At 42.1% G+C, this 139820-nt stretch overlaps 11 protein-coding genes across 30 annotated transcripts; 5 read left to right on the forward strand and 6 right to left on the reverse strand.

Moving 5' to 3' along the window:
* The first annotated feature begins 1183 nt into the window (after nucleotides 1-1183).
* LOC115208002 (uncharacterized) lies at nucleotides 1184-5125 on the forward strand. Of its 3 annotated transcripts, none has more exons than XM_029775683.1 (4): nucleotides 1184-1552; nucleotides 2588-2730; nucleotides 2978-3357; nucleotides 3492-5125. In XM_029775683.1, exons 2-4 carry the CDS (start codon nucleotides 2619-2621, stop codon nucleotides 3669-3671), a joined length of 672 nt encoding a protein of 223 aa, XP_029631543.1. In that variant the 5' UTR covers nucleotides 1184-1552; nucleotides 2588-2618; the 3' UTR covers nucleotides 3672-5125. The 3 variants fall into 3 exon arrangements, with proteins under 3 accessions (XP_029631543.1, XP_029631545.1, XP_029631544.1); XM_029775685.1 differs by lacking the exon at nucleotides 1184-1552 and adding an exon at nucleotides 1562-1664; XM_029775684.1 differs by lacking the exon at nucleotides 1184-1552 and having other exon boundaries at nucleotides 1562-2730.
* A 686-nt stretch (nucleotides 5126-5811) lies between these two features.
* Nucleotides 5812-24782, reverse strand: LOC115208003 (NGFI-A-binding protein 2-like). 3 transcript variants are annotated; one of them, XM_029775687.1, is made up of 8 exons: nucleotides 24499-24782; nucleotides 24340-24419; nucleotides 15483-16406; nucleotides 13270-13403; nucleotides 11475-11526; nucleotides 11036-11150; nucleotides 8859-9044; nucleotides 5812-7349 (listed from the first exon to the last, which is right to left on the reverse strand). In XM_029775687.1, exons 3-8 carry the CDS (start codon nucleotides 16395-16397, stop codon nucleotides 7252-7254), a joined length of 1500 nt encoding a protein of 499 aa, XP_029631547.1. In that variant the 5' UTR covers nucleotides 16398-16406; nucleotides 24340-24419; nucleotides 24499-24782; the 3' UTR covers nucleotides 5812-7251. The 3 variants fall into 3 exon arrangements, with proteins under 3 accessions (XP_029631547.1, XP_029631548.1, XP_029631546.1); XM_029775688.1 differs by lacking the exon at nucleotides 24340-24419; XM_029775686.1 differs by having other exon boundaries at nucleotides 24340-24782.
* An 8674-nt stretch (nucleotides 24783-33456) lies between these two features.
* On the forward strand, nucleotides 33457-43561 carry LOC115208004 (dnaJ homolog subfamily C member 14). Of its 2 annotated transcripts, none has more exons than XM_029775689.1 (7): nucleotides 33457-33809; nucleotides 34422-35988; nucleotides 36313-36419; nucleotides 36767-36886; nucleotides 37956-38116; nucleotides 39288-39393; nucleotides 41143-43561. In XM_029775689.1, exons 2-7 carry the CDS (start codon nucleotides 34687-34689, stop codon nucleotides 41462-41464), a joined length of 2118 nt encoding a protein of 705 aa, XP_029631549.1. In that variant the 5' UTR covers nucleotides 33457-33809; nucleotides 34422-34686; the 3' UTR covers nucleotides 41465-43561. The 2 variants fall into 2 exon arrangements, with proteins under 2 accessions (XP_029631549.1, XP_029631550.1); XM_029775690.1 differs by having other exon boundaries at nucleotides 33499-33538.
* A 1299-nt stretch (nucleotides 43562-44860) lies between these two features.
* Nucleotides 44861-50625, reverse strand: LOC115208007 (inositol polyphosphate 1-phosphatase). The gene is made up of 6 exons (XM_029775693.1): nucleotides 50397-50625; nucleotides 48895-49112; nucleotides 48669-48729; nucleotides 48280-48486; nucleotides 47885-48053; nucleotides 44861-45579 (listed from the first exon to the last, which is right to left on the reverse strand). Exons 2-6 carry the CDS (start codon nucleotides 49096-49098, stop codon nucleotides 45051-45053), a joined length of 1170 nt encoding a protein of 389 aa, XP_029631553.1. The 5' UTR covers nucleotides 49099-49112; nucleotides 50397-50625; the 3' UTR covers nucleotides 44861-45050.
* Nucleotides 50626-50661: 36 nt separating this feature from the next.
* On the forward strand, nucleotides 50662-56041 carry LOC115208010 (protein S100-B-like). Its single transcript, XM_029775699.1, has 3 exons — nucleotides 50662-50743; nucleotides 55019-55162; nucleotides 55790-56041. The coding sequence occupies exons 2-3, from the start codon at nucleotides 55034-55036 to the stop codon at nucleotides 55937-55939; spliced, it is 279 nt and encodes a 92-aa protein (XP_029631559.1). The 5' UTR covers nucleotides 50662-50743; nucleotides 55019-55033; the 3' UTR covers nucleotides 55940-56041.
* A 15-nt stretch (nucleotides 56042-56056) lies between these two features.
* Nucleotides 56057-73130, reverse strand: LOC115208005 (acyl-coenzyme A thioesterase 1). Of its 2 annotated transcripts, none has more exons than XM_029775691.1 (12): nucleotides 72966-73130; nucleotides 64091-64218; nucleotides 60317-60523; nucleotides 60078-60177; nucleotides 59617-59837; nucleotides 59284-59459; nucleotides 59046-59162; nucleotides 58655-58740; nucleotides 58393-58486; nucleotides 58005-58085; nucleotides 56757-56892; nucleotides 56057-56392 (listed from the first exon to the last, which is right to left on the reverse strand). In XM_029775691.1, the coding sequence occupies exons 2-12, from the start codon at nucleotides 64197-64199 to the stop codon at nucleotides 56280-56282; spliced, it is 1440 nt and encodes a 479-aa protein (XP_029631551.1). In that variant the 5' UTR covers nucleotides 64200-64218; nucleotides 72966-73130; the 3' UTR covers nucleotides 56057-56279. The 2 variants fall into 2 exon arrangements, with proteins under 2 accessions (XP_029631551.1, XP_029631552.1); XM_029775692.1 differs by lacking the exon at nucleotides 72966-73130 and adding an exon at nucleotides 64309-64688.
* Nucleotides 60519-78252, forward strand: LOC115208008 (protein SYS1 homolog). Of its 5 annotated transcripts, none has more exons than XM_029775697.1 (4): nucleotides 60519-60688; nucleotides 74335-74592; nucleotides 74687-74754; nucleotides 76161-78252. In XM_029775697.1, the coding sequence occupies exons 2-4, from the start codon at nucleotides 74431-74433 to the stop codon at nucleotides 76399-76401; spliced, it is 471 nt and encodes a 156-aa protein (XP_029631557.1). In that variant the 5' UTR covers nucleotides 60519-60688; nucleotides 74335-74430; the 3' UTR covers nucleotides 76402-78252. The 5 variants fall into 5 exon arrangements, with proteins under 5 accessions (XP_029631557.1, XP_029631554.1, XP_029631555.1 ...); XM_029775694.1 differs by lacking the exon at nucleotides 60519-60688 and adding an exon at nucleotides 73309-73451; XM_029775695.1 differs by lacking the exon at nucleotides 60519-60688 and adding an exon at nucleotides 73309-73383.
* A 1560-nt stretch (nucleotides 78253-79812) lies between these two features.
* LOC115208012 (neuritin) lies at nucleotides 79813-86374 on the reverse strand. 2 transcript variants are annotated; one of them, XM_029775700.1, is made up of 4 exons: nucleotides 86235-86374; nucleotides 85964-86053; nucleotides 84429-84579; nucleotides 79813-82256 (listed from the first exon to the last, which is right to left on the reverse strand). In XM_029775700.1, the coding sequence occupies exons 2-4, from the start codon at nucleotides 86013-86015 to the stop codon at nucleotides 82022-82024; spliced, it is 438 nt and encodes a 145-aa protein (XP_029631560.1). In that variant the 5' UTR covers nucleotides 86016-86053; nucleotides 86235-86374; the 3' UTR covers nucleotides 79813-82021. The 2 variants fall into 2 exon arrangements, with proteins under 2 accessions (XP_029631560.1, XP_029631561.1); XM_029775701.1 differs by lacking the exon at nucleotides 86235-86374 and having other exon boundaries at nucleotides 85964-86193.
* A 466-nt stretch (nucleotides 86375-86840) lies between these two features.
* On the reverse strand, nucleotides 86841-91729 carry LOC115208013 (translocon-associated protein subunit alpha-like). 3 transcript variants are annotated; one of them, XM_029775705.1, is made up of 8 exons: nucleotides 91695-91729; nucleotides 90429-90547; nucleotides 90207-90300; nucleotides 89962-90089; nucleotides 88115-88191; nucleotides 87875-87932; nucleotides 87625-87718; nucleotides 86841-87409 (listed from the first exon to the last, which is right to left on the reverse strand). In XM_029775705.1, the coding sequence occupies exons 5-8, from the start codon at nucleotides 88174-88176 to the stop codon at nucleotides 87339-87341; spliced, it is 285 nt and encodes a 94-aa protein (XP_029631565.1). In that variant the 5' UTR covers nucleotides 88177-88191; nucleotides 89962-90089; nucleotides 90207-90300; nucleotides 90429-90547; nucleotides 91695-91729; the 3' UTR covers nucleotides 86841-87338. The 3 variants fall into 3 exon arrangements, with proteins under 3 accessions (XP_029631565.1, XP_029631562.1, XP_029631563.1); XM_029775702.1 differs by having other exon boundaries at nucleotides 89910-90089; XM_029775703.1 differs by lacking the exon at nucleotides 91695-91729 and having other exon boundaries at nucleotides 89910-90089; nucleotides 90429-90605.
* A 22703-nt stretch (nucleotides 91730-114432) lies between these two features.
* Nucleotides 114433-116389, reverse strand: LOC115208014 (ammonium transporter Rh type B). The gene has a single exon (XM_075074300.1). It carries the CDS (start codon nucleotides 116376-116378, stop codon nucleotides 114963-114965), a length of 1416 nt encoding a protein of 471 aa, XP_074930401.1. The 5' UTR covers nucleotides 116379-116389; the 3' UTR covers nucleotides 114433-114962.
* Nucleotides 116390-121437: 5048 nt separating this feature from the next.
* On the forward strand, nucleotides 121438-136699 carry LOC115208015 (ADP-ribosylation factor GTPase-activating protein 1). 7 transcript variants are annotated; one of them, XM_029775707.1, is made up of 14 exons: nucleotides 121438-121607; nucleotides 121945-122015; nucleotides 122259-122368; nucleotides 122669-122840; nucleotides 123006-123106; nucleotides 123199-123285; nucleotides 129125-129239; nucleotides 129443-129499; nucleotides 129591-129623; nucleotides 131680-131709; nucleotides 132349-132405; nucleotides 132832-132891; nucleotides 133331-133398; nucleotides 133508-136699. In XM_029775707.1, the coding sequence occupies exons 2-14, from the start codon at nucleotides 121956-121958 to the stop codon at nucleotides 133878-133880; spliced, it is 1323 nt and encodes a 440-aa protein (XP_029631567.1). In that variant the 5' UTR covers nucleotides 121438-121607; nucleotides 121945-121955; the 3' UTR covers nucleotides 133881-136699. The 7 variants fall into 7 exon arrangements, with proteins under 7 accessions (XP_029631567.1, XP_029631566.1, XP_029631569.1 ...); XM_029775706.1 differs by having other exon boundaries at nucleotides 121438-121553; XM_029775709.1 differs by lacking the exon at nucleotides 132832-132891 and having other exon boundaries at nucleotides 121438-121553; nucleotides 133337-133398.
* Nucleotides 136700-139820: the final 3121 nt, after the last annotated feature.

Raw genomic sequence — 139820 nt, forward strand, 5'->3', positions numbered from 1 at the left:
CTAATGGAACAGAAACCATTCATCTAATTATCTCTGGACAGAGAGGCATAGAATTATATGAACTGATCAATTGTTAACATGTGGAGAATCAATGAGTCAATGCATGGATGGCTTTGACTGTTACTGTGCTGTATGTCTTAATCCATTCCACTGTGCATGAGACGTCACACATATGGTTTCAATCACACGTACGTACACACACACACACTCAAGCTCTCTCACAAAAGACTATTTCCTCTGCTGCCGCACAGCAAGAGGTACCTGTGCGTCAAGTCTGACACCAACAGGCTCTTGAACAGCTTCTATCCCTAAGCAATACGACTGATCAATAGCTAACAAAATAACTACACAGACTATCTGAGTTAACCTTGTATCTTTATTGACCTTTTATTTCAATCTTTGCACTGTCTCTATGCAAACTCTCAGGGCCCTACACACTCGCACACACTGTCACTCCAACACACACACAAACACTCACTCCATCATTTGCTCGCTTAGGCATAATATGCACATCGATTTATACTGACTCTACACACCTGCACACCCACTTGCATACAAGTTGCTGCTACTCTGTTTATCTTATATCCTGTTGCCTAGTATCACCTTACCCCTATACATATCTACCTCCATCACTCCAGTATCCTTGCACATGTAAATATGGTATTGGAACTGACTTTTTAAATATTTCCTGTATATAGTATGCTTACTTACTTAGTTATTTTATTGTGTATTTCATATGTCTTATTCTTATTTCTCATGTTTTTTTCTAGTAATACATTGTTACTGATTATTGCATTGTTGGGTTTTGAGTTTGCAAGAAAGGCATTTCACCTTACATGTGACAATAAAACTTGAAACACACACACACTTTTCCAAAATGTCCTGTTGTGGGACTGTATGTGGAGTGGAGATAGTATGGTATATGTTGTTTGTGTGTGTGTGTGTGTGTGTGTGTGTGGTACTGTAGGTGTCACTTCTTTAGTTAACTACTTAACTTTGTAAGTATGGTGCATTGTAAAATGATCAAGGGTCAGGTCAAAACACAAATTGTTTACATAACCATACCACTGGAAACGAAATATATATTTTCTATTTAACTATTTACTTGTAATTCACAATGACGGCCGAGGACCTGCCTTGTGGCAGAAGGACAGATTTTTACTTTGTCGGCTCCGGGATTTGATCTAGCAACCTTTCGTTTACTAGCACACCGCTCTAACCACTGGGCTTGTTCTTTGTTTAACCTATATAAAGATTCTAATCATGGACCAACAAACAAAAAAATACGTAGCGTGATACTTCATGTGTATATGACACTATGAGATGCATAACCTTTTGTCTGCATCTGTGCTGATCAATATATGTCCACTTTAAATCCTTGATTCACCAACTATGAGATCAACAATGTGTCAAGTGCTGCTCGGAAGCTCAGCAGTTTTTCCGGAAATAACTCGACTTTCCTGTTGTTCTCCTCCTTGAAAGTTCAACAGATGATATAATGGCATTCGGTAAAAACAACTGTTCCTGTTTCGGGGATTATTGTGTTTAACAGGTAGGCTAAAATCAGCAGTAAGGCAAGTACTCCGCCTCTTCTCAATATATGTAAGATATGAAATCGTGTTCAAAGTCATATCCTGTCGTGCCATTGGGGAAGACCATACAAGGTCGTAAATTATATTCATCTTCACCTTTGTCAGTTTAAGTGTGTTCACTATGGTGTTCCCATCTTTAAAATGCCTGGACCAAAATTAGCCCAGATTGGACTTTATCTCCACTTCGTGTACAGTAGATTAAATCAGTGAAAACAACGTCTGAAGCTAGGAGAACACGTGCTTTGTTTTCAAGAACTACAGTCGGCTATTTTAAATGTAATGACAGAACATAGCATATGTAGGTTTCCAAATACAACTCTAAAAGATAATCACAGAAGTCCTATACACTTCAACATGTAATTTAAGTGGTCATTTGTAGGTTGGCTATATCAAACATGTATGGAACTTTAAACATGACCTTATAGAAAGCCTGTACAAGACATGCACATGTAATGACATTGTCTGTGTTTTCTTGGTTTGTTATGAATGTGTTATTAGTGCTTTCTGTTTGAGTTCCTTGTAGAGAGTAAGAGTGCATGTACAGTTTACAATTTTTGTCACAAATCGAGTAGAATATGCCTCTTGAAAAAGACAAATGTTATTGATTATGTCTGAGGGGAAAAAATGTGTTTGAAATACCAAATATCAGTTGTAATTAGTACATTTAGAGCCAGGTATTATTAAAAGTGTTCACTGATGTCTATATGTATTTGACTTTGCACGTAAAGAGACCCCACAGATGTGTTTTGTAGGATAGGACTCCATTCTCTCCCCTCGACTTGGTTCCCTTTTTCCTTATTACTTCCTTCTTTAGACTCAATTTGAGGGAAGGGAACTATACATGACACATTGCTGACAAAAGCATAACATGCTATAGCTTTACAAAGCTTTAGCATTTTACAATCACAGGAGCAGAAGTCCCTCCTCAAAATCAATTTTTCGGACTGGAACATTATCATTTGTCATGTACATTGTAATGTACGGGTCTCTTTCAGTTGGCTTTGTAAAGATCCCTGTGCTCATGAGATGGAGGAGGCGTACACAGAGCTGCACAGGGAATTCCTCCAACTGCGCTTGCTGTGTCTGAAGCAGGCTGCTTTACTCAAGAAACTCACAGAGAAACTGAGGACACAGCAAGGTCACTCCCATTTCCTTGTTGTAGTACCAAAAATGATATACTTCTCATGCCATGCCTTTTCTGCAGGTTCTTATCTTTGTGTTACGATGAGTGTCAAAATCAGTGAATTTATTGCATATATACAATATCAATTAATCTAGTAGGCTACATTTACATTTTTGTCAGTTAGCAAACTGATCTTATCCTGAGCGACTTACAAGACATTCAAGATGTTTGACAGACTTATACATGCTCATTCCTTCCTTAGGAGGAGCCCCTGTTTCTGATGGAGACTCCAGCGTAATGGCATCAATCCCAATCCAGTTCACCAAGAAGAGCTCTGGTGCTCTCCCTGCATGGCCAGAAACCCCAATGGTCCCAACACACAACCCTGCTGCACACTATGGCATTATAAGGCCATCTGGGGCCATGGGGTCACTCACTAATCTACTGGCGGGGGATTTGGGCAGACTACGGCTGGACTTTGCTCATCCAGGGACAGAAAAGAAGGAGGTCCTTAAAGCCACCCCCCTAGGACATTTGGACCTACCTTGGGGTAATGGAGAGATGGCACCCTCCAGTGTCTCTGGGGACTTGAAGGAAGCAGGTCGATTTTGGGGTGATGATATGACCCGACAAATGTTCAGGGTAGGTTTCTTCCCTTGAATTTTTTGTTTTATCTTTTTTGACGAGTCATGTCATTAAACATAACATCTGTTTGTCCTCTCCCTCCCCCATCCCTGTGCCTCCCCTAAAACCTCTCTCTCCTCCTCCCTGCTCAGATGCCCTCGGCATGTGGCTCCTTCCTGGACAGTGAGTTTCTGAGCCAGACCAGGGAGATGATGCTGATGTCAGAGGTGGCGCTGCAGTCTCATGTGTGTGACTTCTGTAATGCTGTATTCCCCGGCCACACCACCACCAGGGGGGACTTCATGTGCCACCTCCACACACACATCACCTAGAACATTATTTCTCAACCAGGGGTACTTGGCTTATCCACAGGGGGTACTTGAGAAGACCGATGAGACCATAGGCTTACTGGTAAAATGCACATGAGGGGGTAATTCAGGGGTACTCCAGGCAGAGCAAAAAACTGTTTGTGTTACAGTAACCGAAAATAGTCGGGAACCACTGACGTAGAACACTGCTTCCCTGCACCACCTCCATCACACACACATCACCTAGAACACTAGTTCCCTGCACCGACTCCACACACATCACCTAGAACACTGGTTCCCCCATAACATCTCCACACACACATAATCTAGAACCCTATTCCCCATAACATTGTTTCTGCATCACCTAGAGTAGTGGTTTCCCCATAATGTTGCCTCTGCATCACCTAGAGTAGTGGTTTCCCCTTAATGTTGTTTCTGCATCACCTAGAACACTGGTTCCCCCATAACATCTCCACACACACATAATCTAGAACCCTATTCCCCATAACATTGTTTCTGCATCACCTAGAGTAGTGGTTTCCCCATAATGTTGCCTCTGCATCACCTAGAGTAGTGGTTTCCCCATAATGTTGTTTCTGCATCACCTAGAGTAGTGGTTTCCCCATAATGTTGTTTCTGCATCACCTAGAGTAGTGGTTTCCCCATAATGTTGTTTCTGCATCACCTAGAGTAGTGGTTTCCCCATAATGTTGTTTCTGCATCACCTAGAGTAGTGGTTTCCCCATAATATTGTTTCTGCATCACCTAGAGTAGTGGTTTCCCCATAATATTGTTTCTGCATTGTGACCTACCTGCCACCTCCACACACATCACCTAGACCATTTATGAGATTTGCTTGTTTTTCCCAAGAAATGTGTTATTGATTTCAATGAAAATGCTTCTTACCACATATATGTACTGATTAAACAGTCTGTTTTCTATGAAACTGAGAAATGTACATACACCGCTTATGAAGTACCACTGTTTTCTTATAGCACTAGAGGGCAGTAACAACATACGGTTGGCTACATCATGGGATTTGTCTGTTATCTCGTTATTACTGGCACTGTTTTATTACTAGTAATAATAAAAGGACATATAGTCATTGATAAACAGCTACACAATCCATTATAATGTTACACATAATATACGTATAAACATAGAAATATACTTGTATATTTATCCTATCGTTGCTTTCGAATGAAAACCTCGTAACTTCGTAACCATTCATTTTTTTCGTTGAATTTTGACATTTTTACATGCATCGACTCTAGGGCCAAGGAAATGTATTCAAAATAGCTTCTGAAGTTTCTTAATTGTATGTTTGCTAATGGTAAAGTATGGCTGTTTTCTGTTTTGGAGATAAGAGGTTTTTTCATCCAACACAGACACTATGTAGGTAAAATTTCTGTCATGATTCTCTCTGTTGAATGTAGAGCTGAATTGATTAATAAATTAGGCCAAGTAATCAAATAATACTTTTGATATTGTCTCTTTGTGTATTTATGTAGTTTTTGTCATTGTTATGTAAATTCTAGTTTGAAAAGATGATGTATTTCTTTTTTGGAACATGAAGCTTATTATGTTGCCACAGTGATCAGTCATTTGTGTTTGGGATGTGTCAAATGGCATTATATTCCCTATATAGTGCACTACCCATATGGGCCCTGGTCAAAAGTAGCATACTATATTGGGAATAGGGTGCTATTCGGAATACAACCTGGGTCTTTCACAGTCAGAGCAGCGATGCAAAAGTACACAACAGAACTCCTCAACGAGCCACCAGGTTGGTAGCTATATCTCGCTATATTTAGTCTGCTCTCTCATCATGGTGGGGTGGGGGGAGGAGGGGGACTCACAGGGAGTTGAGGCAGGTGACATCACAAATACACTCATGTTAGCTTAGAACTGGAAGGAACAAACAACTTGATGGAGCGGAGGCGGTGATGATGATGGTGGTGGTGATAGTGCGGGGAGAGTGGGAATATGACTGTTTGGACCTAGTGCTTTTCTATTAGTTCTGGAATTACTGGCAGCATTCAAATGACGCAGGATTCTTCAGCCTTATCGTACATTTGACACTTATGCTCCTCACAAGGAGTGCAACAGATGGGGTGGATGGATTTCCTCACAAGGAGTGCAACAGATGGGGCCACAACAAGAATTTTAAAACAATAAAATAACATTTATTGAGATTTAACAAAATAAATAATCTGCTGTTCAGCATAACAAACGGAGGAGGTTGTTTAATGCTTGTGAGGCAGGAGGTTACAGTTTAGGTACTTCATGGAAATAATGTGTCCATTCCAAATTGCACCTTTTTTTCCTGTATAGTGCACCACCTTTGACTAGAGGTAGGCCCTGGTCAGAAGTAGTGCATTACATAGGAAATAGGGGACCTTTTCGGATGCAGAAAATGTAATGTCCTGGATTCTCCCTGATTTCCTAATCATCCAAACACCTTTCTTTTAAACATTCATTCCCAGTAACATCTGACTATGTATTCTTACAAAAAAAAGTGAATTCTCCAAAACTCCATAATCAAAGAATTTAGTGTTTGATACGACATACATACTGTATTCAAAAAAATAACATTGGGAGATGAGCATTCTTGTCTTTGTTAACTTAGTAATTGCCTCAAGAGTTATGCAAATTATTTTTGCTTGTTTAAGCCTTATTAAGTTAAATCAAAGAATGTTGAGTTCACCAACAAATATAATCTAAGGGCTCAATAGTGTTAACATATTAACATCCAAACCCACCCCTCTAAATTAACATAGTTTCAGTGGGTGTCAGTGACAGTTGCTGCAGTATTGGAAGAAAAAGGCATCTGAACCTGATTATCTTCTCTGTACACATTGCCTTTATCATCTAACGGTCAACACTCAAATTAGTGACACTTTGTAAAACCAATCTTTAACGGCAGTGTCATAACAGATACTTATCCAAATCTCAGTGACAACCTTGTATCAACAGAACGAAAATAGCACCAAAAGTTAGTCATGATATCAACATTTTGCATCCATTGTCCTGGGGGCAGGGTGGGGGAGGAGGAGATTATGGGGATTGGGATTATGTTCAAAGTGGGCAAACTGAGACATTGTCACATCAGTGTGTGACATACCTCCTACATTTGCGTAAGTGTTACCGTAGCCCTGTGGATGCATGTGGCTAATGCCCTCGCAGGGCTGTTTGGAGTGTTTGGGCACACTATATACAGAGGTAAAGTTGTAGAGTGCCTATCCCTCAATTTCAGTACTGGAGGGCCATAGTATTAGAAGGTTTATGATGCTTTACCTCTCCCTGAACCACCCGATTCAGCCCATCATGGGCTCCGTCCCAAATAACACCCTATTCCCTATATAATGCACTGCTTTTGACCAGAGTTCTGATCAAAAGTAGTGCACTATGCAGGGAATTGGGTGTAATTTGGGATGCAAAATTGATTTAGATTGGAATGATTAATTCCACCTCCCCAGTACTCCCAAGTGTCAATGGTTTAAGTATAGATGGAAAGCCTGCTGAGTTGTGCCCTCCAGGATCTGAGTGGAGCTGAGAGGCAGGGTTGTTGATGGGTTCTCGGGATGATGAGTGGTTGGTTTCACTACTTTCCTCCGTGGTCCGAGTCATCTTTGGTGCTGCCAGGGCTGCTGCTGCTGCACACTGCTATTGAGCCCCTCCTCTCCACCTTGACCTCAAAGTCTGGAAGAGGAACGATAAGGGCTGTTAGCCTATATGGCCGACTGAGACAATATGATGACAATAAATTATTACTCCCCCTGAACATTTGATTGGTATAGAGTACTTCACTTAATCAAAAATAATACAAGGGGAAATACAACACCATGCAACTATAGTAGCACTCTTTAATATTTGAAATGTAATATGTCAAGAACTTGAATTTAAATGTCAAGGGTTTTGTCTGCCAAAATGTGAACCCACTTATAAGCTAATCGGATAATATTGTAGATGGAGTCAGTACAGTCAGAGAAGACAAGTCATGTTGCCTTGAGTTAGTGTGAGAGAAATGGAGAAGGAAACCAGGGTGAGTGAGAAGAACAACGGACGACGGAGGGGAAGTGAGAGGGAGACCGACGTCATAGAGAGATGAAACATGTCATTTTGGTTGTTTTTCCCCTCTACTTAAGAAGTCGAGGAAGAGGTAGAAAAAAAAGCCTGTGCCATTTCCCTGCCCACAGGTTTTTATTTTTGTTCTCTGTCGCCTGGTGAGTCAATGCAACGCCCCTCCAATTACCGCCCACTTCTTAGCCCCCTCTCTCGATCCATCCCGCCCTTCAGCCCACAAGCCTAACACAATGTGACGTCAGCTGGTGAGGAGTGAGGGGGGAGGGGGGGGTTCCGTTTCTACTGCCCCCACAGCACTTCCTCTGGCCCCCCACCATTATTCTTTCTATCTCCCACTCTTTCTCTCCCACTCTCTCTCTCTGTCTCCCTGTATCTTCTCCACCCTGCCTACTGTGACAGCCCAGTACTACAGCACAGTAGCTTTATTAACATCTCAATAGCTTCACTTTTACATTTTAATGACGAGTGACAAGATGTGACGGGGAAAGGGTTAAGTACAATCATTTTAAGTGTCGCTATTATTAACATGTGCTAGAAGACCTCATGGCAATTTGACTGTGCTAACATCCATGTCAACTTTCCGTATGACTTTCTAATCTAAACTGTAGCTGGATGCTCCCTCCTCAGCCTCCCCTCTCTATCCCCCCGACTCATTTCTCGCCTTTCCCTCTTCTCCAGTCCCAGCTAGAGAAACAGCTCTGGATAGTGGGAGGCATCACCCGAGACAGCAATACTGGCTATACAGGGGCAGTATGTTAAAGTGATAATGTAAGTTTGTCAAATGTTTTCATACCTCGAAAGTGGTTTAATATCAGGAGACAATGTCCCAGTCATTGTCCCAGGACATTTGTTGCGTTGATTTAGCTCGATTCCGCTGTATGTCTCAAACTCAAACGAATAGGAAAGATAAGCACCGTTTAAAAATGATGAAATGAGACATTGCCTATCTTTCCTATTAATTTGATAGAGACATGTAGCTGAATATACACAACAAATGTTGTGGGATGGACTCGTCTCAACATAACACCAATTTTTAGGCATGAAAAAGTCAGACTATCACTTTAAGAGTGTTAGCATGATAACTCTTGCATGATAATGTTTGTAAGCCATTATTCAGAAAGTCACCTGTGGTATGTGTCCCCTCTGACCTAAGGCTGATCTTGCCAGCTCGGTCATGTGACACCATCTTAGCCAATCGCAGCCCCTCATCCATGAGCGTTTGTTGCATGAGATGGCGACTCCAGTTGGCAGGGATGGAGGTGTCGGTGGGGGGGCGGGGGGATGGAGATTGGTTGCACTGTGAGGCTACGTCTATTAGGACAGACAGGGTTAGGTGTGAATGCCATTTTGAACCAATCATATATAGCTGCTTCTTGACAAGACTGCGGCTGCGTCAAGAATGGCATCCTATTCCCTATGTAATGTACTACTTTTGACCAGGGCCCATAGGGCTCTGTATAGAGAATAGGGTACCATTTGGGACATAGCTGGACACTACAGAAAACATGAACTATTACCAATAGTGCTTTGTAGTCAGTGGGGCTCTGTGACATTTAGAGAAACACATAAAGAATGTCTGGGAATGAAATATGATTAAGTGACACTTACTGTACAAGATCAGCGGTAAATGTGTTCAACAATTACTGTATTTACATGCAAGACTTACTGACTTGAGCTGATATACATACTAGTGTTAAAGAAAATATATTTGGATCTGGACACTGTATGGACAGTTGAAGTTGGAAGTTTACATACACCTTAGCCAAATACATTTAAACTCAGTTTTTCACAATTCCTGACATTTAATCCCAGTAAAAATTCCCTGTTTTAGGTCAGTTAGGATCACCACTTCATTTTAAGAATGTGAAATGTCAGAATAATAGTAGAGAGCTTTTATTTCTTTCATCACATTCCCAGTGGGTCAGAAGTTTACATACACTCAATTAGTATTTGGTAGCATTGTCTTTAAATTGTTTAACTTGGGTCAAACATTTCAGGTAGCCTTCCACAAGCTACCCACAATAAATTGGGTGAATTTTGGCACGTTCCTCCTGACAGAGCTGGTGTAACTGAGTCAGGTTTGTCGGCCTCCTTGCTCGCACAAGCTTTTTCAGTTCTGCCCACAAATTTTCTATGGGATTGAGGTCAGGGCTTTGTGATGGCCACTCCAATACCTTGACTTGGTTATCCTTAAGCCATTTTGCCACAACTTTGGAAGTATGCTTGGGGTCATTGTCCATTTGGAAGACCCATTTGCAACCAAGCTTTAACTTCCTGACTGATGTCTTGAGATGTTGCTTCAATATATCCACATAACTTTCCTCCTCATGATGCCATCTATTTTGTGAAGTGCACCAGTCCCTCCTGCAACAAAGCACCCCCACAACATGATGCTGCCACCCTGCGCTTCACAGTTGGGATGGTGTTCTTCGGCTTGCAAGCCTCCCCGTTTTTCCACCAAACATAACAATGGTCATTATGGCCAAACAGTTCTATTATTGTTTCATCAGACCAGAGGACATTTCTTCAAAAAGTATGATCTTTGTCCCCATGTGCAGTTGCAAACCGTAGTCTGGCTTTTGTATGGCGGTTTTGGAGCAGTGGCTTCTTCCTTGCTGAGCGGCCTTTCAGGTTATGTCAATATAGGACTCATTTTACTGTGGATATAGATATATTGATTTGCACTTTTCGCACCAAAGTACGTTCATCTCTAGGAGACAGAACATGTCTCCTTCCTGAGCGGTATGACGGCTGCGTGGTCCCATGGTGTTTATACTTGCATACAATTGTTTGTACAGATGAACGTGGTACCTTCAGGCGTTTGGAAATTGCTCCCAAGGATGAACCAGACCTGTGGAGGTCTACAAATTTTTGTTCTGAGGTCTTTGCTGATTTCTTTTGATTTTCCCATGTTGTCAAGCAAAGAGGCACTGAGTTTGAAGGTAGGCCTTGAAATACATCCACAGGTACACCTCCAATTGACTCAAATTATGTCAATTAGCCTATCAGAAGTGTCTAAAGCCATGACATCATTTTCTGGAATTTTCCAAGCTGTTTAAAGGCACAGTCAACTTACTGTATGTAAACCTGTGACCCACTGGAATTGTGATACAGTGAATTATAAGTGAAATAATCTGTCTGTAAACAATTGTTGGAAAAATTACTTGTGTCATGCACAAAGTAGATGTCCTAACCGACTTGCCAAAACTATAGTTTGTTAACAATACATTTGTGGAGTGGTTGAAAAACAAGTTTGAATGACTCCAACCTAAGTGTATGTCAACTTCTGACTTCAACTGTACCTTGTGTTAAGCTGTCCAGACTCTCTCCTGATAAGCTGTCCTCGTCAGCCCTCTGGGACACACCCTCTGAACCCTCCACACCATGGAGGGAGGACACACACTCCGACACTATCACCTGAAACACACACCAAACGTCATAGTGTGTGTGTTACAATGCAATTACTACTGAAAAGTACTAATGGCATACATTTATATATAGTATAGGGCAGATTGAAAAGTAGCCATGGTATAAATTACAGTGTATGAATTTTTGCAATTTCATTGATTTATTCTAATTACAGCTTATTCATTGTCTACCAATGCTGGATCAATATGGTACTAATATTACGTTGACAAAACAGCTTTTGTACACACACTAACTAATTTAAACAGAGTGAGATAGAGTTTGATATAGTTTTAATCTTTCTTGTTAGGGGTTCAGAGACTTTAGCCCACTCACCTCATGTTTCACTCTCTTTTGGGATGGTAAACTGCAGTCATCTGCACTTGTTCTGTAATAAGATAAATAAATCATAAAGTAAAAGGGCAATCCTCTTGTGCAAACTCCAGGATTCAGTTGGTCCTGCTGTCTGTTAGTTCATTAGCAAGTAGTAGCTCATTATATCCAATTAAAATATACTGAATAAAAATATAAACACAACATGCAAAGTGTTGGTCCCATGTTTCATGAGCTAAAATTAAAAATCCCAGAAATGTTCCATATGAACAAAAAGCTTATTTCTCTCCAATTTTGTGGACAAATTTGTTTTCATCCCTGTTAGTGAACATTTCTCCTTTGTCAAGATAATCCATCCACCTGACAGGTGTGGCATATCAAGAAGCTGATTAAACAGCATGATCATTACACAGGTGCAACTTGTGCTGGGGACAATAAAAGGCTACTCTAAAATGTGCAGTTTTGTTACACAACACAATGCCACAGATGTCCAAGTTTTGAGGGAGCGTGCATTTGGCATGCTGACGGCATGAATGTCCACCACAGCTTTTGCCAGAGAATTTAATGTTAATTCCTCTACCATAAGCCACCTCCAACTTTGTTTTAGAGAATTTGGCAGTACATCCAACCGGCCTCACAACCGCAGACTACATGTAACCACGCCAGCCTAGGCCCTCCATATCCGGCTTCTTTACCTGCAGGATCGTCTGGGACTAGCCACCCGTACAGCTGATGAAATTGAGGAATATTTATTTCTGTAATAAAGCCCTTTTGTGGGGAAAAACTAATTCTGATTGGCTGGGCCTGGCTCCCCTGCCCAGTCATGTGAAATCCATAAATGATGGCCTAATAAATGTATTTAAATTGACTGATTTCCTTCTATGAACTGTAACTCAGTAAAATCTTAGAAATTGTTGCATGTTGCGTTCATATTTTTGTTCAGTATATAAAAACTGATGTTGTGTAACCAAAACTTGAGGCGATGTGACTAACAGTAAACACATACATTATTCATTGATTTTGAAAGATATAAAAAAAAATCTTATTGATTATATGAGACGCTTGAGTTTTTGAAAGTGCTTTCATTTAGCTGATCACAAAGTATGACTTTGTTTTGGAGCAGATGCACTGGCTGCAGTGCTGTCTGACTAGTAGCATGACATTCGCCAGCCTTAGCTATGTGTGCTGTGGGAGTTCCCAGCTTTCCCGCTGTTCTATACGTCCATCTCTCTTCGCCCCTATGCTGCCTGCAACCATATAGTAGTTTCTCTACGCTCATGTCTGGTTGAGAACAGGACATAATATATTTTCATTTCTCATATAAGTCTCTCTATATTTGGGTTTCCTTGAGTGCGTCCCAAATGGCACCCTATTCCCTACAGACGTAGGATCTTAATTTGAGCCAGTTTTCTTCAGCAGGAACATAATCCTGCAGCAACAGCAAATGTGAATTATTATGTGAATTATAATGAATGGACATATTTGTAGGGGTTGATTAATTTTTCATTGGGGCAAATCAAGTCAGAATTTTCTAAGTGGAAATTTCTAACTTTAGATGCCTTTTTAAAACTCAAATACATTTACATTTGAGATAGCTTTTTCTGCTATGCAGGAAAATTCTCAGCAACAAAAGAGTGGTCAAATTAAGATCCTATATCTGTATGTAGTGCACTACTTTTGACCAGGACCCATAGGGGACACAGCCTAGTTGTAGAGGAAGAGACAGAAGGTGAGAGGGTGGGAAGGTCATCAGACGGGGGTGGGCAAGCTCCTAAACTGTGGAACCTCTTGCCCTTACCTGGCATGCTTGAGTGTGGAGGTGTAGGCGCATTCTCTTGCCACCTGTCTAGCCAATGAGAAGAGCTCTACCCGTCGCAGAAGCAGAGCGTTGTCACGCATACAGAACTGGGCGGCGGCTTCATTGATGATCAGCTGAACATGAGGAGGACATCAAATAAGGTCAGAGGGGAAAGAGAACATTAGAATGATATGAACACTATGATTAAAAAAAAAATACAACCCACTGGGCAAAAACTGGTTGAATCAACTGTCACAGTTTTCTCCTTCGTCTGAAGATATCTCAAAATCACTGTCAGAAAAAGTGGACCAATACGCAGCGGATTGCGTGCTCAACATCATTTTTTATAAATTATGATGTACACGGACAAAACAAGAAACACGAATGAACCGGTGACAGTTTTACAGGCTATACATAAATCTAGCAGTGTAAAATAAAACAACCCACAACCCCAAGAGAAAAACACACAACTAATATATGACTCCCAATCAGGAACAACGATATCCAGCTGTTCCTGATCGGGAGTCACAAGACTAACACAGAAACAGAACAACTAGAAACTACATACAACACACAACTTCTGCCACGTCCTGACCAAATACTAAACAACTACTCCCTCTGCTGGTCAGGACGTGACAGTACCCCCCCCCCCTAAAGGTGCAGACCCCGGAATGCACCTTAAAAGAAAACACAAAAAATCCTCCAATACAAAAAAAATAAAAATACCCCCGAAACAAAAAGGGGAGGGAAGGGAGGGTGGCTGCCGTCAATGATGGTACCTGTGCTACACCCCCCCTCCCCAACCCACCTATATTGGAGGCGGCTCAGGTGCGGGACGTGGACCCCGCTCTACCCTCGGCGTCGCCCACTTAGGCGGCGCCCCTGGCCGCGTCGGAGGACTGGTGGGCGACCCTGACTGCACCCGGCTGGCGGGCGATTCCTGCTGTGCCCGGCTGGCGGGCGACTCTTGCTGCGCTCGCCTGGCTGATGACCCTGGCGGCTCCGGCCTGGCTGATGACCCTGGCGGCTCCAGACTGGCGGGCGGCTCTGGCGGCTCCAGATTGGCGGGCGGCTCTGGCGGCTCCAGACTGGCGAGGCTGGGCTGACGCACTAGAAGCCTGATGCGTGGGGCTGGTACTGGACGTGCCAGCCTGGAGACACGCACCTCAAGGCTAGTGCGCGTAGCGGGAAACACTGGACCGTAGAGGCGCACTGGCGGTCTCGAACGCAGGACTGGCATCACCCCTACTGGCTGGATGCCCACTTTCCCCTGGCACATGCGGGGCGCTGGTACTGCGCGTACCGGCCTGAAAATACCCGGCCTCGCCACAGCACCCATCACCCCAAAGCACGGGACCTGTCCAGTATGTCTCTGCCCAGAAAGGGTACGGGGAGCTGGCCTGGGGCTCCATCCACGCCCAGCCAAACTACCCTTGTGCCCCCCCCAAAAAAATTATTGGGGCTGCCTCTCGGGCTCCCTTACCAGCCGTGTTCCCCGGTCCTCACCAGATTTCCTCCGCTGCTTGGTCCTTTTAAGGTGGGTTGTTCTGTCACAGTTTTCTCCTTCGTCTGAAGATATCTCAAAATCATTGTCAGAAAAAGTGGACCAATACGCAGCGGATTGCGTGCTCAACATCATTTTTAATAAATGATGATGTACACGGACAAAACAAGAAACACGAATGAACCGGTGACAGTTTTACAGGCTATACAAACAACCCACAACCCCAAGAGAAAAACACACAACTAATATATGACTCCCAATCAGGAACAACGATATCCAGCTGTTCCTGATCGGGAGTCACAAGACTAACACAGAAACAGAACAACTAGAAACTACATACAACACACAACTTCTGCCACGTCCTGACCAAATACTAAACAACTACTCCCTCTGCTGGTCAGGACGTGACATCAATGTTGTTTCCAGGTCATTTGAACCAAAACATTTAATGTGACGACGTTGAAGCAACGTGGAAAACTGACTGGATTTGAAAAAAGTAATCAATGTAATTTCATGTTTTTTTCACCCAACTTTTAACCTAAATCCAATGACATGGTGACATTTTTTATTGATTTCACACTGAATTCAGGTTACTTGAAAATTCAAAACTAGACGTTGAACTGACGTCTGTGCCAAGTGGGAATGCTCAAGCCTCACACATATACTAGTACACAGATAACTATATTAGTGGAAACACTGATGCCCTCACCTCGTGGTGTGTCAGCTGCTTGCCCTCCCTCCTCTTGGAGTCGAAGCGGCCGTAGATGAGGCTGTACTTGCGGATCTCCTCCTCCATGGCCATGTCCTGGGGTGCCATCTTGAAGATGTGGCCCACCGTCTTGGCCATCTTCTTGTTCATCCTAAGGAGTGTCTTCACCTCTCTGGGGTCCGACCTGGGCAGGGTCCTCAGGAGCCTGTCCACGCTCTCCCCCACTGCCCGTGCCGTCTCCCCGTCCAGCTGGCCCCCAGGCCAGGCTGAGAGGACCACCAAGGAGAGGGAGGAGGAGGAGGCTGGGGGCGTGGAGGGACCTGGGGTACGAGGGGGGAGTAGAGGTGGGCTGGGCTGCTCCTCGTCCACCCCTGAGGCTGAGACCGAGGCACTGTTCCCATCCGGCTCTGGGCTGAGCCAGTGGGGGTCCATTGGGGACAGCATGCCCCTGTAGTGGGTGTCCGGGGGCTGTGGCGAGGCCTGGGAGCAGGGGCTTCTGGGGCTCCCGCTGTGCATAGGGGTGAGGCACGCCCTGTCCTCCCTGTCTAACGGCGACCCCGGCTGCCCATTACTCAGGGACTTCCTGGGTCCTCCAGCGGCGGTTCCGCTGGCACCCGTCCCGTCCACCTTGAACAGCGGGATGCCGCCCAGGGGCACGTTGGCCAGGGGCTGGTTGAAGAGGGCCGGGTTGGCTGCCCAGTCGCGGAGGGCCTTCTGTAGACGGCGCACGTGCAGTGGCTTGGTCGCCATGCCGACCAGCGCCATTATCTCCAGGAACTCATCCTCTGCAGCCTCACAGAGCTGCTGCAAGTCGTCGCCGCCCTGCTGGATGAAGGTGTCGTAGTAGGCCAACAGGTTGGCCCTCTGCAGCACCCGGTACAGCTGCAGCTCGCCCAGCATACGCGGCAGAGACATGGCGTAGGACTGTAGACAGGAAAGGAGGAACAGACCGGAGGAGAGTTACTCAAGACTAGAGGTCGACCGATTAATCGGAATGGCCGATTAATTAGGGCCGATTTCAAGGTTTCAAAACAATCGGAAATCGGTATTTTTGGACGCCGATTTGGCCGATTTGTATTTTTTTTTTTTAGACCTTTATTTAACTAGGCAAGTCAGTTAAGAACACATTCTTATTTTCAATGACGGAACGGTGGGTTAACTGCTTTGTTCAGGGGAAGAACGACAGATTTTTACCTTGTCAGCTCGGGATTCAATCTTGCAACCTTACGGTTAACTAGTCCAACGCTCTAACCACCTGCTTTACATTGCACTCCACGAGGAGCCTGCCTGTTACGCGAATGCAGTAAGAAGCCAAGGTAAGTTGCTAGCTAGCATTAAACTTATCTTATAAAAAACAATTAATCAATCATAATCACTAGTTAACTACACATGGTTGATGATATTGCTAGTTCATCTAGCCTGTCCTGCGTTGCATATAATCGCTTAGGTACACGTTGCTCCAACCATAAACATCAATGCCTTTCTTAAAATCAATACACAAGTATATATTTTTAAACCTGCATATTTAGTTAATATTGCCTGCTAACATGAATTTCTTTTAACTAGGGAAAATGTGTCACTTCTCTTGCAAACAGAGTCAGGGTATATGCAGCAGTTTGGGCCGCCTGGCTCGTTGCGAACTGTGAAGACTATTTCTTCCTAACAAAGACAGCCGACTTCGCCAAACGGGGATAATTTAACAAAAGCGCATTTGCGAAAAAAGCACAATCGTTGCACGACTGTACCTAACCATAAACATCAATGCCTTTCTTAAAATCAATACACAGAAATATATATTTTTAAACCTGCATATGTAGCTAAAAGAAATCCAGGTTAGCAGGCAATATTAACCAGGTGAAATTGTGTCATTTTGCGTTCATTGCATGCAGAGTCAGGGTATATGCAACAGTTTGGGCCGCCTGGCTCGTTGCGAACTAATTTGCCAGAATTTTACGTAATTATGACATAACATTGAAGGTTGTGCAATGTAACAGGAATATTTAGACTTAGGGATGCCACCCGTTAGATATAATACGGAACGGTTCCGTATTTCACTGACAGGAAAAACTTTTTGTTTTCGAGATGATAGTTTCCGGATTCGACCATATTAATGACCTAAGGCTCGTATTTCTGTGTGTTATTATGTTATAATTAAGTCTATGATTTGATAGAGCAGTCTGACTGAGCAATGGTAGGCAGCAGCAGGCTCGTAAGTGTTCATTCAAACAGCACTTTCGTGCGTTTGCCAGCAGCCCTTCGCAATGCATTGCACTGTTTATGACTTCAAGCCTGTCTACTCCCAAGATTAGCCTGGAATGGCTAGCTAGTTAGCCGGGTGCGCGCTAATAGCGTTTCAAACGTCACTCGCTCTGAGACTTGGAGTAGTTGTTCCCCCTTGCTCTACATGGGTAACGCTGCTTCGAGGGTGGCTGTTGTCGATGTGTTCCTGGTTCGAGGCCAGGTAGGAGCAAGGAGAGGGACGGAAGTTATACTGTTACACTGGCAATACTAAAGTGCCTATAAGAACATAAAATAGTCAAAGGTAAATGAAATACAAATCGTAGAGAGAAATAGTCCTATAATTCCTATAATAACTACAACCTAAAACTTCTTACCTGGGAATATTGAAGACTCATGTTAAAAGGAACCACCAGCTTTCATATGTTCTCATGTTCTGAGCAAGGAACTTAAACGTTAGCTTTCTTACATGGCACATATTGCACTTTTACTTTCTTCTCCAACACTTTGTTTTTGCATTATTTAAACCAAATTGAACATGTTTCATTATTTATTTGAGGCTAAATTGATTTTATTGATGTATTATATTAAGTTAAAATAAGTGTTCATTCAGTATTGTTGTAATTGTCATTATTACAAATAAATAAATCGGCCGATTAATCGGTATCGGCTTTTTTTTTGGGCCTCCAATAATCGGTATCGGCGTTGAAAAATCATAATCGGTCGACCTCTACTCAAGACTCCACTTAAGTTTAATAAATGTCTCATCAATGGAAGGAGAAAACAGCTATGATGTATTGTGTTGTGTGGACAGAATGCTTTATAAATTTTTTTGCTATATGGAATAATCCTTCCTCCCCCCTCCATTCTCTCTCCCTGCTTCATTCCCTCCCTACCCCCCTCTCATCCATCGGAGCGATGGATGAGAGGGGGGTAGGGAGGGAATGAAGCAGGGAGAGAGAATCCCCTCCCTCCTTCACCATCTCCCTCTCTCCCCTTCCCCACTCTCATGTCTTTCTTTCCCCCATCTCCACCTCTCGCTCTCTCTCTCCTCTCTCCCACCACAGACATGATATTGAAGCATAGATATGCGTCAAGAGAATTGACACAAGTCAATACATTGCATTCAATGCAAAAGGATATTCAGGCAGACAGACAGACTCTAACCTCAACCCTAAACCTAGCTTCATGTCCACACCTTGGCTCAACCCTGACCCTAAGCCATGGGGTTGGAGCTATGGTTAGGGTTGATGTTGGAGTTAGAGTTGAGCTTGGATGTGGACAAGAAGTTAGGGTTATGGCTAGGGTTACATTTGAGCCAATATGTGGACATGAATTGAGGGTTAGTGTCGGGTTGAGCCAGGAGTGGACATGAAGCTAGGGTTATACTCTTAGAAAAAAAGGGTTCCAAAAGGGTTCTTCGGCTATCCCCATAGGAGAGCACTTTTTCACTTTTTGTTTCCAGGTAGAACTATTTTGGGTTCCACGAAGAAGCCTCTGTGTAAAAGGTTCTACATGGAACTCAAAAGGTTTCTACTTGGAAACAAAATTGGTTCTTCAAAGGGTCCTCCTATAGGGACCGCCAAAGAACCCCTTTTAGGTTCTAGATAACACCCTTGGAAAAGGGTTTTGGTTAGGTTAAGGGTTGAGCCGGGATGTGGACATGAAGTTAGAGTTAGGTTTAGGCCTTAGACATCACCCTAACCCTAATCCAATTAACAATGCATTAATTTGCCCCTACCCCCACTACATGGCAGAAAGGTAGGGTTAATGTCTTTTTGAGTGACATCGGAGGTTGATCCTAGAAACACAATTCACATATGGGATCATTCAGCAGACGCTCCCGATGAACACAAGCCTACACCTGACCGGGGGACCGCCATGACCCGGCATATGAAAGTTAAAGTCAATCGACCCTAAATAATTTTTGACCTCCATTGGACACAATGGCCTTGCAGTTGTAGAAGTCTTAGAATGAATTCTGAAGAGAATGTCAGTAAAAAAAAATGGATTGACTTGAAACTTGAAACTGCCTGCCTGCCTGCCGGCCTGTCTGTGTGTCTGTCTGTCTATCTGGGGAAAGACAGAGAAAGATACAAGAAACAGGAAGGGAAGGAGAGAGAGGGGAGGGGAAGAGAGGGGGAGGGGTGGAAGGGTGAAAGAAGGGGGAGGGAGAAAGAAGAGAAGGATGGGGAGATAAAGAGGAAGTAGAGAGAGAGAAAGAGGGAGGCAAAGAGAGGGAGAGAGAAGGAGGGAGGAAGAGAAAGAGAGAAGAGAGAGAGCGAGGAGAGGGGGATATGAGAAAAGAGAGAGAGACATGTCGGTCACATGTCTGTCTGTCTGTGAGTTTATACAGCGCCTTCAAAAATTATTCTTATCCCTTGACTTATTCCACATTTTGCTGTTACAGCTTGAATAAAAAAGGTATTAAATATATTTTGTCACCCATTTACACACAATACCCCAGAACAACAAAGTGAAAACATGTTTTTTCAAATTTTTACAAATGTATTGAAAATTAAGTACAGAAATATAAACATACAGTTGAAGTTGGAAGTTCACATAAACTTAGGTTGGAGTCATTAAAACTCGTTTTTCAACCACTCCACAAATTTCTTGTTAACAAACTATAGTTTTGGCAAGTCGTTTAGGACATCTACTTTGTGCATGACACAAGTAATTTTTCCAACAACTGTTTACAGACAGATTATTTCACTTATAGTTCACTGTATCACAATTCCAGTGGTTCAGAAGTTTACATACACTAAGTTGACTGTGCCTATAAACAGCTTGGAAAATTCCAGAAAATGTGGTCATGGCTTTAGAAGCTTCTGATAGGCTAATTGACATCATTTGAGTCAATTGGAGGTGTACCTGTGGATGTATTTCGAGGCCTACCTTCAAACTTAGTGCCTCTTTGCTTGACATCATGGGAAAATCAAAAGAAATCAGCAAAGACCTCAGAAAAAAAATGTGTAGATATATATATGTACTTTGGTGCAAAAAGTGCAAATCAATCCCAGAACAACAGTAAAGGACCTTGTGAAGATGCTGGAGGACATTTCACATTCTTAAAATGAAGTGGTGATCCTAACTGACCTAAAACAGGGAATTTTTACTAGGATTAAATGTCAGGAATTGTGAAAAACTGAGTTAAAATGTATTTGGCTAAGGTGTATGTAAACTTCCGACTTTAACTGTAAGTATTCACACCCCTGAGTCAATACATGTTAGAATCAACTTTGGCAGCAATTACAGCTGTGAGTCTTTAAGAGCTTTGCACACCTGGTTGTACAATATTTGCACATTAATACTTTTTAAGTTCTTCAAGCTCTGTGAAGCTGGTTGTTGATCATTGCTAGACAGCCATTTTCAAATCTTACCAAATATTTTCAATACGATTTTAGTCAAAACTGTAACTAGGCCTCTCAATATCATTCAATGCCGTCTTGGTAAGCAACTCCAGTGTATATTTGGCCTTGTGTTTTAGGTTATTGTCCTGCTGAAAGGGGAATTTGTCTCTCAGTGTCACGAGTGTGTGTAGGAACGGACCAAGGCGCAACATGCGTATCGTTCCACATCTTTATTATATAGTGAAACTTAGCCAAACAAACAATAAACTATAAACAAACAACAAACCGTGACGACAGAGGTGCAACATGCACTAACTCAAAATAATCTCCCACAAACACAGGTGGGAAAAACAACTACTTAAATATGATCCCCAATTAGAGACAACGATAATTGGGAATCATACAAAAACCCCAACATAGCAAAAAGAAACTAGAACACAACATAGAAAAAATAAACCAGATAAACCCCCCAGTCACGCCATGACCTACTCTACCATAGAAAATAAGTGCACTCAATGGTCAGGACGTGACAGTACCTCCCCCCCCCCAAAGGTGCGGACTCCGGCCGCAAAACCTGAAACCAAGAGGGAGGGTTAGGGGGGGTGTCTAGTGTTGGTGGCGGCTCTGGTGCAGGACGAAGAACCTTCTCATCCTGCGGACGTGACACTCAGTGTCTGTTGGAAAGCAGACTGAACCAGGTCTTCCTTTAGGATTTTTCCTGTGCTTGGCACTATTCCGTTTATTTTTATCCTAAAAAACTCCCTAGTCCGTGTCGATGACAAGCATACCCAAAACATGCAGCCACCAACATGCTTGAAAATATGAAGAGTGGTACTCAGTGATGTGTTGGATTTCCCCAAACATAACGCTTTGTATACAGGACACAAAGGGAATTCCTTTGCCACATTCTTTGCAGTTTTACTTTAGTGCTTTATTGCAAACAGGATGCATGTTTTGGAATATTTTTATTCTGTACAGGCTTCCTACTTTTCACTCTGTCATGTAGGTTAGTATTGTGGAGTAACTACAATGTTGTTTTTCCATCCTCAGTTTTCTCCTATCACAGCCATTAAACTCTGTAACTGTTTTAAAGTCACCATTGGCCTCATCGTGAAATCCCTGAAGGGTTTCCTTTCTCTGAGTTAGGAAGGATGCCTATACCTTTGTAGTGACTGGGTGTATTGATAGACCATCCAAAGTGTAATTAATAACCTCCCCAGGCTCAAAGGGATATTCAATGTCTGCTTGTTTTTTTTTAATCTACAAATAAGTGCCCTTCATTGCAAGGCATTGGAAATCCTGTGTTTGAAATTCACTGCTCGATTGAGGGACCTTGCAGATAATTGTATGTGTGGGGTACAAGGATGAGGTAGTCATTCAAAAATCATGTTAACCTTTTACTGCAAAATCTGTGTGTTCTTGGTAGTCTTAAACAAATCTACATTGAAAAAAAAGTATTACCCTCACACAAATGTTTATGGGCTTTAAAAAAAACAAAATCTGTCAGATATAGAGTTGAAATGTATTACATTTTTTGCATCCCAATATGACACTTTATAAACATCACAGAAGACTTTTGACATTTCCTGTGTAAAAGAAAAGTGTATTAATTATGAAATTATTAAAAATATTAATAACATTCCACCCATGAGGCCACTAGGGGTGTACCCTATTATTGCACCATGCTATTTATTATGTGACTTGTTAAGCAAATATTTTTTTAGGCTTGCCATAACACAGGTGTTGAATACTTAATTTTTATGTTTTATTTTATTTCACCTTTATTTAACCAGGTAGGCTAGTTGAGAACAAGTTTTCATTTACAACTGCGACCTGGCCAAGAAAAAGCAACGCCCCACTTAAGCCCCGTGTGGAAAACAATTCGAGCTGTTTCGAATGGAAGTACCAAATTCGAGCTGTGTCTAAGGAAACCTGGGCCAGTGCAGCCCAGTTTCACAACTAGTGCCAGCTCGATTAGAGTTCGGCCTGGTGGAGCCGTTACTATGCAACCACCAAACTGATCACTGCTGGATACTGACACAATGTAGCTAGCTCGTCTGGGCTTGTTGCTGTTAGCTAGCACTTAGACAAGCAGTACTGCAGTAGTCAGACATGACACGAATTAGCACCATAGCTGGGTCCTTCATTTTTTTGCACTTACACAAAGTTTTATGAGAACAGTCAGCCCTCAAATGCTAGCAAATCAGAGTTGAAACACGCTAGCTAGCTAGCTAGCAGGAATTTTTGCCGGCCAGGTCGTATTGAAAGATGGATAGCTACATTATATCAAACCTGTCGTCTGGTTTGCTTGGTTAGCTAGCTAGCTAATAGCCAATGTGATGGCAAATAAGGAATTAAGATAGCTAGCCTGTTGTGCTAGTGATGACGCTAATCGTTTAGCTAGCTAGCTAACGTCAGCAAGCCAGACTCACTCAGATATATATATAACTTTAGTTACAGCATGGTGAGGGTGAATTAAATTCTTCAATATCTTGCTAGCAACAAGAAAATATGGAAAAAGTCAAGGGGTGGGAATACTTTCTGAAGGCACTGTATGTCTGTCTGTCACCAGTTTTTGCCTAATGCTCAACCATCTTGATGCATATTTATGCATCAATTTCTCAGGCATACACAGCACATGCGTCAAGACGCATACCTGTTCGCAATAAATGTATTGAGAATTTTGTCACATCTTTTGACTATCTGTTATGTTGCAGAATGTCTCATATAAGAACACATGAAGTCAATATCAATCAAATGTCTTGTATAAGAAAACACTAAGTCTACTACCATTTTTTATTTTAACCCAAATTACACACGAGATTCTTATACTAGCCTACTTTTCCTGATAGTTTATTATTATTGATGATCATCTTTGACAACACTTCACGTGTGGGTGCCCAATCCTCTATACCTCAAATATGCAGGATGTGTTCTCCAATTACGCATGTACAAAATGTACAGTTTAGACATGCACAATTATTTTGTTTTTTCAAGATCTGAGAATTAAAAATAGTTTGTTAAAAATAGTTTGTCTTCTTATGAGGACAGAATTTGCGAGTTCATATGATGCACAAAGCGACGGTTACGAAAATAATAATTTAAAAAACAATGACAATAATTTAAAAAACAATAACAATAGTATTAGGCGAACATCCATAGTGCAAGGCAATACCAGACGATCCATCTTTTTACGGAACTAAACACGCATGTGAAATGTAATATTTCATCATAAAAATGTAAATAACTCCAGCATAATCTCTCACCTCGTTCAAATCGTCCGATGGCTGAATTGGCAGAGGGGACCTGCGCGCGCTGAGTGACCCGAATCCAGTTTTCGCGCAATCTGTTGAACCTCGTAATAGACTAGATTATCTAAAAAAATTATTTACATCAGCAATCCTAATTGTTATCTCACTTTTTACCTTATCGAAAGTCTCATCCCTCGACGACTCTTTTTTTTTAAAGTCCCATCCAGTCCCGTTAACTAAGTTTCCATCAATGTAAGATATTTGATAAATACATACTTTTTAAAAAGCTATTGTACACAGCCTACTGTAAATGCCTTAAATGTATTTATATAATCGCTTTATTTCCCTGTACAATCGTTATCTTTCTCACTTCTGACTGCTGTTGACACCAGCTAAATCCCATAACTCGTCTGAATTCGTTGGCAGTTATCTTCCCCCCGCGAACCGTATTGGTTGCTGGCTGCCTTTTTGCTGGATGTGTGGGTGCGAGAAACCTGGGGGCGGACGCCATCTGACCGAAAAAGAGCTTTCCTCTCTCCCGGTAGAGAGGCGGCTTTCAAATTGGAGATGTGGGAGGCGGGGGTCTGAAAGACTGAGGTTTGCTTAGTAACCCTTTCATTTTCGGATTTTATTTGCCCACTTTTCAATAAGATGCACCTGTCTAAAATGAGCCTATTTAATAAAAACTGAGGACCACATAGCCTACCATTCTGCCTGGTCAGTCACAGAAATGTGTGAGGTGAGCTGTATGCTTCTATAGGCTATGCTGCTAGCCTAACCTTCAATTTAATTCATCTCCTTTTATTGTACTAGAAAAGTTATTTGGGTACTGTTTCACAAATAAATATTATTGATCTACAGCACAGTCGTAAACAACATGGACATACAGTAATAGCCTAACAGTGCGGCATAATCATCAAGTGGTTGGCAAATGGTGAAGGACTGTTTCCGATCGTTTGGGTAAATTCTTTGTGTGACGCATGAGACAGGGGATTCCCCGATGACGCAACAGGCATCACTGTGAATTTGATTTACACTAGGTCTACAACATTGCAGTTTTTTCATTATAAATAGGCTAAATTAAAGTGAAAATCAGCAGTTGAAACAATAATAAAGCATAATCTCTTCCCTGGCTTGTTTCAATGAAAAGCAAAGGAATGGGGATGGAGAAATGTAACCACTCTTAAAATTCAAAGACAGAGCTGTTATCAGGATAAGGTAAAACCCAGATGCAGACCTTGTCGAAGTAACAATGTTTATTACAGCAACAGGGGCAAAGGTACAGGACTGCAGGCAGGCTCAGGGTCAGGGCAGGCAGAGTGGTCAGGCGGGCAGGCTCAGGGTCAGGACAGGCAAGGGTCAAAACCAGGAGGACCAGAAAAGAGAGACTGGGGAAAAGCAGGAGATAAATACAAAAAATGCTGGTTGACTAGACAAACAAGACGAACTGGCAACAGACAAACAGAGAACACCTGTATAAATGGAAAAAGGAGATAAAGAGCTGTAAGACATGGGTTTAACTCAGGACACATGAAAGGTGGGGTGTATATGAAGGGTACGGGGCAACAGAAGACGAACAGCAGAGGGACTTCCGTGGCAGAGCAGGGAAGGGTGTTGTGTGCGTATTCCACCCACACAAGCTGCTGGCTCCAGGTGGTGGGGTTGGCGGAGACCAGGCAATGCAGAGTTGTCTCAAGGTCCTGGTTGGCTCGCTCCGACTGGCCATTGGACTTGGGGTGGAACCCAGAGGACAGGCTGGCCGACGACCCAATGAGGGTGCAGAACGCCTTCCAAAACTGGGACGAGAACTGAGGACCTCGGTCAAAGACCATGTCCACAGGCAGTCCATGGATCCGGAAGACGTTCTGCACCATGAGCTGGGCCGTCTCCTTGGCCGAGGGTAGTTTGGGGAGAGGAATGAAGTGGGCGGCCTTGGAAAACCGGTTGACCACAGTCAGGCTCCAACATGACTGGCCGTGATTATTTTGATTGGTTTAACTTGGGGACAAATTGATTAAATGGTTTATGTTGAGTATAGCTGTGATTTTGCACAAAGCAACATTGTCTCTATCATGTCCCTCCTTCGGGTCACCATGTAGGCGTTGAAGCATGCTGACATGTTCTATCTGAGCCCTCTCAACTAAATAAGCAGGGCCGGTCCTTGCCGTTCTGCCGCCATAGGCGAAACCAAAAAATGAAAGTTAAAAATACTTATTTTCATGATGTTGAAAATACATATTTTACAAACGTTCAAAATATGTATTTTCTGGATGTTGAAATTAGGCTCATTTTTGGTTCTGAATGAAAGTTGAAAATAAGTAATTTATAGACATCTATGTTTGGGCCAAATCAAGGCTGGTCTAGACCGGACAAAATCTGAACCAAACATAGACGTCTAAAAGGCGTCGGCGTTGGTCCTGTACCAAATAAATACTTCCAAAAGGCGTCAGTCCATGCTTACTGAGGTGTAGCTTACAGTGTTGTCTGGTATTGAATTTTATGAATGCCCATTTATGTGGTAAGCCTACCATTTGTAAAACACAAAAAAAAACATATCCAGACAGGACCAAAAAAAGACGTCCAAAAGACGTCACCTTATGCTTACTGGGGTGTAGCCTACCATGTTGGCCTGCAATAGAATTTTATCCATGTTGCAGGCCCACCATTTGTAAACCAGGTAAATGCATTGGTTTATTAGTCCTGATTCCTGTGACTAATCAATTTGGCTATTTAAGCTCTGAATATCAGCTACCCAACTTTATCATGAGTTATCATGAGCCTATTTGCAATGTGTTTACACAGCAGGAAATGCAGAAGTATTTTCTTTTTCATTATGATCAGCTTGTCAAAAATGTGCAGATACAAACTTGAAACCACTGGTCATGACAATGGGGTGAAACTCCTGGACAACAGTTGTGATTGTAATTCCATATTGTCCATTTTAATTTGACCTGGCCTGTTTTTAGGATATGTTGTTTGTTAACATGACAACTCATTTTTTATTTGGTTGAGTGCCATTTAGGTTAGGCTATTTGATCTGAGAAACCTGCATGTTGTTCGTCTCATTACAGTGTCATACATTTTATCTCCAGGCTGTAGGCTACAGAAAAGGCCACATACTGTCTACCATATCCTATATCAGCTACATGATTTATGTTCACAAATGTTTTTGACAGAACGTTGGTGGAGCGCCGCAGAGTTGCTTCTCTCCAACAGCATCCTGGAGAGGTACGTTGGACAAAGTGGGCACTGCTTACCAAAGGGCGACATCAGCTCTCACCTAAAAAACCCATATGCCACTGGTTGAGAGAAATTGTCAGTGTTTTTGGTCAGAATTAAGTGACGTTGTATGTGTTGTTGTTGGAGGTGCGGCTTGGCCAGTTTAGCTCAGACAATGCCGCCTCGTCAATCTGCAGCCATAGGTGGCTGCCTAATCCTGCCTAATAAACTGGCCAGCCGTGCAAATAAGCAATACTTTTTTCTAGATATCAAAATACGTGTGTGTGAAATGAAAGTCTACAGATTGAAATGAAAACTAAGCTATAGGCTACACTTTTTCTATTAGACCTATAGTACACTTTCCTAACATTCAAATAATAGTAGGCCTATTAGTTGGACCAGAGAATTCAGATTTCGTTTTGAATACGAAATAATGATTGCCCTCTTAAAATATCAGATTGACTATCTTCAAATTCGTCATACATGTAATTGTGTGAATAAAGGTGATATTTTTAGGTCTTCTGAGGCAGAGGACACCCACAGTGTGTTCAGTCCATCCCGCCTCCTTTCTATCCATCCATCTCCTGCCTGTCACTGACTGACACAAATCCCCTGGAGAGTGAGCTGTGCCCCCTGCCGGTTGCAAGCCCCCCTTTCCTACCTCTCTCTCCCCCAGACCTCCCCCTTCTGAAAGCCCTGGTTGATCTCACAGCCGCCCACACAGACTATTCGCACACACACAAGTACACACTCTCTCTCTCTCTCTCTCACACACACACACACACGGACACTCCTTGAGGAACACACTTTAATACAGCATCCGGAATGGGCAGAAATAGGCTAGAGAATGCAATGCACCAGGGAGTGTGTGGGTGGGTGGAGAAGGCAGACATGAGAAAATGGATGGCGTTTGACAGTAGGAAAAAGTGACTGCATGATATCCATGTTTGCATTGTTGAATAAACAATGACTTGTTTTGTTTAAATAGGGAATAAGTCAGAAAATAGTTTGCCTATTATAATTCTAGTCTTTGAATTATTATTTAATTATTAGTCCTTTATAGACTAATTTGAAGATAATTACTTGAAGATAATACAATTGCAGACCCATATCTTTTTGTTTATATAAAGAGAAACATTATGATTAACGCTACATTCATCCTCTTTTCTTTGTACTCAGTTGCCATTTAAAGTTGCATTAGAAAAATTTTTTGGAGCGAGCGTAAACTTGTTCTGGCAAAGATTGGGTTAATCTAGGGGAAACAAGGTTGTGGTTTGTGTACCGTTGGCAAAATGTCCTTTCCTATTAAAGCCATAGGCAAAGTCATTGGTCATATTCCCCCTTGCATGTGTTGTTACTTTACTTTCATTAATCTGATGACTGTTATTTATCTAATCAGCTAACGATTAAATTAATCATGTAACAATTAACTCATTAGGATTTGGGGCACCAGGACAGCGGTTCTTTAAAGAGTTACCATCTCCGGAATTATACTCTAAAGGTCTTTACCTATCACACCCATAAACAGTCAACTTATCATAACCTTGTATCATATCATCATTCTTTACAGTCGTAACCTTGCATCTGCAAAAACCTGGGCCTTACTTATGATTCAGTACTACACAAATGGTTTAACTATTTATTTACTAGCTAACTAAATGGGAACACAGGATAAACATACACACTTAATACATTAGAAACAGGTCCCTAGCGGACTGACAACAACATGGCTGCTTGTTACAAAAGACATGGAGTGGGCGAGAGAGAGAGAGGGACAGATAGACTTAACGTTGGTACATTTAGAAACTACTCTCACTTATACTTTGCACACGAACCGCTGCCTGCTTAGAGTAAGAAATCATGAATGTATTTACGTGAAAATCCTTGTTTTCTCTCTGTGGACAGGGCCTTCTTTGAAAGGGGGTTGGACCTTTTCGCGGGACGCTTGTAAGGCTCTGATTGTCCAAACGGGGTTCCTCTGTTGTTCTCCTCTGATGGTCGTCCGGTATCCGGTGACTTGTCGTGTAGTCCTGAACAGAACTACAGAGTTTATTCTACTTACATTCACTCTGGAAGATGCTTATTTGAAGATAGGCTATCCAGCCGTGTCGATGGTTCCCAGTGGGGTTGTTGAGAGTAGCGTGCTACGGTGATTTGAAAAGAGTAGTAGAATGGTCCCACTTAAATTCACTTTCGAAGATACTTTACTTAGGACAGCTAATCAGCCTTACCAGTGATTGTCTAGGAGGTGACTTTATCGTCTCTACATCGTGTTGAGACTCAGTTCAAACCACTTTAAACGTGAGCTGCAGCGCTACGTCTCTCTGGCCTAATATGTTAATTCTTAACCCATCATTTTATACAGTTCGTTCGAAAGGGTGGTTCTGTCAGGCTGACACTGTCACATGGAATGACGCTGGAAAGACGAAGCAGGTACAGGGAGTCAAACATTTAATAAGGAACGGACATGGAATGGAACTACAGGAACAGCGTCAGCAAACGAGTAACACAAACAAAAAACAATTAATGCAGAAGCAGGGAACAGAACAAGGGAACTGACAAATATGGGGAGGAAATAAACAGGTGATGACTGAGTCCAGGTGAGTCCAATATCGCTGATGTGCGTGACGAGGGAAGGTAGGTGTACGTAATAGATGGCAGGAGTGTGTGATGCAGGGTAGCCTGGCACCCTCAAGCGACCGGGGGGGGGGAGCAGACCTGACAGACAAGCGCTCTGATCTCACTTAAGGGGGTGGTGCTTACCACTCACATCCCTCTCTTAACAAAAACACTTTCATCATTGTTAATATAGCACGCACAACGTAGAGGATGGACATTTCGTAAATGTAGTGTGTTACAGTATTTTCTTTATAACAATTTTAATGCCATTACAAAATAACAACCAAACCGACGTCAGTGTTCTTTTAGGTCGCCTCTGACCATTCCCCACATTCTCTGTTAGAAAGATTGTTCCAGTATTCGCTTTAGAATGTGTTAGAGTTTCGGCAGGAAAATCTGTGAAACAAAGGCACATTCCTTTGGTGAATTTGGAGAGGAAGAGACCTGAATGTTCTTTCCTTGATTTACAACAGGGTGTGAGCTGTCAACCCACACCAGTTCCCTTCTCCCCACCTCTGCGGGTGAGAGGGGGTCTGGTTGAAGTTATTTATTTCAAAGCTTATCTGACCTATTATCCTCACAGGACAGTCATGACACATGCATCAACCAATGGTCGCATGCCATGTCATCGACTGTGTCATCGATTGATATATTGCAGTTATTCCGCGTTCAAAACAACTGGGATCTCGGAATCTCAGACTTCCAACTTCAGTGCGTTCAAAACAACTGGGAACTAGCTCAGACTAGCTCAGACTGGGAAAAATCAATTTGAGCGGTCATCTAACTCGGGAACTCGGGCCTCTTTCTAGAGCTCCGACTTTCTGACCTGAAGATCACTGACGTCATGATTTGAGTTCCCAGTTGTTTTGAACGTGGCATTTGCTGATACGTAAAATACCTATCCTTTAACGCCAAACACAGGAGATGAGAAGCAGGTACAGGGACTGAACCATTTAATATAGACAGACATACAACTGAACAAGAACAGCGTCTGGACATAAACACAACACGACAAACAATGCTACAACAGGGAACAACCCAGAGGAGCAGACATATATGCAGAGGCAATCAACAAAGGGAGGGAGTCCAGGTGAGTCCAGTGAGCGCAGCTGCGGGTAATGATGGTAACAGGTGCGTATGATGACGGGTAGCCTGGCGCCCTCGAGCACCAGGGAGGGGGAGTGGAAGCAGGCGTTACATATCCAGACGTTGTAAGAACGGGCATGTGTCAGCAATGCGTGGGCAGAGGAACACGCCCCAAATATCTGTCGGATGACCGGTTGACCTTTCTTGGGTGAGTGAAATCACTCCGAGCCCTTACCAAAACACAAAACATGGTGGACAATTTCTCTCGCCTCGGATTTAAAACCAGTAGTAATCATCAACTTCAATGACAGTTATCTTAAAATTAAAAAATATATCTGATATTCCCGCACCCCAATAACATTGTCGCAGAGGAGGGATTGCAATGGGCACACACTGGCCATGCAGTAGCCAACTAGTTAGTTAATAGTTAGCTAATCGTGAACACCAAACGACGACATTAGCTAGACTCCGAAGCTCATGGGCACATGGGCTACAATAACTAACTGGTTAGCAGTGGTGTAAAGTACTTAAGTAAAAATACTTTAAAGTTCAACTAAAGTAGTTTTTTGTGGTATCTGTACTTTACTATTTATATTTTTGACAACTTTTACTTTTACTTCATTACAAGAAAATAATGTACTTTTTACTCCATACATTTTCCCTGACACACAAAAGTACTCGTTACATTTGACTGCTTAGCAGGACATGAAAATGGTCCAATTCACACACTTATCAAGAGTACATCCCTACAGACTCTGATCCGGTGGACTCACTAAACACAGATACTGTGTTTGTCTGAGTGTTGGAGTGTTGGAGTGTGCCCCTGGCTATCCTTAAATTAAAAATGACAATTGTGCCGTCTGGTTTGCTTTATATAAGGAATTTGAAATTATTTATAATTGTACTTTTACCTGTAATACTTAAGTATATATTAGCAATTACATTTACTTTTGATACTTAAGTATATTTAAAACCACATACTTTTAGACTTTACTCAAGTAGTATTTTACTGGGTGACTTTCATTTTACTTTAATCATTTTCTATTATGGTGTCTTTACTTTTACTCAAGTATGACAATAAGAGTACTTTTTCCACCACTGCTGGTTAGACATGATGACACCATGGGCAACACTAACTGGTGACTAGTTCTCTTTCAGACAAATATGTTCAACTCATAGTTAGTTTATCAACTGACCACCGTATTTAGGATAGAAACATTACTGAAATGTAGCTAGCTAGGCAGTAGCCACTACTAGCCAACAAATCGTGGATTACCTATTATTTGATATATGTAGGTTAATTTACTCATATCAAGCAACAGACAGTTTGGGGAAAGGTACAAATAACAATTAGTGGACTTGTTTAATGAATGATCGGACAGTGAAACTTAAATTGATCGATAGCTAGCTGGTGAAGCTTTCATTTATTCCCAATTAATTAAACTGAAGCTAGGTTTCCCAAATCATGTTTACTGCTCATGCAGGCGAGCTTCTGTGTGGCGTCACACATCAAGAAGTCTCAACCTATCCTCCCGACGCAACTCATGAATATTACTCAAATCTGTCAAGTGATTGGTTGAGCCTTCTTGGGTGCGTGACCTCACTCTCATTTCTCTCATCCTTATAGTTTTACACTTCCTAAAATATATGCTCATTAGGAGTCAATGCATATTATAGGGATCAGCTATGTTTATTTTACTGTAATACAATGTACAGACATTTGTGTAAGGTGCAATGTGTATGTCCAATATGAAATTAGCAGTGACGATGCTGGGGGTGTAAACTCTGTGGAGTTGCTCCTGAGTAGAATGGTGCCCTTTTACTGGGACACAACATACAGGGTTTGGCCCGGTGTAGGCCGTCATTGTAAACAATAATTTCTTAACTGACTTGCCTAGTTAAATAAAGGTACAAAAAAAAATGTGATTTGTAGATCAGTCAGTCGAACAAACCCAATATCTGTGGTGCTTCTCATGGCAAAATTATTTAGCTGAGTCTATCTTTAACAATGTTGTCAATGTAACATTATTTGCTTTAAGGAACTATTTTCATTTTTATTGTTTTGTTTGATTGTTAAACTCAATTCTAAGTCTGTTAACAATTCCAAATAAAATGTTACGAATTTCGACCAGTGTATTATTTTTTATCATCGTCATTGGCTGACTTTTATTTTGAAGGGAAATGGCCGAGGTCACGGCACGGCCTTATTCTTGCTAGGTCTTGCTTATTCTTTCTCGCGTCTCAGTAGTGGTTTATGTGAGGTGTCTGCTGCCCTCGGAAGTGAAAAATAGTAAGACAAACAGCAAGGACAGCGTTAGCCAAGAACAAGATAATAAAAAATAGATAATATCTGCATAAGCAGAACGAAAACACTCTCCTAATACAGGATAAGATTACTTTCATACACAATTCAATAACTACATTTTCTTTCTACGACAAGAATTTCTGTTTGCCATATTTGGTCAATTTGAGGAGCAAAGCTAACGTTACAGGGCTCGAGTTAGCCACTTCGAAAGGAAGACTACATTTTATCATCTTCCCTTCCTTTACGGAAGAGAAAAGTGAGTTGCGCTGGCTGTCATCTTTCCCAATGTTATTTCAGTCAGTGTAAACATTAAAATAGCTCAAATAATATTATCAATAATCCGCCGTTAAGATTATTTAAATTGCATTAGCTACAGTAGCTAGTTAGCTAAACACGAGCAACTAATAATGTTAGCTAGCTGTTAGTCTTGAGACAGTTGGTCATTTTGCTCGCGACGTTGGCGACATAGCTAATTTGCTAGAACCGAAGATTGCCCTCATTATTCTCTGATATATTCCATCCTAGTCAGTTATGGTTTTAGAAATTCATTATATTTCTAGCTAGTGCAACTACTGACAACCAGATAGCTATAGAGTTTGGTTTATCTTTTCAAAATGTCGGCGCTGTGAAGCAGCTCGTTGAGTGCTGCGGTCATGCAGCGTGCTATGGAGAATATTGATCAAGGCACACTACAGTAGAAAACAATTGATAATAACATGTCATTACTTTGACAATAACAATGATACATGCACATATCCCATTTAATGTCATTTCTTAGTGAGCTTTGCCTTTATATTAGACCCTTTGTTCTAGTGCAAATAAAGGGAAAGTGATACGGCTAATGTTTAAACTTGCTTTCTTTTCACAGGCAATAACCAGATACAAGATGAGGCTAGTCGTGCCCAAGGATTGTAATGATTGATCCGTGATCCAATGCCTTCAAAGTTTCTGTATTGGATAGACTACCGTGGACAATGGCGCCTGCCATTCCAGTATTATTCAGCTGTCCTTATCTGACACTTCAGCCCTGTCAGTGTCAGAGAAGGTGCTGTCAGTGAGAATGGGTCAAGGTCCCTACCTGCCGTGAGATTGGAGACTTTTTTTGGCACTTTAATCAAGAGACAGGGCGGAAGATGGAGAAAGGGGTGGCTGAGAGCGAGATGGAGGAAGAGACATGGACTGTAGAGGCAGCTGAGGAGAGCCCTGAAGAGCTGCCCTCAGGTGTTCCTACCCTCTTGTCTTCCACCTCCATGCCTGACCAGTGGGAAGTCAGAGGAGATGAGGAAACTCATCAACCAGTTCCCAAAGAGGACATGACAGACTATCTCAAAGCTACCCCTCGGGATATCCCAACTCCAATCAACCAGGACTCAGGAGAAGCAGAGTATTGTGGAATTGCAGAGGCCAAAGAGGATGAAGTCTCTCTGAAACAGGAAGGGGCGGAGCATGTGGTCAGAGAAGGAAATGAGGAGACTGAGGGTGGAGATGAAGACGAGAATGGAGGAGGAGGCCGAAACGAAGTCGGGAGGGAGCCTGGCATGAACGGGGAGTCGGGATGGAAGAGCTCAGGGGCCGGAGGGAGGAAAGGCCGGTTCCGGAACAGCGGAGGAGGAGTGATGGCAGCCTCCGAGCAGAATACCCAGGCTACATCATCATCCTACCTCCCTAAAGGGTCCCTGTCATCAGGCGGTGGGAGGCACAAGCAGGCCCGGAGGCGCAACCACCACCACCAGGGCCGGGGCCGGCGGCAGACAGGCACCCAGCTTACCTTGGCCTTCAGGGAGCTGCTGTCAGAGTCGCTCAGCCCCTGGTGCATCTCCTGTATCCACATGGTGGTGGAGCTCATTGTCTCTGTGACCCACCGCTGCGGGGTGGCCGTGGAAGCCGCAGGGGTAGCCCTCTATGACCTCGGCTCACAGCTACTCAACAAGGTCACAGATGTGCCGGGGATGAAGGCGGACGCCCGGCGCGTGCTGGAGAGGGTGAGTTGCGCTGGAACGGTCCTGGTGGATAAGAGCATCCGGTCGGTGGAGTGGGTCTGGCAGGCCTCCCTGACCTGCTTCGGACTCCTCTGTGCTGTGGTGCTGCTGGGTTCCCAGTGGGCCCGGTTCACGCTCGTCCGGCTGGGTGGGGAGAGGGGCCAGCGGTGGTGGACAGCCGTGCAGGACTCCAAGGTCTGGAGGAGGGTGGCCTCGCTGGTGCAGAGGATCAGCGGCTGGTTCAGGAGGAGGAGAGGCACCACTACCCAGGTGCCCCCTTTCACCCCAGATTCTCCCGGTGGAGCAGTTAGGTACCAGCCTGGGCAGGAGCTGGAGAGACTGCTGGCGCTGGCTCAGGTCCCTGAAGAGGAGCTGGACCCTTTTATAGTGTTGGGGGTGGAGGCCCACGCAACTGAAGCTGAGCTAAAAAGGGCCTACAGACAGTTGGCTGTTCAGGTGAGTGTAAATGAGATGGGCATTACATTTTATGAGTACAGGTGAATGATAAAAATGAGTGGAACTGATCAACTAGCGAGTGTGTAGCCATTATGGTCAAATAATTTCAGCTTTGCCTGTCAGAACACAATCAAAGCATTTTTTGCCCTTAGCTCTGCATGGCTGCATGTATCTTTGTTGTTTTATATCCACAATATAAAATGTAATCAGAAAATGACTAGAAGTAGCCAACCTGTTTAGCCTTCCTTAGTTGCTCTAGCTCTTGCATGTTATCTGCACTGCCCCTTACATCTGTCCATCTTTCTCTTTTCCTTCCTCTCTCAGATCCATCCAGACAAGAACAAGCACCCGCGCGCTGGGGAGGCCTTTAAGGTGCTCAGGGCTGCCTGGGACATCGTCAGTAACCCAGAGACACGGAGGGAATACGAGCTGTGAGTAGAAGACACACAAACTACTTGACCAGTACTTAAATCAAATGCCAGAAACTATGATAAAATGACTGCACCTTCAACAAAAAACATCTGTTAGAACTCAGGCCTCTCACAATAGGTAATGCTTCTTCATCTGAAATTCCTAACTGTGGTCCTTAGCATGATATAGTCAATCTAAAGGCCTGTGAGATGTTTGGTTTAGTTTAACAGGATACATAGAGAATACGTGCTGTGAGTAGATTACTTAATTCAAATGCAAGAAACCATGATCGAATGACTGCACTGAAGGCCGATGGAATGTTTGGTGTAGTTGATATGGCGTTGACTTGTTTGCCTGGTCCTCTCAGGAAGCGCATGGCGCAGACGGAACTCTCCAAGTCGATGAATGAGTTCCTCACCAAACTGCAGGATGACCTGAAGGAAGCTATGAACACCATGATGTGTACGAAGTGTGAGGGTAAACACAGGTACGTCACTCAGACTGAATTAATATCTGTAATATCTAGAAAAAATATCATACATTTACAACCAATACCCTGCAGACCTTTGTGAAGGTGAGGGATTGGAAAAGTAATATAATTTACCTACACTGCAGTCTTGTCATTTACAGTATTTACCTAAATGAATATGGTGACGACCGTAATTTCCGGACTATTGAGCGCACCTGAATATAAGCCGCACCCACTGAATTAAAAAAAAATTATATTATTTTGAACATAAATAAGCCGCACATGTCTATAAGCCGCAGGTGCCTACCGGTACATTGAAACAAATGAACTTTACACAGGCTTTAACGAAACACGGCTTGTAACAAAAATAAATAGGCTTTAACGAAACACGGCTTGTAACAAAAATAAATAGGCTTTAACGAAACACGGCTTGTAACAAAAAAAATTAAATTAGCAGTAAGCTTTAGTTGTCTTTTTGCACTGAGTCAATTCCTCACGCTGCTGTTTCCAACGTCTTATCGACTCATTAAGACCAAGCTCCCGTGCAGCAGCTCTATTTCCTTTTCCAACAGCCAGATCAATCGCCTTCAACTTGAAAGCTGCATCATATGCATTTCTCCGTCTTTGCCATGATGAGGGTGACAAAATGACTACCATAATCAGAATGATGGGAAGTTTGAGAGCGCTCGATTTAATCTAAACAGTAAACAAAAAAGTTGTTTGACCTTAACCCGTTCGGCAATTTCATTGGTCTAATGAAAGCTTCATGCCGCCAAAAAACTGAGCACGTCACAGAATGTTTTATTTTTTTGTATTTTTATTTTTTTAAAGCGGGAAAAATCCATATATTAGCCGCGTCATTGTTTAAGCCGCGAGGTTCAAAGCCTGGGAAAAAAGTAGCAGCTTATAGTCCGAAAATTACGGTACTCCCAATCACTCAAATTGTATTTATACATTTTGCTTGCTATGAAACCTTTATTACAGAAAGAAAACACAAGCATTGGCCAGACACAAAGAGCATCTCATTCTGCATGGTTTAGTTTACGTTGCTGACTCCTCCCTCCCTGATTACTCCCTGTGTGTGCAGGAGGTTTGAGATGGACCGGGAGCCTGCTGAGGCGCGGTTCTGTGCAGAGTGTAACAGACGCCACAGCGCCGAAGAGGGAGACCTGTGGGCCGAGTCCAGCCTCCTAGGCTTACGCATCACCTACTTCGCCTGCATGGATGGCAAGGTCTACGACATCACAGGTACTGGATTGACTATGGCTGTGTTCACAAGCGTCAAAACTGTAATGCATTGTGGGTCAATTTTGACTGACTGCTCTACAAATAATAATGAGTAGTTATTTATAATGCAAGGTGATTTGTAGATCAGTAAGTCTGCAATCGCCAACTGCAATGTGGTCGATGTCGAACAAGCCATTGTGGTGTAATGACACCCACATGGATAGTTAGGCTCTCATCGATGCTAATGCCATACCCTTTTATGTATTGACTTAAAGATGCACTATGCAGAAATCGCTCCGGCATTTCCTGGTTGCAAACATTTTAATAGTTCGGCTAATTTCAGTTTATGAGACAAAATAAGCAAGTATAGTGTAGAAAAAGAAACATTGTACCATCTAAACTGTGAAATATATTTTCAATAATATTTGATGAATTTATGTGCCAGACCATGCCTGCGTGAATGTTTATTGGTCAGTAGTGGCCATGTTGTTTGAGTTGCTAGACTGGAGAAACATAATTTGTGAGAGCTTGGTGATTGGTCATTCGGTGCCAGAAGAGTAGCGTCTTAAGTGTTTTTCACAAAATTCAAAATGGCGGAAAATCCATCATGGCGGACCTTAAGGGTCCTTGAGGCAAATTTGTTCCTTGTGAGGGGAGGGACCTAAGTACCACATGTCAGGAGTCTAAGACACACGGTAAAGGGGTGTGACCTTCTTTAAAAGTTGACATTTTCAATCGCTTGTTATAGTGCCACCGTGTAGCCATTTGGAATGGCATCGCATGAATGGGTGTGGCGCTTGGCTCTTTACCATCTTGCAAAGTTGCACCCTCCTGGGCCTTACATCTCACAAGAATTTTCATTTTTTCACCAAATCGCCAGAAGGAGAAAAATAATAAACGGCAACAAATACAATAGGGGTTTCACCCAGCTTCGCTGCTTGAACCTCTAACAAGCCAACTGACAGGCTCAAAAGCTCTACAACTAAATTAAATTCTAAGCTACCAAATAATGTTAGGTTTCAAGTTATTGTCACGTGCACAAGTACAGTGAAATGCCTTTTCTTGCAAGCGCATTCCCGACAATGCAGTAATAAAGACACCTAAAGTCAGACAGACTGTTTCTCCTCCTAGCCGCTTGCTTCAGTATTGTCACATTGATTAATTTGTCACCTTCTCCGCTCTCACCTTTCAGAGTGGGCCGGGTGCCAGAGGATAGGCATCTCTCCAGACACACACCGCGTGCCCTATCACATCTCCTTCGGCTCCAAGAACAACAGTAGCTCCACGCAGCGCCACAGGTTTGTCCCAGGGCAATGAGGGTTGCGTTCCAATAATCTCATCTTCCTCCTGAAGTCTGCACTCTTTAACTACTTCACACAAATGTAAAAGCATTGGATTGTTGTAGGCATGGGCTAGAAAAGTGGTCCCCAACTTTCTTTTTTTTTTTACATTAACCTAATAAAAACAGTTCTGTAGAAATTAGGTTTGTGCAGTAGGCCAATTACATTATCACAGCAAATTGACTATATTCCTGGCCTGCCAATATTGTTCTTCTCAAACCATATTATATATCAAAACTCAAGCTTTAATAACAAAATAGATCAGTTGGTGTAGCACTTGCGATGCACAGCTGAGCATAAATTGAAATAATTTGCTAATAATTATCAAATGTATTTTACTGGACTGATGGTACCTGCATCTGATGGTTGTGCTTTCAGGACAACTGGGAACTCTGGGGAAAAAAGAGGTCAAAGATGCCCGAGTTTCTGAGGATGCCCGTTCAAAACGGTTTTTCCCACTCGCATCTCGTTTTTCCAGAGTTTGCAGTTGTCTTGAACACACTGAAGGCTGAGATTCCCGAGTTCCCAGTTGTTTTGAACACGGCATTAGTCTAAGCGGAGGGAGGGAGAGTGCAGCAGAGGGACCGCCTCGCATGGTCCCTGCTCTCTCAATTCCTTTCCTCCGGTGAGACTGACCAGAGGGGACACAGTCTTCCTATGACCAGAGAAAGTGAAATACTCTTCGATATTAAAATAGACATGACGAGCTGCTAATAATAATAAAAACGCAGGGCTATCGATACACTTGGCTACTTATTCATTGCAGCTGCAGCGCCCGGGGAAGTAGAGAGAAGAGCGTTTTGTAATAGTGTTGAATAAAAAGTGTTGACAGTGCTGAATAAAATATAGACATGAACTCACTCATAAGAACAGCAGCTCTTTGATGTATTCTTTGACAGCCTCTTTCTGGTCATGGTTTTAAAAGTTATGAAATTTCAAGTAGACTAGTATTAAACATTGCTGTGGCGGGGGTCGTGGACGCTGTAGGTAGGCACAGTGATTTGAGCTATCTGATTGGCCAGCACAGTAGGCATACTAGATTTAGCCACAGATCTGCCGGGTAGACAGAGTTTGTCTTTTCAGACAAATGAAATGGTTAAAAATGGGAACACTTTGCCTACCCGGTGCGCAGGGCTTCTGAATAAAGTGCACCTATCGCCAACAGCGCAACACAAAAAAATAAAATAAAAAGGAGCTCAAGCCTTTAATCGTTGGCTTTTCTACAGAAATGTTTGGTGATCGACTAGGAATGCCTTGAAGATCAACTAGTCGATTGCAGTCGACCGGTTGGTGACCACTGGGCTGAAGGGAGTTTCCATATACCAGTCATTTTCTTTCAAATACATTAAGGGAAGTGAACAAGTGCATGCTTCGGGAGAAAGGAGAGATTATTGGGACACAACCGAGGTGTTATGTGATCGACCGCTCTAAATGAGCACACGCTGTGGTCAGTGCAGGTGCTTGTGCAACTATCTCATTGTGACTTGCATCAGGGTTAAATATAGGCTAGATTAAAATAGAATGAATGTAATAGAATGAAAGGCCACCCAAGGCTCTGATGAAGCCTGTTTGTCCCGTGAATAAAACTCAGATCTATGTAAACGGTGAGTGCTCCTATTTCTTTATTTTCTTGGAGTCACCTGTTGAAGTGTCCTGAGGTAAAGAATGTTTTTAGAATGAATGTTACTCTCCTCCCATGCTTTCCAGGACACCTCCAGGCCCAGAGCACCCTCCTCCAGGCCCGACCAACTCCGCTGACCTGCAGGACTTCTTCAACCGCATCTTCCAAAGGGGACCTCCCCCCGACATGGCTACCAACGGGGGTTTCTTCCCCTCAGGACCGCCCCCCCACCAACCCTCTGGTGCTGGACCGGGACCTAGTGGACCTTTCTCCCCTCCTCCCCCACAGACTGGCTTCTTCATGCCTCCTGGAGGGTCCCGGCCGGAGCCCAGTGAGACGTGGGCGGATAGCGGAGGCAAGCCTCCACCCCGCAGGAGGAGAAAGGTCCGCAAGCCCTTCCAGAGGTGAGAGCGGCCATTGTTGTGACGTGTCATCGTAGCAACACGGGGACACTCAACACATGGCCATGTCTGTCGACGAGCCTGGACTTCCCCCTACTGTACATAAGTTGAAGGGTCAGTCAAACTCAGGAAGATTCACACGGGTCAGGAGCTGCCTCATGTATCAAAGACTGGCAATACAGAGGCCATGAGCCAGAGGTTAGAGTCTGGACCATGTAGAAGAAGGAACTAACTCAGAGTTGAAGTATATTTGGGGTTAGGATATGACAGTCTTTTTGCTTCTCCCCCTCACATTGTTTTTTTTGTTGTTGTTTTTTTTCTCTTGAAACAGCTGTAGCCATGCCACCGATATCACAAGCCTATTGCTAACAATGCAAACATTTCCTTAGGTCTTACTTCCCTGCACAATCCTGCATCATTACATGCCATTGGACGCTTATATTCTTGACACGTTTGTAATTTTTTTAAACAAAAAAGGTATCTATTCTTGCTTCAGGTCTTGGCGCAGACTGTGAAACTGTGTGTGTTAGTGTGAGAGGGGACAGGGCTGGAAGAAGCCAATCAGAATTTATGAATTGCTGGATCGAACGGCTCAAGCTACATCTTGCTTTGACACACCCATCCTTCCGCCCGTTGCCTTCTTTGATCAATTGTTATCTGGTTAGATTATCATTTGAGCAACTGATTTTCTGCCATTTTTATTACTTTTAATGAAGTTAGAGTGAACGTTTGCATAGTTGTGACATTTGTCACTATTGGAAAGTAAGTTGGTGAGTGAAAGTTCTCTCTGCCAAACATAGATATCAACTCTGTCTAGAGTACAGTGAATACTTTAATCTATCTCTCAACAAATTGAATCCCACGTAGAAGCACTATGATGAGTCGTCAGACTTAAGCAGGTTCACATTAAAATCAAGACTGTTATATTGTGAGAGTCAAGGACCTAGGCTATTTAGTGCTTTCAGTCCCTAAGTATTGGTGTTATTGTCTGGGCGGCATCCTATGGATCAAGAAAAAGCTAGTTTCAGCTCCTAATTGCATTTCAGCACCCTTTAAAGATTGGAGGTGACAAAGTTTCCATTGAGAACACAATGACTGTGCAGTGTAAAAGATTAGCTATCAGAGGCTACTCTTTGACATTTACTTTCCAACAGTTTAAAGGTTGATTGAAAGACAGGGGAGCTGAATGTCAACACTAACAGTTCTATTACCACCACATTTTATTTCAAAGAAAAGCTACCACTGCCTTCGCTTTCACCCCACGCTCAGACAGTATACTCCAGATTGAAGAGGGATAGAGCGAACATAATTCAGATCTCTAACAATATGTCTCATTATGGCAAATCATTGTATTTTTCCTGTGGAGATGGCGTATTGGAAATAAATGTGGTAAAAGTTGGTCTAATTCCTCTTAAATGTTAAGAGGTCTGGGGCAATATGAATCAAGCTTCCTCAAAGTAGGCATGCTGATCTAGGATCAGGACTGTCCATGAAAAGGCTAAACTGATCCTAGATCAGTGCTGCTACTCTGAGACGCTTAATGAAAACGGGACCTGGTATCAGTTCCATTAGCCTCTTGTTGGTTGTACCTTTGATTTGTGTCATTCTGTGGATGTTGGGAGATTAAGTGGTGCCTAAGGTCCCTTGTTGCACATGTTTATTTGCTCTCTTTAAAGTGAAAAAAGCTGAATGCAATTGTCCACTTAAATGGAGGTATTATGAGAGGTTTAATTTAATCTCAGTTTTAGGCTGAATTGCTTGCGCTGTCAATTATGTTTTAGATACCCTAGTTGACTTGAGAATGTATGGCTTAAGTAGCAGCCTAAAACGGCAAGTCAACTAACGGCTCCCAGCGTGGAAAAAGAGCCAACATCCCAGATTAATTTTAGTTTTTCCCATTATATTTTTTAAACAGTATATGCAAAAAAAAAAGATTGCAAAAAATATGACAATCGGGGTTAAATGTGCATTTTTGAAATGTATTTTGGGGGTAGGAAAGTGTGAGTTTGCTGGCAAGAGTTTATTGCAATTGTGAAACATCACTGTTCAGTTGATTTTAGCTTTTTTCTGGATTTCATAGTAAAGTTGATTTCCTACAGACGGATGAATGGACTTTCATTGTTTGTTTTGTGAATTACGTGGATTGAATTGTTACAACTCACAAGACAGGAGAATGCGGTGTCATTCCAATGGAGCAGAAACCAGGGACCTGCTAATGGCCCTTCTGGAGCACACTCATTCATTTAAAATGTACACTAGATCCCACCCATCTTTATACACAAGTGGTGTGGTCCACAACACAACTTGCTGGTCCTTTAGGATGGCTCTGTTTTTCTGATGGATGACCATAGAGACAGCCGGGACAGTAACATTTAGGGCTGGTTTCAATCCATATCACCGAAGTTCAGCACTGTAGCGCGCTTGAAATTGAAAGGTTATTACCGATTGAGCCGACATATGCAGCGTTTACTGTGAATGCAGTCTCCGCTAATGCAGGAACATTGCCTTTAAATGTAAATTGGTGTACAACGTGGCTCTTCAGCGCTATGGATTGAATCCAGCTCTTCGTAATGACTACACCTTTGGACAGCATTCCACTAGCCTCTGGGGTGTGTCAATGAAGTGGTGCAGGTGATGGTGGAAAATAATCTCCTCCACAGGTTGACTTCTATTGAACAAACCTGATCCCATAACAGAGCAAAACCCTTGTGAACCTCATGACCTGGTTTACCCGTTTTCTACATTAGCTCCAGAAAGCCACCGGGCATCGCTACGTGACCGTTCTTCCCCATTCCTTCAAAGGGGTTTAATCCTTCATTTACTGTAAACCAAAAATTAAACGGGCACCTCGTGTCTTTTTCCTCCTCTGACCTGACTTATCCTAAGTCATACAGCTAGTGCTATGGAAACAGTGTAGAACACACCTCTCTTCCATAAAAGGCCTTTTCTGGGCCGCTGCAGATTCCCAGAAGCCAGCTTATTTGAGTCTTCTCCGCTATCGCCTCACACACCATTAGTGCTTCTGTCAAAAGGGAGACACTTGAGATATTTACTAAACGCCTCCCTGTCCCACTACTTCACAACTTCAACTGGGTCATCAAGAGATTCTCTGGTAGGTCCAGCAGAGATCCTTAACGAATTAAAAGGGTTATTTCCATTAGCCACATTTTGGTGTGACAGACTGTTTCATGAACCATGCCTGTTCCCATTCTTACCTGTATCTTTCAATTCTGATTATCTTGCTTTGGAATATAAGTGGGATACTTAAACAGCACTCAGGTCTTCCCTGAAGTTTGATTTGCCACCAACACACTTCTTGACAATGAGAGAACCAGTAACTCTAAAGAGACCTTCCATTTAGGTATAGCTTAATCTTTTACAAAACACATTTAAACATACCAACTACTGTAGTTAGTTTAATAACATGTTTATATTCCTTCATATATTTACATTTGCAAATATATAGCTGTTAAACATAACTTGGACAGCATAGTCAATAGAAAAACACCACTGACCCTCCAAAAATAGAATATTAAGCAGCACGACCCTATAAGCAATGATACTTGTGCCCACCATCATCAGCTACTCTTCCTTTAAAACTTGCCCTTCAGTTCCCCAATAACCCTATGGAGAATTTGACAGTTGAGATAGGCCACCAGGCCCCCCTGGTTGGCCCAGTGGTCTGCTCCAGTGCTCTCTGTGTGGGGTTGGTGGTAGGTCAGTTCCCCCTGGTCCTGGTGCCCCCCCTGACAGTGGCTGGAGCCAGAGGAGTGGAGGCACTCTTTAAGGTCCACCATCCCCCCACCCAGTGCACGGAGCAGGGCATGGGGGCCGCAGGAGTCCCACTTGAAGGTGCTGCCCTCTGAGAGGACGTAGACGTCAGCCAGGCCCAAGATCACACACAGGATCTTGTATCCGGCCCCCGAGGCGTACATCAGCCTGTCAGGCCCGCACAGAGGGGCCAAAGCCTCTTTCACTGTCTGCTTCTCACTGGAGCTCATCACCACTGAGAGCCCTGGTCCTCCCGCTGCTGTCGTCTCTGCAGGTCTGTCTTTAGGTCTGAGCACTGAGCAGGCTTTGATGTTCCCACATGACACACCCCAGAAATGCTTCCCCTTCCAGCTGCAACAAATATGTACATCACATCAAACATGTTATTGACAAAGGCAGCTTTGTTGATGAGAACTGAGCATGTTATTTCTGTGTCAGACAGGTTTAATTATAATTCAACTCAGTAAGTGGATTGAAAATCGTCACTGAAAATAAAAACATTCCAATATTTAAATTGGTAACAATGAGTTATTTGAATCAACTGAACTGAAATAGCATTGACCATAACCCAGGGGCCTCATAACAATTGAGTAAATTTCACACTAAATATTTGCGTGCAACATTTCTGAAAAGACTAAGTCAAAACATATTGAGATTTATAAACTTGCCGCATGCCATACTTGCACATTTTTCGCATTATAAATCAGACTAGTCGTAAACTGCGCATCGTGAACAAGCATTATAATTCCGCCTGGAAAATGCACATCATTTAGCTTTTATGGTGAAAATAACCCCCTAATTTTCTGTTTTGATGTGGAACTTTTGAAATTAGGCCACAGCAGTTTCTAAAAGATAGAGCCATGGCAAATTAGATCTGTTCTCAGAGGTGTTGCTACATTTTCCTCCCAGTGATTTTGCTGTAGCAAAGGAAAGGAGTGACTATGTCTGAAATAAAAAAAACGGACAAATTGTTGTGGAGTTTGCAGAACATTTTATTTAACAATGTTTTGCAATTACTTTTCCCCCCAACCTAAATATGATGCGCTTCCCGCGAATTCTGAAACATTGTCGATGCCCACTTCAAACATTTGAAATTACAAGGTGAACTGTCAATTCTACTGTTATGTTTTAATTTTAACTGCGCTCCGGATCGGATCATATGGAGCAAAATATTTGAAATACCTTATTTACTACTGTGAATTTGGTCAGATTAAATGAGAGATGGGACGAATTGTATCCTAATTTGTTGAATAGGCTTCTTCGGGAATTTGAAACCATCATAGTCAGAAAAGGTCTGGAATTTATTCTGAAATGATCAGGAAATAGAGTCCTATTACTATATATTTTTTAGATTGCATAAATAAAATAAATAGATCTTCGCTCTTCTCATTAACGAATGCACGTTTTGGGGTATATTTTGTACATACGCAGCGTTTATAAATGAGGCCCCTGGTGTCAGAACTGATTGCTGTTCTGGTTCTATAGCAGGGATCTCCAACCTTTTCTAGCATGAGAGCTACTTAAAAAAATGTTTTACCTGTTGTGAGCTATAATTTTTTTTTAAATGCTTTCAAATAGGCACATTCTAATCTTCTCTACCATGCAACTTATCCCTGGTTACTGTACCTAATAAAATAATGGTTGATAAACAGTATTCGGCATGACAGGCCCCATGAAATTAAATTCAGTTCTCTCTGTTTTATTTTTCCTGGTTTGGGATTGAAAAAAATGTTTTTAGACTCAATATTACAATTATTCATAGAGCATCAACGAAAATGGATGTCCATATAAATGCTTAAATCACATCAGAACACCATTTCTGGAAGATTAAAAATGAACACATTTAAATTTTTGTGTAATTCCCCTTTAATTGCACATCTGGCAAAAGAGGAATGTGTCAATGTAGCAATGTTTCTGCTGCTAGGCCTACTGTCATGGCGGAGTTTCCAAAACAATGGCCACCCAATTGATACAAACAATTATCATTTATAGTTCTGTCAGGTCGCTGACACGGTCGCCAGTTGTACAGTGTTTCCTCCGACACATTGGTGCGGCTGGCTTCAGGGTTAAGTGAGCAGTGTGTCAAGAAGCAGTGCGGCTTGGCAGGGTCATGTTTCTGAGGATGTATGGCTCTCGACCTTAGCCTCTCCTGAGTCCGTACTGGAATTGCAGCGATGGGACAAGACTGTAACTACCAATTGGATATCATGAAATTGGGGAGAAAAAGGGGTATAAAAAAATAACAATAGTTCTGTCAGGTAAGCCTACTTTGCAGTTAATGTTTAATTGAGATGATTTTTGGGGAAAGTCTTTCTGTCTACCCACAAAACGGTTATCATTAGCTTTGCTAACTGGCTACATATGGAGTGATGGACAAATGCACATACCATACAGACAGACAGACGGCCATATTGCTGGAAATGAATTTGCAGGTATTGTGTTACGTTTGGCTTTTTAAGCCAATAGTGGCTAACCCGAGTTGGGATAATGTCAATGTGGCTTTGATTTGATAGTAGCAGGGAGCTTTGTTTTTATGACATTGCGATGGAAGGATGCATGTACTTTTAGAATTGATTGGCGAGCTACTCATAGGTGGGCTGCGAGCTACTGGTAGCTTGTGATCTACCTGTTGGAGACCCCTGTTCTAGAGTCTCACCCTGTTGGGTCTTTGTGGTTGAAGGGCTGGTTGATGACCCCCATGACGGGTTCCCCAGTAGCGCGGAGGTAAACCCCGATCAGGACCAGGGCACACTGCAGACCTGACGGACAGAGACGCCCCTCCGCCGCCTCCTCCTCACGACCTTCAATGTATTGGCTGGTGGCATCTGAACGACAACCAAACCGATAGGAACAACGTGCATACAATGCCATGCTTATAACAGTGTTAAAGGACAAGGAAAAATCTCTCCCATGGCGTTGGCGTAGTAATTACACCATACAATACAAATGGATCTGCTCAGTGCTAAACATTAGCCATCATTTCCATTCATGTATGTCTACGGAGATACAACAAATCTTGTTTTTAAATAGTGACTCTAGGTCAGGTGTTACCGATGGGGTCGATCCAGATGCCCAGGTCAGAGGGGCTGAGGGGTATGTGGAGGTCGTCTGTCCCCGTGTCAGTGAGTGTGAGCTTAGCGTCCTGGTGGATGGCATGCGCCAGGAGAGTCGCCGCCGTCTGGTCCCCATCCAGCACTGTGGCCAGCAGGGCTGCGGTCTCCTTCTCCGTCCCACACACTGTGACTATCACACTCTCCCCTGGGACGCACGCATGAATGCACACACAGTCAACAGGTCTAGTGTTATTAAAAAGTACATGTTGCATTGTATATGTTGCTCTTATACCCATGTTATAACACTTGTTAGTCATGTACCTGCATTGTATTAACATATTGTTACATAGTAATAAGTGTTACTGAACTGTGGGTGATATTACTAACCTAGTCCATTCTCAAACTTGTTAGACTCCTCTCCATGTATATGGTCAATCATTTCAGGAAACTAAGGTAAAACAGGATAAAACGAGTAGAGGGTTAAGATTGCCAAAAACATTTGATTATACTAGAGAGGGATATGCCACAAATCCTCCAGAGGCTTGCCTGGAAATATTTCAAACATGAAAAAATCCTCATCATGATAACATGAGAAGTGTTTTGGTTCATGTACCTGAGCTCCAACATCATGGCGGATCATCTCTTGGATCACCACATCAGCCAGCGTCTTGAAGTCCTGGACAAACTTCTTGTTCTTATCCACTCCAGTCTTCTCCTGGACCAGCAGCTGGAAGAGAGGGGCTTCTTTCCTGCACACGCGGGCCACGTTGGCCGCCTTCTCTGCCACACGCAGCAGCAGCTTCAGCAGATCAGCCATACTTGACACCTAACCTGAGAGATAGAGAGAGACAGAGAGAGATGGTCAACACCTTTAATACCTGTGTAGGCTAACAGGGCCTTAGATAGTACCTTAGATATGGGGTCAGAGATAGTGGTGGTTTGTTTCCCCCAGCAAATTGTGCTGTGAGTGGCTGACCTAAGGGGTTACAAAATGTCCTCCAGATAAAAGGGACAATGATTAGCCACAGCCTTGTAGGCCATAGCTTCTCTCAATGGGGAAAGGATCTTGAAGATGTCAAAGACAAACTCTGTAGAGGTTGTAAAGAAGCAATTAACTGGATTACCTGGGGAGGTCTGCTCTGATATTGAGAGTTCATTAATGTATGTGGCCTGCCTCTGAGTGCATGCCTAATTATAGCCTCTGTAATAATGAAACTAGGACATCTCTACGTAAGTGAGAGCAAAGAAAAAGAATGACCCCCATTCAATAGCCTGTTTTATAAAACCATGCACTCTCTATCCACATGCAAATAAGTCCAGTAGCCTAAAACTGATATTTCTGTTTGCTCCTTATTGTCAAAGTGAAAAGTATGGCACTTATGGAATTTGGGCAAGTTGAGTCAGCTGTGTGGTTGCCCCATTGGACAGGTGATTTTTTTTAAACTGAATACAGCCAAAGTTTTACTCTGGTTATGGTACTGCAAACACGTTATGTTTTAAGACAAAATATTAACATTAAAATATAATATTGTAATTCTGTAAGAGTTAAACTGATTACAGTCTTCTTCAAATACGACAAGAGTTCACTGTCAAGAATAGGCAACTGACACAGGGGAAACAATATTTTTATGTCACTTCGATACAGAAGTTACTTTTTCGTAGCAGGTTAGGAGAACATGCAGCAGGTTAGGAGAATTGACGTAGCAGGTTATGAGACTGAGGTTAAGGTTAGGAAAAGGGTTAGGGGAAATGCTTTCTTAACCTGCTATGTAAATAAATCACTTTTTATCGAAGTGGCGTGAAAAGAGTGTGTCCCATTGACACAGAGAACAGTGACACAGAACAGGAAAGCAAGCACGACCAGGCATATAAATGCTTAATCATTTAAATTCAAATATTGCGGTCAACCCATCCAGAATATAGGCTACTCTACGTGCGCATATTTCACGCCTTTGTAGTTGATTACAGTAGTGAAAAAAACCTAACCCACTCGCCATTTGAGTAGGCTATTTGAGCAACACGGACCTAGAAATGAAGTTACCGTGTTTATATAAACAAGCCATCAACAGTGAACGCTACCTTATATAAAAACATCGCAATTTATTTTACTCTTACCGGGAAATGTTCCGGCTGATTCGTATTAGGGTATTTTCTCGTCTAGCGCACTTCAAAGCTGACCCGTCACGATCCAATCTGCTTAATGTTTCCTGTGTCAATGCAGGCTAAGGATGTTTCTGAATGGGCGTAATGCCGTGTGCTAGTCTACAGTCGGCTACAACAAAACAAATAGGCTACGGGCGACAATTCAATCTCGGGATATAATTTCCCTACTCCAGGAACGTAGTTTCCTGTTCTTGTTTGATTACGTCGGTGCGGATGTTTTTGCGTATCGGAAGGGCGGACGGAGGTGATTTTCCACTGAGCTCGCGAAGGCTTTTCCATCGCAGCCGACGTGGGCGGAGGTTAGAATAATGTAGTACTGTAGCCTGACTACTAGTGTGTGAAGTCGTATGATCTTGCTGCAATATGTCTACACGTGCTACGTTAGTTTAGCAACAATGTGACAATTTGAACTGCACCAGTTCTAGACCTAGACCCTACGCCCTATTAAGTAGGCCTATGAATTATGTTCAATTAAAAACGATTCTACATCCCTCAATACATTTCTCTTTACATAGAAAGGTGAAGGGAGAAGACAGCTATGCAACACAGCATTTAAAGTGTTGAATAAAAGCCTATTCTTCTCCCCATCGGCACATCAATTATATATACTCAATCCAAGGCAGATATGACCTAAACAAATCTAATCCTATGTGCATTTGTCATTTGACATGAACACAACAGTAAGATAATCCCAGTAAGTGAAGCAATGGAAGAGGAAATGGTTTTAGTGGCACCCTATTGCCTCTATTACCACCAGAAGCATACATTATCATACTGCATACATCAATCATTACTGTAGTAGGCCTGCATGGAGAATAGCAAGCTATTCCCTTTACAGTGCAATACTTTTGACCAGGGCCTATATGACCAAAGGTCATAAAAGTAGTGCACTATAAAGAGAATAGGGTGTCGTTTGGGACATGGCCACTGTCTGGCTGACTGATAAGAGCTTTCATGGGATTGATCAATACAGTTTAGCTGTTCAGAGCACTAAGAGACAAGGCTGAAAAACACAACCACTGGACAATGGCTATGTTCCAAATGACTTATTTCCTACAGTGCCTTCAGAAAAAATATTCGCACCCCAGGACTTCTTCCACATTTTGTTTTGTTACAAAGTGGGATTAAAATTGATTTAATTGTAAAAATAATTGTCAACGATCTACACCAAATACTGTGTAATGTTAAAGTGGAAGAAAAATTAAAACAGTTATAAAACATTTTTGAAAAATAAACACTAATACATACCTTTGGCAGCGATTACAGCTGTGAGTATTTTTTAGGTAAGTCTCTAAGAACTTTCCACACCTGGATTGTGAAACATTTGCTCATTATTCTTTTAATATTCTTCAAGCTCTGTCAATTTGGTTGTTGATCATTGCTAGACAACGATTTTCAGGTCTTGCCATAGATTTTCAAGTAGATTTAAGTCAAAACTGTAACTCTGCCACTCATGAACATTCCCTGTCTTCTTGGTAAGCAACTCCAGTGTAGATATGGCCTTGTGTTTTAGGTTATTGTCCTGCTGAAAGGTGAATTAATCTCCCAGTGTCTGGTGGAATGCAGTCTGAATCAGGGTTTCCTCTAGGATTATGCCTGTGCTTAGCTCTACCCCATTTCTTTTTATCCTTAAAAACTCCCCTGGCCTTAACGATTACAAGCACACCCATAACATGATGCAGCCACCACCATGCTTGAAAATATGGAGAGTTGTACTCAGTAATGTGTTGTATTGGATTTGCCCCGAACATAACACTTTGTTTTCAGGACAAAAAGTGAATTGCTTTGCCACATTTTTTGCAGTATTACTTTAGTGCCTTGTTGCAAAACAGGATGCAGGTTTTCAAATATGTATTATTCTGCACAGGCTTCCTCCTTTTCAATCTGTCAATTATGTTAGTATTGTGGAGTAACTACAATGTTGTTGATCTATCTTCAGTTTTCTCCTATCACAGCCATTAAACTCTGTAACTGCTTTAAAGTCACCATTGGTCTCATGGTGAAATCCCTGAGCGGTTTCCTTCCTCTCCAGCAACTGAGTTAGGAAGGATGCCTGGATCTTTGTAGTGACTGGGTGTATTGATACACCATCCAAAGTGTAATTAATGATTTCACCATGTTCAAAAGGATATTCAATGTCTTATTTTTATCTTTTTATCTACCAATAGGTCCCCTTCTTTGCGAGGCATTGGACAACTTCCCTGGTCTTTATGGTTGAATCTGTATTTGAAATTCACTGCTCGACTGAGGGACCTTACATATAATTGTATGTGTGCATTACAGAGATGAAGTAGTCATTCAAAAATAAAGTTAAACATGATTATTGCACACAGAATAAGTCCATACAACTTATATGACTTGTTAAGCAAATGTATACTTCTGAATTTATTTAGGCTTGCCATAACAAAGGGGTTGAATACTTATTGACTCATGACATTTCAGCTTTTCATTTGTAATAAATAAAAATGTCTAAAAACATGATTCTGCTTTGACATTATGGAGTATTGTGTGTAGGCTTGTGACACAAAATCTCAATGTAATCCATTTTAAATTCAGGCTGTAACACAAAAAAAGTGGAAAAAGTCAAGGGCTGTGAATACTTTCTGAAGGAACTGTATATAGTGCACCACTTTTGACCAGAGCCCTATGGACCTAGGTCAAAAAAGTGCACTATAAAGGGAATATGATGTCATTTGGGACGCAATCAAGGAGTGTCTCAGGCTTAGAGCATCAGTTTGTCATTAGCCTACCAAGCCTCACAATACAGCCAAAGACGGTTGGGTTCTGTCTTCAAATGCAGGTAATATAATAAAGCAAATAATTGAGCAGTATTTATTGCATTTGTGTGGAATTGTTTGTGTAGTTAGTTGAGGAAAATAATTTTGGTGTTGTATTGTCCCATGCCTCAAGTGTCTTTCTATAGTTATCAATGTAATTTTGTATTTTACATCTGTCAATCTATGGTCAGTTGATCTGAATGAGCTTTTTTCCATTTATAAGACGATAAGGCAAACACAATGTAGACCTATTTGAGCATTGAGTTTAGCTAAGGAGCGATGAGCAATATGAAAGCATGTACAATGATATCATAGGCTATAATACTGTACAGTTCTAAATATGCCTCATGTCACGGTTGTGTGGAGAGACGGACCAAGGCGCAGCGTGCTCTGAGTTCCACATCTTTATTTATGTGAAAACGTACAAAAAGGAAACAAACAACGAACCGTAACATAAGCGGTGCAGCATGCACTAACTCAAAATAAGATCCCACAAAAACCAGTGGGGAAATGGCTGCCTAAATATGATCCCCAATCAGAGACAACGATAAACAGCTGTCTCTGATTGGGAACCATACCAGGCCAACATAGACATAAAACAACCTAGATAATCCACCCTAGTCACACCCTGACCTAACCAACATAGAGAATAAAAGGCTCTCTATGGTCAGGGCATGACACCTCATAAGACCGGTGATGTTACTAATCTTATAGGGAGTGTCTAAGAAACTAGTAAAAAAAAAGTGGTAATTCAAATACTTTCTATTTAATTCCAATTTACTTAAATAATATTGAAATATATATATATATTTGTGTATATGGGTAGCCTACAGTAATTGTATCAACCAAAACTCTGAACATACAAAGTCATTTAAAGCTCCAATGCAGCTATTTTTTATCTCAATATCAAATAATTTCTGTGTAACAACTAAGTTCCTTACTGATTGTTTTCAATTAAATGATCGAAAAGAAACAAAAATAGCAAAGAGCAATTCTCAAGCAAGAATTTAGCTAGGACTGTCTGGGAGTGGTCTGAGTTGGGAGGGGAAAACTGAAAACTAGCTGTTATTGGCAGAGAGGTTTGGAACGCTCTTTCTTTTTGGTCTAATTTACTGCCTGGTAATATCACCAGGCAGGCCAAAACTCCATCCCACCAAAACAGGTAGAAATTTCAGGCAGTCTTTTCAAACAGCTCTTACACTAAAAGTGCATTGTCATCATTTTCACATTCTTATTTCAACCTCTTAGTGTTCACTTCAATCACTGTAGATTAAGGGGTGGAGACAGGTTAAAGAAGGATTTTTAAGCCTTGAGACAATTGATACATGGATTGTGCATATGTGCCATTTGAGGGGGAATGGGCAAGACATAAGATTTAAGTGCCTTTGAACGGGGTATGGTAGCAGGTGCCAAGCGCACCGGTTTGAGTGTGTCAAGAACTGCAACGCTGCTGGGTTTTTCATGCTCAACAGTTTCCCGTGTGTATCAAGAATGGTCAACCACCCAAAGGATATGCAGGCAACTTGATACAACTGTGGGAAGCATTGGAGTCAACATGGGGAATGCTTTCGACACCTTGTCGAGTCAACGCCCTGACAAATTAAGGCTGTTCTGAGAGCAAACTCAATATTAGGAAGGTGTTTCTAATGTTTTGTACTGTATAAAACACAGAAAAATCACATTTTTGACTGCATTGGGCCTTTTAAACATAGATTTGAAAGGTGATTTATGCTTACTGTGTCTGTTCTGTGCCTGGAATGTTCTAAATGTAATTATATGGTTCTGTGTTCCTGACAGAGAACTGAGCAGAGCATGTCAGAGCTAGAGAGTGCCATGATCGCCATCATCCATGTGTTCCATAAATACTCGGGCTACAAGTGCAAGCTGAAGAAGGCAGAGCTCAAAGATCTTATCAATAATGAGATGAGTCACTTCATAATTGTGAGGCACTCTCTGTCTGTATCCCAAATGGAACCCTACCCTCTTAGGAAAAAAGGTGCTATCTAGAACCTAAAAGAATTCTTTGACTGTCAACATCTATGTCTAGGATAGCCCTTTGAAGAACCCTTTTTGGTTCCAGGGTAGAAATTACCCTTTTGGGATCCATGTAGAACCCTCAGTGGAAAGGGTTCTACATGGAACCCAAAAGGGTTATTTCTAACTGGAACCAAAAAGGGTTCTCATATGGGGACAGCCGAATACCCTTCTTTCTAAGAGTGTATTCCCTATATAGTGCACTACTTTTGTCCAGAGCCGTACAGGCTGGAGTGTGTCATCGTGGGGTTATACCACTGGTCTACATCCAACTAGAAAAAGAGGAATGTTTTTTTAGCCTTCTGTAGGAATTAAAAAATGATACAATAATGAATTATATTAAACTGCTGATTGCAATGATTTAGATGAGTATTCTATGATTATTACACTTTACTTAAAGCCTGCAGGTGAATGCTTTATTACTTGTTATAAGCATGTATGGGCCTATAGGACATTTTTAACTCAATAACCTGACACAAATTCTAATCAGACACAGATTACTCTTCACAGTTGACTGTTCTTGTCTCTTTTAAGAATGTCCAAAAGAAAGAGACTCTGGATGAGCTGTTTGCAGACCTGGACCAGAACGGAGACCTGGAGATCGACTTCCAAGATTTTATCGCTCTGATCGCCATGATGACGTCAACGTGCCATGATCTCTTCAGCACGGATCACCGCCATTAGTGACACAATGTAAAGGGGAAGACTTGAGCGAGTGTCTGTGTGTGACCAGCAAAACACACATACAAACTGTGTAACCCTCTCGCATAAAGATGATGTAATGACGATAAAGCTACTTTGTTTACATTATATTGATTTTATTATGGTATACTAGTTGTGTTTATAAAAATCAAACAAATCAATGACAACACTACATAGATGCTTACATAAACATCTGTATCGTGAAAATAGTGAAAGGAAACATTGAGTCCACTTGAATTTGGACAGTTGTGTGAGTTTTGAGTCTTGCATTGAGGAGTGATGCATGTGAGATGGACCGTTCTATCCCAGAGTGGTCAAAAGGCTATTTGTATTCCTTTCCCCTTAGATGGCGTTCCATAAATTCCAGGGTCCTCTTCCAGGCGTCCTCTTGGGCGGCAGCATGGGGTACCAGGTGCCCTCCCCAGAGAGTGATCACTATATGGAAAAACAATAGGACAGCATGGAAAATAACCTGAAAATACAAATCACAATGTAGTTCTCTCATTTCTGAGATACTATATGTTAATTATAATGTCTATTACCATTTTGTCAAATACCCTTATTTGGAAACCCTTTAAATTTGAATACATATGTTAGTGCCTTTAAGTGGATATATAAATCAAGAATAAAGGACTGATAAATGTACTTCAAGACAAATCTTTCAAAGTATGATTATCATTTTAGGATACAATCATGACTATTTGTAAAAAAGTATCACTGAAAACAAGGTCATAACTGCATGACAAACTAAATGTGAAAGAGAGCTTGAAGGTGTGTATGGGAGGAGAGGACCACCCACGTTTCTTGGGTTGTGTGGTCCACATGGAGGCTCGGGCGTTGGGGGTGTATGGCGGCTCAATCAGGTGACCAGCACCGGGGTATGACAGGCGGGTGAACAGGTGGGATTTACCAGCATCTTTAATCTTCTTCTCAATCTGAAAACCAAGGAAATATCTCTTCATTCAACTGGTCGCAACTTTTGACTTCGACATTGGAAAAGTTATCACTCTCAGCAGCTATGATTAGGACACATTTGTGGCCAAATATATTGGCACCCTTGTACTTTTTAAAAATAATTCCCAATTTCTTCTAAAATAAGTTGAAATTGAAAAAAAAAAAATTTGGACGTCACACCTTGTTATTGGATTTTCAACATTGCAGAACCACATTTATTTTGTAAAGAAAATAAAAACATGGCATGGAGAAAATTATTGGCACCCAGGAGCTAGTGCTTGGTTGCATAGACGTTTGGCCAAGATAACTGCATGCAAAATAAACCTAAATTCTGGGGGAAGTGTTCTGTGGACCAATGAAACCAAATTAGAGCGCTTTGGCAATACAAATCAGCGCTGTGTTTCCTGATGACCAAATGAAGCATTCAATGAGAAGAACACCCTCCCTACAATCAAATATGGGGCAGGTTTGATAATGGTGTGGAGTTGCTTTGCTGCCTCTGGTACTGGAGGCCTTGAACATGCACAAGGCATCATTGAAGGTTGTGGTTCTTCCAGCAGGACAACGACCCCAAACACACATCAAAAAGTACCCAGGAATGGTTAAGAGATGCTGGACTGTTCTGCAGTGGCAAGATAAGAGTCCAGAAAACAGCAGTTGGTGGAAGGCACCCCTCAAATATTGAACTTTTCTACTAAAAAGTGGCCCCAAATTGTCAGTAGAAAGGTGCACAAAGCTCAATGATGGCTACAAGAAGCATTTGTCTGCAGTTATCTTGGCCAAAGGCTGTTCAACCAAGTACTAGGTCCGGGTTGCCAATAATTATGCCCATACCATTTGCCTTTATTTTCTCAATTAAAATTGTAAACTTAAGTTTACAAAAATAAAAGTGGTTCTGAAATGTTGAAAATACAATAACAATGTAATGGTGACCCAGTATTTTTTTTTATTTAATTAAAGTTATTTTAGAAGAAATAAGCACTTATTTAAGAAATGTGCAAGGGTGCCAATATATTTGGCCGTAACTGTATATACTACCATAGTATGCCATATTGCAGTTTAATGGTAAGGAAATCCCACGAAGTAGGCCTACCTCATCTGCGTTCTCAATAGCTGCACAGCTCAAGTCGTCTTCACCCACAATGTACAGTAGGGGGCAGCACAGGTTTTCAACCTGCACAGATACATGATATTTTTGTAGATGTACAGGTAGTCTTGTGTAGCAATATCTCCAAATCAAGTTGTTGTCACTCCTCCTTTCCAATTAGGGAAGCCTGGTCCTTGACGAGGCTAATGTACCGGTAACCCTCTGAATCAAATTCTACATTAATTGCCACAAAAGATGCACAAGTACTCCTCGCACCGATTCTCAAAATAAAATATGTTCTGCTAGAAAATATATTTTTTTTACAATTCTGTGCAGCTGGCTGGAGGGGGTTCTTGACCCTATCAATACTTGAGAGGGTCACTCAGGGTCGTACATTTGCTTTGTTCTCAGGTGGAATGTTGTTGGGCATGGACACTTCTTTGAAACTGACGTAGCCCTCTTCATCGTAACTCCAGTGCTTCTGATCCCTATAACATAATATAACAGTGGGTGGGATAAGAAAAGAGCAGCATCCCTATTTAAGCAATAACACAATACATTGAGAATTACCTCATTTAGTTCCAGTCAAGTCATCTTTTCAGGCATACTCTCATTCTCAAACCTTATTTCTGTTATACGTTTGCATGGTAACTAACCCTTCAAAGCTTATTGTCATGCCGTCGCTGTCCGAAAGTTTGTTGATATTTCCTATTGGACCATTGACTCCGATCACACACCTGGGCTGAGAGAGAAAAAATGAGTGAATGGGAATATCAGGTATGTCAAACCAGATGCAGTCCTACAAGGAGACTCATATTACTCATCATACTAATAGGCCTTTCATATTTGAATATAGCCTTTACTCTCTACTTTCTTATTTGCCCAAATTCTGGTCATTCCACCTCAGGCTACATCAGACATAACAGCTCTTGATCACAACACAAGAGGTATAAACATGATTTCATATTTCCAAGGCTAATAGTTGTTTGATGACTGGTAAACAATAATTCAGATGACCGCTTCAGGGGGTTGTATGGCCAGACTTACATTGACATCAATCTGAGTGGCGATTCGCAGAGCCAGGTAGACCCCGAACGAGAGGCCCATGACCCCCACCCTGTCCCCACACACCTGGGGGTGGTCCTGGAGAAACTGGAACGCAGTCTGTCAATGCCCATGGAGAAAACAAGGAGAAAAGAAAGTTTTGCTCAGGTGCCAGAATGTTAGGTACATACAGGGGTGAATCACCTTGGTACTTTGAAACATAGCACTACCTCCTTATTACCTTGAAGTAGGCATCTCCCACATTGATAGTGTTGAGTGGACCAGGGATGTCTTTATGGCCAAAGTAGGCCAGGGAGAGACTGGCAAAGCCTCGGGAAGCAAACAAGGCTGAGCGGTACTCTATCAGCCCCCCGCCCATACCCCACAGGTCCACCATGGCTGGGAATGGACCTGGACCTATGGAGGCAACAACGGAGAACACCAAATACTCTGAGCATTTGGAATAAAGTCTCAGTCATAATACTTTGTGTAAAGACACTCTGTAATATATATCGTGCTATAATCGAATATTCTAAATATGATTTGATTTGTACAATTTAAAAATTTAAAAAACCTGGGGGTAAGAACAAGGTCCCCACTACTCTGTTCTGCCGGATCTCTATTCTCCGGACCCCTGGTGCCATGTACCAGCGTTCCACAGTCACTGCAGCCAGCTCCTGTCCCCCTCTCTGTCGCTGCTCCTTGTTGGAACCATGACTGGATGGAACCGGAATGTGACCCTCTAATAAGGACAACTGTACAGAGTACGGAGTCTCAACGTTTTTCTTCCGCAGCCTGTGGGAATATATAGATGAAACTGTCACTGTCATGGGCTTTGCATACAAAACAAAGACTGTATCCAACCCCTCCTCGACCAATATATATATAATTGTATTATTTTTTATTAACTATCCCTTTAAAAAATATATTTGGTGTTGATTGACTTTGTTGATCAAAAGCATGTGTCTCTGAATCATATTCAATGTGTCCATCCATGGCTTTGCATGATTTGTTAACTATTATCCCTGTTCCCACCTCAGACCCTCTCTCTCTCCAGGTGCAGGCTGCAGGGCCCAGAACAGTCCCATGGGCTCACAGCCCACATAGGAGCCCCCTACAGACTCATCCCTGGTCACTGTGAGGAGAAGAGGATTAGGGGAGGGAGAATGAAGAGAGGGTGAGATAGTCTGAGAGGAGAGTATAATAGTTCAAATAAAACAATTTGCTATCAGATTCCCAGCCCCTGCATACTGTAGCTCGGTCACGTGACTCACAGTTGACGACACCCCTCCCATCTGTGTTGTAGTGAGAAAACGCTTCCCACAGGTCACCGTCCTCGTTATGCATGCGGGCACACACCGTAATAGGTGAGTGAGGGGGGAGGTGACGTCCCTCTAGGGTAATCGGCTCATCTATGAGGGCACGGTTGGGCTTGGCTGTCAAAAAGGGAGCTGGTCTACATGTCTTCCATCTCACTTGGCCTAAGAAGCACACCGAAACAACATGGGATCAAACAAGGGATTTTGCGCTTCATGCAATTTAGTTACAATTTAAAAGGACAAGATATAAGGAGGTAGACTGTGGCTGCTTCATAGCCCTGGTGAGACACAGGCGTTTCAGTAAATGGAAAACGTGGGAAAGTCAAGGTAAAAGAAAGATAGTCACACATAGAACATCATCTGTATTGACAAGGACAAAAGTTTGGTCAATGTAATGTGCTTTCGGAGCTTCCAGAGGGATATGACGTCTTTTAAAGTGAATGAACGGAGAAAGAAAACTATGTCAGTATTTTTTAAACCTTCCGTTCTGGACTTGATGTGTCGATGTACGGCTCATAATACACCATCTGTAATCTTCTCCTGTCGGAGAAAGGCACGCAATACTTAGTGAACGCGCATTTTCAAATTCTACATATTGGAATTCGTAACATATCATGCGAATTGGAGGACATAACACATCATCATGCAAAATGAATGATGGAAATCCACAAATTCATACATACATTCCCCTACTTATTTATTTGGACAGTGGAGCTAAAACGTTTAATTCGGCTCTATACTCCACCATTTTGGATTTGTGATCAAATGTTTCCTATGAGGAGACAGTACATCTAGTCCACCCATTTGAAGGTGTCATAAGTATTTGGACAAATGCACTTATAGTGTATTAGAGTAGTGAAAAGTATTTGAAGTATTTGGTCCCATATTGCTAGCACACGATGCCTACATCAAGCTTGTGACTCTACAAACTTGATGGGTGCATTTGTAGTTTGTTTTGGTTGTGTTTCGGATTATGTTGTGCCCAATGGTAAATAATGTATTGTGTCATTTTGGAGTCACTTTTATTGTAAATAAGAATAGAATATACAGTGTTTTTGTAACACTTCTAAATGAATGTGGATACTCCCATGATTCCGGATAATCCTGTATGAATTGTGAATCATGATGATTGAGAAAGTTGCAGAGGGTCAAAGATCATACCCCCAAGACATGCTAACCTCTCACCATTAACAATAACAGGGGAGGTTAGCATGTCTTGGGGGTATGATCTTTGACCATCCGTAACTTTCTCACTCATCATTCAGGATTATCTGTAATCGCATGATCAAATTGACAGGTGATTTCTGTTCGCTGGACAAACTTTGGCTTTCTCGCCCGGGGAAGGCAGCTTGTAAAACGATAAAACTGTTAATAATTTAGTCTACCATGTTTCTAATTTTGAGAATAAAAATGTAATATTAGGATATCATGCCTATCCCATTCCACAAATTGGACAGAGAGCATACATCACATTTCCTTAGTTGCCGGATCATTTGGAACTATCCAGAAGATGCCGTCGCTACCATTACGCTTGTTTACACTGAGCTGCACTGAGGTCGGAATGCAATCATGGTTACATTAAGACACTGTGGAGCCGACGCGAGATATGGGTCGGAAAACCTACCTCAATGCAGGGATGGGATATGCCACTCTACTCCAAATGTTACCTTTATCCACACAGCTCCATCGAGAAGACTGAAATACTGCTTGTTTTCCCAGAAAACTGCCCTTTTCGTCCTCATGCTAGCTACCATTAGCCACAGCAGCCATAATGGAATGGTGAGTCGTGTTGAACAACAAAGGAGCTGATTGGCTGACACTGCCATTCCAAAATGGCCACGGTGGCTACTGCTAGCTAGCATAAGGGCAAAAAGGGCAGTTTTCCGGGAAAACTAGCAGTATATACATTTTCTCAATAGAGCAGAGTGGATAAAGGTCAAATTTGGGTTTTCTGACCCATATCTTGCGCCGGCACCACATCTTAATGTAACCATGATTGCGTTCCAACCTCAGTGCAGCTCAGTGTAAACTAGCATAGCGGTAGGGTCGGTATCTTCTGGCAAATTTGGAACGGGCATTTTTTTTTTTCTCTAAGGGGCTGATTGTTGACAGAATTTGACTGAGTTGTCTTGAATTTGTGGCTGTGGTAACTAGTGGTAACCAACTGAACGTGATGGACAATTGATTGGCAGGTGGAATGATATCCAATGAGGTTGCAAACTAAAAGTGGGAGGCGGGATCAGGTCAGCCCAGTATTGTCCAATGAGGTTGCATGGCGGGCCCAAGTCTGCTCAGTGCACACCACAGTTTTGTTTTTACTCTCTTTATGCACACGCTGCAGGACTCGAGAACAATGATGTGATATACATGTCCAGGTAACTGCCAAAATAAAGGAAACGCCAACATAAAGTTGGGGGCTTTGGGTCACCATGAGCCACCAGAGCTGCCAGAACAGCTTCAATGCGCCTTGACATAGATTCTACAAGTGTCTGGAACTCTATTGGAGGGATGCGACACCATTCTTCCATGATAAATTCCATCATTTGGTGTTGGAAATTGCTGTCTCAGATGCTGTTCCAGAATCTCCCATAAGTGTTAAATTGGGTTGAAATCTGATGACTGAGACACACACACCCTTTAAACCCCATATGCTCCTTTGAGGTCCCTCTTTCAAAGTCACTGAGATCTCTTCTTCTAGCCATGGTAGCCAAAATAATGGGCAACTGGCCATTTTTCTAGGGTCCTTGCTATCCAGAATCCTTGGGATTTCCCTACCCCATTGAAGTTGAAATTGAAAATGGTTAGGGTAAGGGTTATGGTTAGGGGTTAAGGTTAGGGGTAGGGTAAGGATTCCAGATAGCGCTACCCTTTTTTTATACATGACCCTAAGTGTAACAGTTGTTCAAATACTTTGTGAATTTCACCAGGTTCAGATATTAATATAGCATGTTGATTTGTTACTATGCATGCCTGCATCCTGGGAATAGGGGAGAACATATTTACGTTTTGCCCTGCTGAAATAATTTTGATGCACTAGGAGAGGTAGGCACGCTTTTTCTGTCGTCTTCAGAAAAGTTAGATTCCTTTATGCACAAAATCATGACACACAGTGTTTTGTTCATGAATAATGTTGTATATTTCGAGGTTACTCATAAGTGTATGGTATTGTTGATGCAATTGTAATTGTACTTTTTAGGATGATATTAACATTCTGAATTCAACATGTGGTTACTAGCTAGCTATGGTATTGTATGTGTGAACGATGGCTAGCTTCTCAACTGATCCAAGTCAGTTGTTGTGTATTGTGCGTCTGTTGTAGAAAGAGGTGACGATTGGCAGAACATATTTGTTTTCTACAAACGTGAGAGAGAATTCTGATATATTAAAACAACATGATCTCCAAAGTCCATGTCTTTAGTCTCAATCAATCACACAACGCAAAGGTACAGCGGTGCAGAACAGCACCGGTTACATAAGCACGATGGGATGTTTTAATGGCTTAATTAACTCAGGAACCAAGCCTGTGTGGACGCACCTGCTTTCAATATACTTTGTATCCGTCATTTACTCAAGTGTTTCCTTTATTTAGGCAGTTACATGTATGTGGCGTGTACACAATTGTGCCCAATTTTTGGGACCCTTTTTGGCTCTGGAGCTCTACTTTCAAAACTTCTGGCTTAATAGTATACAAAACCTTTGTAGCATCACTTTAATCTATCACTTTCTTACCCACTGCAGGTTGCACACATGCTCTCTTCCTGTAGATGTTGACCCATTGAAGCACAAACTTGTCTGAGAGACGACATAGCACCGTCACACACGTGTGTGCTCTAAGCATGCTAGCCAGTCAGTACTCCCTATGTAGAGAAGAACATATGCAATGATCAAACATACAGATGAGAATATAAAATATTAGTAAGTGTTTGTGAGAGTTTTTGTTGTCTTACCCCGAGTAGCCTAGTATTGAAGTAATGTAAGTAATGTTTCTCTAGGTCACGGTAGATATTCTTCTCTAACAGAGACTGAACTTCAACCTCTTTATCTTGTGCAACTTGCCAACTTCCCAGCCCAATGCCTAGTCACTGTTTTGGGGGTTAATTGGGGCCTCATTTATAACTGTTGCGTCAATTTCACACTAAATATCTGCATGCACCATTTCTTAAAAGACTGCGCACATAGAAAATATTGAGATTTATATTTGGCACACACCATACATAGGCATGTTTCCTGTTATAAATCAGCCCCGTCAAATCAAATCAAATTTAATTTGTCACGTGCCGAATACAACGGGTGTAGACCTTACCGTGAAATGCTTACTTACAAGCCCTTAAACAACAATGCAGTTAAGAAAGTAGAGTGAAGAAAATATCTACTAAATAAACAAAAGTAAAAAAAATGTAATACATTTTTTTTATAACAATAATGAGGCTATATACAAGGTGTACCGGTACCGAGTCAATGTGCGGGGGTACAGGTTAGTCGAGGTAATTTGTACATGTAGGTAGGGGTAAAGTGACTATGCATAGATAATAAACAGCGAGTAGAGTAGCAGCAGTGTAAAAACAAAGGGGGTGGGTGTCAATGTAAATAGTTCGGGTGGCCATTTGATTCATTGTTCAGCAGTCTTATGGCTTGGGGGTAGAAACTATTAAGCACATATCCCTGAAGGGCCCCCGTGTTGAGGATCAGCGTGGCAGATGTGTTGTTGCCTACCCTTAACACCTGGGGGGTGGCCCATCAGGAAGTCCAGGATCCAGTTGCAGAGGGAGGTGTTTAGTCTGAGGGTCCTGAGCGTAGTGATGAGCTTTCTGGGCACTACGGTGTTGAACGCTGAGCTGTAGTCAATGAACAGCATTCTCACATAGTTGTTCCTTTTTCCCAGGTGAGAAAGGGTAGTGTGGAGTGCGATTGAGATTGCGTCGTCTGTGGATCTGTTGGGGCAGTAGGCGAATTGGAGTGGGTCTAGGGTTTCCGGGATGATGGTGTTGATGTGAGCCATGACCAGCCTTTCAAAGCACTTCATGGCTACCGACGGCATAGCATCTGGTTTAGTGTCCCACTCCTTGAAAGTGGCAGCTCTAGCCTTTAGCTCGGTGCAGATGTTGCCTGTAATCCATGGCTTCTGGTTGGGATATGTATGTACGGTCACTGTGGTGATGACGTCATCGATGCACTTATTGATGAAGCTGGTGACTGAGGTGGTATACTCCTCAATGCCATTGGATGAATCCCGGCATTGTGAAACTGTGCGCGCGTGAACGAGGATTATAACTTCACCTGAAAAATGCCCATCATTCACCTTTTATGGTGACAATAACGCCCCTATTTGTTGTATACTTTGGAAGTATTAGAATTAGGCCGAGGCAGTTTCTAAAGGAAATAGCAATGGCGAACTTGATCAAATGTCTTTGGAGGTTTGATGGCAGAATGTTAAACTTTTGCAGTGACATTTGCTGTAGGCCTCGGCTATCTGACAAACAAAATGTTTCAGAAGGACAAAATCTATTTCAAATTGTTGAGGACCTGTAAACAGATCGTTTGATCATTTCTTAGTGTCTAATGTTTTGTATTGACTTTTTCCTTGAACCTATATGCTGCACTGCCTGCGAATTCTGAAACATTGTCTACTTACAGTGGTGGCCATATTCACTTCAATGCAAAAAAATAACAGTTTACCTGTTAAATTATATGGTATGTAATAAACCACGTTCTCTATCTTATTCATAGAGCAATATACTTTAAATAATAGCCTATCTAATAGGCCCAATTAAATGAGAGATGCGCATGGTATTTGTTGTAGGATACTTTGGGAATATGAACCCATAATGACCAGAAAAGGTGAGGAATTTATTCTGCAAAGGTTATATAAATATTTATTATGTTTAGAAATGAAATATTGTCTACTTGAGAAATTTAAATTACAGTATTCAGACTTAGAGAAGTAGCCTATAATTGTCTGTTCTACAGTTATTAAACTACGCTCCGGATCAGATGGCATAGAGCAAAATACTTTAAATGGCTCATCTACAGTGGCGACCCGCCATTTAGGGCGGGTGGGGAGAGCCCTTATGCCCTTGGGGGAATCCCTGATACCACCTTGGAGGGCGGTCCAAATGATTAGCCAAGCAAGGGAAGTTTGCAACGTAAGCCCCTCAGCCCTCGTTTTTTGTTGAGTTTGCGAGTGTACAATTATGTTCACTCCGGGGCCTAAAACTCCCCATAATTCAATTTGCGACGATTGCACATCCACAAAGAAAAGTCTGCCAAAACTTAAAAACAACATCAATGGAGAAGTCAACATACAAGTGTAAGTAAAAATGAATGCAAATTGTGCTACTAATGCACATGACGGCATAAACATGTCTCGTAAAAAGTAAATATGTTTTTGTTTGGTTATCTTTTGGAAATTGTAGAAATAAAACATTTTCCTTCAGAAGTTCCAGCTAGGCAGGCTAACGTTAGTTAGCTAATTAATTTGCTAGCTATCATACAGTAGGCATATATTAATAATTATATAGTTAATTTAAGTACACATGCAATCATAAATGACTGTAGAGCATATAAAGCACCCACAAGCTACCGGTGGCCGAAAACACAATCATCGCGGAATGAATGAGTGTCGAATTTCCGGGCAAGAGCGGTCCGTTTAAAAATAATTCCTTCCTCCCTCGCCCTGCAAGTGTATACTCGTCAGACGTCATCAGAAGTGTCCACTTAATTTGAGGGCTGAGAGGATGGGGTATATCTTTAAAGTGTTTGGACTGCAGCCCAAGAATGTGAGTCCTTGGGTCAGTCCAAAGACGTAGATTAGAAGTGCCCTTCCAAGAAGGCTCAAGGTCATTGGCCACAGATAAAATGACGTATAATCATGTTATAGCTACAGTAGCTTTGATTGGACTGATCAAAACTACATCTTACTTTCAAAATCTTAGCTAGTAGTCATAATCATCAATCAAGTAGACAATCTACTGGCAAATCCTTTTTAATCCTTGTCATATGAAGAGAAATAATGATAAATTATAGCTAAAACGTATCGGTGCTCATCGGCCATTGGACATAAACATTACATTTACATTTACATTTAAGTCATTTAGCAGACGCTCTTATCCAGAGCGACTTACAAATTGGTGTATTCACCTTATGATATCCAGTGGAACAACCACTTTACAATAGTGCATCTAAATCTTTTAAGGGGGGGGGGGGTTAGAAGGATTACTTTATCCTATCCTAGGTATTCCTTAAAGAGGTGGGGTTTCAGGTGTCTCCGGAAGGTGGTAATTGACTCCGCTGTCCTGGCGTCGTGAGGGAGCTTGTTCCACCATTGGGGTGCCAGAGCAGCGAACAGTTTTGACTGGGCTGAGCGGGAACTGTGCTTCCTCAGAGGTAGGGAGGCGAGCAGGCCAGAGGTGGATGAACGCAGTGCCCTTGTTTGGGTGTAGGGCCTGATCAGAGCCTGAAGGTACGGAGGTGCCGTTCCCCTCACAGATCCGTAGGCAAGCACCATGGTCTTGTAGCGGATGCGAGCTTCAACTGGAAGCCAGTGGAGAGAGCGGAGGAGCGGGGTGACGTGAGAAAACTTGGGAAGGTTTAACACCAGACGGGCTGCAGCGTTCTGGATGAGTTGTAGGGGTTTAATGGCACAGGCAGGGAGCCCAGCCAACAGCGAGTTGCAGTAATCCAGACGGGAGATTACAAGTGCCTGGATTAGGACCTGCGCCGCTTCCTGTGTGAGGCAGGGTCGTACTCTGCGAATGTTGTAGAGCATGAACCTACAGGATCGGGTCACCACCTTGATGTTAGTGGAGAACAACAGGGTGTTGTCCCGGGTCACGCCAAGGTTCTTAGCACTCTGGGAGGAGGACACAAGGGAGTTGTCAACCGTGATGGCGAGATCATGGAACGGGCAGTCCTTCCCCGGGAGGAAGAGCAGCTCCGTCTTGCCGAGGTTCAGCTTGAGGTGGTGATCCGTCATCCACACTGATATGTCTGCCAGACATGCAGAGATGCGATTCGCCACCTGGTTATCAGAAGGGGGAAAGGAGAAGATTAATTGTGTGTCGTCTGCATAGCAATGATAGGAGAGACCATGTGAGGATATGACAGAGCCAAGTGACTTGGTGTATAGCGAGAATAGGAGAGGGCCTAGAACAGAGCCCTGGGGGACACCAGTGGTGAGAGCACGTGGTGCGGAGACAGATTCTCGCCACGCCACCTGGTAGGAGCGACCTGTCAGGTAGGACGCAATCCAAGCGTGGGCCGCGCCGGAGATGCCCAACTCGGAGAGGGTGGAGAGGAGGATCTGATGGTTCACAGTATCAAAGGCAGCAGATAGGTCTAGAAGGATGAGAGCAGAGGAGAGAGAGTTAGCTTTAGCAGTGCGGAGAGCCTCCGTGACACAGAGAAGAGCAGTCTCAGTTGAATGACCAGTCTTGAAACCTGACTGATTTGGATCAAGAAGGTCGTTCTGAGACAGATAGCAGGAGAGCTGGCTAAGGACGGCACGTTCAAGAGTTTTGGAGAGAAAAGAAAGAAGGGATACTGGTCTGTAGTTGTTGACATCGGAGGGATCGAGTGTAGGTTTTTTCAGAAGGGGTGCAACTCTCGCTCTCTTGAAGACGGAAGGGACGTAGCCAGCGGTCAAGGATGAGTTGATGAGCGAGGTGAGGTAAGGGAGAAGGTCTCCGGAAATGGTCTGGAGAAGAGAGGAGGGGATAGGGTCAAGCGGGCAGGTTGTTGGGCGGCCGGCCGTCACAAGACTCGAGATTTCATCTGGAGAGGAGAAAGAGGTCAAAGCACAGGGTAGGGCAGTGTGAGCAGGACCAGCGGTGTCGTTTGACTTAGCAAACGAGGATCGGATGTCGTCGACCTTCTTTTCAAAACGGTTGACGAAGTCATCCGCAGAGGGGGGGGGGGAGGATTCAGGAGGGAGGAGAAGGTGGCAAAGAGCTTCCTAGGGTTAGAGGCAGATGCTTGGAATTTAGAGTGGTAGAAAGTGGCTTTAGCAGCAGAGACAGAAGAGGAAAATGTAGAGAGGAGGGAGTGAAAGGATGCCAGGTCCGCAGGGAGGCGAGTTTTCCTCCATTTCCGCTCGGCTGCCCGGAGCCCTGTTCTGTGAGCTCGCAATGAGTCGTCGAGCCACGGAGCAGGAGGGGAGGACCGAGCCGGCCTGGAGGATAGGGGACATAGAGAGTCAAAGGATGCAGAAAGGGAGGAGAGGAGGGTTGAGGAGGCAGAATCAGGAGATAGGTTGGAGAAGGTTTGAGCAGAGGGAAGAGATAATAGGATGGAAGAGGAGAGAGTAGCGGGAGAGAGAGAGCGAAGGTTGGGACGGCGCAATACCATCCGAGTAGGGGCAGAGTGAGAAGTGTTGGATGAGAGCGACAACAAGTTGGAAATCGCAAATTCAACAATGAGTTGTTTGGAAGGAATCGGTGGCTAAACGCAAGCATTGCAACTGGGAAGTCGGAATAAACGCGCTCAGACTGGGAAAATACGTTTTGAACGGTCATCCAACTCGGAATTGTAAAAATGTCTCTTTCTTTGATGACAAAATTTGCCGAATAAGGACTGCAACGCACACAACAAGGTCAGTCCAAAAATGCCTTATATGCTGCTGCATAAATTATGTAATATGCCAGGGAGATATGGTCAGCCATATGAGCTATGGCATGCATCTAAAAAAAAATATTGAGTTTGCCCCACCAAGATTTACATGCTAAAATCGCCACTGCTCATCTATATACAATACTTCTGTGAGGTGGGTCCAATTAAACAAGAGACAGGAAGAATTGTATCCTAACTTGTTGTAGGCCTATAGGCTACCTCATGAGTATGAATGAAACCATCCCAGGAAATGTGAGGAATTTATTCTGCAATGATCATGGAGAAGGCGCCGGGAAAGATGACAGATGTTTTACGTGCCCCCAGCCGATTGTTTTTTGTTAGTTCATAACTTATTTCTTTACTTATTTTATACATAATGTTGCCGCTACCGTATCTTATGACCGAAAATAACTTCTAGACATTAAGACTACGATTACTCACCACGGACTAGCAGAATCCTTTTTTTCCTTTCACGACTGTGACGAGCTCAACGCAAAGGATATACTGCTTCCTCAGGAACAGGCCCCGATCCCAGTGATCTGTATGAAGAGGTGGCGGAGAAAGTGGGGCCGAAGGTCGGGCTGCCTTCTGAGAATTTGTTGGTGATCGAATAAACCCCCAGTTCCCTCCATTCTGCTAGCAAACGTGCAATCTTTGGACAATAAAATCGACGAGTTACGCGGAAGATTAAACTACCAACGGGACATTAAAAACTGTAACATCTTATGCTTCACGGAGTCGTGGCTGAACGACGACAACATCAACATACAGCTGGCTGGTTATACGATGCACCGGCAGGATAGAACAGCGGCGTCTGGTAAGACAAGGCAGTCTATGTATTTTTGTAAACAACAGCTGGTGCACAATATCTAAGGAAGTCTCAAGCTATTGCTTGCCTGAGGTAGTGTATCTCATGATAAGCTGTGGACCACACTACTTACCGAGAGAGTTTTCCGCACTGAGCTAAAGGCAAGAGCTGCCACTTTCAAGGAGCGGGATTCTAACCCGGAAGCTTATAAGAAATCCCGCTATGCCCTCCGAAAAACCATCAAACAGGCAAAGCATCAATACAGGACTAAGATCAAATCGTACTACACCGGCTCTGACGCTCGTTGGATGTGGCAGGGCTTGCAAACCATTACAGACTACAAAGGGAAGCACAGCCGAGAGCTGCCCAGTGACACGAGCTAAACTACTTCTATGCTCACTTTGAGGCAAATAACACTGAAACATGCATGAGAGCACCAGCTGTTCCGGAAGACTGTGTGATCACGCTCTCTGCAGCCGATGTGAGTAAGACCTTTAAACAGGTCAACATTCACAGGGCCAGACGGATTACCAGGACGTGTACTGCAAGCATGCGCTGACCTACTGGCAAGTGTCTTCCCTCATATTTTCAACCTCTCCCTGTCCGAGTCTGTAATACCAACATGTTTTAAGCAGACCACCAATGTCTCTGTGCCCAAGAACACTAAGGTAACCTGACTAAACAACTACCAACCCATAGCACTCACGGCTGTAGCCATGAAGTGCTTTGAAAGGCTGGTCATGACTCACATCAACACCATTATCCCAGAAACCCTAGACCCACTCCAATTTGCATACCTCCCCAACAGATCCACAGATGATGCAATCTCTATTGCACTCCACACTGCCCTTTCCCACCTGGACAAAAGGAACACCTATGTGAGAATGCTATTCATTGACTACAGCTCAGCGTTCAACACCATAGTGCCCTCAAAGCTCATCAATAAGCTAAGGACCCTGGGACGCCCCCATTCTCATCAACGGGGCTGTAGTGGAGCAGGTTGAGAGCTTCAAGTTCCTTGGTGTCCACATCACCAACAAACTAACATGGTCCAAGCACACCAAGACAGTTGTGAAGAGGGCACAACAAAACCTATTCCCCCTCAGGAGACTGAAAAGATTTGGCATGGGTCCTCAGATCCTCAAAAGGTTCTACAGCTGCACCACCGAGAGCATCCTGACTGGTTACATCACTGCCTGGTATGGCAACTGCTCGGCTTCCGACCGCAAGGCACTACAGAGGGTAGTGCGAACGGCCCAGTACATCACTGGGGCCAAGCTTCCGGCCCTAAAAATTGTCAAAGACTCCAGCCACCCTAGTCATAGACTGTTCTCTCTGCTACCGCATGGCAAGCGGAACCGGAGCACCAACTCTAGGTCCAAGAGGCTTCTAAATAGCTTTTACCCCCAAGCCATAAGACTCCTGAACATCTAGTCAAATGGCTACCCAGACTATTTGCAGTGCCCCCCCCCCCATACACCAGTGATACTCTCTGTTGTCATCTATGCATAGTCACTTTAATAACTCTACCTACACATGTACATACTACCTCAACTAACCGGTGCCTCCGAACATTGACTCTGTAATCGTACCCCCCTGTATATAGTGTCTCTATTGTTATTTTACTGCTGCTCTTTAATTACTTGTTACTTTTATCTCTTATTCTTATCCGTATTTTTTGAAAGTGCATTGTTGGTTAGGAGCTCATAAGTAAGCATTTCACTGAAAGGTCTACTCCGTTGTAATTCGGCGCATGTGACTGATACAATTTGATTTGATATGAAATAATACAGCCTAGGAAATAGATGCCTGTTTCTAATTATTTTAGAATGCAAAGATAAACAAAATGCTAATAAACAAAATGCTAAAAACTGTCACACGCATGTTTTGGGGTATATTTGGTAAATTCGCACTGTTTAAGAGGCCCCAGAGTTATATGCCTTGTGATAGTTTCATACTATCTGTAACTGTGTCTTCATTAATTTAAGAGCAATCCAAAATCAGACAATTGTGAATGAATAGAATAGCCTATAACGCAGATCCGCAGTGATCAATAGGATTAATTTAATAACAGCTGTCATTCTAACTTTTTTTTTACATTACTTATGAGTGGAGTGAGTGAGAAGTAAGCAAAGCATTTAAGGAACGGTAATTGTTTCAAAACGTTGATATGGCATTGTCTTGGATACCTACCTAATATTTTTTCACAGTGTTGATCGCTAGAAACTTTCATTTGTTTCCTCTTGGCCAAGCAAACTTTCAGGGCCCATCCAGTAAAGTGGGAGAAAAGGAGGAAAGAAATGTGAGATCTAGGAATGTGTCAAAATAAAAGTCTCAGAAGAATGAAATACATTACTGTAACTTGTAAAGGCCTTAAAAAAATCCTAACACCAGAAGTAGTAACCTCGGCAGCCAAAAGCAGTGAAAAAATTACGTTTTTATTCAACCTTTTTTTCAATCATTTTTCAAATAGCCGGATTTCCCTTCCCATTCCAGATACAACACACTTTTCGTGTGAAATGAAGTTTATAGAGGAACATCTCTTCCGGTTCGATTGTGTTGCTGTTTTCTGTTACTCGTCATCAGCTCCACGTTATCTCGTAGCTTTATGGTGGGATATAATGTCTGTTGTACTTTTGGATATCTCACATTCCAATTCGATATTGAACATCAGTAAAAGTAGGCGATGCTTTGTAAAGTCAATAATAACTAGCTGGCTTGTTAGCAGTAGGCATGTTAGGTAGGTAGCTAGCGACGTTAGCTAGCTAGGTTGCCAGGCAGAAGATACCGACCCTACCCCCTGCTTGTTTACACTGAGCTCGGAAAGCCATCGTGGTAACATTAAGACACAATGGAGCCAGCGCAAGATATGGGGTTGGAAAACGTACCTCAATGCAAGGATACGATATGCCACTGTACTCCAAATTCTACCTTCATCCACACTGCTCCACGGAGAAGATTGAAATACTACTACTGTTTCTATGTTGTTCAACACAACATGCCATTTCATAATGGCTACTGGTAGCTAGCATGATGACGAAACGGGCTGTATTCTGGAAAAAACGAGCAATATTTAGATCTTCTCGATGGAGCAGTGTGAAATCGTAACATTGAGTAAGTACATGGCATATGCCATCCCTGTATTGAGGTACGTTTTACAATTCATATCTCTCCAGCTCCAAAGGTGCCTTAATGATGATTGCGTTCCGACCTCAATGCAGCTCAATCAGTGTAAACAAGCGAAATGGTAGGGTCGGTATCTTCCGGAAAGCTAGCTAGGAAGCTATCAACCAGTTGTTGACGTACTGCTAGCAAGCCAGTCAGCCAATGTCGGTCAGCCATCAAGTAGCTAAACATTTTTTTTTATAAGAGGACATGTAAAACACGAGTTTGTCACTTAGTTAGCTAGTTCGTTGGCAAGTAAGCCTAGCAATGTTGTTAGCCTAACTAGCCAACTAGAATAATGCTAATAACAGCTAAGAGCTAGTTAGCTAGGTCGTCATGTACTAGCTAGCTAACTCAATTGAAATGGATCTGTGAAATGTCTGCCTTTTCATTTCAGGTCTTGAGTCACTGACTCCCTATACATCAGAGGCGTAGCCTTGCACTCATTTTCAGCTGCTCCCCGGTTCCCTGTGTCCCCTCCTTAAGCGTTGGAATGGGCAGTCATTTCCGCAGCTACATCTGGGACCCGGTCCTCATCTTGTCCCAGATTGTGTTGATGCAATGTATCTACTACAGCTTTCTGGGTCTGTGGCTGGCTGGAGTGGACAGTCTCGTACAAACCAACAGATCGCTGGACCAGATCTTCAGTTATGAGGTGTGTCCTCATGAAATGTGACCTAGATGGTTTTCTATTTATTGTCTTTTGATTTGACAGTGGACTGATTCATAACATGGCTCTATGCTTGCAGGTTCTTGGTTTTGCAACAATGCAGGGCAGACTCTCAATGATGGCATTCATCTTGAACTCGCTTACCTGGTAAGTGAATGGGCCTAAAAGCTGATTTATGCTTGATATGGCTCCGTACGTGTGATGCAAATGGGAGCCTCCGAGGGACTGCGGAGGCCAAATCAAAGTCCGCGTTGCGACAATGCATAAATATGATTATTAATGTTCTGAATTGTTCAGCGGAGTCCTTCTCTAACATATCATTAACATTATATCCAAAAAGTCAGATTTCGTAAGCTAAGACATTGGAACTTTTTTGACAGAGGGGCGCGCTTTCTCGCAAGGACTTTTTGAGGATTTTACATGTTGTTGTGGTCATCTGCAAAGTTGTTTCCGTTGGTGGCAAAAAGCTAAATTAGCATGACGTGCTGAATTAAATGTGAAAGGCTTTGAAAATAGAGAACTTGCGGTACGCTCAGTGCTTCATTGACGTTTCACAGAGATTTAGTGATAAATCTTCTTAAAAGAACAGGAATTTCGCATGAAAACGTCTACTAAAATATAAAAATACTACGTCTTGTCTCAAAATAGATATCTATCTTACCTTTGAATTGTTTTACGTCCTCCGGATTTGAGAAGAAATATGAATTCAACGGTGAGCCTGTCGCACAGTGTCCAGCCTAGGTGACGCAATGCTATTTTCCATATTTTTGACCATTTAATTGTCTAGTATCAATTGATTTAGTCACCCTAATATTGGCCATCCTACAAGGGTAAAAACTCCAATAACTTTTTATGATAGAGACATGAGGTTTGGACCATTTCGTTTTCTTAGAGGAGTATCTACACAATTAACATTATTTTACCCATTTGTCAAAATATGCATTTTTGATTGGGCTCCCTAGCCTAAATCTGAGTGCTACATTTTCACTCAACACTTTGGTATGAATAAGTCCAGTCATGTACCATTGATGAAAGACTGGCTTATTATGAGGTCAATAATCCATTATGCTCTATAATAGACTACAATCTTATAGGGATACTTTATCTACTTCCCCAGAGTCAGATGAAGTCGTCGATACCATTTTTATGTCTCTGCATTGAGTTTGAAGGAAGTTGCTAACTAGCGCTAGAGCAATTGCTAACTAGTGTTAGCGCAATGACTGGAAGCATGCTACTACATACTATAGACTTCCAGTTATTGCGCTAATGCTAGATAGCATTGGCTCGCGAAACTACCTCTAACTTCCTTCACACTAGACACAGAGACATACAAATAGTATCCATGAGTTCATCTGACTCGGGAAGTAGATAAAGGGCCTCATTGTCAAAATCCCGAAGTATCCCTTTAATGTTTGGTAATTTTACCTAACTATGAGCTATGAATTAACCCCGTTATTTTTTTTTTTTTAACATTTACACACGCACTTCAATTGAAAGACCAAGCTGTTTTGAGTCATGTCCTTCATCGTGCATCTGTCTCCCTGTTTCGTCAGTGCCCTGGGCCTGTGGTTCTTCATCCGCCGAGGGAAGCAGTGTCTGGACTTCACTGTCACTGTGCACTTCTTCCACATGATAGGCTGTTGGATCTACAACGCCCACCTCCCGGCGGCCCTGTCCTGGTGGCTGGTCAACGTGGCCTGCATGGCTCTGATGGCCGTGATTGGAGAGTACCTGTGCATGCGGACTGAGCTCAGGGCCATCCCAGTCAACAGTGGACCTAAGTCTAACCTCTGACCTGACCCCAATCTGTGACACTGACTTAGCCCCTGTGAACTGTTCACCAACAGTTATCTGTCCAGTATGATGTGGGGAATGACATTTGTGCCCAAAGACTTGGTGGGACTGGGAAGCGAGCTGCAGTAACACAGTAGTTGTATCTAGAGACAGAGATGCTCAGAGTTGGAAGATTGCACACCTCTCAATGGATTCAAGGACTTGGAGAAAAACTGAATTGGTTCTGGTTGCTGTATTTATTTGTACACGTGTACTACACATCTAAGAGTGAATGCTAACTTCTTCCTTGACCCACTGACTAAGATACCACTTTCTTTGAGACAGTTTGAAGCAGAGTTTAGTTACAAAGTGTTACAAAGGTCTGAATGGTTTCATAATTGTATTAAATTATGATATTGTCACACGATGAATGTAGAGAAATGGTTGCCATGCGCATGCTTTTCGGTTATGTCCTATCAAGTTGAGAGAGAAAAAAGTGCAGCTTTAGTTGAGCCAGTTGAATGATAAGCATTGAACATGGTACAATAACAAACTAGTCATACATGTAAAGAACAGATCACCAAAAATGGAGTTCTATTTTATTCCTCATTAAAGTATGTGAGCTTGAGGGGTGAACGGAATCAGCAAAGCTCAACCATACAATCAACGTTAGGAAGTTAACGTGACAAGAAAGCACATGGAAGTAGGCCTACTGAGCCATGCTACGGGAGCAGCAATTAAGTATTGAAATACAATACTTAATACAGGCTTTTTGTAAATAATGTACTCTGTGGTTGGTGTCTCTGAAAGACCACATACATATTAAATTCTTACATTCTGTAGTGTTTCGGGAGCAGCGAGTATCTGATAATCATTCCTCGCTCAGCACGATGCTATTGGTTTTAAAGTGTTGCGTGTATATGATGGGATGCTGTGGAGAGCAGATGGTCCCTCTGGGGATGGTCTGTCAGCCACCAGCTGTGTTATGACAGGATGCTGTCACTGTTCGTGTGCCTGACTGTGCTCGTTGGTGCCGTGGCTAGTCTATGGTCAGTTTAAATGTAAACCTACTTTAGTAAGCAGCATGCTCACTGTTAATGGTTGTCTGCTGATTTTCAACACACTTTCTCTTTCCTTCTCATAGTCTGAAAAGTATTTTTACCAAAAAAATAACCTAGGCTATGTCTGTCTAGGGACCTTTCACATTTTTGGATCTTAATTCGGAACTTCTGGGAGATCAGAGGTTTAATTTGAATTGCGGTGGAAATCAGGACTATGCAGTGAAATGTTTCTACACCAACTTTCTCCTCTAGTGTTGATGCTAAGGGGTTTTATATCACCAAGTTGTTGAACTCTTAGTAAGTTTGATCGTTAGAAGTCTTGAAGGGAAGCTCTGCCACTTTTCAACCTCATATTAATTTTCTCCAGTACCATTGTCTACATATGTGAAAGCGATCTGTGGTTAAAACGATTAGAAAAAAGGTTCTAAAAAATGCTTCTCTCTGACATCACATGGTAGGATTAAAAGTAAGCAAGAGGGAGGGTATTTTCTTGCACCCCACTTCACCTTGAATGTCAAAGTTTAAAAATCACTGTTAAAAAAACAACGTTTTAACCTTTAATGATGTCATCAAAAATACACAGTATTCACAGATGTAGATACTGGATTGGTGCTGGAGATAATATGAGGTTAAAAAGTGGCGGAGTTGCCCTTTAAGACCAAATCCTTTGTTTTTGTTTTATTGTCACAAAGAGTGCTTCTCTTCACATCACAGATTTTCCTGGGATGGTTTTTCTCAGATTTTAAATCACAACTTGTTTTTAAAAAATATATTTTAAGCCATTTATGTAATAAAGCTAATTAAACTATAATTGCCTGCAGTATTGTAAATGCATTTGTTGAAAGTTAGCTCTTCTTGTGGATTTAATCTATTCAAGTCAAATCACATTTTATTTGTCACATGCGCCGAATACAACAGGTGTAGACATTACCGTGAAATGCTTATTTACAAGCCCTTAAATAACCAACAATACAGTTTTAAGAAAAATAAGAGTTAAGAAAATATTTATTAAATAAACTGAAGTAAAAAAAAAATTAGCAGTAACAATAAAATAACAATAATGAGGCTATATACAGGGGGCACCTGTACCGAGTCAATGTGGGGGGGTAGAGATTAGTCGAGGTCATTGAGGTAATATGTACAGCACCAGTCAAAGGTTTGGACACACCTACTCATTCAAGGGTTTTTCTTTATTTTTACTATTTTCTACATTGTAGAATAATAGTGAAGACATCAAAACTTTGAAATAACACATATGGAATCATGTAGTAACCAAAAAAGTGTCAAACAAATCAAAATATATTTTATTTTTGAGATTCTTCAAAAGTAGCCACCCTTTGCCTTGATGACAGCTTTTTACACTCTTGGCATTCTCTCAACCAGCTTCATGAGGCCTTCCTTTGACACCGCCTGGTAAAGAGGTCCTGGATGGTAGGAAGCTTGGCCCCAGTGATATAGTGGGCCGTACGCACTACCTGTAGAGCCTTGTGGTTGGAGGCCGAGCAGTTGCCATACCAGGCTGTGATGCAACCAGTCAGGATGCTCTCGATGGTGCAGCTGTATAACTTTTTGAGGATCTGAGGACCCATTAGACCAGTAGACGATAAGCACCAAGGAAAGTCATGGATCATCTCATTTTCTTAGACTTTGAAAAATGTCTCTGTAAGTAAGTGCAATGCAATAGTTTATACTTCTTCCATCACTGGAACCAATGTTAAGATTATTTATACTTTTCATCAATAACATAGATCTGAATATTCAGTCGTTACTCGTCATCCGATTTATATCCACCAGCACATTACTTGACAGTGCAGGAAGAAGATGCAATACAAGCCTACTTTCTTATGATATCTATTAACGTTGACACACAAAAAAAAGTGATTGTGTGCATTGTAATGTGGGATATTGTGGGAGATGTACACTGGATTGAAGAAATGTCAGCGACGGAGGAGGCAACATAATGAGGGGCTTACACTACCACCACACATGGATGTTAGCCTCCCATGGAGTAGCCCCGGGGGCCCTGAGCCCTGCTGGACCCTCTGCCTCTTCCCCTACTCCCTCTGCTCTCTTTGTGGCCAGGTGGGGGAGAACAGATGGGAGCCCACTAACGAGCGGCTGATTGGCGGCTGGGCTGTTATGTACTGGATCCAGTCCTCATTATTAGCACCTAGCCACGAGATGACTAAAAAAAGAAATGTGTGGGGAAGCAGAGGAGTGACATCGTATCAACAAAAACTCTCGGTGCCTAGAATCTATCTGTTCTCTATGATTGTGATGGAAAATATACAGAGTATCTGAGAAGCAGCGAGTGATCTTGAAGTAGTAGATCCCCTCTGTGTGATCATGCGTGTATAAACAGAATGTCGTATTTCAAACTTCATACTTTATTTCAAACACATTACTTTGCAATACAATACTTAATACAGCCTTTTTGTAAATAATGTACTCTGTAGTTGGTATCTCTGAACGACCACATACATATTGATTCTTACATTCTGTAGTGTTTACTGATGTATTTTTCTCTGTGGTAATTCTCTGTGGTAATTCAATAATCAGTCAGTCATACATGTATAGTAATATACTTGGTGGTTATGATATCTCCCTTAAATAATGTGGTATTTTTCATGCTTTCGTTAGCTGCCGATCTCACGGAAAAGGAAAGTAGTCACTCCATAAAGTGTTTACAACACATATTGCTCATGCTTTGAGAATAGCAAAACTCTTTGCTGTTCAAAAATAATAATGGACACTTGGCACCAGGCACACAGATTGGGTGACAGAATGCTACCACATTCAGGAGCACAGACTAGGTGTGGAGGACAACCAGTACAAACATGCTTACGGAGGATTATGTCTCTTGGGAATGGATTCTAAACGGAATATCTAGCCTAATATCTAGACACAACCATGCAGAGAGAGATCCATACTATAGATAATGTTGGAAAGGTACAAAAGAAAAGAAGAAGAATGATCCTGTGTGGGCTGAAGTAGTTTGTGGAGATTTTGATTGAGAGATTTGCGCCAAAGTCTGAGCACTAAGTCAGCATTCACCCCTAATTTCCTATTTGGTTAGAGCACAGTAACAGAAAACCTATACACTAACACTACAATATATTGCTATAAAACTACTTAATGAGTTCAATTGCATATTTATATTGACTCAGTTTGATGATATATTACAGCTGTTGACAACATCAAATACTGTATTGCACTGAGGCATTAGGGCTAACAATGCAGGGTGGTGCCCTAGGAGAATCCTTCACTTAAAGATGTCCTCCAGCAATTTTTTAAACGTTTACTGTTGAAAGAGATATCCCAAGTATAAATACAGTAAACTACACACACTAAAGGGTAAAAAAATATGCTTCAAGCAAAATAGTGTTTTTTAGACACAACTGCAAACTTCGAGGAGTAGGGCATTTAAGGAGTTGGTCTGATGGGATTCCGTGATGTCATCTGCCTCCTCCTTGCTTAAGGAACAGTAGAGGAGCAATAGAGAACAAAAGAGGAAAGGCCCACCTCCCCACTTGTGCTATGTCATGACATATCTTGACCACCTATTGAGATGCGCCTTTTTTTAAAAAATAAATCAGGTGTTAACTGAGGTGAAAAGGAGACTGGAGTACCACTTTAAGTCCTATATATTTTAGCTTTCATAATAAAGTCTCTTGTCTTTATTTCTACTCAGTAAGCTGTGTGTTATTGTAACGTTAAATGTGCTTTGACGTGAACTGTGTACAGTTGTGTATAGTTGTTATGGACTCAATGATATGTAAAAGAATTGACAGCCATACACTTGGACTTCCATACAGGACAGATTCATAAAACAACACTGAAGATTCTCACATAACCAGATACCATTTTCAGGTAGAATAACTATCCACAATGACTAACGGTAAATTATGCATTTTACTGTAAAGTGCATAATAAAGCAAGGAACAATATTTTCAGTTAACAACATTGCCTGACTTTAACAGCACCTAATGTAACAGGATGACCAAAGAAATGGATTAACAGAGCAAAAATATGGAAAAATGCCTTTTTGGTGTCATTATAGCAGCCATGCAACACCAAACATTGGGCTGGTGTGTAGGGGTCAAAAGGTCAAAGTTGAAAGAATTCACTTGATTGTCAACAAAATTGACCAATTGCTTTAAAATTGCTTTTTCATAGGCGTATACTGTAATAGGTTTTCATTACAATTGCTTGGGTCTTGGGTGTGTATTTTTATCCAGACTCATCAATAATGATGACATTAACATCTAAGGCCCTGATAACGTAACCTTCTAAATGACCTAGTGCCATAGACATCTAAGGGGGGTAACCCAGAGAGATAGGTATCCCTCCGTCTCTCCACAGACATCAATGGCTCTGTTATATCATAGCCTTCTAATTACCCAGTACCATAGATGTCTATGGCTCTGTGTGCTAACCTTAATCCATATTCATTCTCTACTCACTGATCCCCCCCCCATCCTTGGCTTCAGTTTTCAGATGTGCTCAGGATGCAGCCGGCCACCCCGGGGAATGTGAGAGTGCATGGGGTTGGGAGCGAGGAGGAGGGAGGCATCCCCCACCTATGTGGATGGCCAGATGGGCCCTCCTAGGATCAGCAAGCCTAGGAGCAGCAGGGGTAGAGGGGATAGAAGCGAGCGCAGGCGGGGGGCCGAGCTGGGGCTGCACAGGTCGAAGAGGCTGCCCTGGAAGCGGATCTTCCTGGAATCTTCCTTCAGGGTCTCCCAGATGGAGCCCACCTCCTCCTGACACCCGGACAGTGCCGTCAGGGCACACGTGTGGAACGCCTCCCAGTGGCTAGGGGTGAAAGATCCATCAATCAAATGTATTTTTTAAAGCCCTTTTTCCACCAACACATACACTGCCTCATTCATATTTGACATGAAAACATGCTATTGGTTACAATCTATTGGATTCAAGAATGTTATTGGTTTGATTTATCTGGCACTTTAATCAGCGCACATGCAAGGCTTCAAAGCTCTCCTGTAACATACGGCTGAAGGTGTCTTATAGGAGTATTTTTTGTTGTATTATTGTTTTGAATTGTTGTTTTTATACTACTGTCCAGCAATACTGTAAATTATTGCGTTTTGCAAGATCAACCCTCCTTTATTTTGTAGCCACAGAAATTAGATTAGAAAAAAGAGCTGACGCTGCAAGGGGACATTTTTCCCCCAGGAAAGGCAGGCCTGTGTAAGCTTTAGGCAGTAATATACTGTACTATAGTAATGGAATGCACACATTAACGATGACAAAAAAAAACAAGATGGCCTCAGAATTTCATTACTGCTGCAGCAAAGTCATAAATTATTCAGTACAGTGGCTGTGTTTCAGCACCATTCATTTCTGCTATCTCCCTCAGAGGTTACAGCATCTTTCTCTTCTCTCCACTGTTCTTCCGCAAGGTACACACCTCGCTGGATTTCAATACAAGATCTGATATACAAAAGCAGAAGGAGAATGCTTGGTAAAATACAGACGCTGTTCTATATACGTTCTATCTGCCTACGGTCGTAAGAGTAATCAGGTTCCATGAGATCCTGGTGCACTGCAAACGCAGACGTACAGTAAGTGCAGATGGATAGAGGATGCTGTACATTGCACACACACATACGCACACACAGGGGCGGATTGGCCATCTGGCAATTCTTTCAGATGCCAGATGGGCTGGACCATTTTTTAGTTGGGTGGGCTAGTTGAAATTGACACACTCAAAAATATATATATTTTTTACATAACAATAAAACCATTAAAAGGTGACATGGCCGGTAGCCCATGGGCCTGTTCTCTGTTATAGTAATCAATAGTGAGCCTTCGGCAGATGAGTGGGAAACAACCAGCTTCCCTACCAAGATGGGCCTGCCTGGTTTTCTGAAAAGCTGAGCAGAGGTCAAACAAACTCACATTCAAAGTCAAAAATGGCATCAGCAAAGAGACCTGCTCCGACTCTGTCATCAGTTTGACATCCAAGATCATGGATCGTCAAAAATGAAGAGGGTGCCTACAAACATAGAAAGAGCACATTCTACATTGTCACCTCACTCAAACATTCTATTTTTTGCGCAGCTAAAACCATGATTTGGTCAAACAATAAAGTGCATTATCCTCATGATTCCTGTAATGAAAGTGTCTGCCCTGCCCCTGTGCCTGTGTCCTCGCTGGGGCCTGCTGCTGTGATGAGCGAGCCACTCTCCTCGCCCTCTAGGCGTTCTGATGGTATAACATTTTAAATGCCATTGTGGGAAAACACAGCTTTGGAAGCTTCGCCCCCTTGTCCCTGTCGAAGAGATGAGGGTCTCAGCTTTCTGTCCGTATACTTTTTATTTCTCATCTCCCAATATTCAGCTCAATAGAAACTATTTTACAACCAATATATTTGATATGGCTTTGTGATATGGAGCTGCGTGTCTGCAAAATGAGCACTGGCCATTGCGAGGGTATAGGCCTATTAAAAAATTATAATAGTAAGGTTTCATAGCCCACAACTAGTAGCTATGAGACACATTTTTTTAGGACTTTACATTTATTGTTAGATAAATACACAGTGACCAGTTTATTAGGTACCTGGTCGGACACCCCTTTGCCTCCAGAACAGCCTGAATTCTTCAGGGCATGGATTCTATAAGGTGTGGCGTTCAAACGTTGCTCTATTGGTATCAAGTGACCTAACGTGTAATTCATCTCTATTGAAAAAATTTGGAAATTCTGGAGTGCTATTCTGACAGTAAAATATAGCAACTAGCCTATAGCCTAATTGTCAACCCAAAATTCATGACAATCACTGGATTAGGTTGCACATAAAAACATATTGAATCATGCATTCCTGCTTGTACGTGTTAGATGAAAAAACGTATTTCTTGAATTCTTGAGTTGGCAGGGTGATATGGGCTAGTGTGGATAAAATGTCAGGGCCGAATTGTCCCAGTCCCTGTCCCAGTCCGCCCCTGCACACACACACACCCCTCTCACCTGCACACAGCTTCCACTCCCATCTCGCTGGTCACATTCTCTTGGTAGTTATCCATGCTCTCCCCCAACTCCAGAACACAGTCAGAGAAGTCCCTGTAAATATTCTCACACTTCACATCTACCGCTGAGACTCTTGCCACAGCCAGGGACACTACAAAACACAGAAAGAAAAATACATTCAAATGCATTAAGGAAAGAATTCCCTTTTGTTCTCATAAGTTTCGTTGTACATTTCAGGCATTGCACTTACAGAGGACAAATATAATTGTTTTATGTCATGATAGAATAACAATAGGCTCTTGTATCACCTTTATCTAGATATTTATCTACCTCCCTATCTGAAGCAAAGGGTGTCTTCTGAAACAAATGGGAGGATGCCAAAAGTAGGTCACCCTCCTTCTATGTTGTTCTTGGAGTTAAAATGGAGGAAACAGAGTAATATCAGCCCTCAGCATCCCTCCCTGGACTTTAGGAGATTTGGCAGGATACGTTTCTCTTCCAGTCATTCCAAATTGCCTCTCAATGTAGTTTTAATGACGAGGGTTGCATGGGAGATATTTGGCCTGCTTGGACAGTGTGATTTAGATATAATCAGCATAGGCTACCTGTGAGAATGATTGTCATAATTCTCTCTCATCTCTCTCCTCTCTCCCACTCACTTATTGATTGCTTAGGGTCAGGGATAAGGTATCAAAGGCCACTAATAGCCACTGTCTGGGACATCAGCTTGAAATGATCGCTTTAAAAGCATAGAAAACATTGAAATGAATCAAGGAATGGGTTATATTGGGATTCTGAAGAAAGACCAACTGCTCCAAGATTTTGTTAGTTTGCCTGGATCAGTTTCAAGAAATCTATTCAATTCCCAAGTCCCACTGCACTGTAGGCTGGCTCACATTCAATCCATTGCCCCCTGCCAAAAAGCAACGCCTTGCTAGATGTAAGGTAGGCAGTGGTTATATTACTGTTTGTTCAATATGAATATTGTTATAGTACACCAATATGATTCAGCTTGCACAGGTTCAAAAAGTTTAAAACCAGGAATTATTGTTTAATTTATCAGAATGGATATGAATGTACATGGAAATATGTGCAGACATTGCATACATACTTATGTTCTGAGTGAATGCATGGGATTAATTTATTAAACTAACAAGAATGCCAGATGTAGGGTAAGTGACACTACAATACTTAAAAACATTTGCTTTCAATTATTTGTGCATTAATGCATCCTTTATGCATCAACACAACTCTGCAAGTCTATTTTTGGCCAAAGATCTTTCAAGCACTCCAGAATCTATCCTATTACACACACCTGAGGGATGATGAGTTATTGATAAACTCTTCAAATATGAAAAAGGCTCGTCACTGTCAAATAATTAAACTCTATTCTCACCCTGCGTGCAACATCTAAATTTAGACTACACCCTTAATTAATAAAATATTACATTTTTCATCAAGATATTATAAAACGTGCAATACGAAAAAGTATTTTTCTACCAATAAATCTAAAATGATACTTTATCCAGCCTTACCTAATGCAATAAATGCACAAAATCTTGAAATCTTCACCGACGTAAATCCCATATCCCATATCAAACCCAGCGGAGGGTGCCTTGCGCCATCTGTGGGATCCAACAAAATCGCTCATAAATTGAGATAAAATCAAAGCGAAGTAAAATGAATCAATCAAAATAAATGACTTGTTGCGGCATATATGTGTTAACAGGAGGCGATTAATTAACATTTGCAGAATCAGTTTCAGTTTATTCTCGATCAAAACGAATGTAACAACCGTGACGTTACCTGCCCCTTTCGTGCGTGCTGCCTCTCCGAGCGCTTCTCTCACTCACCTCATGGACGCTCCGCGCCAGAGATACGTTTAGTAACCATCCCATGTTTCTCATTTGCTGACAGTAAACAGACAAATAGCCCATTGGTACATATTTGGTCTCCTCAGTCGGTTCCCTGTTTATCTGACACCAGTCATCTTTTTCAAAAAATCAAAAGACCAAATAATGTGCATATTTCAGAACATCATAAATTGCGGCATGAAAGAACATCACTTCAACTTTAAGAAAAGAAAAAAGGCTAATATTTCAAGAAAGTGAACACATTTCTTATCCAGATTTTTTTGACCTTTTATTTTTTTTTGAAAAAAATTACAGCATTTCACCAATGTACTGTGGGTACATTTGTGGTGGTATATGGTCTGGGAGAAAATGTAACCTGACACTGACAGCAAGTCCTGTTTGCAATATATTTGCATCATTCATATTTAACAATGTAACTTGGTAGCGGGTGGCCTTTACTTTCTAAATTCTCTTCAATGAGCATTTCACAGCAGCTTCATGATATTTCAAAGTATGACATGAACAAGGAAAACCTTCCCTTGGAAGAACTTGGAGGTCACCATCTCAATTCCTGACTGTGTAGACAAACTGAGGGAGTCGTCAGGCACAGAATGAAATAGAACAAAACCCTTAATATAGTAATACTTCAGAAATGAAAGCATTCCTTACAAAAAGTACAACAAAAAAACAAGATGTTGATTGAAATACTTGGTGTAGCATTACCGGTTTCTTTGGCAGGTATAAAACTCCACGTCTTACCCATCTTTCATGGATCTGGCATGGTGATCCAATTACTCAGTTTTTAGTCTCATATCAGTCTCAAAATGTCCCGCTGGAGTGGTGTCTAAATGGGACACATTCATGACACCACTGTCTTCAGTCCAAGAACGTTTGGTGTAGGCCTATGTATCGGGGGCATATGGGAAAAGCTCTTGAGTAACTAACTTGGTCCACCCAGAGGTTGATGTTGGTTGGGTTGTTGGAGCTTGTGATGGCACGGGCCTTGAACATGGGCCTGGTGGACATTGATATGAAGATGGCCGCATCATGGAAGGATTTATTGATCTACTCCAGCCGCTCTCTTGGTGCGTTTCCTTGGGGAGGCTTTAGGGGATGCCGATGCCTTGCCTGTAAAAGAGAGACAAAGAGAGAAACAGAGAGAGATAGAGGATGGTCAATGTAGCAATTTGAGTTGATATTCATCTTCGCACAGACAAGATGAATTTTCAACCAAAGTACGGTTCCAAAAAAGTGGTTGTATAAGCAGAGAATGAATTTGTCTCACTGCAGTCAGGAGGAAAGCTATGGCAGAGTATCAAAGCTCATGACAAAGCTCAACTTACTCATGATGTTGAGGGTCTCCTGGGGAATCCAGCTGATGTCCACATCGTTCATCCCACCGGTGCCCGTCTCCACCTTCACTGGGAGCCTCTTCCTCTGCACAACATCGATCAAACGTCATCACTTAATTTACCCTGGTGCTAATTTTTTATGTAACAATCACCACCACATGTAAAGAGCTGGAGATATTTCAGACTATCACAATTTAGATGAAAATGTTGAGAAGACTCGTAGCGTCCTAGACTCCAGCACCTGATACACGCCAAAGATCGCCAAGGCAAGTCCAGTCAGGAAGATGTACATGAACATTCTGGAGGAGAAACAAAGCCAAATGTGTCATACTAACAGTTCATGGATAATGTAATAAAATAATAATATAGACAAACAATATAACATTTGTTGCCATATTTAAACAAATGTACCTGACACATACATTAATTTAACCAAATACTAGTATAAAAATAGAATTGATGTATGCAAAGAAATGCTTACGTCTCTCCTTCCAGTCCCTCCTCCAGCTCAACGATAGTGACGGTCTGGTTGTAAATGGCCATCTGGAAACCGTTGCCCTGCGGAACAGTCAAAACACAAGATCAGCGCCTCAGCCCCAGGCCATACATTCCAAGGGATTTCTGAACATCTAGTCAAGAACCCTGGGCTGGGTTAAAGAATCATTTTTAAGCCTTGAGACAATTGATACATGGATTGTGTATGTGGTATGGTAGTTTTCATTTTTTAATTTCACCTTTAATTAACCAGGTAGGCTAGTTGAGAACAAGTTCTCATTTGCAACTGCGACCCGGCCAAGATAAAGCAAAGCAGTTCGACACATACAACAACATAGAGCGACACATGGAATAAACAAACATACAGTCAATAATACAGTAGAAAAAGTCTATATACAGCATGTGCAAATGAGAGTAGGTGCGAGGTACACCAGTTTGTGTCAAGAACTGCAATGCTGCTGGGTTTTTCACACTCAATAGTTTCCTGTGTGTATCAAGAATGCTCCACCACCCAAAGGACATCCAGGCAACTTGACACAACTGTGGGTAGCATTGGAGTCAACATGGGCCGACATATTGTAGCGTCTATGCCCCGACAAATTGTGTGTGTGGGGGGGGGGGGGTTCCAACTCAGTGTTTATTTTGTATATTTGCTAACATATGGAATTGTTTTAAGATGGTCATACCAAGGATCATTAAGTTATTTGATTTTGAATTCTAAGACCCCTTAAGGTAACAAAAAAAGAATCTACAAAAATGATTGGATGAAACATCGAATGTGGCATTACTGCTATTAGCCAATATAAACACAATGACTAATAGATTCACTACATGGAAAAACAGATAGTAAAAAAAAAACATCTACAGGAAGTTTGTTCTGATGCGTCTGTCCTACATCTGAGAGATAAGGAAAATCAGGAAACAATTTATGTACAATATTTATCCCCTTGTTGTAGGCAGTAAACTATCTCCATACTGTAGTTCCATTCATTTTTTAAACTGGTACCAGGGACCTTCAGACGAGTCTTATGAGGCTTGTGGGGGTCCTAGAGCAAAATGGAAAACACCATTGTGTTCGTGAGAGTCTCATCACCATAAAGGGGTCATAATACTTTGTAGGCCAAGCCGTTCAGACGTATTTCTGAGAAGACCGATTTTCGGGATGTCTCATGGTCTAACAAACACCGCTCTAGCTCTGCCACCCTTCACTGCAGATTCGGAAGGGCAATATCGGCGGATGTCGTGAATTGAGACGCAGCCCATGCAAAAAAACAGATATCTCTAGCTTAAACAGATGGATTTGATGGGGATTTTTTTTATGTTAATTAGATTTCCGCTGGGGCACAGAAATTGTAGCCTAAGGGTTAACATGACCTTTATGAATTATGAAGCCTTTTGTGCTTTTTTTATTACATAAATGCTTCAAAATTCACAAAAAGCGACATTAGCTGATGAAGATTATTTCAAAGAACAAAACGTATAAGATCTCCTAAGCCTGTGTTTACAACGGACCTTATTTTTGGCGTTTAGCCAAAAACCCTACAAATTTAAATTTAGCATAGGCTTTGTCCAACGAATCATGGCGGAGTTAGTACCAACAAAAAGACAACATTACTATTGCTCTCTATTATGGGTAACATATGTTACTGGGTTTGTAAAGGCTTTATAAGAAGTTTATATTCTAGTAATTGTTAGATAATAAATTGGAAGTAAACAGACTACAAACCCCATTATAACATATAACGTGTTACATAATGATGTGTGTTTTCAAGGGGACTTACTATTTCTCAGATGAGGCATGCAAGCATCATGTGTCCCAGAACCCAGACTCACGTTCTGGATGTAGAACTGGGAGTCCTGAGGGTAACGGAAGGAGGCCTCCAGGGAATGGACAGTGAAATCCTGGCTTCCCTAATTGGTGAAACCCACCAGAAACTTAGCAGTCTCATTGGCTGGGAACACTGGATGATATACAAATTAAACCATTGATGTGAATGAATAATTCCATTTCATGCTGTCTTGCATATTTCCCTTTAACTTACACAGAATGAGTATCCACAAAGGAAGAGAAGACTAACCTTCCCCGGTCCCAAAGATGATAGTGGTGTCAGCATCAGGGTGAGAGGTTACATCTCCAACTGCAGCATCTTCATCTAAGTCATCTTCTGATTCCTGAGAGATTTCAAAATGCAATGGAAAGAAACTAGATTAAATGCACTGACTTGAGAAAATAGTACTTACATTAATTTGGCAGGGACAATAGAAGCCGCTTTCATCCCAATTCGAACAACGTCACATACTGAGCCTGGGACCTGATCTTCCTCCACCAGCACCTCATCCTCTTCTTCCTCTTCCTCCTCCTCATCGACTGTTGCATGTGGGGAGATGTCTTCCGCAGACTCTTCTGCAGATACCTGGCCTGTCCCAACACAGAGAAGAATCCATTAGCAATGAATCCATTTTAACACATACATGTGAAATAAATTGTTATAATAGCAGCCTCTGTCTGGGAACGAAGCCCCTTAACCTGTGTGCCTGAGGGTACTATAATAGTTGATGACAGTTGTGACGAGAAACTCTGGTTGCACTTGCACCAAAAACAAACATAGGATCCATTGGATCAAATGAATGTAAAATAGTGACATCAGTAAATTGATACAGATGGTCATGAGAAGAGCTTTATTCGTTCGTTGTGTAATACTATGATGGTGTATTCTAATACTCTGTTCACAACGAATGTGTAAGCTGAAGGCTAAAACTGGTCCATGTTATGATTGATGATTGGTAATTACTTGAAAATGCTGTATAAAACTTTGAATAGCAAATTGTAAAGTCGGTCATCATTTAGCAGTAGGACATTTGAATGAATTGGAACACTATGTAACAGACAAAGATACAATGTAAGAGTCAGAGGCATCATCGCCGGTGTTAGAATGTACCAACACTAACGGAAAGGCGATCCTGGGACACGTCACCATAGAAGATAGGGAAACCCAGTGTAGAGCAACAATATTGCCTGTCAGAGACATTTTGTAATAGAAATTAATGTAATTTCATTCTTCCAGATAAGGTTTTCTTATTATCTTAAACCACAAAACTACATATATGGTAATTATACATTTGCATAAGCATGCGATGTTTCAATAAGCCTATATCGAGAGAGCTTCCCAAAGTTTTATATTCCTCCTATAATTTGTGTTAAATGCATTTGTTTACTTAATTTATCAGACAAGGATATTGAGCATGAAGCTTTCTGACAAAGAAGTCTTCATTGTTTTTTATATCACTGAATGAAAAACTGCATTATGCCACGTCAATGTTAACTTTGCTAAGTTTTCAATATTGCAATGAACTCTGGACTGCTAGAGTGAAGAATGCAAACGTGATCGTATACAAATGTAAGCAAGGTTTGAAATGATTATGTTTTAGTCAAACGTTATATCTGTTTGGGCTTCTTGCGGTCAATTTGCAGTCTACAAATTATTTGTAATTATGTTCCGGCACCCAGACCATCCGCTCAAGAACAAATCAACTCCCCGGCTGAATCTAGTTGTCACGACTCCTACCGAAGGTAGCTCCCCTTCCTGCTCGGGTGGTGCTCTGCGGTCGTCGTCTCCGGCCTACTAGCTGCCACTGATTCACTTTTTCCACCTTTCTGTTTATTGGTTTCACCTGTTTTATGTTCGGCTGATTGGTCGGGTTATTTTAGCCAGTAGGCCCGCCTGCTCTGTGTGCGGGATTGTTTTGTGTGTTGCAACTGTGCACGCTCGTGTCTCAGGTGTTTCGGTGGTGGGTTTTCTCCGGACTGTTTTAGTCCCCAGTGTTTGGGGCATTTGTTTTGTGTGCCCTGTATCTTAGTGGGGTGGCTTATGTTCACCGTTTGTGCAATAAAGCACTACCCCGTACTCTCTGCTTCCTGCGTCTAACTTCGCACCCACTACACCCAGAGCCTTACACTAGTTGATGATCCCTGCCCTAAACTCAAAAAGTGCAGAATAATGCCTGGCTGGAGGGATGATGGGCCGCATACACTCATGTAACCCAATATTGCAAGCTCTGATATTGCATTTCTTTTTAATACAAGTAGTCAATTGTCTTTCCTACACACACAAACAAACATCATTAGGATATCTTAATGCATCTTGGAAATATAGAGCTGTCAACACAGAAATACAACAGGCAGAAATGTAAACTTGAATATTTATGATGATTGTAAGCTCTACTTTTTGGTAGCTGACTAATAGACTACTTTCCAAGTCAAATTCGCTCTCATTCAGTGCTGTATGCTCCTGCCTAATGAAAATACATACAGTTACATGTTTTTTTAAAATGTTGTGACTATTGTCACCGGCTCAAAGGAAAACAAGTGGGCTCAGACATTGGAATTAAGTTATTTGAAGGATTTTGTAAGTTTAGCCCCTGCTCTTGTAATTAAGTCAGGGGCCACCACAGACTATCTTTGGGCCACCATGGATTTAACCTCAAATCCAATATGGCGTCCAACATCTAATATGGCTGTCATAGTACCATTTGATGGAGGTTAAATCCGGTGTAAATATGTATTTATTTTTCTTGTGTGCAACACTGAATCCAACATGGTCAACATAATTACACTCAAAAACCTTTACCTGCATAGTTATTTATTTTGTATTGTGTTACTCTGTCTTTTTAAAAGGGTTTCATAAGGCTCTTGGTATATCTAGGACTAGGGGTGGCGCTGCCACACACACATTGTGTTTGAATAGCTGAAGCCAAATAGTGTTTAATGTGTGTTCATGTTTAAAATGTCATTCACAGATTTACAGCATATCAACAGTGGACAATTCCTGCAAAATATAATAACAAGCCTTTCACGACACACGCATACAGAAGCGTAACCAAGTTACAGGAAAGCAAACTGTAATACAACAGTCATCTACTCTAGAAGCATATATGTACAACTCTGAATTTTAGCCAATGAAACTAAGTGTGCAAGGTTGATTAAAAATGTTTGAGGTGACCAGAACATGAGAGTGTCCTAACAGGGTGAGGAGACAAAGTAGCCAGTGGTGGTTGTAGTTCTGGCAGGGCTTGACGAGCTTGCACAGCTAACTGGTCATTTTGGGCAAGCTACAGCGACAAGGCCAGTATCCTTCCTGTTTGACAGTTTCCAATTCTAAAACAGTTGGGTACAGGTGTAACAGTGTAGGTTCCATCCCTCTCTTCGCCCCAACCCGGGCTCGAACCAGGGACCCTTGCACACATCAACAACTGACACCCACCGAAACATCGTTACCCATCGCACCACAAAAGCCACGGCCCTTGCAACGCAAGGGGAAACCCTACTTCAAGTCTCAGAGCGAGTGACGTCACTGATTGAAATGCTATTAGCGCGCACCACCGCTAACTAACTAGCCATTTCACATCGGTTACACAGGCACTCAGCAGATGCAGCTTGCATGTCAACAAGACCCATTGACTAACTGGAATGTTATCCCAGCTTGAAGGATGCAGGGGATACTCCAGTAGTGGAATGGTTGGTTGTCTGGTTGTGAAGGGGAGTCTGTGAAAGGGCTGTCACCAACATACCTGCCATTACATCTTTTTAACACCGAATTGACCTGTGGGCGGATTTTTTTTATATTAAATGTGGCAAAAAGTCCTGCAGGTCACATCCTACTTATTCCTTCATATTCCTTTGGAAGCTGGGTAGGGTGATCATTTGGTCGATATTAACTGTGGGGGGTTGGCTGTTATTATGGTCTGGGGCAGGCCCAGCAGGACATAAGGAGAGTGACAACTGGTGAGGAAGACCTCAGGTTAACTAGAGGTTACTTGGACCTGAGAAGTGTTATAAGGGACGTAGCACATCTCCACACACATATACAGTGCCTTCAGAAAGTATTCATATCCCTTGACTTATTCCACATTTTGTTGTGTTAGATTTATTTTCTCACCCATTTCTTTCTCACCCAGATTTATTTTCTCACCCATGTTTTTTTAAACATTTTTGCAAATGTATTGAAATGAAATGCAGAAATATCAAATTTACATAAATATTCACACCTCTGAGTCAATACATATTAGAATCACCTTTGGCAGTGATTACAGCTGTCAGTCTTTCTGGGCAAGTCTCTAAGAGCTTTGTACACTTAGATTGTACAATATTTCCACATTATTCTTAAAAAATTATTCAAGCTCTGTCGAGTTGGTTGTTGATCATTGCTAGGCAGCTATTTTCAAGTCTTGCCATAGATTTCCAATCCCATTTAAGTCAAAACTGTAAATAGGCCACTCAGGAACATTCAATGTTGTCTTGGTAACAACTCCAGTGCATATTTGGCCTTATGTTTTAGGTTATTGTCCTGCTGAAAGATGAATTCATCTCCCATTGTCTCGTGGAAAGCAGACTGAATCAGGTTTTCCTCTAGGATTTTGCATGTGCTTAGCTCCATTCTGTATTTTTTTTGTCCTGAAAAACTACTCAGTCCTTAACGAATACAAGCATACCCATACCATGATACAGTCACCACTATGATTGAAAATATGGAGAGTGGTACTCAGTAATGTGTTGTATTGGATTTGCCCCAAACATAACACTATTCAGGACATCTGGAAATAGGAGACAAAGGGCTGTAAGACATAGGTTTAATCCTAGACACATGAAAAGTGGGATGTATACAGAGGGTACGGGGCAACAGAAGACAAACAGCAGAGGGGCTAATAATCTTGGAGATGGGGAAAGGGCCGATAAAACGGGGGGATGTTTGCAGGACTCCACCCGGAGGGGCAGATCTTGAGTGGACAGCCATACCCTCTGCCCAAGACAATAGCAGGGAGCCGGGGTCTGCTTGTTGCCGGTACCTGGAGGTAGTCTTGAGAAGAGCTGACCGGGCTCTCTTCCAGGTACGGCAACAGCGGCAGACAAACATCTGGGCTGAGGGTATGCCGACCTCTTCCTCCGGGAAGAGCGGGGGCTGATAATCCAGGGAACACTCGAAAGTTGAGAGCCCGGTGGCAGAGCAGGGGAGGGTGTTGCGGGCGTATTCAACCCACACGAGTTGCTGGCTCCAGGAGGTGGGGTTGGCAGAGACAAGGCAGCGAAGAGTCGTCTCCAGGTCTTTATTGGCTCGCTCCGACTGGCCGTTGGACTGAGGGTGGAACCCGGAGGACAGGCTGGCTGACGACCCAATGAGTGTGCAGAACACCTTCCAGAACCAGGACGAGAACTGAGTTTTCCAGTCAGAGACCATGTCCACTGGGAGTCCATGGATCCGGAAGACGTGCTGCACCATGAGCTGGGCCCTCTTTTTGGCATAGGGTAGCTTGGGGAGAGGAATGAAATGAGCGGCTTTGGAAAACGGGTCCACCACTGTCAGGATGGCGGTGTTGCCATCAGATGGGGGGAGACCCGTGACGACATCCAGAGATATGTGAGACCAGGGATGGTGAGGGACAGGCAGTGGTTGAAGGAGACCAGCCGGAGCTTGCCGAGTAGTCCTGTTCTGCGCACAGATCGTGCAGACTGCGCACAGATCGTGCAGGAGTGGGCCCACTCCAGGACCGAGGGGCGGACAGCGTAAGGAACAAACATCCGGTTATCTGGGCACCCCCGGGGGTCGGCTGGGAACGCTGCGCCTCACAGACCTGCTTCCCTATTCCCCAGCTGAGTGCTATCGTCAGTCACGAGGTGGGAAGGATGGTCTCTATAGCGGCGTGACAGCGCATCCGACTTGATATTCTTGGATCCCGGTCGGTAGGAGAGAGAGAAGTTAAACCGGGTGAAAAGCAGGGTCCACCTAGCTTCCCTGGAATTGAGATGCTTGGCGGTGCAGAGATATTCCAAGTTCTTGTGATCCGTCCACACAATGAACGGATGTTCCGCCCCCTCCAACCAGTGTCTCCACTCCTCCAACACCATCTTCACAGCGAGAAGCTCACAATTGCCCTTGGGGATTCAGATGAAGTCATGGGTACCATTTTTATGTCCCTGCATCCAGTAAAATAGAGGTAGTTTCGTGAGCCAATAATAACTAGCGTTGGAGCAATAATTGGAAGTATATGGTATCTATTAGCATGCTAGCAGTTACTTTAGACTTCCAGTAATTTTGCTAACACTAGTTAGCAATTGCATTAATGCTAGTTAGCAACTTCTTTCAAACTGCAAACAGAGACATAAAATGGTACCCATGAATTCATCTGAATCTGGAGAAGTAGATAAAGGGCTTCATTGCCAAAATCCTGAAATACTGTATCCCTTTAACAAAACAATGTTACCTATGAATTAGAATACTTTATCATTTTAACTTTGTAAGCACACTAGCAAGCACAGCAGGCACATTCGTTTTCAAAAACTTACAAACATGAAATGAGTCAGAATCTTTCAGACAGAAAAAAAGGCCTGCTGCATTCTTTGATATACAGTGCCTTCTGAAAGTATTCAGACCCCTTGACTTTTTCCACATTTTGTTATGTTACAGCCTTAATCTAAAATGGATAAAATAAAATACATCCTCAGCAATCTACACACAATACCCCATAATGACTAAGAGAAAACAGGTATTTAGACATTTTTGCAAATCTATAAAAAATACAAAACAGAAATACCTTATTAACATAAGTATTCAGACCGTTTGCTATGAGACTCGAAATTGAGCATTCTGTTTCCATTGATCATCCTTGAGTTGTTTCTACAACTCGATTGGAGTCCACCTGTAGTAAATTCAATTGATTGGACATGATTTGGAAAGGCACACACCTGTCTATATCAGGTCCCGCAGTTGACAGTGCATGTCATAACAAAAACCAAGCCATGAGGTCGAAGAAATTGTCCGTACAGCTCCGAGACAGGATTGTGTCAAGGCACATATCTGGGGAAGAGTACCAAAACATTTCTGCAGCATTGAAGGTCCCCAAGAACACAGTGGCCTCCATCATTCTTAAATGGAGGAAGTTTGGAACCACTAAGACTCTCCCTAGAACTGGCCGCCAGGCCAGACTGAGCAATCAGGGGAGAAGGGCCTTGGTCAGGGAGGGTAACAAGAACCCAATGGTCACTCTGACAGAGCTCTAGAGTTCCTCTGTGGAGATGGGAGAACCTTCCAGAAGGACAACCATCTCTGCAGATATTCACTTATCAGGCCTTTATGGTAGAGTGGCCAGACAGAAGCCACTCCTCAGTAAAAGGCACATGACAGCCCGCTTGGAGTTTGCCAAAAGGAACCGAAAGACTCTCAGACCATGAGAAACAAGATTCTCTGGTCTGATGAAACCAAGATTAAACTCTTTGGCCTGAATGTCAAGCGTCACGTCTGTCAGATACCTGGCGCCATCCCTACGGTGAAAACTGGTGGTGGCAGCATCGTGCTGTGGGGATGTTTTTCAGCGGCAGGGACTGGGAGATTAGTCAGGATTTTTCAAGCAGAAATTTGCATCCTGTAGCACAAACTCCAAAAAGTTCTGTGACACTGTAAAGTCCATGGAGAATAAGAGCACCTCCTCCCAGCTGCTCACTGCACTGAGGCTAGGAAACACTGTCACCACCGATAAATTCACTATAATTGAGAATTTCAATAAGCATTTTTCTACAGCTGTCCATGCTTTCCACCTGGCTACCTCTACCCCGATCAACAGCCCTCCACCCCCCACAGCAACTCGCCCAAGCCTCCCCATTTCTCCTTCACCCAAATCCAGATAGCTGATGTTCTGAAAGAGCTGCAAAATTTGGACCCCTACAAATCAGCTGGGCTAGACAATCTGGAACCTCTCTTTCTAAAATGATCTGCCCGAAATTGTTGCAACCCCTATTACTAGCCTGTTCAATCATCTGAGATTCCCAAAGATTGGAAAGCTGCCGTGGTCATCCCCCTCTTCAAAGGGGGAGACACTCTAGACCCAAACTGCTACAGACCTATATCTATCCTACCCTGCCTTTCTAAGGTCTTCGAAAGCCAAGTTAACAAACAGATTACCGACCATTTCAAATCCCACCGTACCTTCTCCGCTATGCAATCTGGTTCCAGAACTGGCCATGGGTGCACCTCAGCCACGCTCAAGGTCCTAAACGATATCATAACTGCCATCGATAAGAGACATTACTGTGCAGCCATATTCATCGACCTGGCCAAGGCTTTCGACTCTGTCAATCAACATATTCTTATCGGCAGACTCAACAGCCTTGGTTTCTCAAATTATTGCCTCGCCTGGTTCACCAACTACTTCTCTGATAGAGTTCAGTGTGTCAAATCGGAGGGCCTGTTGTCCGGACCTCTGGCAGTCTCTATGGGGGTGCCACAGGGTTCAATTCTCGAGCCGACTCTCTTCTCTGTATATATCAATGATGTCGCTCTTGCTGCTGGTGATTCTCTGATCCACCTCTACGCAGACGACACCATTCTGTATACCTCTGGCCCTTCTTTGGACACTGTGTTAACTAACCTCCAGACGAGCTTCAATGCCATACAACTCTCCCTCTGTGGCCTCCAACTGCTCTTAAATGCAAGTAAAACTAAATGCATGCTCTTCAACCGATCGCTGCCCGCCCGTCCAGCATCACTACTCTGGAGGGTTCTGACTTAGAATATGTGGACAACTACAAATACCTAGGTGTCTGGTTAGACTGTAAACTCTCCTTCCAGACTTACATTAAGCATCTCCAATCCAAAATAAAATCTAGAATCGGCTTCCTATTTTGCAACAAAGCATCCGTCACTCATGCTGCCAAACATACCCTCGTAAAACTGACCATCCTACCGATCCTCGACTTTGGCAATGTAATTTACAAAATAGCTTCCAACACTCTACTCAACAAATTGGATGCAGTCTATCACAGTGCCATCCGTTTTGTCACCAAAGCCCCATATACTACCCACCACTGCGACCTGTACGGTCTCGTTGGCTGGCCCTCGCTTCTTACTCGTCGCCAAACCCACTGGCTCCAGGTCATCTACAAGTCTCTGCTAGGTAAAGCCCCGCCTTATCTCAGCTCATTGGTCACCATAGCAGCACCCACCCGTTGCACGCGCTCCAGCAGGTATATCTCACTAGTCACCCCCAAAGCCAATTCTTCCAATTCTTCCTTTCTTTCCAGTTTCTTTTTCATCCCCATACTGTATTTATTTATTGATCTTGCTCCTTTGCACCCTAGTATCTCTACTTGCACATTCATCTTCTGCACATCTACCATTCCAGTGTTTAATTGCTATATTGTAATTACTTCACCACCATGGCCTATTTCTTGCCTCACCTCCCTTATCCTACCTCATTTGCTCATAGTGTATATAGACTTTTGTACTGTATTATTGACTGTATGTTTGTTTATTCCATGTGTAACTCTGTGTTGTTGTATGTGTCGAACTGCTTTGCTTTATCTTGGCCAGGTTGCAGTTGCAAATGAGAACTTGTTCTCAACTAGCCTACCTGGTTAAATAAAGGTGAAATAAAAAATGTATATAAACAAAGGATCGAGGCAAAGATGATTGGAGCAAAGTACAGAGAGATCCTTGATGAAAACCTGCTCCAGACCACTCAGGACCTCAGACTGGGCCAAAGGTTCACCTTCCAACAGGACAACGACCCTAAGCACTCAGCCCAGACAACGCGGGACTGGCTTCGGGACAAGTCTCTGAATGTCCTTGAGTGGCCCAGCCAGAGCCCGGACTTGAACCCGATCGAACATCTCTGGAGAGACCTGAAAATAGCTGTTCAGAAATGCTCCCCATCCAACCTGACAGATCTTGAGAGGATCTGCAGAAAAGAATGGGAGAAACTCCCCAAATACAGGTGTGGCAAGCTCGTGGCATCATACCCAAGAAGACTCGAGGCTGTAATCGCTGCCAAAGGTTCTTCAACTAAATACAGATTAAAGGGTCTGAATACTTATGTAAATGTTATATTTCTGTTTATTTATTTTTTCATAAATTAGCAATGATGTAAAAAAAAACGTTTTTACTTTGTCATTATGCGGTATTGTGTGTAGAATGATGAGAATTTTTTTTAAAATCAATTTTATAATAAGGTTGTAACCTAACAAAATGTGGAAAAAGTCAAGGGCTCTGAATACTTTCCGAAGGCACTGTAAGACTCATAATATTTGTCACGTTCTGACCAGTAAAAGGGGTTATTTGTTATTGTAGTTTGGTCAGGGCGTGGCAGGGGGTGTTTGTTTTGTGTGTTTTGGGTTATGTTCTATGTTAGTCTATTTCTATGTTTATTTTAGGTTATCTATGTCTAGGTTGGAAGTGTTTGGGATTGGTCTCTTATTGGAGGCAGCTGTATCTCGTTGCCTCTGATTAGAGACTATATTTAAGTAAGGGTTTTTTCCTCATTGTGTTTGTGGGTGGTTATTTTCTGTTTAGTTCATGTTAACATGACAGAACTGCTGGCTGTCTTTTTCTTGTTTTGTTTATAGTGTTTGAGTAAAATAAATACAAATATGAGCACTCAACACGCTGCGCCTTGGTCTACTCCTTCAGACGGCTGTTACAATATTCTCTCTGTCTTTTGCTCATTAACAAAATGTGGCTCTGCATGAGTTGTTTTCATAGGAAGGATTGTGGTTTTCTGCAGATTGCCCTGCTCATGCACAAGAGAACATGTCAGGCTAACATCCTGCAGCAACACACCCAGAAAGAACCCTAGTTGAACCTGCCTCACTCGAAAACCAATACCCTAAAATACAAATATTATGGACTTAGAAATATAATACTTTAAGTACAGAATTACTAATTACGCTTCAGTATAATTACACCTTGGATCAATCTTTTAAAATAACAGAGAGGGATTTAATTTTTCTTTTTCCTTTTCTCAGGGAAGTCTATGAATTGTCTAGGCTTATAAACTCTAAATCATGGCAGGCAGCTGCAACCACAGCACTCAAACAACAGGTAAGTCTGATCTATTTCAACTCACACTGTTGTGGTCTGCTTTTTAAAAGGAGACCAAATATACACGCCATTGAAAATGATAAAACACAGGCTCAAAGATTGATGTCAGCGTTAAAAGGTTAAATGTATTACATAGCGTAACCAAAATGAACTCACACACTGTTGTAGGCTCCCAAAAAACATGTGTGAGCCTACAACAGTGTGTGGGTACATTTAGTTAACTTTGAACTATTTATTGAAATGAGTATCTTCTGGAGGTATAGACACATCTTGTTTTTGTTCTCCCCATAGTTTTTGATATTTTCTGCGGGTCTTATGAGCTGTGGATCCTACTGGCAGTTGTCATCACAATGTTGGTATTTTCAGTGTGCTGGATTATTCTTTGCTGTGTCGCAACACATTGTACAGGTAAGGCTAAAGTCAAGAGTTAACACTACCTCTGATGAAAGAAATATTGACATAACTGACAGAGAACACTCTTTTGTTGTTACAGATAAAGGGAAGATATTCCTACCCCGCTTCAGAAGGAGGTGTGTATCTAATTAATTATATACAGACAGAGAGACAAAAAGGTTGATTGACTGATTAATTTTACGCTAAAAGTATGTGGACACCTGCTTGTCGAACATCTCATTCCAAAATCATGGGCATTACTACGGTCCCCCCTTTGCTGTTACAATAGCTTCCACTCTTCTGGATAGGCTTTCCACTAGATGTTGGAACATTGCTGCAGGGACTAGCTTCCATTCAGCCACAAAAGCATTAGTAAGGTCGGGCACTGATGTTGGGCGATTAGGCCTGGCTCGCAGTCGGCATCCAATTCATCCCAAAGGTGTTCGATGGGGTTGAGGTCAGGGCTCTGTGCAGGCCAGTCAAGTTCTTCCACACCGATCTCGACAAACCATTCCTGTATGGACCTCGCTTTGTGCACGAGGGCATTGTCATGCTGAAACAGGAAAGGGCCTTCCCCAAACTGTTGCCACAAAGTTGGAAGCACAGAATAGTCGAGAATGTCATTGTATGCTGTAGTGCTAAGATTTCCCTTCACTGGAACTAACTACTCCACCAAACTTTACAGTTAGCACTATGCATTGGGGCAGGTAGTGTTCTCCTGGCATCCGCCAAACCCAGATTCGTCCGTCAGAGTGCCAGATGGTGAAGAGTGATTCATCACTCCAGAGAACACGTTTCCACTGCTCCAGAGTCCAATGGTGGTGAGCTTTACACAACTCCAGCCGACGCTTGGTATTGCACTTGGTGATCTTAGGCTTGTGTGCAGCTGCTCAGCCATGGAAATCCATTTCATGAAGCTCCCGACGAACAGTTCTTGTGCTGACATTGCTTCCAAAGGCATTTTTAAACTCGGTAGTGAGTGTTGCAACCAAGGACAGACAATTTTTAAGCGATACGCGTTTCAGCACACGGCGGTCCCATTCTGTGAGCTTGTGTGGCCTACCACATCGCAGCTGAGCCATTGTTGCTCCTAGACGTTTCCACTTCACAATAACAGCACTTACAGTTGACTGGGGCAGCACTAGCAGGGCAGAAATTTGACAAACTGACTTGTTGGAAAGGTGGCTGAGCTCTTCAGTAAGGGCCATTCTACTGCCACGGTTCATTTATGAAGATTGCGTGGCTGTGTGCTCAATTTTATACAATGGGTGTGGCTGACATAGCTGAATCCAATCATTTGAAGGGGTGTCCACATACTTTTGAAAATCGAGTATATATCTGACGGGACTGCAATGAATGATGCAGAGCCAAATATATAGACATATATAGAGATTTTCCTAAATCAAATGTAATTTTATTCGTCACATGCTTCGTAAACAACAGGTGTAGAGTAACAGTGAAATGCTTTCCTAAGGGCCCTTCCCAAACATGCAGAGAGAAATAAAATAGAGACATTTATATTGAAAAATATATGGCTTTGGATTGATTGTTTATTGTCTTTACTCATCTTTAGATTCATTTATCTGGTTTAATCATAAGGGCCTATTACATGCTAATATCTGCTTTGCTAATGACCCCACTGTTTCCTCTCTCCTCATCCTTGATGGGAATCAACCAGTCTAAGTCTGAGAGTGAGGGACATGGAGGACAACCCTATCTATGGGAACATCACCTACACCCAGACTAGTGAGAAGAAGTTCCCACAAACTACTTGTTTGCAGAATTTCAGTTTTTAATTTGGAATGTCAAGGTTTCAGTGTTGTCAGTGTAATGTTGAATGGTATTGAAATGAAACAGGTCATTTCTTTCTTTCAAATTAGTTTCTGATATACACTCTTAGAAAAAAGGGTTCTAAAAGTTAGGAGATTTCAGGTAGAACCTTTTTGGGTTACATGTAGAACCACCTGTGGAAAGGTTTCTACATGGAACCCAAAAGGGTTCTACCTGGAACCTGTGGCTCAGTTGGTAGAGCATGGTGTTTGCAATGGTGTTTGCAATGCCAGGGTTGTGGGTTCGATTCTCACGGGGGGCCAGTACGAGAAAAAAAAATAATGTATGAATTGAAATGTATGCATTCACTACTGTAAGTCGCTCTGGATAAGAGCATCTGCTAAAATGTAAAAAACATGTAAAAAAAGGGTTCTTCCAAGGGCTCTCCTATGGGACAGTCAAATAGGACAGTCAAATAACCCTTTTAGGTTCTAGATAGCACTTTTTTTCTAAGAGAGTAGTTATTGCACAGTTACATGTAATTACACCAAGAAAACCTCTTAAGGATCCGCCCCTTTTTTTCATATGCATATTCTTGGTACATTTGAAAGGAAATACTTTGAAAATGCGGAAATGTGAAAGGACAACCGTTCTTTTTTTGTACCATGATCCTTAAAATGCAAGTACTGGTACCGCTTGCCGTGCAGTAGCAGAGAGAACAGTGTATGACTAGGGTGGCTGGAGTCTTTGACAATCTTTAGGGCCTTCCTCTGACACCGCCTGGTATAGAGGTCCTGGATGGCAGGAAGCTTGGCCCCACTGTCCAATTTAAAGTAGCTATAACAGTGAAAGAATACCATGCTATTGTTTGAGGAGAGTGCACAATTTTGAACATGAAAAGTTATTAATAAACAAATTACGCACATTTGGGCAGTCTTGATACAACATTTGGAACAGAAATGCAATGGTTCATTGGATCAGTCTAAATCTTTGCACCAGTGTTGTACTGGGCCGTTCGCCCTACCCTCTGTAGTGCCTTGTGGTCGGAGGCCGGAGCAGTTGCCGTAACAGGCAGTGATGCAACCAGTCAGGATGCTCTCGATGGTGCAGCTATAGAACCTTTTGAGGATCTGAGGACACATGCCAAATCTTTTCAGTCTCCTGAGGGGGAATAGGTTTTGTTGTGCCTTCTTCACGACTGTCTTGGTGTGCTTGGACCATGTTAGTTTGTTGGTGATTGTGGACACCAAGGAACTTGAAGCTCTCAAACTGCTCCACTGGAGCCCTGCCGATGACAAAGGGGGTGTGCTCGGTCCTCCTTTTCCTGTAGTCCACAATCATCTCCTTTGTCTTGATCACATTAAGGGAAAGGTTGTTGTCCTGGCACCGCACGGCCAGGTCTCTGACCTCCTCCCTATAGGCTGTCTCGTCATTGTCAGTGATCAGGCCTACCACTGTTGTGTCATCGGCAAACTTAATGATGGTGTTGGAGTCGTGACCGGCAGTGCAGTCATGAAGGAACAGGGAGTACAGGAGGGGACTGAGCACGCACCCACGAGGAGCCCCTGTGTTGAGGATCAGCGTGGCGGATGTGTTGTTACCTACCCTTACCACCTGGGGGCAGCCCATCAGGAAGTCCAGGATCCATTTGCAGAGGGAGGTGTTTAGTCCCAGGGTCCTTAGATTAGTGATGAGCTTTGAGGGCACTATGGTGTTGAACGCTGAGCTATAGTCAATGAATAGCATTCTCACATAGTTGTTCCTTTGTCCAGGTGGGAAAGAGCAGTGTGGAGTGTAATAGAGATTGCATCATCTGTGGATCTGTTGAGGCGGTATGCAAATTGGAGTGGGTCTAGGGTTTCTGGGATAATGGTGTTGATGTGAGCCATGGCCAGCCTTTCAAAGCACATGGCTACAGACCTGAGTGCTACGGGTCGGTAGTCAATTAGGCAGGTTACCTTAGTGTTCTTGGGCACAGACATTATGATGGTCTGCTTAAAACATGTTGGTATTACGGGCTCGGACAGGGAGAGGTTGAAAATGTCAGTGAAGACACCAGTTGGCCAGCATATGCTCGCAGCACACGTCCCGGTAATCCGTCTGGCCCTGCGGCCTTGTGAATGCTGACCTGTTTAAAGGTCTTACTCACATTGGCTGCGGAAAGCGTGATCACACAGTCTTCCGGAACAGCTGGTGCTCTCATGCATGTTTCAATGTTATTTGCCTCGAAGCGAGCATAGAAGTAGTTTAGCTCGTCTGGTAGGCTCGTGTCACTGGGCAGCTCTCGGCTGTGCTTCCCTTTGTAATGGTTTGCAAGTCCTGCCACATCTGACGAGCGTCAGAGCCGGTGTAGAACGATTCAATGTTAGTCCTGTATTGATGCTTTGCCTGTTTGATGATTTGTCGGAGGGTATAGCGGGATTTCTTATATTCTTCCGGGTTAGAGTCCCACTCCTTGAAAGCAGCAGCTCTAGCCTTTAGCTCAGTGTGGATGTTGCCTGTAATCCATGGCTTCTGGTAGGGGTATGTTCGTACGGTCACTGTGGGGACGACGTCATCGATGCACTTATTGATGAAGCCAATGACTGATGTGGTGTATTCCTCAATGCCATCGGAGGAATCCCGGAACATATTCCAGTCTGTGCTAGCAAAACAGTACTGTAGCTTAGCATCTGCTTAATCTGACCACTTTTTTATTGATCTAGTCACTGGTACTTCCTGCTTTAATTTTAGCTTGTAAGCAGGAATCAGGAGGATAGAATTATGGTCAGATTTGCCAAATGGAGGGCGAGGGAGAGCTTGTTTGCGTCTCTGTGTGGGAGTAAAGGTGGTCCAGAGTTTTTTCCCTCTGGTTGCACATTTAACATGCTGATAGAAATTTGGTCAAACGGATTTAAGTTTCCCTTCATTAAAGTCCCCGGCTACTAGGAGCGCCGCCTCTGGGTGAGCATTTTCTTGTTTGCTTATGGCGGAATACAGCTCATTCAATGATTTCTTAGTGCCAGCCTCTGACTGTTGTGGTATGTAAACAGCTACGAAAAATACAGATGAAAACTCTCTAGGTAGATAGTGTGGTCTACAACTTATCATGGGATACTCTACCTCAGGTGAGAAATAGCTTGAGACTTCCTTAGATATCGTGCACCAGCTGTTATTTACAAAAATACATAGTCCACCGCCCCTTGTCTTACCAGACGCCGCTGTTCTATCCTGCCGGTACAGCGTATAACCAGCCAGATGTATGTTGATAGTGTCGTCGTTCAGCCACGACTCCGTGAAGCATAAGATATTACAGTTTTGAATGTCCTGTTGGTAGTTTAATCTTCTGCGTAGGTCATCTATTTTATTGTCCAAAGATTGCACGTTTGCTAGCAGAATGGAAGGAAGTGGGGGTTTATTCGATGGCCTACGAATTCTCAGAAAGCAGCCCGCCCTCCGAACCCTTTTTCTCCTTCTCCTCTTCACGCAAATCACCGGGATCTGGGCCTGTTCCCGAGAAAGCAGTATATTGTTCGCGTAGGGCTCGTCAGACTCGTTAAAGGAAAAAATTGATTCTGCCAGTCCGTGGTGAGTAATCACAGTCCTGATGTCCAGAAGTTATTTTCGGTCATAAGAGACGGTAGCGGCAACATTATGTACAAAGTAAGTAAAAAAATAAGTTTACAATCTACGCAAATAAAATGAAGAAAAAAACCCACAATCGGTTGGGGGCACGTAAAATGTCTGCCTTCTTCTCCGGCGCCATTTTAGCCTGTGCATTACAATTACATTTACTTTAACGTCATTTAGCAGACACTCTTATCCAGAGCGACTTACAAATTTGTGCATTCACCTTATTACAATGTAATGTGATGAGTGACGCAGAATGTAATGATCCTTTTTCTCACGACTGGTGTCTCTTTGTTGACAGGAGTAGACCTCCCACTCAGTTCCTCACCTCTCAGAGATGGCCAGGTCAAAAGTGTCTCTCAGGTGCTACTTTTTCTACACCTTCTCCTTGTGAAGCACAATGTCTCCTGCTATTGTTCATTATTTTCCCTAGTCTTTATGTCATGTAGAAGCCCATACCAAAAACCTATACAGTATATTAAACATAACCACTTCCCCATGCTCAATTGCTAGAGAGAGCCGGCTGGTGGACAAGATTGTACTGAACATAAATTTACCATGTTTCTTCCTTATGTCAGGCGCCCTCCAAAGGTCAGGACTGTTATGCCAACCTGACTCTGAAGGCCCCCAAGCTGGTGTCTGGCCGCAGCTCCCCACAGCCCCAGATTAAGTACTCTGACGTAGTGAAACTACAGGGGCCACAGGAAGCGGAGAAGATGGCCATGGCCAACAACAACGCTGACTCAGTCTCTGTGCTCTCTGACCTGTATGCCTCAGTGCAAATAGACCGCACCAAAACCCTGGACACAGTGGATGGCAATAACGGCTATGCCAACCATGTCTGAGAGACAAAATGTTGGTGACATGCTTTTCAATCTGTTATAGATTTTTTCTGTGTTTTTGGTTGGAAAGATTTGGAGATGATGACGCTGGTTGTCTAGCTGTTTCACTTCACAACCACAGAGTGTCGCCAATTGCCAGCTTTAGAAAAATATTTATCCTTCCTAATATACAAATCTGCCGAACTGTGTGTGTGTGACAACTGTGTGGTTTAACTTCAGTCCATGCAGACTTTATTACAACTTGTTGAGGCCCATACTTACTTATCTAATTCCCTTAAACCTTAGTATGAATTTCAGACTCCAACAAGAAGCCAGTAGGAGGTAAGAGGCTACATGCAAGCAGTGGTGTAAAGTACTTTGAAGTACTGCTTAAGTCTTTTTTTGGGGTATCTGTACGTTACTTTACTATTTATATTTTTGACAACTTTTACTTTTACTTCACTACATTCCTATAGAAAATAATATACTTTTTACTCCATACATTTTCCCTGACACCCAAAAGTACTCGTTACATTTGACTGCTTAGCAGGACATGAAAATGGTCCAATTTACGCACTTATCAAGAGTACATTCCTACAGACTCTGATCCGGTGGACTCACTAAACACAGATACTTCATGTGTAAATTATGTCTGAGTGTTGGTTATCCGTAAAAAAATATATATACAACATTTTTTGGTGCCGTCTGGTTTGCATAATATAAGGAATTTGAAAAGATTTATACTTTTACTTTTACCTTTAATACTTAAGTATATGTTAGCAATTACATTTTCTTTTGATACTTAAGTATATTTAAAACCACATAATTTTAGACTTTTACTCAAGTAGTATTTTACTTGGTGACTTTCACTTTTACTTGTGTCATTTTCTACTACGGTATCTTTTCTTTTACTCAAGTACTGTATGACAATAGAGTACTTTTCCACCACTGCATGCAAGGTATTTGGAGGTGGATTATTTCCTCTATTTCCATCACACATTTTCAGATGCCTGTTAGGGTAGAGTGTCTACCATGTTGTTTGCTGTTTTATAATCTCCAGATCCTGTCAAACATTAAGGTTAAACTGAACATTAAATTTATGGAGATAAAATTGTGAAGGGCAATACATTTCTATATTGTTGAGATGTTAATTAACGTGGTTTATGTCTAAATTGTTGATACCTCCTTTTGTCATAAATAAACTGTATTTTTTATTTATTTTAGTTCTGTGCACATTTATTTTGTCAGTTCATTTGATGGTCGGATTCTCCTGTAAGGGTAATAATGCATCATAGACCTTTTGCTATGTTCATGTTCATAGAATACTCCACCAGTGATTGTGAGTAACGAGGCTTTGAGATACAGCCATGAGGCTTTGCAAGTTGTAATCACTATCTTACCAAAGTGTTTGTTATCATCACTATAATAAAAACTTGATCAGTTTGTCTGAGATGTATTTTCAATCTAGGGTTAATTACTGTACTACTTAAACCATTCTCAAGCTTTTAATTTAGAGGGTACCAGGGAATTAAATCCCTTGGTTTTTGAAGTAGGTTTTTTAGTTTGTTGAAACTTTTATGAAAATGTTAAAGATGTAATTGATTTCAAATGATTAACACATTTGGGTTATGAAGTGTTTCTAAGGAAAAATTATTGGGATATTTGAAACCAACATTGGCAGCAAAATCATCTGGGTCAGTGAATTCAGTAGGTGAATTGAATATCCTCATTTAAAATATAATTATCTTGCAGACTTTGTGTTGTCCAGCATTTTATCTCAGTCAGGATGTCAGAGGAGTAATAATCCAGCGATAATTGTTCATGAGAAAATACTTTATGGTCAAAATGGTAAATGAATAAACAAGAGATAACGATAATTGATTACACCGTATTAAGGAATTATTAACATGGTAAAACAATTTTTGCAGATTATGCAACAAATTTATACATGAAAGCTGAAATTGTCTATTCATTCCTTTTTCAGTAGACACTCTTATCCAGGACAACTTACAGTAGTGAGTGCATACATTTTCATACTGGTCCCACTGTGGGAATTGAACCCACAACCTTGACATTGCAAGCACCATGCGCTACCAACTGAGCCACATCATCACATCTCATCATCACAAACCACTTGATGTCTCAATGTACTCAATTACTGTATTGTCCATTGTTTTTCTTCATGGTGATGGAAAGTCTACAGGTACAATCATAGATGACCAGCCTATGTACAATACAGTAATGTACATTTACATTAAGGGGTTTGTAAGGATGGTAAATTAATACTGTACAAATAGTGTTTGTTTTCCATGTTATTTGATCAAGAAAAATATTTAATTTGATGTAGATGTTTTGTGTCTTTGCAAAAAATGTTCCACCTTTTGATTTCAATGTTTGAGGACAGGGTTTTGTTCTTTCTGAACACATTAGAATAACAATCGCAGAGAAAGGGACAGGGCAACAACTCTTACAATTCCAACTATTGAATCCTGCAAGATACTGCTCTTAATTATACAACTACCATTTTTGCCAAAGCAGAGATGCTGGAAAAATATTTTTGCCTGCACTACAGACAATATCAGTCTGCTAATACTAGTAAAGGCCCAGTACACTACTTTTGTGAAAAAAACATATATTTAAAAACATATTTAAATTTTTTATTATTTTTCTTTTTAATTCAGATTTTTCAAGGTGTGCTGCAGCATCCTCAGCACCCCTACTTCCCACGGCTGTGGTAAGTCCACAAAAATGGAAGTGGACAGAGAGTTCAAAGTAGTTTGAAGTGATCCTGCTCTGTACTCTCTACCAAAGATAATGTTTAACGTGGATGGTATTGTGTCAAAGATCTGTCTGAAATCAACATTGCGGACATAGTACAATGTTTTGACCCCTTTGACCCTGTGTATCCGGAAACCAGTAATCCTCCATGGCTCTGTGCCCAGAGCTCCTGTAAGAGGGGACCAGCAGCATAGGGCTTCACACACTAGACTGCTTTATCAAGTGCAAAAGCACCACCACTGACTTGCTAATAAAAATAGTTTATTCCTAATGTCTGGGGCCAGGGGGTTTCCTGACCACGTAACCTGACCAGGAACAACTCTGGGCCTTGTAATGGAAATTAAAAGATCCAACACGTGATCCCACAACCCTGAACAGAATTGAAAAACAGATTTGTAGTTAATAACGGCAATTTACTTTTGGAGGGCAATTATTATTTTATTATTCAACCAAGACAGTCCACTCAGCAACAATACTCCCTAACTATTGGTGGCAGGTAGCCTAGCGGCGTTAGAGCATTGGTCGCTAGTTTGAGTACCCGAGTCGACAAGGTGAAGTATTTGTCTGTGTCTTTGAGCAAGGAATTTAACCCCAATTTGCTACAGGGGTGCTATGGCTGATCCTTTAAAACAACACATTTCATAAACACCTATCCGGTGTATATGACAATATATATATATATATATATATATATTTTTTTTTTAAAAATTTTTTTTAATGATCTACAGGGGGTCCTGTTTACAATGATTCATATACTGTACTTGTTGCCTTGGAGTTTTCCAACATAACATCTTGAGCCGGTCAGCAATAGGTACAGATGTAGGATCTTAATTTGAGCCAGTTTTCTACAGCAGGAAAATAAGCCTGCAGAAACAGGAGATGTTAATTATTATGTGGATTATAATTAATGGACATTTTTGTAGGGGTTGACACATCTTTTTGTGAGGGAAAATCAACTCTGAAATTTTAAACTGCTAATACACTACAAGTATTACATTTCCTGCATTGCAGGGATGATCTCCTGCCACAGGGTGATCAAATTAAGATCCTATATGTATATCACAATGCTGGTCATAAATAGCTGTTAATCATTCATTATAAACCAATCAATCTTTATTTTCAGGGACAGGGTAGCCTTTCCTTGATCCTTCAACCTGTTGCATTCTTAGCATAAGCTGCTAGTGCTGATATAGAATTGTATGGTTATTGAGGTGCTGATAAAATAGTAAACCCTAGATTAAGATTGCAAACAGGAGATAAAGACTAAAAGAGCCAACACAAAGTTGAAGGATTGTTACTACCTAACAAAGCTTTAGTCTCTATCTCTTATAATGGATGTTTCTTCGTGTCCCTTTTGTAGGGTTGTTCATTAAGCATAAAATGTTTCCTTTGAGCTTCACTTTTGTTTAAAGCCAGACGGAGTTCCACTACAGTGAGATGTTAATGGTGTATGATCGCTTGTCAGTAATTGAAATCAAGTATTACCCTTTGTGACCTCTGGTATTTAATTTGAGAACAAAATGTCTGCAGTGTACACTGTAAATTGAGTCAACTTAAAAAATCTAGGCAACTAGCTAACGTACATTCCTGAGTTGTCTCAACACATTTGGCAAAGTTGAGTTAACTACAAATCGTAATGCAGCTGGTTGCCTTGATTTTTCAAGTTGACACTTTGGATTTCAAGTCCTCTCAACTTAACGATGCAAGCCCACCCGCTCACCTGAACTATTTAAGATCAATGGGAAAAGATTGCGAATTCAGTGGGTAGCCCCAACCGGGACTCGAACCCTGAGCCAGCGACTACAACACCTTACCGTTGCTCTATAGAATTACCACTATGGAAATTATTTGGCTATTGATGGCTGTTATATTTTTTATTTAGGATGGAACAGGTATGTTAATGTTGCATAAAGGCTTCGTTTACACAGGCAGCTAAATTCTGAAAATATTTCCACAAATTGGTATTTTGACCAATAACATCAGATCTTTTCACATCAAACTAGTGCAGAGCGATTAGTGTTTTTAGGGCTCGGTTTGGTTTTGGTTCTGTTGTAAAAAATAATCACGGTTTTAAATTATTATATATTTTTTTTACATTAAATGCATTATGAAATATGACCTTGAAATGATTTTAGAGCTTTTTCATGGAAATTCCAAGCCAAATATTGAGAACATTCAAGTCTCTAACACAGAATAAAGCAATTAATAAGAGCCCCATGATCGTAGGGACTGCCCATTAAGTCTTATCACTTATTAACCACCGTCATTTATTCACATTACTTTACTTAAATACAATATTTCAGTGTGTATATTACTTCTTTTTTTTAAATGTATGACTTTATTATTTAATTTCTTAATGTCATCATGTTATCTCTTCTCAGACAGCAGACAGACAGTGAAAATGGTATCCCGTGATCATTGGGTTACCACAGTTGCCCATGCTGCAGAGCTGTCTGAAGAAATCACTATTTTAGTAGTTCTTCAAAGTAGATAAGGCATACTTTCAAGACTGCCACAACTATCAATCGGGTCTTGTCACTGTGTTGTACATTCCTCTCTCAAATGGTCTGTGTGCAGGGCCGGGAAGAATAGGAGCAATGGATTCTGGTCATTGTAGTTAATTATCACATTTTCTGCGCTGAACTAGGTTGAATATTTTCACATTGAAAACAACAATTTCCTACATCGTCCCACAGTTCGTTCTGGATTTTACGTAATCTTGTGCATGAAATGGCTCGTTGAGCTCACAAAAAAATTTACTAAATGGCCTTCCCTGTGGCTCAGTTGGTAGAGCATGGTGTGTGCAACGCCAGCATGGTGTGTGCAACGCCAGCATGGTGTGTGCAACGCCAGGGTTGTGGGTTTGATTCCCATGGGGGGCCAGTATATGAAATGTATGTATTCACTACTGTAAGTCACTCTGGATAAGAGCGTCTGCTAAATGTAATTGAACCAACGTTGGTCAATTAGTTGTTTAATAATCTGGAAAATCAGCACTACATCCAACCTTTTTCAAAGCTGATCTGATTGGTCAAAAGACTTTTTAGTGAAAAATATCAGAATTGGGCTGCCTGTGTAAACGCAGCCTTCGAATCAGTCCGCTTTGAGTCCTTTCTAGTTTTTTGACAAGTAAATTGACTAAAATAAAGTTAAAACAACTTGCAGAAAGGTACACTGGGTAATATGTTAATGAAACACATGTTTTTAAGCCAACACAGTATTTTACATTACAGGTCTCAGCAAACTAAACTCTCTTGTGTGATCAGCTCAACTCAACTTAAATATTTCAGTTCACGCAACATTGTCTTACAAATTCAGCTCACATTGAGCAAACAATCATTAAGTTAGTGGAGTATTCCATGTCAGCTGACCAATTTCCCAATTCGAAGTACAGCCAACTTGGATATTTAAGCTTCATGGACATTTTTTTTTTACAGTGAGAAATAAACTGGTGTGAGATATCTGTCCTGGACGTGAATGACAGCTCAGAGAGTTTGATTAGAGGCGTAGCGTTAAGCTACTCCAAATTCCTAAACTAATTACACATTTTTAACATGCAGATCTCCTCAAGATCTGTCAATGGACCTGAAACACATAAAACATTTTCAGGTAACACCAATCGTCCCCTGTATAACCTCATAAATATATGGACCTGTCTTTCTTGGGAATCATAACAAAAAGGTTTTCCGATAATGCCAACCTTTAAGACGTAAAAAGTGTTTGCTGTCTAACCTTATAACTAATAATGGATGTACATACAACATACAGTAATCTAGACAAAAAAGGCTATACAAAGCTTATTGAAAGCTGATATCTGAAAGGTTATAGTGCAAGACCATGAACATCACAAGTGAACATGAGTAGGGCTAACTGTATTCTTGATGTGAGGATCAACAATGCATGTTTCCTTGTTCACTAAAGCTTTCATAGAAGTTGCCATGATGTCTAATAACAAATAACAAAAAGTTGCATAACAAATATAAATGAAATATAATTCATGTTTTATTTCCAATAAAGTCAAAAATATATTTTGAAAACATCAATGAACATACTACAAAAAAAGAGTCACTAGTATTGTCAAATATTTGATCATTTTTGTACAAATTCAGACCATTATGAATATTTCAATATCATCCATTATTGCATTCATCTTTTTAAAATACAGTAGACACTTGTGTAAATTCCTTTGACAGCATCTCTGAGTGTAACACTTTATTTCTCACTCTTACATGCACTCTGTAAAAAAGTGCACATATTTGAAATTGTCATCTTGCAAAATTAACAAAACAAATAATTGTATAACAATTGTCAATAACAATAACAGGCCAAAATTAACAGCAGCTATTCCTTCTGTACACAACAAACATTCAAATAATTATTTTGTTCATTGATCAAAATGCCAAAGAACTTGAAAGCTGGCAAGAACGTATAAGATGTCAATCCCATCTTCTCATGTCATATAAGAGAGAGTGGTGAGCTAACACTGTATGTGCAACATTTTGCAGCGTCACACCTTCACATTCATTCCTCAGTATTGCTAACCCAGTGTCCCCATACAGGGCTGGAAGCTTGAAATGTGAGTTCAGACCTTGGTATTGTCCTAAATGTCCTTTATGCTGGGGGGGGCCTTGTGCACCCCCATGCTGGCAAAATCAGAGGGCACGTCGAAGAACAGCTCGTCGTCAAAGCAGAACTCGTCAGACGGCATAGCGAGACAGGGCAACTTCAGTGCAAAGCCGGTCAGCACCCCACCGACAGCGGCTGCCCCAATGGTAGAGAAGATAGCTGCCACCTGGTAGAGGACTTGCTCCTTGGCGGTGCGCCCCAGCCCAGGCCTCAGCCCTGGGATCAGCTGCTGTAGCTCTAGGAGCTTTGGGTCTCCCTCCATGGGTGCACGGTGGGTGAAGATCTGGTACATGCTGGGGCCATAGGTTTCTTCGTTGGCCATGAGGATGGCACAAATGCCGGCCGTGCAGGATATGAGGCCGGTGAGGCCGTGGAGATTGTGGATGCCACACTGGTCTTGGATCCTGAAGCGGCGGGCCAGGAACGGGGTGAGGTACCTGTATCCCATGAAGCAGGCGGTGCAGCCCATGATCCCAAGGGCGTAGGCGGCTGCGGGGGAGATCATCATGTCCACAGAGGCCCCAACAGTCACACCACCCGCCAGAGTAACATTTTGAATGTCGGCCATGGTGAGCTTGCCTCTCTTGTTGAATACGGCAGATAAGGCGAAAGCGGTCATCGTTGAGGAGCTGAGGCCTATGAAGGTGTGCAGGACGGCCCTGTGCTGGTCATCACCCTTTAAGGTCAGAGCCGAGTTGAAAGAGGGCCAGAACACCCAGAGAAACAGGGTGCCCATCAACGACAGGATGTCTGACTGGTAACTGGTAATCTCCTTGACGTGGCCGTCATTCAGGCTAGGCCGATACAGCACAAACGTGACCCCCAACCCAAAGTAACAGGCAAACAGGTGGATGAGGATGGAGCCACCTGCGTCATTGATCTTTAGGTACTTCAGCACAGCCCACTCTGTCACAGCAAAGATAGGGACCTCTAGCAGGGCCATGACCAGCAGCTGCACCGGACTGGTCTTTCCCAGCACCGCCCCGAAGGAGATGAGCACCACGGCACAGGCAAACTCAGCATTGAGCAGGTTGATGACCCCAAGGTGGATCTTTCCATCAGAGTAGAACTGGAAGTAGCCCTGCACCAAGATGGCCCACTGGATGGTAAAGGTGGCTGTTAAGAAGTTGAAGACCATCCCGCTGAAGCCATAGAGCCGCAGGAAGGCCAGCAGGCAGCCGAAGCCGACGAAGATCATCACCTGCACATCCGCGAAGAAGGGATAGTCCCGATAAAGGGAGTTGTCCATAGGGTTGGTCTCATTGTTCTGAAACTTGGCGTTGGCATTGTCGTCGTAGGTGACAAAGCCGGCAAAGAGACCAAGGAAAACCACTTCCATCAACAGTACCAGCACTGGCAAGCGCACCCTCAGGCTAGTGGAGTTATTCATGGTGGAATGAACACCTCACATAGGCCAATTACTCTAGCAGGCGCATGCTTTATAGCTCTGCTGCCAGATAAAGATTGGCATTGGGCAGAGAGCAGAAACGCACACCGTACAGCTACACAGGACTCCACATCTCTACCGCTGTACCTTGGTCCCTCAAATTACCCACAGTAAAAAATTTACAATCCAGCACATTCTACAGTTTCACAGAACAATGTGTACTGATGAAATGATTACGGATTCAGATAAAATAAATTGTTAGGTTAGTAGCCATGCAGGGTCTATTTTGAATAAATAAGGGAAATGGTTTTTCAGAAGTTTTTAATGTTTTTTTTTAACTTCCCGACTGTTTGTTACTGTAAGCCTCAAATTAGTTTCTATTGTACTGGAAAAAGAACTGAGCTAATGAGCTAATGCCTCAAAGGTATTATAGTATTGAACACGTTTTTCAAAACAAAAGATGCCCAAACAATTGACTTTGCATAAAGAAATAACAAATAATGTTTCAGTAATTCTATATCTTTAGAATTCCCTTTACAGATTGCAGTATAACGGCAGTAAAAGTGCAGTACCTGCAGTCGACTGTGGTATTATGGAGGCAATAATTGCAGAATAACTGCAGTGTACTTGATGCAGTTATACTGCACATTAACTGCAGTTACACTGGAAAATTACTGCAGTAAAAAAACAGTGTTATTTTGGACGCAGTATTTGCAGTATACTGCAGTTATACTGCAATCTAACTGCAATCTTTTTTAGTGAAGTACAGCACAATATATTCAACAAAACATTCCAAATCAAGTGGAAAAAGGGTTCTACCTCTTCAAGAAAGCATTTATTATTGCAGTGGATGACTTCTACACCTGCATTGCTTTCTGTTTGGGGTTTTAAACTGGGATTCTGTACAGCACTTTGAGATATCAGCTGATGTAAGAAGGGCTATATAAATTGATTTGATTTGATGAGAATATACCTTTGCTTTAGCCCCTATCAGTGAAATTGTGCTGGGTTGGTTAGCAAGTGGTTTTACAAACTTTGATGGTTTTACAAACTTCTACAAACGTGCTGTTTCCAAGTTGTGTCCTTCATTTGTGTGAATAAGTTGATATCTAGTGGGCATATATAGACATTACAGGAACTCAATCTTTACAACAGTGGTCCTGTGGCCTCATTTATAACAGTTGAGTAAATTTCACACTACATTTCTGAATGAGCATTAAATGAGCAAGAATGAGCAAGAAACACATCCACTCACCTTTTATGGTGATAAAAAGACCCCTTTATTTGCTGAATCATTTGGAACTCTTGGCATGTCGTGGCACAGCATACAAAAGACTAATTGTTGTTCAGTAGTGTATATATTTTACTAGGTCCAATTAAATGATTGCGCATGGTAATTTGTTGCATGGGAGATCTGTGGCTAAATTGAGGGCGCCTACTGCGCTTGCTAATCAGACAGCTACAACCACTGTGCCTATAGCTTCCACGACCCCGGCCACAACAAAGTTTGATACCAGCCTATATGATATGTCAGAGCACATCTAACATTGTCTGAGAATAACAATATTGTCAGGCCAGGCCTATAGCCAATGTGCTGTTATAATACATTAAGCCTACTGCACAAACCTAATTCCTACAGAATTGTTTTTATTAGGTTAATATTACAATTTTTAAGTCATGTTTAAAATAATTCTGAGAGGTAGATCTCTGCTGGCTTTTGACTGCGAAAGTGATCTTGACGCCAAAAAGGTTGGTGACCACTGGTCTAAAGTTTTCAGGGAGGTGAGCCCATTCTCCCCTCAAGTTCATAAAAAACAAAAATCTAACTTTTGATTGAAAACTGGGCTGGCACATTTTCGGGTATATTTTGTACTATGCATGGTTTATAAATGAGGCCACAGGGGCCTTGCCTGGCCCTCCACAACTAAGTATTCAGACCCTTTACTCAGTACTTTGTTGAAGCACCTTTGGCAGTGGTTACAGCCTCAAGTGTTCTTGGGTATGACACTACAAGCTTGGCAAACCTGTATTTGGGGAGTTTCTCCCATTCTTCTCTGCAGATCCTCTCAAGCTCTGTCAGGTTGGATGGGGAGTGTCGCTACACAGCTATTTTCAAGTATCACCAGAGATGTTTGATCGGGTTCAAGTGCGGGCTCTGGCTGGGCCACTCAAGGACATTCAGAAACTTGTCCAGAAGCCACTCCTGTGTTGTCTTGGCTGTGTGCTTAGGGCCGTTGTCCTGTTGGAAGGTTAACCTTTGCCCCAGTCTGAGGTCCTGAGCGCTCTGGAGCAGGTTTTCATCAAGGATCTCTCTGTACTTTCCTCCGTTCATCTTTCCCTCGATCTTGACGAGTCTCCCAGTCCCTGCCTCTGAAAAACATCCCCACAGCATGATGCGGCCACCACCATGCTTCACCGTAGGGATGGTGTCAGGTTTCCTCCAGACGTGACGCTTGGCATTCAGGCAGAAGAGTTCAATCTGGATTTCACCAGACCAGAGAATGTTGTTTCTCATGGTGTGAGAGTCCTTTAGGTGCCTTTTGGCAAACTCCATGCGGGCTGTCATGTGCCTTTTACTGAGGAGTGGCTTCCGTCTGGCCACTTTACCATAAAGGCCTGATTTGTGGAGTGCTGAAGAGATTGTTGTCCTTCTGGAAGGTTCTCCCATCTCCACAGAGGAACTCTGGAGCTCTGTCAGAGTGACCATTGGGTTCTTGGTCACCTCCCTGACCAAGGCCTTCTCCCCCGATTGCTCAGTTTGGCCGGGCGGCCAACACTATGAAGAGTGCCTCGACACAAACCTGTCTCTGAGATCTACGAACAATTCCCTCAAACTCATGGCTTGGATTTTACTCTGACATGCACAGTCAACTACGGGACCTTATATAGACAGGTGTGTGCCTTTCCAAATCATGTCCAATCAATAAAATGTACCACAGGTGTACTCCAATCAAGTTGTAGAAACATCTCAAGGATGATCAATGGAAACAGGATGCACCTGAGCTCAATTTCTAGTCTCATAGCAAAGGGTCTGAATACTTATGTAAATGTGATATTTCAGTTCTTTATTTTTAATCAATTTGCAAACATTTCTAAAAACCTTTTTTGCTTTGTCATTATGGGGTATTGTGTGTAGACTGATGATTGAAAAAAAATGTTTTTAATCAATTGTAGAATAAGGCTGTAATGTAACAAAATATGGAAAAGGTCAAGGGATCTGAATACTTTCTGAATGCACTGTATAGACATATATACTGAACAAAAATACGAACACAACATGTAAAGTGTTAGTCCCATGTTTCATGAGCTGAAATAAAAGATCCCAGAATTGTTCCACACACACAAAACCCTTATTTCTTTCAAATATTGTGCACAAATTTGTTAACATCCCTGTTAGTGAGCATTTTATCCTTTGCCAAGACAATCCATCCACCTGACAGGTGTGACATATCAAGAAGCTGATTAAAGAGCATTATCATGACACAGGTGCACCTTGTGCTGGGGACAATAAAAAGCCACTCTAAAATGTGCAGTTTTGTCACACAACAATGCCACAGATGTCTCAACTTTTGAGGGAGCATGCAATTGGCATGCTGACTGCACAAATGTCCACCAGAGCTCGTTGAAATTGTTGCATGTTGCGTCTATATTTTTTTTCAGTATATATAAAAGGTTATTTTACTTGGTTCTTTAATGCAAGGCTACCCCAGGAGTGTGAGTGGGCTGAGGTTGCACTTAACTTGCCACTGATGACTCTCCAACCACTTTGTATAGGATCATGCACTGTCTGTTTTTTGTCTCGTGGGGAGGGGTTGGCATGTAGAAATAGGTCTACCGGCCTGTTGCTTTTTAGATCCAAATGGCTCATACGCCTCATATTTAGTTGCCTAGATTTCTCCAGGACTATGAAAGCTTATTTTGAAGTGTTGCGTCATTTCCAATTGTTGAAGCAAAATAAAATATAGGACTCGCACCCCTGTAGATTATTAGATATGGGTATTATTCTGATGATGTAAGCCTATGTCTCTGATAAAGCTATGGCTTTCCTTGATCTAACTTTATAAAAATGATTAGGCTTAGTTAGCTATTTCATTTGGGATGAAATGTAGGCTACATTGAATGTTAATTTGAAATGAGCAAGCAGTATTGAAACGAATAAATACAATAAAAAAACGAGTTATGCATAATTAGCCTAAACTTGTTATCAATAGAGGTCGCCAACTTGTAGTCCTAAAAACCGCAAATGATTTTACCTCTGGTTCGTTCAGCCATTCCTATGGGGCAAATGAATGGGGAAAAAAATATGGTTTGGGGATAAAAGCTGAAAATAAGGTCTGAGGTTAACACAGGCTTAGTAGATCTTATACGTTTTGTTCTATCAGATAATATCAGTCAGTTAACATGACCTTTATGAATTAAGAAGCCTTTTATGTGCTTTAAAAAAAGTACATACATGCTTCAAAATTCACAAAAAGTTACGTTAGCTAATGAATATTATCTAAACGTATGATATCTCCTAAGCCTATGTTCACCACAGACCTTATTTTCGGAGTTTATCCCAAAACTCTCCAGAAACGACATTGATTTTCCCATAGGCTTTGTCCAGTAAACCATGGCTGAGAGCCTACAAAAATATGCCATTACTATTGCAGAGATGAAAGCCTCATGATGCTAACATTTTGGCTGTATAAGTGACATTTATCTTCAATAGACTAATATTGTAGCTAGCTATGTATGCATCCTACATTTTAATTGGTACAATTACTCAGGCAATTGGAATAATGCTCCACATAACAGTGTTTGACTGTCGGTGTCACAGTCCTAACTACGGGACAGCGTAGCCTAGTGGTTAGAGCGTTGGACTAGTAACCGAAAGATTGCAAGATCGAAACCCCGAGCTGACAAGGCATAAAGTCTGTCGTTCTGAGCGTTCTGCCCACTGTTCCTAGGCCGTCATTGAAAATAATAATTTCTTCTTAACTGATTTGCCTAGTTAAATAAAGGTACAATTTACAAATATATGATACCCATAATGCATTGCAATGCCAACGTAGGCAATTCTGCCACTGGCTAGTTGTCAACATGGCCACCGGTGTTTGCCATCCGCTAGCATAGCTCTTCTCAATGGACGTCATTTAACTCCACGTATATAGCAAAAAGCCATATCGAACTAGCTAAGTAAGAGAGACGCTTTAAACACCGCTTTCTTTAGTTTCTACAATACCCAGCCTGGTAAGAGACTACGAGCTAGCAGTAGCATAGTAGTAGTTAACATCAGTTAGCTACAGTCACTAGATCTCTTCAGATATACTCTCATACATAGTATAGACTAGTATAGCTGAATGACATTCAGCTTTCTAGTTGCAGTCAGTTCTAATTTTCATTGTTTTCGAATATTGCTTATTTAACAAGGTATGGCTTTCAAAGTCTGTCAAAGGCGTCCTACGTTAGCCGCTTGGTAGTTAGCTAAGCTATACACGTTATTGCTTTGATGCCGTCTTGGTTGGTGATAACAGAGGAAGCTAGGACGTGATTTATGTGTAAGATTGCTAATAATTACTCTCTTCAGTGTCAGTCAAAATGGCAAGCCCAAGGACCAGAAGAATTTTGAAGGAAGTGAGAACCCAGGAGGAAAACAACGTGAGTAGCTAGCTAACGTTAACTTGCTGTTTGACCAGTAACGTTGTAGCTGGCTTAGTCACGACTTGATTGCCCAAAGGGCCAAGGCTGAACTAGCTAAGGTTTAATATGGACACTGACGTTAGGACCTTGAGGGTGAACAATCTCTGTTGAGATATTCAATGTGATAGTGTCAAGTGTCCACATCCATGTTTTCAATATCGACATCAAATAGTGAGCCAACATTTTCCCCACTTTTCTCAGCTTTGCTTTGAGTGTGGGGGCTTCAATCCTCAGTGGGTGAGTGTGACCTATGGGATCTGGATTTGTCTGGAATGTTCTGGCAAACACAGAGGCTTGGGAGTACACCTTAGGTGAGTAACTTACAAGTTCCAAAAGGCCGATTTTTTTTTTTTCTGATTGTGTTGGTATTTATGCTCGTCTGCATGAATGTCATCTCTACTGTTGAATCTCTTATCCTGAATAAGTCATTGTTCAAGCCTTCAGCCATGCCCTTCTAAGATGATGATTACCAGTTCTATTCTTTAACCCACCTAGTCATCCAAATGTCTTCTTATATAAGGTCCCATGCCTAGTTAAATAAAAATAAAGTAACATTTCCTGTCAAGTCGGTTTGGAAGTATTTAACCCCTAATGTGATCTCTGTACTGTAGCTTTGTGCGCTCTGTTACCATGGACAAGTGGAAGGACATTGAGCTGGAGAAGATGAAGGCGGGAGGGAACGGAAAGTTTCGTATGTTTCTGGAACTCCAAGATGATTACGATGCCACCTGGACCATGCAGGACAAATATAACAGCAGACCTGCTGCACTTTTCAGAGACAAGGTAAGGAAGCCTGCCTTTTGAGTCATTATTTTAATGGTCATGTACATAATAAAGTTGCTGGGGACTCTCCAAATCAACATTTCAGAATTTCCAATGCTAATATCAAACAGTACATCTGTAATGGTCTCACTCACTGAAATGCATGCCTCTTTATTCTATTGACAGGTTGCAACCATTGCAGAAGGGAAAGAGTGGTCTATTGAAACTTCCTCTGCCAAGGACTGGACTCCGCTTCAGGCTAAGACCGGACTTTCGTCGTCTCATCGGTAAGGGAGAAAAGAGTGTTATTTCATATATTTCATATATATTTAATATATTTCATATCCCATAATAATCTGTGATTGGTTTTCCAATGTAGCTCAGGGGGCCCTGGCCAGAACTCGGGAAACCCTTCAGACAAGGTGTTTGAGGACTGGTTGAGTGACGATGTGAACTCTTATCAGAGGTGAGACCATTGTATCCATGACTTGCTTGTCTCTGAGGCAGATGTACAGCTCCCCCCTCCCCCTCTCAAAACAGCCTGAATTTTTCAGGCATGGACTTACAAGGTGTTGAAAGCGTTCCACCGGGATGCTGGCTCATGTTGACTCCATTGCTTCCCACAGTTGTGTCAAGTTGGCTGGATGCCCTTTGGGTGGTGGACCATTCTTGATACACACGGGAAACTGTTGAGCGTGAAAAACCAGGCATCTTTGCAGTTCTTGACACGAACTGGTGCGCCTGGCACCTACTACCATACCCCATTCAAAGGCACTTAAATCTTTTGTTGCCCATTCACCCTCTGAATGGCACACATACAGTCTGTCTCAATTGTCTCAAGGTTTGAAAGTCCTTCTTTAACCTCACTCCTCCCTTTCATTTACACTGATTGAAGTGGATTTAACAAGTGACATCAATAAGGGATCATAGGGGTCAGTCTGTCATGGAAAGAGCAGGTGTCTTAATGTTTTGTGTGTATACAGTGCATTTGGAAAGTATTCAGACCCCTTGACCTTTTCCACATTTTGTTATGTTACAGACTTATTCTAAAATTGATTAAATAAAAAACTTTCATCAATCTACACACAATATAATTTTTTGAATTTTTTGCTTATTTACCTGAGTGTTCAAACCCTTTGCTATAAGACCTGTAATTGAGCTTAGGTTCATCCTGTTTCCATTGATCATCCTTGAGATGTTTCTACAACTTCATTGGAGTCCACCTGTGGTAAATTCAATTGATTGGACATAATCCTGTCCCCTGGGGAAGGGATGCCTGGTTATTCTTTAAGTGCTTTCCTCGCCATCTTAAATAAGCATGCCCCATTCAAGAATCTAGAACCAGGAACAGATATAGCCCTTGGTTCACTCCAGACCTGACTGCCCTTGACCAGCACAAAAACATTTTGAGGCGTTCTGCATTAGCATCGAATAGCCCCCTCGATATGCAACTTTTCAGGGAAGTTAGGAACCAATATACACAGGCAGTTAGGAAAGCAAAGGCAAGCTTTTTCAAACAGAAATTTGCATCCTGTAGCACAAACTCAAAAAAGTTCTGGGACAATGTAAAGTCTATGGAGAATAAGAGCACCTCCTCCCACTGCACTGAGGCTAGGAAACACTGTCACCACCGATAAAACCACGATAATTGAGAATTTCATTAAGCATTTTTCTACGGCTGGCTATGCTTTCCACCTGGCTACTCTTACCCCGGTCAACAGCCCTGCACCCCCCACAGCAACTTCCCAAGCCTCCCCCATTTCCCCTTCACCCAAATCCAGATAGCTGATATTCGGAAAGAGCTGCAAAATCTGGACCCCTACAAATCAGCTGGGCTAGACAATCTGGACCGTATCTTTCTAAAATTATCCGCCGCAATTGTTGCAACCCCTATTTCTAGCCTGTTCAACCTCTTTCGTATCGTCTGAGATCCCCAAAGATTGGAAAGCTGCCGTGGTCACCCCCCTCTTCAGAGGGGGAGACACCCTAGACTCAAACTGTTACAGACCTATATCTATCCTACCCTGCCTTTCTAAGGTCTTCGAAAGCCAAGTTAACAAACAGATCACCGACCATTTCAAATCCCGCCGTACCTTCTCCGCTATGCAATCTGGTTTCCGAGCTGGTCATGGGTGTACCTCAGCCACGCTCAAGGTCCTAAATGACATTATAACCGCCATCGATAAAAGACATTACTGTGCAGCCGTATTCATCGACCTGGCCAAGGCTTTCGACTCTGTCCATCACCATATTCTTATCAGCAGACTCAACAGCCTTGGTTTCTCAAATGACTGCCTCGCCTGGTTCACCAACTACTTCTCTGATAGAGTTCAGTGTGTCAAATCGGAGGGTCTGTTGTCCGGACCTCTGGCAGTCTCTATGGGGGTGCCACAGGGTTCAATTCTCTGGCAGACTCTATTCTCCATACATCAATGATGTCGCTCTTGCTGCTGCTGATTCTTTGATCCACCTCTACGCAGACGACACCATTTTGTATACTTCTGGCCCTTCTTTGGACACTGTGTTAACTAACCTCCAGACGAGCTTCAGTGCCATACAACACTCCTTCCGTGGCCTCCAACTGCTTTTAAATGCAAGTAAAACTAAATGCCGATCGCATCAACCGATCGCTGCCCACACCTGCCTGCCCGTCTAGCATCACTACTCTGGACGGTTCTGATTTAGAATATGTGGACAACTACAAGTACCTAGGTGTCTGGTATGACTGTAAACTCTCCTTCCAGACTCACATTAAGGATCTCCAATCCAAAATAAAATCTAGAATCGGCATCCAATTTCGCAACTAAGCAGCCTTCACTCATGCTGCCAAACATACCCTCGTAAAACTGACTATCCTACCGATCCTTGACTTCGGCGATGTCATTTACAAAATAGCCTCTAACACTCTACTCAGCAAATTGGATGCAGTCCATCACAGTGCCATCCGTTTTGTCACCCCATATACTACCCACCACTGCGACCTGTATGCTCTCGTTGGCTGGCCCTCGCTTCATCTTCATCGCCAAACCCACTGGCTCCAGGTCATCTATAAGTCTTTGCTAGGTCAAGCACCGCCTTATCTCAGCCCACTGGTCACCATAGCAGCACTCACCCGTAGCACACGCTCCAGCAGGTATATTTCACTGGTCACCCCTAAAGCCAATTCCTCCTTTGGCCGCCTTTCCTTCCAGTTCCCTGCTGCCAATGACTGGAATGAACTTCAAAAATAACTGAAGCTGGAGACTCATATCTCCCTCACTAACTTTAAGCTTCAGCTGTCAGAGCGGCTTACAGATCATTGCACCTGTACATAGCCCATATGTAAATAGCCCACCCAACTACCTCATCCCCATATTGTTATTTGATTTTTTGCTCCTTTGCACCCCGGTATCTCTACTTACACATTCATCTTCTGCACATCTATCACTCCAGTGTTTAATTGCTAAATTGTAATTATTTCACCACTATGGCCTATTTATTGCCTTACCTCCCTAATCATACTTCATTTGCACACACTGCTTATAGACTTTTCTAATGTGTTATTGACTGTTCGTTTGTTTATTCCATGTGTAACTCTGTGTTTGTGTCGCACTGCTTTGCTTTATCTTGGCCAAGTCGCAGTTGTAAATGATAATTTGTTCTCAACTGGCCTACCTGGTTAAATAAAGGTAAAATGTAAAAAAAATGGAAAGGCGTACACCTGTCTATACAAGGTCCCATAGTTGACAGTGCATGTCAGAGTAAATGCAATAAGGTCGAAGGAATTGTCCCTAGAGCTCCTAGACAGGATTGTGTCGAGGCACAATCCTGTCCCCTGGGGAAGGGTACCAAAACAATGAATAATTCTGCAGGTTTGAATGTCCTCAAGAACACAGTGGCCTCTATCATTCTTAAATGGGAAAGTTTGGATCCACCAAGACTCTTCCTAGAGCAATCGGGGGAGAAGTGCCTTGGTCAGGGTGGTGACCAAGAACCCGATGGTCACTCCGACAGAGCTCCAGAGTTCCTCTGTGGAGAGGAACTCCAGAACGACAACCATCTCTGCACCACTCTACCAATCAGGCCTTTGTGGTAGAGTGTGCCAGACAGAAGCCACTCCTCAGTAAAAGGCACATGACAGCCGCTTGGAATTTGCTTAAATGAACCTAAAGGGCTCTCGGGTCTGAGGAAATCAAGATGGAACTCTTTGGCCTGAATGCCAAGCGTCTCGTCTGGAGGAAACCAGGCACCGCTCATCACCTGGACAATTCCATCCCTACGGTGAAGCATGATGGTGGCAGCATCATGCTGTGGGGATGTTTTTCAGCAGCAGGGACTGGGGGACTAGTCAGGATCAAGGGAAAGATGAACAGAGCAAAGTACAGAGAGATCCTTGATGAAAACCTGCTCTGGAGTGCTCAGGACTGGGGCGAAGTTCACCTTCCAACAGGACAACGACCCTAAGCACACAGCCAAGACAACACAGGAGTGGCTTCTGGACAAGTCTCTGAATGTTCTTGAGTGGCCCAGCCAGAGCCCAGACTTGAACCTGATCGAACATCTCTGGAGAGACTTGAAAATAGCTGTGCAGCGACACTTCCCATCCAGCCTGACAGAGCTTGAGAGGATCTGCAGAGAAGAATGGGAGAAACTCGATAAATATATTTTTTTATTTCACCTTTATTTAACCAGGTAAGCTAGTTGAGAACAAGTTCTCATTTACAACTGCGACCTGGCCAAGATAAAGCAAAGCAGTGCGACACAAACAACAACACAGAGTTACACATGGAATAAACAAGCGTACAGTCAATAACACAATAGAAAAAAAGTCTATATACAGTGTGTGCAAATGGCGTGAGGAGGTAAGGCAATAAATAGGCCATAGTAGCGAAGTAATTACAATTTAGCAAATTAGCACTGGAGTGATAGATGAGTAGATTGTGATGTGCAAGTAGAAATACTGGTGTGCAAAAGAGCAGAAAAGTAAATAAAAACAATATGGGGATGAGGTAGGTAGATTGGGTGGGCTATTTACAGATGGGCTGTGTACAGCTGCAGCGATCGGTTAGCTGCTCAGATAGCTGATGTTTTAAAGTTAGTGAGGGAAATATAAGCCTCCAGCTTCAGTGACTTTTTTTACAATTTGTTCCAGTCATTGGCAGCAGAGAACTGGAAAGAAAGGCGGCCAAAGGAGGTGTTAGCTTTGGGGATGACCAGTGAGATATACCTGCTGGAGCGCATGCTACGGGTGGGTGTTAGTTATCGTGAGCTGAGATAAGGCAGAGCTTTACCTAGCATAGACTTATAGATGACCTGGAGCCAGTGGGTCTGGCGATGAGTATGAAGCGAGGGCCAGCCGACTAGAGCATACAGGTCACAGTGGTGGGTGGTATAAGGGGCTCTGGTGACAAAACGGATGGCACTGTGATAGACTGCATCCAGTTTGCTGAGTAGAGTATTGGAAGCTATTTTGTAAATGACATCGTCGAGGATTGGTAGGATAGTCAGTTTTATGAGGGTATGTTTGGCGGCGTCAGTGAAGGAGGCTTTGTTGCGAAATAGGAAGCCGATTCTAGATTTAATTTTGGATTGGAGATGTTTAATATGAGTCTGGAAGGAGAGTTTACAGTGCCAAGCTTGTATCGTCATACCCAAGAAGACTCGAGGCTGTAATTGCTGCCAAAGGTGCTTCAACAAAGTACTTAGTAAAGGGTCTGAATACTTGTGTAAATGTCATATTTCAGGTTTTTATTTGTAATAATTTTTCAAAACACTTTAAAAACCTGTTTTTGCTTTGTCATTATGGGGTATTGTGTGTAGGTTGGTGAGGGGGGGAAACTATGTAATCCATTTTAGAGTACGGCTGTGGAAAAAGTCAAGGATTCTGAATTGTTTCCGAATGCACTGTTAACATATTGTACCCATAAAGCACAGTCTACATCCAAAAGTAAGATGCCACAGAGCACATTTTACTATTGTTTAAAGATAACTTGAATCTGCTTTTCTCTTTATATATATTCTTAACCATCATTTTAACTAACAACTTTCAAGACTTTATCTGTAAATGCTCAACCAAAATATAGCACAGGGTCTTAATCCAAAAGTAAGATACCACAAAGTACACATTTGTACTTTTGCTTTAAGATCAATTTCATCCATATTTGTCTTTTTTTTTTCTTTCCCGCTGGGACCACCCATATGCGTACGCGTGATTGTAAGTCACGTTACATAAAAGCATTTCCTAAATGTAATTTATTATATATTATGTTTTTGCTCACCTTTTATGAAGACTTATAATTTATGCAAACATACCATTTTCCCTGTAGTGGTGGCGGTTATAGTGGGAATCAGGAGAACCGCTATGTTGGCTTTGGGAATACACCGACCCCAGAGAAGAAGGAGGATGATGTCCTGAACAACGCTCTATCTTCCATTTACTCGGTACGGCAGTAATATGGCACAGCATCTGGGAATCTGCATAGCCCTGAAGTAAAGGGGGTTCCCAAATGGCACCCTGTTCCCTATATTTGGGACATAGACTTGGAGTTTAAGGTATCTGTCATGGTGACTCGTGTGTCTATTTGGGACGCGGAGTTTAAGATATCTGCTGTGGTGAATCATGTGTGACATGTTTTGTTTGATAGGGCTGGAGCAATTTCACAATCGGAGCAAGCAAAATTGCAGCAGTCGCCAAAGATAATGTAAGTATCTCCAAGGAAAGCTGTTATCCTGTCACAGAACTTAATTTCACTGTTTATTAATAACTTTTTTCCCATTTTTTCACTGGAACAGACTGCAAAACTTGCAACCTCAGCAACTCTAAAGGTATGACTTCCTTTCATTAAACAGTTAATTAGTACCCTATTGATTAGCACCATCAAGTTTTTTAAACTTTTAGTTACTATTAAGATATCGTTAAGATTTGTTTTACTAGCATCATTTTGCAACTTACTGTACTGCTCTAAAAACGTGTATTTAGATTAGACTATTTATATGAATGTGTAGATACAAACTCTTAAGGTCTGAGTTGCCATTTAACAAAGTTGATAAAGATGTGATTGTGTGAATCCCTTTTTGATGAAAAAGCAAACCATTATTATGCTCATGCTCGCATGACACAAGTAATAAATAGGTTTCAAAGTTTATTCGCCACATGCACAGGATACAATAGGTGTAAAGCAGTACAGTGAAATTCTTACCTTCAGAGCTCTTTCCAGCAATGCAGTGATAATAATAATAATAATAATAACTACGATGAGAGTTAAAAAACACACGAGAACGCAAGAGTATGTTTAGGTCAGTGCCAGTACCTTTATTCAATGTGCAGGTTTACTGGAGTGGTTGAGGTGGGTTTATGCATAAATAAATAAACTATTTCTTGAACTGCATTGTTGATTTAAGGGCTTGTAAGTAAGCATTTCACAGTAAGGTCTACACCTGTTGTTTTCAGGGCATGTGACAAATAAAATGTAATTTGATTTAGTATGATGCACAGTACCAGTCAAAAGTTTGGACACGTGCTCATTCAAAGGTTTTTCTTTTATTCTTACTATTTTCTAATTTGTAGAGTTATAGTGAAGACATCAAAACTATGAAATAACACATGGAATCATGTAGTAACCCAAAGTGTTAAACAAATCAAAATATATTTTAGATTCTTCAAAGTAGCCACCCTTTGCCTTGATGACAGCTTTGCACACTCTCATAGTTTTGATGTCTTCACTATTATTCTACAATGTAGAAAATAGTACAAATAAAGAACCCTGGAATGAGTAGGTATGTCAACTTTTGACTGGTACTGTATTTGTAAACAGGGCTGAAAAGTGACTGGTAGCAGAAATATATATACACACTGAGTTTACAAAACATTAGGTACACCTTCCTAATATTGAGTTGGACTTCGAAAGCGTTCCACAGGTATGCTGGCCCATACTGACTTCAATGCTTCCCACAGTTGTGTCAAGTTGCCTGGATGTCCTTTGGGTGGTGGACCATTCTTGATACACACGGGAAACGGTTGAGCGTGAAAAACACAGCAGCGTTGCAGTTCTTGTCACAAACCGGTGCGCCTGGCACCAACTGCCATACCCCGTTCAAAGGCACTTATTAAAGGCCCTCTGAATGGCACACATACACAATCCATGTCTCAAGGCTCTGTAACCTGTTTCCTCCCCTTCATCTAGCTACACTGATTTGAAGTGGATTTAACAAGTGACATCAAATAAGGGATCATAGCTTTCACCTGGTCAGTCTGTAATTGAAGGAGCAATTTGTATACTCAGTATAAATACTTATGGTAATATACTAATGGTAAAATATACTGTACATGTAAACAAGAGTAATAGTGACCAGTAGCAGGACAAATATGTAAATCGCGATCAATAATCAATGGACGGCAGCGTAATGGAATAATAAATCTAATCCAGTAATAATTTTAGCAGTTGTCTGAGTGGGTAGAGACCCGTGGATGGGCATATAGTCAGTGTGGATAGTCATGATGATCTGCTAAAGATAAATAGTTCTAGCCCCCACTCTCAGGAAATACCAAGCTAGGGTCATTTATTTGAGTAAGACATTTTAATGTATTGGTTAAGAGGTTCAACCTCCTAATTCCATATGATGTACCCACAGAAAAATAATTATTCCAGATATAACGTAATTCTATGGATGCACCACTGTAAGTGATTCTCTCTGCATCAGAAACAGCAGTGCAAATGTTTAGCCTTTAGAGCTCATGGAACATAGATTTTCTTCCACAGGTTTCCCTTTTATTTTTGCTCATAAATGAACTGGACATAAATAACTGACCTTATTCTGTGAACATTACTGTAGTTTGAATTGTTTGTCGCTTCTTTAACTTCCTTGCTTTCTCTGGACGTAGTTAAGGGGCTATAAGCCGCCCCCAGAGCCGGTAAAATCAATAACAAATGCATGCTCTTTGTCCATATACCTGCATCTCCCATTTTACTCATTGTTTTCATGAATGTATTCATTCCCACCCTAAGCTTGTCGGCTGGTCATCGGTGTCCTATTTGAAAATGACCAGACCCACCACTGCAAAATGGTGAATAAGTACAGTTAGCCTAACCAGTAGTGTTACTTTGAGCTTTTCTTGGCTGCAGACAGAAAAACATATATTTTGAAGTTGATGGATAATCTTAATGTCAAGGGTTGTAGTAGTTTTTAAAATGATGAATTAATATGAAGTTCTTGGTCACTTTCACTTTAGTGGCTCATTTAAGACAATGGTTGAGAAACCATTCAAGGAGTGTGAACATTCCTGGCATAATAATAAACGTATTTTGTACTCACCAACCATAGGGTTATTTATCCCTGCATGACCGTTCCATTGCTCAGTTCCCTTTGAGGGTCAGCCGTCTGTTCGCTGTGCTGACTGTGCTTGTTTAATGTCCTAGTGAGTGGAATGGTAGTTCCCTCGCCTGCCTCAGCTGCCTGCTACTCCGAAATTCAGTCAGTGTCTTTTGTCTTGTCGTGAATGTCGAACTGTTCTGTTTAATTCACACATCTTCTCCCTGTCACTCCCAACTAGGCCACAGAGTTAGGACAGACATTAAATGAGAATGTTATCAAACCTACCCACGAAAAGGTAACACTGTTTAAAGTTAGTTAATAGGCTAATATGCTTCATAAAACCATCTTTAAATTTGATTTGCATTTTCTCCTTTGGAATGTGTCTGCTCTAGTGACTGACTATAATGTGCATGTGTGATAGCTAATTGCTTGATGTAGAAAAATTCCACATAGTTTCTTAAAATGTGTGTTTTCAAATCTATCTTGACTGAGACTTACAGAAATCACCTACTGTCTCATAAGTAGGCTAATCACCACATTTATTGTCCTCTCAGTAAAAAAAATCTAAGACTAATCACTTTGCGCACAATAAAATGTGCAACTGTTCACAATCAGAAATACTGCCTGAGCTAGCCTGTGTGGTGATGTCCTGATTTACACACCCACCACTTGATGCTGTAAGTTGTCTCCATTTCCATTAACGGTGATTTGGCTTGTCCAGGTAAAAGATGGAAAGTTGCTAGATGAAATGTCCGTCGGCATTGCTGGGCTGGCATCCAAGGTAGGAGAAGGCCACTCTGCCACACTGCAAACCTACAACCAGTCTCCCGAGCAAGGGTCGTGGGACGCTATGCATTCATTAGGAATTAGCCTAAGTTTAGCAAGGCAAAATACGTTGGTGCTGTCATCGCACCGCTTACTCTGAAAAGGAGACTGGTTTGGGTGTGTTGATGTACATTTTGAAGATATTCATGCAATTTTTATCTCTCTTTTCTCTTGCTGCTATTGTTATTCTGGTGGTGAGTACTGTGTAGATTGAATTGTACTTATATTAACTTGTACAACCTTATACAACCTTTACTTTGGTCAATGAACTATTGTGAATCTGATAAACATGATTGTAAACTTGTTTTGGTGAGTGTTATATACTTTTTTTTATCAACATTTCATGTCTATTGATGTTTTCTCAATTTTGTTTGACATGTGTTCCCTCTTCTCAGGTTCAGGATGCTGGTGCAAAAGGCTGGAAAGACATGACTGACTTCTTTGCTGGAAAGCCAGAGGACGGGTAAGTCCAAATTATTAAATGAATCTGGAATTTGGCATAGTGATGTGTCAGTTGAGGGTCTTTATTTCTGAGATGACCGTCTACCCTCTTTGTGAACCCTCTCCCACAGGTCAGAAGGAGAGAGCTACCAGAACATGGACGCCACTGAAGGTTACCAGTTCAACTCCTCAGGCCCAGAACTAGGCCAGGCCCCTGCGCAGGACTTCTGGACGTCCTTTGGCAGCACCAGCTCCTCCAAGCCCAAGAAGTCCCCAAGCAGCGACAGTTGGACCAACGTCGACAACTCTGCCGCCGAGAAGAAGAGCTCCGACAACTGGGGCTCGAAGGCGGCATCCAACAACAAACACAGCACTGGAGACAGCTGGGAGGCCTGGGACAACAACTGGGACAACGCTGCTGGCGGAGAGGCCAAGGGCAAGAAAAGCCCCACAGCCGCCCCCGCCAAACCTGCTGAGGAAACCTGGGACAATGCAGACTGGTAGAGGCCTCACTCACAATCCTCCCCAGCTCTATTTCACCCTTTTCCTCTACCTTCACCGCCTTCTCTCTTTCCTTCCTTCTCACAGGCACTTTTACAGATGCACAGTTCTGTCTCTAACCTGGGTTGAGTTCAATGCCTGTTCAGTATGTATTTATCACTCAATAAGAACTCATTGAAATGGAATTGAGCTCAACGCACACTGAGTATTCCTGAATATTTACACATTTTAAAGGAAGGTTGCAGTCTATTTAATTTTGCTGGATGTGTATACATTTCTTTAATTCATTACAGGAGTTAAATCTAAATGTAAGCAGAGTCATAATCATCTTATGTTACATTTAAAGTTGTCTCCATATTAGCAGGCAAGGTGCCATCTTGGTTTTATGAGTCTATAGTCTGACATTTTAATACATCATCCTCAACTAAAGATGGCAGCAGTCACCTACTCAACCAGAGTTTTTAGAGTGAGAGGAGCCCGGTCTGTCAGTGGTTATCCCTTGAGAAACGGGGATTTCAACTTTCTGAGTTTCCACACTCAATTTATGCATAATGAAATTGACAAGGAGCTGAAATCCAGTTTAGTGTGCTGTCGTGTAAAGCCAGCATCCCTTGCACCCCAACAGTGCGGTCTGTGTTGACTAAAACTTACGGTCAAAATGTTCTGTTGTGTGTCAATTTACGACTGCAGCTAACCTTGGTATGATGATGCTTAACATTGTGCAATGGCGTTATATGTATAAAATGTAGCTGCTGGATTCATGTGATGCAAGTACAGTGTTTTACCAATATATTTTTTTCTTTCCATTCTCAGCCGTCTGCATTGAAACCTGAAGAGAAAGCTCTTATGAGTCGGTACGACTTGGTTATTTTGATGAGGAACAGGTGATACGTACATTTAGGTTTTAATACAACCTCGTCTAAAAAGCGGTTGACAGTGTAAAAGTACTATTCCACCACCCAATCAGTGGTTGTCGATCGCATGGCATTAATCTCAGCAGCTAACTGTAATATAAATGATCATGTGTTAATTGAATGTGGTAAGCTGTACAATTATTGTGTGTGTTGAGAACTGGACACATTTGTTTTTGGAGTAGGGACTGTAACTCTGATTTATGGTTCATTGCATGTAATACTGCCGAACCTGTGGGACCACCACAGCAACCTTCTGTGACCTCAGCAACCTTCTGTGACCTCAGTGGGATCTAGTATATTCTAGTTGCGTCTATTGTCCTCAACACACACACCAACAAAAAAAAGCTTTCTCATTAAGCTGATCTTTTCAGTCCCCATGTCTGTGTTAAGTGTTGCATCTAAGTTTTCATGACTTTTCATGTTAAAACAGACAATGGGCAAAGAACACGTCTCAGGCCAGTCATGTAAGAATCTTTGATACGAATTTCAGTTTGATACGGACGGTTACTTCTCAAGGAGTGAGGTTGAATACTGCCAATTTTGAAAGAGCTTTTCGCTGGACTTCTAAGACGAGTCCGATGTTTTACATTGACGTGCAAACTTCAGCCATGTAATCCCTTGCCCCTGTTGTTCGATTTGACATGTTTTTGTGTTTGTATGCAGGGGTTAAATGGGCATTTCTGTGTCCTCTGAATTGCTGGCTTTTCCAAAGTCAGTTTTCACAGATTAGCCTAGTTCCTACTGTTTACTATCTCCCCTTTTAATGTCTCCCGTTGGAACTCTCAATTTCACCCATGGATCTATGTGAGAGAGTGTGGCGTTGCCTAGATCATTTTTTGCCTACTATTTCTTAATTGCACCAGATTGTTGGCATTTCCTTCCCCTGGCTGTTTTTCTGGTGGAACCACAGCAATACGGGCTGATGTGGCTTGCGTTGTCTTGTGTGAACGAAAAGTGCTTCTGCTAAATGAGAAACAAAGACTGTCTGAGTTGTTTTCTACACGCCAGGATAACTGTAATGACTAACTGCAACGCTTGTGTAGTAGTGCATGTTCTGCGGTATTGCGCTCTCCCCACCCTCTAATGTTGTGTTACAAGCCTTAAAGAGCTGTCATCATAGTCTATCTATTGTTAATCCGGTGTCAGTTTGGTTTTAAGTGAGTGTTTGGGTGTGTGTTTTCTGTTATTAGATGGACAGCATGTATGATAAAATATGAACGTAAAACGAGGTGCTGCTGTTTACAGTTTGCCTCCATATTTCTGATGCTTTATGACTTTTCTTGTACAATATTAAGTTTTATGACTAATCACACAGCCTGTATGGTGAACCAGCCTGATGGTGAACGTAGCGATCGGGCTAGGCCTATATACACATTCTACAGTCCCAATTTTCTTATTTAAAAAAAAATATTATTCATCAATGAATTCCAGTGTTTTTAATCTAAAGGATGTTAAATGTTAGGTATTATGTTTTATAGATCTACAAGTCTCACAGTAGATCATTAGGTATAAATGTGTTATGTAACACTTGCAAATGAAAGAATCTTCTCTTATTTTTTTACCATTGATGGTAATTAAGACTTTTCAGCAGTGGGGTTTAGTGAAATATAGGCCTAATGCAGAAAAGTACAGTAAACCATGTGCTTTTATGTCCATTAATGTTTTGACTGCCACATTGGAGATTGCCACCCACAATCTTTGTAGATATCATTGTTCAGTCAACAAATACTATTTTTTGATATTATACATGGTTGCCTAATGTAACTATGGTTTGGAAATAAAGGGTAATTATTATAATTTTTTTAAACATAGTATTTCTAAGTACAGTGGGCGTTGGTGAGTTCTAAGTTATCTAAACAAGCATTCAATATTGGTGATTGATTAAAGGGAATTTCCTCCAATGCTCTTGAATCTCATGTGAACCATAATTACTTTAGGCCTGTCCCTTATAGTACTGTAATATGTATAATGTGTAAAATTTCCGGTTATGGGTGTATGTACAGTGGCTTCAGTATGTATGTATTCATACCCATTGACTTTTTCCACATTTTGTCTTACAGCCTGAATTGAAAATGGATTAAATTGCTTTTTCTCTCACCCATCTACACACAATACCCCATAATGACCAATTGAAAACATGTTTTTAGAATTTTTTTCAAATGTATTGAAAATGAAATTCAGAAATACACTACGTGACCATAAGTATGTGGACACCTGCTCGTCAAACATCTCATTCCAAAATCATGGGCATTAATATGGAGTTGGTCCCCTTTTGCTGCTATAACATCCTCCACACTTCTGGGATGGCTTTCCACTAGATGTTGGAACATTGCTGTGGGGATTTACATCCATTCAGCCACGAGCATTAGTGAGGTTGGGCACTGATGTTGGGCGATTAGGCCTGGCTCGCAGTCAGCGTTCCAATTCATCCCAAAGGTGTTTGATGGGGTTGAGGTCAGGGCTCTGTGCAGGCCAGTCAAGTTCTTCCACACCAATCTCGACAAACCATTTCTGTATTGACCTCGCTTTGTGCACGAGGGCGTTGTCATGCTGAAACAGGAAAGGGCCTTCCAAAACTGTTGCCACGAAGTTGGCAGCACAGAATAGTCTAGAATGTCATTGTATACTGAAGCATTACGATCTCCCTTCCCTGGAACTAAGAGGCTTAGCCCGAACCATAAAAAAACAGCCCCAGACCATTATTCCTCCTCAACCAAACTATACAGTTGGCGCTATGCATTGGGGCAGGTAGTGTTCTCCTGTCATCCGCCAAACCCAGATTCGTTCCTTGGACTACCAGATGGTAAAGCGTGATTCGTCACTGCTGAAAACGCCTTTCCACAGACGATTATTACGAGGTCCCATTCCGTGAGCTTGTGTGGCCTACCACTTCACGGCTGAGCCGTTTTTGCTCCTAGACGTTTCCACTTCACAATAACAGCACTTACAGTTGACCGGGGCAGCTCTAGCAGGGTATAAAATTTGATGAACTGACTTGTGGCATCCTATGACAATGCCACGTTGAAAGCCACTGAGCTGTTCAGTAAGGCCAATGTTTTGTCTATGGAGATTGCATGGCTGTGTTAAATTTTACACTTCAACAACCGTTGTGGCTAAAATAGCTGAATCCACTAATTTGAATGGGGTGTCCACATACTTTTGTGTATATATAGTACATGTAATTTCCATACGTATTCACACCCCTGAGTCAATACTTTGTAGAAGCAACTTTGGCAGGGATTACATCTGTGAGTCTTTCTCGGTAATTCTATAATCTTTGCACACTTAGAGTGTTCAAAATTTGCTCATTATTCTTTTCAAAATTCTTCAAGCTCTGTCAATTTGGTTGTTGATCATTGATAGACAACCATTTTCAGGTCTTGCCATAGGTTTTCAAGTAGATTTAAGTCAAAACTGTAACTCGGCCATATTCAGTGTCTTCTTGTTAAGCAACTCCAGTGTAAATTTGGCCTTGTGTTTTGTGTTATTGTCCTGCTGAAAGGGGAATTAATCTCCCAGTGTCTGTTGGGAAGCAGACTGAACCAGGTTTTCTTCACCAAACCCTCACCACTTAACAATAACAAGCATACCCATAACATGATGCAGCCACCACTATGCTTGAAAATATGGAGAGGTACTCTGTTGAATTGGATTTGCCCCAAACACAACAAAAGTTCATTGCTTTTCCACATTTTTTTCTGTATTACTTTAGTGCCTTGTTGAAAACAGGATGCATGTTTTGGAATATTTTTATTCTGTACAAGCTTCCTTTTCACTCTGAATTAGGTTAATATTGTGGAGTAACTACGATGTTGTTGATCCATCCTCAGTTTTCTCCCATCACAGCCCTAAACTCTTAACATATTTTTTTTAATGTACTTTTTACCCCTTTTTCTCACCAATTTCGTGATATCCAATTGTTAGTCTTGTCCCATCGCTGGAACTCCCGTATGGACTCGGAAGAGGCGAAGGTCGAGAGCCATGCGTCCTCCAAAACACAACCCCGCCAAGCCGCACTGCTTCTTGACACACTGCTCGCCTTTCCCAGATGCCAACCGCACCATTGTGTCGGAGGAAACACCGTACACCAGGCGACCGTGTCAGTGTGCATGCGCCCGGCCCACCACAGGAGTCACTACAGCACGATGGGACAAGGATATCCCGGCCGGCCAAACCCTCCCCAAACCCGAACGACGCTGGGCCAATTGTGTGCCGCCTCATGGGTCTTCCGGTCGCGGCCGGCTGTAACACAGCCTGTTATCGAACTCCGATCTGTAGTGACGCTGCTAGTACTGAAATGCAGTGCCTTAGACCGCTGTCACTTGGGAGGCCTCTGTAACTGTTTTAAAATCACCATTGGCCTCATGGGGAAATCCCTGAGTAGTTTCCTTCCTCTCTGGCAACTGAGTTAGGAAGTATGCCTGTGTCTTTGTAATGACTGGTTGTATTGATACACCATCCAAAGTGTAATTAATAACTTCACCATGCTCAAAGGGATATTCCATGTCTGCTTTTATTTATTTTTTGCACACATCTACCAATAGCTGCCTTTTGCGAGGCAACCTCCCTGGTCTTTGTGGTTGAATTTGTTTGAAATTCAGTGCTTGACAGAGATGAGGTAGTCATGAAAAAATTATGTTAAACACTATTATTCCACACAGAGTGAGTCCATGCAACTTGTGTGACTTGTTAAGCACATTTTTACTCCTGAACTTATTTAGGCTTGCCATAACAAAGGGGTTGAATGCTTATTGACTCAAGATACTTCAGCCTTTTAATTTGTAATTTTAAAAAAAATCTAAAAACCTAATTCCACTTTGACATGTGAGGTATTGTATCTAGGCCAGTGACACATCGCTATTGTATCCATTTTAAATCCAGGCTGTAAAACAACAATGTGGAAAAAGTAAAGGGCTGTGAATACCTTATGAAGGCACTGTGTGTGCACTACCTGTTGTCTGAATTGAAAATAAAAACGTACATGTATGTAGTAAATGCTGTTTTTAGATTTTTTTTCCGCCCTCTTTCC

This window comes from Salmo trutta, chromosome 14 (genome assembly GCF_901001165.1).
Source record: "Salmo trutta chromosome 14, fSalTru1.1, whole genome shotgun sequence".
NCBI lineage: Eukaryota > Metazoa > Chordata > Actinopteri > Salmoniformes > Salmonidae > Salmo > Salmo trutta.

Bases quoted from the DNA above. Each gene is read 5' to 3' on its own strand.
- LOC115208002 (XM_029775683.1), top strand. From the start codon at position 2,619: ATGGAGGAGGCGTACACAGAGCTGCACAGGGAATTCCTCCAACTGCGC. The intron at 2,731-2,977 runs GTCACTCCCATT...TTCCTTCCTTAG, and splicing joins GAAACTGAGGACACAGCAAG to GAGGAGCCCCTGTTTCTGAT. The intron at 3,358-3,491 runs GTAGGTTTCTTC...CTCCCTGCTCAG, and splicing joins TGACCCGACAAATGTTCAGG to ATGCCCTCGGCATGTGGCTC.
- LOC115208003 (XM_029775688.1), bottom strand. From the start codon at position 16,397: ATGTCTCTGCCGCGTATGCTGGGCGAGCTGCAGCTGTACCGGGTGCTG. The intron at 11,151-11,474 runs GTGAGTGGGCTA...TGTGTGTTTCAG, and splicing joins AAAAGAGAGTGAAACATGAG to GTGATAGTGTCGGAGTGTGT. The intron at 9,045-11,035 runs GTACAGTTGAAG...CTGTCCTAATAG, and splicing joins TCTGGACAGCTTAACACAAG to ACGTAGCCTCACAGTGCAAC.
- LOC115208004 (XM_029775689.1), top strand. From the start codon at position 34,687: ATGGAGAAAGGGGTGGCTGAGAGCGAGATGGAGGAAGAGACATGGACT. The intron at 35,989-36,312 runs GTGAGTGTAAAT...TTCCTCTCTCAG, and splicing joins ACAGACAGTTGGCTGTTCAG to ATCCATCCAGACAAGAACAA. The intron at 38,117-39,287 runs GTACTGGATTGA...CTCACCTTTCAG, and splicing joins CAAGGTCTACGACATCACAG to AGTGGGCCGGGTGCCAGAGG.
- LOC115208007 (XM_029775693.1), bottom strand. From the start codon at position 49,098: ATGGCTGATCTGCTGAAGCTGCTGCTGCGTGTGGCAGAGAAGGCGGCC. The intron at 48,487-48,668 runs GTTAGTAATATC...CGTGCGTCCCAG, and splicing joins CAAGTTTGAGAATGGACTAG to GGGAGAGTGTGATAGTCACA. The intron at 45,580-47,884 runs GTGAGACTCTAG...TATTTGTTGCAG, and splicing joins AACCACAAAGACCCAACAGG to CTGGAAGGGGAAGCATTTCT.
- LOC115208010 (XM_029775699.1), top strand. From the start codon at position 55,034: ATGTCAGAGCTAGAGAGTGCCATGATCGCCATCATCCATGTGTTCCAT. The intron at 55,163-55,789 runs GTGAGGCACTCT...GTCTCTTTTAAG, and splicing joins AGATGAGTCACTTCATAATT to AATGTCCAAAAGAAAGAGAC.
- LOC115208005 (XM_029775691.1), bottom strand. From the start codon at position 64,199: ATGCTTAGAGCACACACGTGTGTGACGGTGCTATGTCGTCTCTCAGAC. The intron at 59,163-59,283 runs GTAATAAGGAGG...GGGCATTGACAG, and splicing joins TGGGAGATGCCTACTTCAAG to ACTGCGTTCCAGTTTCTCCA. The intron at 56,393-56,756 runs GTGGGTGGTCCT...TTTTCCATATAG, and splicing joins GACCACACAACCCAAGAAAC to TGATCACTCTCTGGGGAGGG.
- LOC115208008 (XM_029775697.1), top strand. From the start codon at position 74,431: ATGGGCAGTCATTTCCGCAGCTACATCTGGGACCCGGTCCTCATCTTG. The intron at 74,593-74,686 runs GTGTGTCCTCAT...CTATGCTTGCAG, and splicing joins ACCAGATCTTCAGTTATGAG to GTTCTTGGTTTTGCAACAAT. The intron at 74,755-76,160 runs GTAAGTGAATGG...CTGTTTCGTCAG, and splicing joins ATCTTGAACTCGCTTACCTG to TGCCCTGGGCCTGTGGTTCT.
- LOC115208012 (XM_029775700.1), bottom strand. From the start codon at position 86,015: ATGGGATTTACGTCGGTGAAGATTTCAAGATTTTGTGCATTTATTGCA. The intron at 84,580-85,963 runs GTAAGGCTGGAT...TGTGTTTTGTAG, and splicing joins TTGTGCATTTATTGCATTAG to TGTCCCTGGCTGTGGCAAGA. The intron at 82,257-84,428 runs GTGAGAGGGGTG...TTTCACCCCTAG, and splicing joins GGAGTGGAAGCTGTGTGCAG to CCACTGGGAGGCGTTCCACA.
- LOC115208013 (XM_029775705.1), bottom strand. From the start codon at position 88,176: ATGGCCATTTACAACCAGACCGTCACTATCGTTGAGCTGGAGGAGGGA. The intron at 87,933-88,114 runs GTAAGCATTTCT...TTTCTCCTCCAG, and splicing joins GAGGGACTGGAAGGAGAGAC to AATGTTCATGTACATCTTCC. The intron at 87,719-87,874 runs GTGCTGGAGTCT...GATGTTGTGCAG, and splicing joins CGATCTTTGGCGTGTATCAG to AGGAAGAGGCTCCCAGTGAA.
- LOC115208014 (XM_075074300.1), bottom strand. From the start codon at position 116,378: ATGAATAACTCCACTAGCCTGAGGGTGCGCTTGCCAGTGCTGGTACTG.
- LOC115208015 (XM_029775706.1), top strand. The intron at 122,841-123,005 runs GTAAGGAAGCCT...TTCTATTGACAG, and splicing joins CTGCACTTTTCAGAGACAAG to GTTGCAACCATTGCAGAAGG. The intron at 132,892-133,330 runs GTAGGAGAAGGC...CCCTCTTCTCAG, and splicing joins TTGCTGGGCTGGCATCCAAG to GTTCAGGATGCTGGTGCAAA.